Below are 126,353 nucleotides of genomic sequence, written 5' to 3'. Positions count from 1 at the left end.
ACAACATCCTGGAGGGGCCTAACTATTTCTGGATATCTGTAAAGCTGCTTTGTGAAAATGTCCACTGTTAAAAGCACTACATAAATCAAAAAGAATTCAATTAAAATGTAAGACTTTTTAATGTCATTTCAAATTTAAGACCACATTTACAATATGCAGTGCATACAGCTGTGGCTTCCTTGGGAATAATTTTTGTTGTCGAAGGATCTGTCCATATTGTGTTTGAAATGTCAGTTACTCAGTTCTTTGTCATTGATTATAGTTCCCAAAGAAGACACAGCTGGATAGAATGTTCTATGTTGCAACACAAACTGACTGATATGGGATTAGAATTGTTTCATAATTCCAAATAAATAGATTACAATCTATGACTGTAGTGAGATTCACAAAAATGAATGAAATTCACAAATAAATAAAATATTTGCAAATATGTCATAAATACAACTCAAAAACAATGCCTGGCATTCATTTGTAAATTGCGACCTGTGCATTTGTTGCAAGTACACACATAGTTGGACTCCGCCCACCGTCTACTCAAGCCAACTGGATAACAGCCTCCTTTCGCTGACCAATGATAGCACGCTCTCACTCCAACCAATCATGTTTTGTTTTACAATCAGGGCGGAAATTCATTTGTAAATTAGTTTTTTTGTGAATCGCACTACATTTGTGGATCGTAATCTATTTGTTTGGAATTATGAACCAATTCTATCCCATATCAGTCAGTCTGTCCTGCAACATACAACATTCTATCCAGCTGTGGCTTCTCTGGGAACTATAATCAATGACGGAGAACTGAGTTTCATTTCAAATAGTCATTGCACCAACTCGCATATAAAGAAGGCTCTGCAACATGGCCAATCAGGAAGAATCACGATAGGCGAGTGGTTTTAACCATCTAACACAGTGGTTCTCAACCCGTGGGGTGCAAATTGTTTTCAGGAGAAAAAAAATCATTTGGGTGCTCGGTGTGTTTGATTGCTTTTCAAATAGAATGTGCATAAATGAATAATGTATTTTTTCTTATTTATTTTTATTTTAAATGTATTTTTTTCCCTCCCTCTGCATTTTATTTTTGCTGTGGAGTGCTGGAGCTTAGCCTGCTTTTTATCTAGCTATCAGTGCAGATCAATGTTGCCAACTTATCAACTTTTCAGACCCGTTTAGCGCCTTTTTTTTTCTCAAAAAAAGCGACTTTTTAGGCAAATGTCTCCAGTACTGTCCTGCAAGCGTGTGATCTTGCTTTCCCGCTGCACTCACACCTCTCTGCGTCTGCTCTGTTCAGTGACTAGATTTACATGGGCAGCAGTAATCTAATTATTGTAAGGTGTTTACATGAGTCGCTTTTAGAATACTCCTGTCATGTACCCGTTTTACATGTTATAGAACATAATTAGATGAACGCCACACGTCATTACATCACCGCGCCATGCCGTCCGACGTCCCTCCAGAATTTCACGTATCAATATACAGTTGGTCTTCGTTATGGAACCGTATACAGTTTTGGGTGTTTTTATTTTTCATTTTACGAAAGCTTCAAGTGCAGTTAATTGTCATGCTGTACATCTAAATAGACGACTGCTTGAAGCTGTGGGCTGGATCCGAAACCGCGTACTTATCTACATGTATTTTGCCTATTATATATATATATATATATATACACTACATGCCTTTGACGTCTTGCATCAATGACTGGGAAACGGCTTATGTGTTCGGTTAGTAAAAAAAACAAAAAAAAAAAAAACAACCCTCTAGTGTTCTATTTGATGATACTACCCTTCTAAAATCATGGTAGAGTGCATAGTGTAAGTGTATAGTCATTTGGTACACAACTTTAATATTTACATTTATGTAATAAGTAAATGTGCTCCATGGCATGCACAGACCAACCAATTCAATAATGACATTCGTTGTCAACTATTTTCATAATCAATTATTATCGATTTTATTTATTAGTTGTTGCAGCTCTATGCATCTCTCTTCAGGAACACCACTGAGCTGATCTTAGTTAGAGGATAGTGACGCTGACGCGTGTTTCTTGATGAACATGATGATCACACTTTGTATCATATGTGCTACACACGGCGCATGCTCGAATGGTAGACTCCTTGCAGCAGCAATCATATTGCGAGCGCTGTCTGTTCCTATAGTTGTGACCTTGCTCGTTATCTTCCACTCATTTGCAACTTTGAGCAACTGGCTGAACTCATTTTTGGGGAGTCTTTTAATTCACCATGCTTTATCACTGAATATGTTGTCTCTGAGTCCACCAAAAACATGACACTCTGCCCATTCATTACAAGAGGTATGCATGGTAATTGTGGAAAGGGAGAGGCATTGTATTTCAAAAGGTTAAGGACTGTAACTGGTTTAGGCATTTGGGAATTATTAGTCTGACCAGTGTTGGGTGTACATGTATGTGGATATGTCTGCTCTTTATGAGCTAACTCACAGTTTGGGTGTCTGATGTTCCTGCTTTTGTTCCCAGGCACCTGAATCTTCCTTTCCTCCTCCCTCCTCAGCTGGCCTCCTCTTGCTTGTGCTCTGACAAACTCAAAATGTCCAACTTTTCCGCATATAAAACACGCACAGTTGTGTCTATGGGGGTTGCCTCCCGCCCTTCCTCGTTCACGTCCTTTTGGTTTTCCTCTCCACCCTGGGCCTCTCCCTGTGCCTTCCATTTGCTGTGGTTGTGTGCTGATGGCTTGCATCATGGTGAGAGAGGCTGTGTCTCTAATTTCCCTCACTGAATACACACATTATTTATCTTTGAACTAGACCTGATGGTTTAACAAGACATACAAACCATCTCTTTCTAATCCTGTGTCCCATTTTCCATTCAAATTAAATCCCTTGACTCATAACAGGGAAAAGTTTCATTCCACTGGTCCGCTATAGCATGCCACTCTGCAGTGATTTCCAAATACTGACGGAGAACGGATTTTCACAACTGAGTCCCCTATCATAACATCCTTACTTTGACTTAAAACAGGACCAGGGCACTGATGTATGTCTCCTGCCATAAGGAGACATAACACTATAATTAACAGATCACTTCACTGCCTTCCTTCCAGTTGGCTCTTGTTTTTTTCACAATGTAATCCACGGGCAGTATATTAGCATATATAAAACACTCTAATCAAAACCAAAATGTTCACTTTCATAACGGTCTTGTGTAAAATAACTACCGCTGTATTTAAAAATACCATCCTCTTCATTTAAACAACAGAACGAGGTATACAAAATTGAAAAACTGAATAGCGTGATTACTACTGCACTCATGCCTGCCAACATTTTGTCCATTCATATGAATTTCAAATTGTTTGAAGATGAACTTATAACCCTTATAACTAACCCTTACCATCCTAGATTGATGAGCAGCAACAATGGCTTCTCTGAGGTCATGGCTGATGTCCTTTCTTCTTGGCATGATGTAGACACACACCAGAACACCTGGCTGTTAAATACTCTCTTAAGGATTGTGGACATAGGAAGAGTGTTCTTATTGTTTCCCACCAGATTTCTGAATGATAGTTTAATTTTTTGGGGGGGGAAATATTGACTAAATATTGAAATCTGTTTTGTTTTTATTGCCATCTGAGGTTATTTGTTTGTTTAGGTGAGGACCACCCAATTGTTATTTAGATCCTGGTAAATATAAAACATGAAGGAAGGTGCATTTTCTTTTTCCCCATGAATGTACAGCCAGGTCCATAAATATTTGGACAGTGACACTTTTTTTTTGTTATTTTGCCTCTGTACACCATGGCAATGGATTTGAATTGAAGCAATCAAGATGTGATTGAACTGTAGACTTTCAGCTTTCTTCAAGAGGTTTAACAAAAATATAGCATTACATGTTTAGGAATTAGTCTTTTTTTTCTTTCTTCAAAGTCCTTTAATTTCCCCAGGCTCAAAAATAATTGAACAAACTAACAATCATAAATATTATGATTATTTTTCAATACATGAATGCAGATCCTTTGCAATCAATGGCTGCCTGAAATTTGGAACCCATTAGCATCACCAAATGCTGAGTTTCCTCCCCGAAATGCTTTGCCAGGCCTTTATTGCAGCTGCCTTCAGTTACTGGTTGTTTGTGGGTCTTTCTGCTGTCAGTTTTGTCTTCAATAAGTGAAAAGCATGCTCAACTGGTTTGAGGTCATCAGACATTTAATATCAGTTTTCCTGTTACTGTCAAATCAAATTTCTTGATCTCTCTGGAACATAATTAATGCTGGCAAGAGTGAAGACTTAATGCAGAGCTGAAGCTCACTTGACAAATGTGAGCTGTTTAACTTGCTGTTTAACAGTCAGTGTTGGCTTATTTCTCTGGACAACCAGCAGTCACACTGGCATATTACAGATAAATTTGGAGACATTTTTATATAAGAACCAACTTTGTTGTGTTTCTAACGATGTGGCATGAGAAATACAAGAAATCATCTGTTCACAGATGTGCAAGTAATTTGCCATTTATTTCCCTATGATTGTAAAGAAATCTATTGATCCCCATAGCAATAGCCTACACATTCTCTTTAAGTATTCAGGATTTACACAAATCCATATTTAGACCTCAGTTGTGTGGGAAATGCACATAGGATAGAGTTTGCTGGAATCAGATATGTGTCTCAGTTACACTCAATTCCAACATTGCACATTTTTCTTATTCAGTTTCAGCTTTGAACAACAAGCAATATTAAGTCCAGCAGCACCTGTCACATCCAACACAAAAATGCAATGAGTTTTACAACATGAATAACTAAAGAATGTCATTTCCTTCAATGAAACAGTTTTACTCCACACTGCAAAACCATAAGGAAAATAGCACCCTCAGGTGTGAGTCCTTCTAAATGAAAAACGATAAGCTTGTAAATACACTGTCAATATTTTGGAAAATTCTATAATAAATTGTGGAATGACATTCTAAGGTCATAATAAATATATACGTAGATGTGACATTATGAGTGAAGTAATTCATTGTTTGAAAGCATGGAAATGTACATTGCACGTTACAACTTAAATTTTGTATCTCATTGTCACATTAGGTTGTGTGTCTGGTTTACTAAGTCAGCACAAATAAAAATAACCTTTCTGCTACTGTTAGTACAAAACAGGCTAATTCTAGTTCATCATGCAAAACAGATGTGTTGTATGTAATAAACGGTTGTAAAACGTATATTAAATGTATATTGAAGCCTTTCTACATCCTACTCGTCAATCATCCTAGACAACCACTATTCAATGTTTATTTGAATCTTTGCCTACTTTAAATTTTTATATTATGAAATTATTTATTATTAACTATTTTTTAAAACAGCCTTTATGATACATCATATTGCAATTGATAGTTGAGGGGGGATATTGTTTAGGCAGTCCACGTTTTCTATCACCCTATTATCTCTTAATTAAAAGTACATGTCTTTAAAGGAGGTGGTCTGTACACAACTGAAAAATGCCTGTTCCAAGAACTAAATGCAAGGAACGTCAAGCAACCAGGGACGTGCAGAGAGTTCCTCAGGGGCAGGGAATCAAATGTAAAAAAAGGGCTATATCAAAAGAGCAAATTTTACTTTAACAACTTTAATTTAGCTACATATGCTTATCACCTTGGTAGACATTGTAAACAATGTGTGTGGTCCCAATAATGAATATGAGAATGACACTACTAATATAACCTAATGGTATTTTATTTTTACAATCATAGAAATTAGAGCTGCACCAATGTATCAGCCGATAAAAGCTATTTTTCATGCTATGGGCCGATAGTTTAAAAACAACCGATGGCCAGGGCCGATTATATCCTGTCAATCAAAAGAGGGCGGGAAAACACAGATTTTGTGCTGTGTGTAAAGATAATGTGTCTTGTGTGGAATGATGACAAAACTGTAGTTTGTAAGCTCTGAAATCTCTGCACTGATAAAAATTTGCACCAGAAGTGAGCAGCAGTGAAGCGGGAGTTTTGGCGTCAAGTCTTTTTTTTTTTTTTTTTGCTGCGCTGCTCGAGCTGAATTAAAGGGCCAGTACACTTTTGAAAGATTTAAATGAAGATGAGTTGACAAAAAAGTATATATTGCACAAAAAGATATAATTGTAGAGTAGTATATTTCATATCCAATTAATGTTAATATATAAAAAGTTGATATTATATATTACCAGTTTGATGTGCAGTGATAAAGTAGAAATGCTTGTGTTTGTGGAGACTGAATGTGAGACTAACAGAAGGTTTTTTACAATTCAGTCAGTGTTAATATGAATTAATAACATTCAATAAGTTAATAATCTTACTTTAATCTTCAGAATTGAGTTCATGTGTTAATGTTAATTAGAGTAATGTGTTTTCTGTTGATGAGACCAGTTACTGTCAAACAACTTGCTGAAATGGAGAGAATAAAGTATATATTTGCATTTCCTTCAGAATTGTGGAATTAATTATTATTAATTTAAAAGAAGGCAGAACAGTATCGGCCGATATCACTCTAAATAATCAGTTATTGTATCGGCTGAGAAATTTAGTATCGGTGCATCTCTAATAGAAATAATTACAACAAAACAGCCAGTTTTATTGGAGAGATGAATCCAAAGAATCACTCACAAAAAAATTAAACATTATGAAATAAAGCAAAAAAAAAAACAAAAAACTAGTGTTACCATCCACAAATGTAGTGACACACCCACTGTATGTCATTTACTGTAAAGTTCAGTCAAGCTATTCATTTCACAATTAAATTTACATTTGGCAGCAGCACTCTGATTTCCATAAAACTGCAGCACTGCTTGCTGAACTGGCTTTTTACTCTCGAAGCTTGTCATTTTTGCCTTCTAAATTTCATTTTAAAAAGATACATTGAGATTTTAACGATCATATTACAATTTTTTCATATCACTTAGGCTACAGTACTAAATTTACCATATTAGTTAACAAGAGGCAAGTTACTATATGTATATAGTATAACTATATTCACGATCTTGAAAAGCGGGTTCATTATTATTCTGTGCTGCGACTCTGCAGCTCATGCAGACTGGAGCAGACACTTCCAGTTTATAGCATCTGCTGAACGTTCTCCAACTTAACTACATGGTTTTTATTTATATAAAAATGCAAATCAACAGTGGAGGTGGTGCCGCGGGGGGCAAGGGTGATCGGTGTATAGCCGAACGGAACACAGTGTAACACGACTATCACTCTTTGTAAACAAATGATGCCTTTTTTGCAACTATCTGTCTCATATTAGCTCACCTTTTTTTCACCCATGTTGATAGGGAAGCTCTCCGTTTCACTGCCTCCTTCTTCATTTTTTCTTAAATTTTCTGCTGTCGCTGTCTGTTTAGCATCATACCTTTACTGACTATATAACATACATGTAATATAACAAGGTTACTTGTATGTCTGGAAATGTAAGGAACTTGAGTAGCTAGTACTTACAACACATTCCCTCTCAGTCAATTTTAAATCTACCGGCAATAAGCATATGAAATGCTGCTAATATTATGGACAAATAAATAGGAAAATTCTCAGACTTTCTTGTGATTAATTTGCTACTGTTTTGTGCATGCTCTCATTTGAATTTGAATTCAAATGTTTTTTTAACATAATATAATTTTTTAACCCCCAGAACCCACCCTTCTGCACGTCCCTGCAAGCAAACATGTTGGTGTGAACTGTATGCAGGTAATTTTGATAATCAGCTGAATATTCAGACATATTGATGTTAACTTTTAAACTTAAAAAGTTGCCAACTCTGAATACATCCGTCAGAATTTGTTCATGCAGATGAATGAATATTGACATAACATATGCTTACAACAATTTAGTGGACAGTGGTGCTGGAATCAATATTTATTAAAACAAGAAAAAATGACCGGCTCCACCTCAGAATTGCAGATAACTACACTCACGTCTCTGGCTTAATTGCTTAAGCAACATGTAACTCCCAGGTTCCGTTTGAGGTCTGAATATAGACATGCACAAATTCGGTATTAACTCACTACGTGCACATAACTTAGCTCAATATATGACCGGAAGTTTGCATTTACAAAGAACATTCTTGTATTAATGGCTCTTTATTATCTGGACAATTATCAGTGGATGTTGCTCTTCTTTATTGAACAATGCATAATGTAGTGCAATGCCAGCCCACATGACCACGGTAGAAAAAGTTAGCAAATTAAAATAAATACAGTATTTTCAAGACAATAAGACACCATAATGTACAAGACATACCCACTAAATTTTGTCTGCTTAGAAAAAAAATGCTTGTTATTTTTTAATATTGGCCTTATGGGATTTCCATTGTTCCATATACTATATGGCCAGAGGTTTGTGGACACCTGACCATCACACATTTTTTTTGGCATGGCTGTGGGAATTTCTGCTCATTCAGCCATTAATTATTGTAATTTTTTAAATAAACAAATATGGTTTTATATTATTTTAATTATTATTATTAATATTCTTTAATATTAAAATATTACAATGAATTCTACAGTAAATATTTCTACAATAGGTGCTCAGCATAGTCAGTGCTTCTCAAAACTGCATGCCTCAGTCATAATAAGACCTGTATGGTCACAGGTTCATGATTTCTACTTGCTATCCTAAGTGTGTTTTGTTTGCAAATGTAATAATTATTGAAGTATGTGATTTGGGCTGCCTACCAATAATCAACCCTAACAAATAAGCAGGCCATCATTAAAATGCTAACAAATATTACAATCAGGCATACTAAAATTAGACCAATACCAAATCACATTAAAAGTTGCAGCACACCGTGGAAGGCAAAACAATGTACACTATTGTCTGGAAAACATGGTAGTGACTTTTTAAGCCTGCTTGCAGGCCTATGTATTCATAAAAGCATTTCACCCAATAACTATTTTCCCAAGTTTTGAGGTTCTCTTTTTTGACTAGTACATTGCACGTTTAAAGTTACATATAGGTATTAAACCCAAATGTAGTCTATACATTCAAAGTTTTACAATACATTAAAATACACAAGTTCATTATTTATTGAACTCATGTTCATAATTCTGTAATCATATTAGTTTAAAAATAGCAATTTTGAATGCATACATCTATAGCTACAGTGCCCTCCACTAATATTGGCACCCTTGGTAAATGTAAGCAAAGAAGGCTGTGGAAAAATTGTCTATTGTTTAACCTTTTAATCTTTTGTTAAAAAATATTCACAAAAATATTCTGCTCTCATATATATCAAACAATTGCAAACAAAGCACAGGTACATCCAAAATGAATTCTTTGTAAAATATAGGTGTGTAAAAATTATTGGCACCACTCTGAGAAATTATTGGCACCACTCTGAGAAAAATATATTTGAAGTATATTCCCATTCATATTTAAAAAAAAAAAAAAAAAAAAAAAAAAAAAAAAATTATTAGTACCCCTGGGTGTCTAGGAACAAGAAATTGCTCCACCATGCCTTCCTGTTTCACAGGGGTATAAATATGAGGTAACACAGTCCAAATTCCCTTAGTCATTCATGACAATGGGTAAGACTAAGGAATATAGCTGTGATGAGGTTATTTTATAGCTATGATGTGAAAAGGTTGTTGAGCGTCACAAAATGGGAAGTGTCTATAAGAAAATAGCCAAACATTGAAATTGCCCATTTCCACCAGCAGGCAATAATTAAGAAGTTCCAGTAAACTGGAAATGTTATGAATCAACCTAGAATTGGACGTGTGTCTATATTGTCTCAACACACTGTGAAGAGGACGGTTCAAGTGGCCAAAAAATCACAGCTGGAAAACTGCAGAAGTTAGTTGGGTCTTGGGATCAGAAAGTCTCCAAAACTACAATCTGAATTCACCTATATCACCACCGCCTTCAGTTTGCCAGACACTACTGGACCTTCAAATGGGATCGGGTTCTATGCTCAAATGAAACCAAAATACATATTTTTGGCACACACAGAGTGGTAGCCACATGGAAAAGTACCTCATGCCCATGGTTAAATATGGTGGTAGCTCTATTATGTTTTGGGCCTGTTTTTCTGCCAGAGGACCTGGACATTTTGTTACATGGCATCATGGACAACCTGACTGCCTCTGCCAGAAAGCTTAAAATGGGCTGTGGTTGGATCTTCTAGCAGGACAATGATCCAAAATATACATCAAAATCAACACAAAAATGTTTTACTGACCACAAAATTAAGCTCCATCCCAGTCCCCTGACCTGAACCCCATAGAAAACCTGTGGGGTGAACTGAAGAGGAGACTCTACCAGCATCGACCTCAAAATTTGAAGGACCTGGAGAGATTCTGGATGGAGGAATCGTCTCAGATCCCTTTCCATGTATTCTCCAACCTCATCAGGCATTATCGGAGAAGATTCAGAGGCAAAGGGAAGTAGCACAAACTATTGGCTAAAAGGTTGCCAATAATTTATTGCACACCTATATTTAACAAAGATATTTTTTGATAAACCTGTTTTGTTGCAATTGTTTGACATCCATGAGAGCGGAGTATTTTTGTGAATTTTTTAAACAAAAGATCAAAAGGTTAAACTATAGACAATTTTTTGCAGCCTTTTTTTTGCTAAAATTTACCAAGGGTGCCAATATTAGTGGAGGGCACTGTATATATACATGAAAATATATCTGAAGGTGATGGAAAGATAAGCTTATTACACTTTGCCAAATCATATACAAATGTAATTGTAATATAATTATACTGTATTTCAGCAGTATACATAAGTAGTAGGGCAAACAAAAGCTCATGCGAAGACTAATCTCTATTTATTAAACCCTTCATTCTAACTGTACAACTTAAGCTTGATTTCTGAAAATTGCCATACACATTTATGGTTTTAGATAGCACAATGTAGGTTTTTAATGTAGTGTGATCTGGCAGTTATACCAGAGTTCCAGGGGCAGGAGCATCTGATCTAGACTCCTTCTGAGTGGTTTCCTTGGAGGTAAATCGCTCTTGGTAGAGAGAGAACTCCACAGACCTTACAGAAAGAGAGGATACTGCCATGACCATACACACTCTCAAAAAGGAAGACAAAAAGCAAGATTTATGATTTACCTGCCATGCAGTGGGTGCCCATGAAAGGAGTTTGACTGGGGGATCTGTGAATGTGAGTAGAGTGGGCCCAGTGGGACAGACCATGGAAGGCGCACCAGGTGGGGTGGGGTGCGCAGGCGAAGTCCCTCTTGTCCCCTGGCTGCAGTTGGGTAACCCAGTGCATTCCTCAGATACCAGTCCCGGAGCCCCTCTAATGCCAGGGCCTTGTGTAGGCTGCGGGTAGAGTCATCCAGGGTAGGCAGGGAGAAGGGTCCAGGTTTGCTACTGAAAGTGACAGTGGAATTGGGTATCTCTGTTTGGTGGGGTAGTAGGCTCGGAAAGGATGAAGCAGTGGAGCCAGATAAAAGGTTGGTAGGCTCATAAGCATATACCAGTAAATGGTCCAGGCTGTGCTGCTGGAGAGGGGTAAAGGGCCCACAGGACTTAGTCCGTGTGACTTTGACTTGACGTGGTTTAGTCTCGTAACTCTGTACAAATATTGGACTGTTAGAGTGTGTGTCAGAGGTTAAATGCATCTGGGAATGAGGAAAAACATTGAGTTGAGTTGAGGTCCGAGATTTGGGAAGAGCAGGAAGGTCAGGCCATATGTGCTCTACTGAAAAGTGTTGCTGGGACTGAACTGGTCTCTTTTGTGGCTTGCTCATACAGTCCATCAGTGTCTCGTCGTAGCTTGCCCCACTTCCTTTGCTAACTGATGAATGCATGTGGCCTTGTTCTTTAGATCCACCTAGCTGCCTCTCTGGGCTCCCATGGTACATGTGCCTCAGCTTGCCATCAGTCAAGGACTCTGAGCTCTTATAAGGTCCAGTTCTAGGGGGCATGCCATTTCGGGACGCCACTAGCTGAGGATGGTTGGAGCGGTCAAGCAATGCCTCAGAGCTGTTGCTACGGCGGGCAAGAGAGTTGTATATGTAACTCATACGCTCCGAAGAGGAACTCTCCAGAGATGCCAAAGGAAGAAAACGGGCAACATCCGGACTTCCATCCCACTGCTTTAATGCTACATCAGTAGAAATATCAGACCTGATAAAAGAGATGCTGTTATAAATAAAGGTGTTGGATGGTGAATTATCTTAAATCTATCATTACTTGTTCATTCTGCATAAACATCCTCAATATCACATGCATGTAACCACAACTAACATATAATTACTTCATTCAATTATTGTAGAAGACGTGAAGAGTGTGGGCATAATAAGAAATCAAACACTGTACCTCACGTGAATGCAGACTGGTATATTTTGAGATAGTATAGGTGTAGCTGGAACACTCATGCCATCCACATTGGATGCACTTCTTGGCAGAGAATGACTTGGGCTAGGTTAACAATCAAGCATGAATTATTACCTATTACACAAAGATGCCAGGCAAGATGCTGGATTATTATCATCAAAGATTATCATCAAAGATTATCATCTTTACCTGACAGAGCTAGAGGTAGAGTTAAGGTTAGTCCTCGTCTCATAGTAAATCTCCACTGGAGACAGAGTCTTACACAGGCGGCTGTCAGGGCTGCCTGAGAACAGCCGAGGATGAGAAAGGGAGCGATGCTCGGAAACCACACTGGAAGACAAGTCCTCTGTGGACCACAAGAATGAACAGGGGTGTTGTTGTTCAGAGGAGTTTAAAGAATCCAGAAAGTTAAAGATTTTCAGGGGGGCTTTGAACCCAATTGGAATTGTTAGAATTTTTAGGGTCCAAGCATGTAGTAGTGCCCAAACCCTATTGTTTTTGTTGGAATTTTGATGGGTCCAAGCACATAGTGCTGGAACCCTATTGTTTTTGTTATAGTTTTTCTTCTACTTATTATTATTCCAACTCTCAGCTGAAATGTATTGTGCAGACTAAACCATAAGTCCTACAGACATGAAACTTGATCAACAGGTAGTAAAGGAGATGGGCCCAATCGATCTAACAGTGGCACTATAGCACAAGTATTTGCATTTGGGCCCATATCTCAACCATAAGTCCTCAACCATAAGAACCATAAGTCCTACACTCAAAAATTTTTTTTTCACTCATTTCTTTTTTTTCCATTGCTAATTTGCATAATATGTGAAAGCTACTTTCAATGTTTCCCACAGGATTTTGAGAGACTGTGGTGGACTTCTGACCCTCTAACAGGGTCTGGGGGCATGCTCCCCCATAAGAAAGTTTTGTACATTTTATAGTTAAATGGTGCACTTTGGGAGCAAAATAAAGAGGCTAGATTCATGAATAACTTTGTGTTCTTGTAAACAATATTGTGCTCTAGTAGTAATTTTATTAAATAAAGTAGTTTAATCATAAACACAGTAGTTTTATAGATATGAATGGCGATGACATGGCAAAAAATTACACCCACAAAGCATGGTAAGTGAGATGGAGTTTAATGTGGTCCACAAATGGTCAAAACACAAAATCAACTAGTGCATACATTTGAGATACCAAAGAAATGAAGCAACCATGTGTTGAACTGGTTTATTTTTGTAGAAGATAAAAATATATAAGGAGGACATGGTATTGATCAACTCTCCCTACATCCCTATTGGCAAACTTTGCACCCTGAATTTGGACATTTAATCTTTCTGGGCTTTGAGAAAAACAGTTCTAATGTCCTTTTGTATTTTAATTCCTCTGGGCTCTGCCTATTGATGAAGACCTCAGGCAGGCAGCCACATGCTCTCCTTACAGCCTGTTACGAAGGTCGTATTTGACCTGAAAAAGAAGGTAACTACAATTAGCCAAATGAATGAAAATAAAAAGTGCAATTGAAGCACACTGTTTGTACTCTTCTTGTAGTTAAGAAGAATATGCGATTTATCATGTAATTTCGCAATTTATCATGTTAACAATTTATCATGTTAACATTACAAATAGCCTATCATTAGATGATGAGCCATCTTTCTCCTCAGATGATGAAAATAGTTACATTGTCAGAGCTGCTGGTAATAACATTAACTGTAGCTAGATAGATTTATCGTTACATACATACACAACAAGCAGCTGTAGTTCACTCAGTTGACATAAGTAAGGAGAATGACAGGTAACGTTGTTAGCTAACATTAATGTTACCTAATTTAGCAAGCATTAGTTATCAGTGATAACTTCTGCAGTAACATTATCTATTTTCTGTCATACACTGATAATGATAAAATTGTGTTTGGAGTAGTGGATAACTGAAGTGGATACTGTAATTTTAGTTAGCCCCTTCTCATCCGCCCTCCATTTTGTGAAGGGAGTGCATAAATGACCTACTCCCCAAAAAGATTGCTGCTCTTGTGTCCTTCTGACTATGCACATAACCAAGATATCTTTAGAAAGCTCTTAATTACTTAGACTGTTACTGATAGCTATAATTTGCATCAAGCTACACATGACAATTTGAGATTAATACTATGTTTTTTGCTCAAACTCCCTTTAAACAGTTTGTAAAAACTTCTGATTGCAATCAAATGTGGATTTTGATCATATAATGAGGCACAAATATATTACTTGTAGCTTTCCATATTAGGCTAATCAACAACAGTTAAGAGATTACTTACCTCAAATGGTATTGTGTCCTCAAAATGCCTTGGTGTCTTGGATGCAGCAGGGTGGAAGGGAGGGGAGGAGAGCGGTCTGACTGAACGAGGGGAATGGTCTGCCTGACTTGGAGTTTGAGATGCTTTGCTGAAACAACGGCGCAAAACAAAACTTTTTATGTTATTAGGTGTAAAAATATTTTCAGTTCATTACTAAACTGTGGCGGGACAGATTATACTATGGCGGGCCAACACAGTCTAGTTAATTAATGGAAAACATTGACTTTGGTGAAATAATCCTAGGCTTTTTCATCAATCTTCACAAACTTGGGGGCAAATTACACGGGAGAGTGTGAAATTCAGTAATTATCAAAAACATGTTAAGTTATACAGCTATAACTCATTTTTTTGCTTACATGTTAGTTTGACCTCATTGCATCACAAATCTGTATCATCAGTGTTGTGCTACATGATCATTTTCTCCCCCAGAGGGAGTGCATCATGAACCAAACATGCCTTTGCAGAACTCAGGCCCTGATTTTGATTGTAATAAGATAATATGTTCATCTATGGTTGATTTAGTGCTCTATGCAATTTGCTTAGAACTAGATACCTGTGGCACGAGCTGCACATGGTGCTTGTATCCCACAGATTGCCGCTCCCTCCTGCTACCAGGGTTATTATAGTTTTTAAAATATTTCTAGTTTTTACTTTTATTTCATTTTGTATTTTGGGTTTCAATTTCAGTTTCATTTCAGTTAGTTTTACTGGTTTTTATCTTTCGAAAATAATTACTTTTAGCTTGTATTTAGTTTTAGTATCATGGTAATTGTACTGAACAACAAAAAAAAAAATCCCAAATTGGGCTCTGTGTTGTCCTAACTATTAATTTCACCATAATGCTCCACTGTGACTAAATTGCTGCTGTGCCACAGAGCTCTAATACACGTTACTCTGCCATCTATTGGTCATTTTTATAATTCGGCAACATTGATGGATCCACCCTGTTCAACCTCTGTTCAGTCAGACCACCCAACATTTAAAATACGAAAATGAAAGTTATATTCGCAGAAATTCTTTTGTTTTAGTTCGTATTGCAGGTGGATATTCTAGCTGCAGTTTAGTTTTCATTTATTTGGAAACACATTTTTATTTTTAATTCAGTTAGCAAAAATGTTTTTTTCACTGATAATAAACATTCCCGCTACTCAGGCAAGCAGGATGGATCCAGTCAGCCAAACTATGGTGCTGTAGCAGTAGCTTTTACATTTGGTCTGACAGCTCAAGAACTGCAAGTCCTACAGAACACTCAAAATTCACCATTAAATGAGCATTATCATGATTTTTATTCATTTTTATATATTAATTACTCTGTTTATTGGGTGTAGTAAAATACGTTAACATGCCTTAATATTCAAAAAATGCCTTATTTGTCAAATAATGTACATTATTGCAGTAGATTTATTCCCAGGCTGCCTGAACCGCTCCAATTTCTCCAAAGCCCTTCCTTCAGAAAAACCAATAGTGCTCTGATTGGTCAGCTGACCTGTTGCATTGTGATTGGCCAAATGTCTCAAGCATGAGTCGAAATGTAATGTCCCTTGGGTTAGCTTTAGCCTCTAAGGCTACTAAAGCAATTCTAAGCTCCTAAGCAACATGCCACCGGTTTTACCATATCAGTTCAAGCCCAAGTCAAATTCAGAAATGAGGATGATCAAGCGGAATCAACTTTGCATGCACAACTTGAGCAGAGCCTTTCACAGTGGTAAGTTTATTGTAACTCTCTTAAATTGTAAAAAACGTAAACTCCTCTATGCAATGTACACAGCTTCTGTGTGTACATAGGTACTCATGCGATATATTACATTTTACATTTCATTGATTCAATTATCAGACGTTTTAATCCAAAGCGATTTACAAATTAGGAAATACAAGCAAAGCGATATATTAAGCGGAGAACAATACAAGTAGGGCTACCATACAAGATCTTTAATTGAGTTCTAGAAAAGGAAAGTATGCAGAGTAGAGTTGTAAGAGCCAGAGAAAGTTTTTTTTTGTTTTGTTTTTTGTTTTTAAGGGATAATGTGGAGTTGGTGTTTTTGGGGTTAGTTAAGTGTTCACGGAAGAGGTGGGTCTTTAGCTGTTTTTTGAAGATAGTGGACTAGCCTGGACTAGTATCTGTGTAATCTGTTTGGTGAGGTAGGGTCTGATTTTTTTGATGTTGTACAGGATGAACCTACAGGACTGTGCAGTTGTTGAGATGTGGTCTGTAAAGGTCAAGCTGTCATTGAGAATCACCCCAAGGTTCCTTGCCATCCTGGTTGGCTTGAGTGTGGTTGAGCTGAGCTGTACAGTGAGGTTGTGGTTGATTGAGGGGCAGGCTGGGATGACAAGAAGCTCAGATTTTTCCAAGTTGCACTTAAAGTGATGTTCCCTCATCCAGACCAAGATGTCAGACAGGCAAGCAGAGATTCGTGTAGAGACAGAGGGATCATCAGGCTAGAAGGACAAATAGAGCTGGGTGTCATCAGCATAGCAGTGGTATGAGAAGCCATGAGACTCAATCACCTGCCCTAGAGATGTAGTGTAGATAGAAAAGAGCAGTGGACCCAGAACCCTGAGGAACCCCTGAGGAACTCCAGTTGTGAGTTGATGAGTTTCAGAAATACCTCCCAGCCATGATACCTTGAAGGATCTGTCTGAGAGATCGGATTCCACCCAGCGGAGAGCCGTTCTGGTGATGTCTAGGCTGGAGAGATTTGACAGGAGGATCTGATGATTCACAGTGTCGAAAGCAGCAGAGAGGTTGAGTAGAATGAGGACAGATGATCTAGAGGTTGCTCTTGCTAGTCGTAAGGCTTCAGTGATGGAAAGCAGAGCAGTCTCTGTGGAGTGATCTCTTTTGAAGCCAGACTGCTTGGTGTCCAGGAGGTTGTTCTGTGTGAGAAAATTGGAGTTGATTGAAAATAGCTCTTTCAAAGATTTTTGAAAGAAAAGGGAGGAGGGAAACAGGTCTGTAGCTGTCAACCACAGCAGGGTTAAGTGATGCTTTTTTTTTAAGCAGTGGGGTAACCCGGGCCTGCTTAAATGAAGTAGGGTATGTGTTAAAGATGTGTGTGAGTGCAGGTAATAGTGTGGGAGAGATGGACTGAAGAAAGTAAGAAGGGATAGGGTCAAGAGGACAGGTTGTGGGACGGCTAGAGAGGAGGAGTTTAGAGACATCAGTCTCTGAGAGAGGAGAAAAGGAAGCCAGTTGAGAGTTACATGGAGGAGGAGCTGGTCTATGCATGTCTGGGGTTGAGAACTGGTTCGATTGATGTAACCTTGTTGGAAAAGAAAGTCATATGCAGTGAGAGAGGTATGGGAAGGGGAGAGGGGGCAGAGAAGAGAAGAGAGTTTTGAAGAGAGTACAGGTGTTGGGTGATATCTTTGGAAAGCTAAGATTCTTGTGATTCGATTGATATAACCCGTTTCAAGATACAATCACAACAGCACCTACAATCAATGTCTGTCACTTAAAAACACTTTTTTTTAAAAACGGAGGCAACTTAGCAAACTTTAGCTAGCATGTTAACAGAGGTCTAGAACTGAGCCACCACACAAAACTCCACAGTTGAACAGTCAATAGCAGATACTTCATAAAATAATCAAAAACACTTACAGGTTCTGATTCAGAAGCACAAGATTGTCTGAGCAAAGTAGGAATTGCTCCAATTTTCTGGAGTAGCCTTTGTGTGTAGCCTGTGTTGTACTCTCCCAAGTTCAGGAAGTTGTCCTCCATAAAATGCGCTGTACACAAGCAAACTTTTGGGTTGTACTCTTAGGAACAGCGTTATAAATAAACAGTAACCACTGATTCCTAATTTTGTCATTTTTCAGAAGGCTAAACAAAGGGGTTTTGCATTCCCACTGAAACACATAACGTCTCCATGACATGGTGCCTGAATTCATTGAAGCCTTGCCTTCTTTCTTCACACATGCCTTTGGGTGGGATTATGCTGATAGTGAACTCCATGATGTAGGGGAATTATGGAAGTAAATGTGGACTTTGAACGATGTGTTTTGGGCAGGTCTGGAGTAGTGTTCTCTGTTTTATAGAATAAATCCCTTTGGGGGAGACTATGAGCTTTGGGACTTTGCATAGCTTATACATGCACAAACAAACAAAAAAAAAGAAAAATCATGAAATGACTCCTTTAACAACAGAAGACCTTTGCAAACCTATAAGGGACATTAATTAATGTAAAGCACCCTGACCGGATGGGTTACCAATAGAGTTTTACAAAACATTTAAAAGACAATTTTAAAGGCGACTTCTTGACTTGTATGAAGAATCGTTTCTTGAAGGTACACTCCCGGACTCATTAAGATTAGCTATAATATCTTTAATATTAAAACCAAACAAACCCCGAGCTGAATGCTTGTGTTACAGACCAATTCGTTTAATGGGATGTGATACAAAAATACTTTGTAAAGCACTATCTAGAAGATTGGATAAATATCTTCCTCAGTTGATTATTGACGATCAATAGGGTTTTGTGCAAAAAAGACAACGTTATTACAACATTAGAAGAGTCTTGAAAATAGCAATGTTATCAGTAGGATAACTTCAGTAGTACTTCAATAGGATAGAATGGAATTACAGTTTAGAAGTACTATGATTCGTATTATGCGAAACACAAAGAAACACAAAGAAAAACCCTAACTAATTAAAAAATCTCAAACCATTTAATTCACAGCGATCCACCCATCAGGGTTGCCATTTGTCTCCACTGCTATTTGTGTTAGCAATTGAACCCCTAGCCATGGCAGTGAGAACGCATACAGGATAATGAGGCATATGCATCCTGACATATGTAAAAACTAGTATTTCCAACTTGATGAGATTAATTCAAAATTTTGGGGAGTTTTCTGGATATAAAATCAATAATTCCAAATCAGCATTAATGTTTCATAATAAGGAAGAAAGACAAAGTCCCATAGTAAATACTCCATTTATGACAACTACTGAAGATTTCAGGTACTTATATAATATATATACATACATACTTATATAATATATATATACATACATACATACATACATACATACATTATATATATATATATATATATATATATATATATATATATATATATATATATATATATATATATATATATATATATATATACATACATACATACATACATACATACATACATACCTCGGCATCATATTTCTGTACAACAGCACCCCCAGCTTGGATAGGCATTAAACAGGAGTCTGTTCCAGATCTACCTTTAACTCTGTATCTATACTCCTTCGATATTAAGTAAAACAAAATACTTTTCTTAAAAACAATCTCAGTCTGTCATGCTGCACACAAACATGTAGGTGATTTGCCTAAATCTCTCAATTTACTCCTATTTGGGGTGTGATGGCAGGCCGGCGGCCCGCGCACAAATGAGGAAAAGCACTCCGCCTGCAACAGCCACTGTGGTGCTGAAAGAACAGCTCCGCTTCAGCACCAGTAATGTTTTGGACAGCCTGAGAACGCGTGGCTGAAAGGCAGGGCTACAGAAACACACACGACTGGAGGCTAATGATCCGCGTGGCAGCTCTCCACCATCCAGCAGCCGATGGGAGCATATGAAAAGGGCCTTCCTCCTCTAACAAGGGGATGGACCATCTCCAACACTCTACTAATGCATTTCTCTCTGCTTTCCACAGAAGATACCGCCTCAGAGGAAGACCACACTCCTTGGTTCTCTCCCCAGAGCTCCCAGACCTCCAGAAAAGGCCTCAACCCCCCTGGGAGACCACAACACGCCACATACAGCGACGAGGAAGACACCAACTGCTGAGCACCTCACTCCACCTCCCCTTTTCCCACCTTCAAACACTTTTTTAAAATAAAAATTCTCCAAGAAAGATGGAAGATTTAAGTCATGGAATATTCGGCATTCTGAAAATTATAAATCTTTATGAAGATGCAGTTTTACTTTCTTTTGACCAATGATGTCAGAGATACCTAATTCCCAAAAACATTTATTCAAATATTTACAGTTAAAAAGCTACATGTCATCAAAATATTAACATGTACACCACCTTTCTCAAAATTAGAGGAAATAACTTTGGGAATTTAGAAGGGAAAGGACACGTATTTAGATATTATAGCATAATGGTTAAATATAGCACTGAATCAATGCTAGACAAATAAAATGGTTGGAAAATGGATATACAAAAAGACATTGACAAGGCAGATTGGAATGAGGCTTGTCAAAAAGCGCTAACTCAGACAATAAATACAAGGTTTAAATAAAAGCTGGAAGCAGCAATAAATGCGCCCTTGCACCCAGGGGCTGCTCTGCCAGGGGAAAGCCATTCTATTTTCTATATTTATATGGTTGTTTTTGACACTTTTGCTGATAATTCTGTAAGAGTGATTTTTGACAATTTGCCAGAGTGGGTAGTCGTAGATATTAGGTCAGTTAGACATACTGATGGTGAGTACAGCTGGATGTGGGTGACGCAAAGGTAATTAATATCAGGGAAGAAAATTAAGGAGGTAAGGTGTTTTTATTATGGAGGTAAGACATTTTTATCCCTTAAACTAAGTGCCTGTTTTCTCTTATTAGGTTTTAGGACTGCAGTTGTGCAGCAGTAATAGAGAAGGGATTAATTGAATGTCTAGATCCCAGCCCCATATATTATACTTTTCAGTTCCGCATTATTGGAATTATTATTCATTAATGTAACATGGCTTTGATCGAATCAGATTAGTCTATGCCACAGATAGTCCCTGAGTACACAAATTTTCTCCGTTCACAACCCAAATATTAAGAAAAGCCAGACACGAGGACACAAGCAGATGGGGTTTCCTTCGATCATCACCACCCAAATCTGTGGCAAATGCTAAGAATTAATATCCTGCATAACCGGATCCCAAGTTTCTGAAAGGGGAACAGCTGGAGGAAGCAGAAAATCCAACTGATTATGTTCATCGTCAGCTAAAAACATGGAAGCAAGAGACAGAGAAGGATCCAGACGGAGATTCTGTAATGACCACACTGTTCAGAGAAGCAATACTGGACACTATGCCAGCTGTAAAATCCAAGCTTGAAGATGTGGTCGGCCTCTGCTCTAAAATCAAACAAGGAGTTCTGAGATTATGTGACTCACGCTGTCAAGCAATACAGAAAGAGTGAGCAAAAACTGAAAATTCAAGAAAGAGAGTTACAGAGAAGGCCGACACAGCTACAGCTTGACGAACTGATGAACAGGAACAAGAAAAAAACTCAAAGTCCTGTTAAAGAAGAGGCAGGACAATCAGCAGTGATGGATCCCATAAACACACCTCTCCCACTTGCTGTGCAACCAAACCCTCAGGCAGCTCCTCCTACTCCACAGCAGCATCCTGCGCCTATTATTAATGTCTCTATTAATTAGCATCCAAACAACATGAACTGGCAAAAAAGGCCACCCCCAAGAGGACAGAGAGGAAGAGGCAAACTCACTTTTGGTCCTCCAGGAGTATGCTGGGAGTGTGGCCAAGATGGACACGACAGCCGTAACTGCCCCACCAATCCATGGCAACAGCCTCCCAGGGGAGGGGTCCTGGATTAAAAACTCTCAAGGACCTCCACAAGGCCCAATCAATCCATGGGGAGGGCCAAATCAGGGTTACTAGGGGTGCCCAGGGAATCCTAGTGGGTAGGGTCAGCTTCAACCGATAACAACCAATGCTGGTCAAGAACCTATGCTCCAGGTTAATGTTGAGGGCAAAATTACACCCATGATGGTAGACACTGGAGCTACTTACACGTGTTAGTCCAAATTATGCCTCTCACCTCCCCATGTCCGGTAGATTTGCTAAGACTGTAGGATTCTCGGGACATACGCAGCTAATTCCTATGACATCTCCTGTTTGTCTACAAACCAAGAAGACAAAGGTTAAAATATCGATTCTGGTATCATATCACACTCCTGTCAATTTATTCGGGAGAGATGCACTTTGCAAATTAAATTTCCAAATTTGGTGTTCCCGGATGGAGTATACATAGATAGTAAGGGAATCAACACACAAATGTTTATTTCAGAACCAAAAGCAAATGTGTATTGGTTGGGTAATTTAGATTGTGATGTAGAAAAAGGCATTAGTAAATGGGGAACGTACATTGAGGCTCAGATCCCTGGGGCGAAAAAAATCAGAAACTGAATTCCACTGCACAATGATTTATGACATAGACTGTGATCCGTAAATTGAAAAATGGTGGTTAAGCGGAACAAGGGGACAAAGTTCCTATGACGTCACAGTACATAGTCATAGAGGCACAGGGTGCAGCCATGCAAATTGACAATTGACAATTGTGCATTGTGCATATTCAGTACCACATGTGGCACTTTTTGTAAACAGAAGATGGGAATCAAAAGATTTAGGACCAATGATGAAGAAATGGCCAAGTGGGAGGCTATAGACTATCTTTTGATTTATCAAACTGCTGATAAAATATTGCTTAAAATTCTAATTCTGCTACTGTTATTATAGGAACCCTGCAGGAAATAGTGACTGATGACAACACACAAATGCAGATGCCAGAAACACAGGTGATAGAGACTACGACAACTAATTTACTAAAAGACATGGAAACACAGGAACCAACTGAATTATGGTCTGAGCATGACACCGATGTGGGCCTGGTAAAATCTACCAGACCAGTTTAGATTAAAAACCAGGTGCATGCTTACCACGCAAAGATGAGTACCCATAACGTTCTGATGCCGAACAGGGTATTAAGCCAACCATTGAATGGTTAATTAAGGCAGGAGTGTTAATTGAAACATCAAGCTACTGCTAGATGGCATCTAGTACATGATTTGGGAGCAGCCAATGATGTAGTACAAGATTGGCCAGCTGAGGTTACTAATCCACACACGCTACTGACAAATGTTCCTCCTGAAGCGAGGTATTTCACTGTGATTGATCTTTGCTCTGCCTTCTTTAGTGTTCCACTGGCAGAGGAAAGCAGGCATTTGTTCGCTTTCATGTATGCAAGAAAGCAATGCACATATACCAGAATGCCCCAAGGTTTTAAACAAACACATTCTCCACATGTGTTTAATCAGGTTTTAAAAGCTGACCTCGATGACCTTTGTCTGGACAGTTGTCTTCTCATGTATGTAGACGACCTACTGATTTGTTCTATGACACTCAAACAATGCCACAGAGATTATATTAATGTAATGACTAAATTAGCTCAAGGAGGGCATAAAGCCTCCAAAGCAAAATTGCAGTATTGTCAACCACATGTAGAGTATTTAGGCCGATTGCATACAAAAAACTAAAGCCATATCTCCAACACAGCTTGAAGGCATAATTAAAGCACCATTGCCACAGACTGTAGGGCAGATGATGACCTTTTTGGGCATGACTGGATTTAGCTCAGACTATATAGCAGATTATGCGATCAAAACAGGTCCATTGAGGGCACTCATGAAGCAAGCTGGGCATCAAAATTTGTGTGCTCCATTACAATGGAACACTCATGCTCTAATAGCCTTTGAGTCATTAAAAAGCTGACTTCAAGTTGCACTCACACTAGTGTTCCCAGACTACACAAAACTGTTTCATTTGTATGTAGCCGATAGGGCGAATGGTTATGTGTCTGCAATTATGATGCAGGAAAAATGTAGTGGTAGGGGAAAACAGCCCATTGCATATTACAGCACCAGGCTAGACAGTGTAGCTCAAGGTTACCCCCCATGGCAGGGACTTATACTATGCATATACGATGCCTTATACTATGCATATGAAAAAGCATCCATTCTGACCATGAGATGCCCAGTGAATATTTACACTCACCACAAGGTGGCAGAGCTATTAGACCAAGGGAGATTTTTTTTTTTAACTCAGGCACGGTGTTTAGCTTACTCAACTCTGTTGCCTTACCCTGACATCTCTATTAAGCATTGCACTACAGTAAATCCAGCTGATTTGATTCCTTTGGAATAGGAAGGGAAACCACATGACTGTATAGCAGAGTCGTTAGCCTTTACTCATCTTAGACCTGATTTAGTGTCCTCACCTATACCGAAGCCAGAGGTTACCTATTTTGTTAATGGCTCTTGCTTTATTCATGCAGGGTATGCAGTAGTGAAAGAACAGAAGGAGGATTTTGTGCCTGTGATCACAAAGTATTGTAACCAACCATGCTCTGCTCAACTGGCTGAGTTGAAAGCTCTCACTATGGCATACACTGACTCAGTGTATGCTCATGGTGTATGTCATTTGTTTGGAGCTGTTTGGAAACAGAGGGGCTTTAAAAAAAAGTGATGGGACTCCCATTCAACATGCTGAACAGATAGTTCAGTTGATCATTAAATGCCAGGCACACAAAAACATATGTTTGCCAATATTCAATATATTCAGTTTGGCAACAGAGAGGTGCAACTAGAGATGCACACGGCATATGGCGCTCACATGAAAGACACATGATTGCACCTACTGCAGTTCTCACTGTCCTGATTTCAGATGCGCATGGGTTTGATCACTGCGCGAGGTGGGAAATTATGAGAAAGATAAAACAGCAAGGGTATTGTTCTAAGTACTTACAGGCAATGGTGGATAATTTTTTGTCTGAATGTGAAATTTGTGCTCAAAACAATGTCAGAATCGTAACTTCAGCACCAATAGGGCATATACCAGTACCATAAGGGCCATTCAAACACTTAGTGATTGATTATGTGGATATGGTGAAAAATGAGAGAGGAAAAAGGTAGATGCTGGTGATAATAGACAGGTTTAGCAGATGGGTGGAGGCACTGCCATCAGCAGACCAAGCTGCAGGGACAGTGATTAGATTTTTAACCAGGGAGGTAAATCCCAGATTTGGCATACCATCGCAGATTAGCTCTGATAACAGCTCAGCATTTGTTCAAAGAACAGTGAAAACAGTGTTGCAGCAACTAAGAATAAAGCAGAGACTGGGATGTGTTTACCACCCTCAGTCACATGGGAATGGTGGAAAGGGTGAATGGTACCTTAAAGCTAAGATTAACAAAACCTGTCTTGACACTAAACTGAATTGAGTAGATGCTCCACCTCTTGCACTGATGAATTATCGCATGCAGACTAACAGAATTACACATCTAACACCGCATGAAATGCTTATGGGCTGGCCCATGCCTATACCCTATCTGAGAGGTCTGTATGAAGGACCACCGCTGGAGCAATTGCAAATGGATCTGAGAATGTATATGCAACAATTAACTGCTATACATGAAGCTATCTATTGAAAGGAACAAAGCAGTGGACAGAGAGAAGAGACAGTGGTTCCTTGTCCAGTGGCTCCGGGTGAACAGGTATACCTAAGAGTGTTCAGGAGAAAGTGGAACGAGCCAAGGAGGGAAGGGCCATACAAAGTGGTAAGAGCAACTCCAACAGCAATACAGGTAGCAGGTAGCACCACTTGGTATCATTTAAACCATTGTACTAGAGTACCTAGATTAAGACCTAGGAGAAAAAATAGCAGGTGGTCGAGGAAGATGTGAGACATGAGAGCGAGTTTAAATGAAGATAAAGGGGAATTTATTCATTGTGCTGCTGCCACATGATTGGCTGTTTGTATAACTGCATAAATGGGTAAGTGTACAGGTTTTCTTATTAAAGTGAATATTCAGTGTAGATGTAGATTTAGTTTTACCCCTAATGGTAGCAAGGAAAAACTCCCTGAAAGCAACTCCTTGAGAGCAACCAGATTCAAAAGAAACCCATGCTCTTCTGGGTGACACTGGATAGTGAGATTATAAATATATACTCATGCATCCTCATCCTTTACTCATCTATCCTACAGGCAAATTGGCAAATGTTACAGACATTCCAGGACTTTTTTGCTATGGGCCTGGTTGTCAATGAGATCAAAAGTGTGTACACTTGAGATCTCATTACATTTGGGCAAACATGCAAAGGCTGTAAAAGCATTTTGGATGAGGAGCAACTTTTTTTAAAAAAAAAATTGTATAAATCTTTCAAGGATGAAAATCTGTCATGAGTTTTGTAGTTTCTCCAGTTGTTTGAATGGATTTTTTAAATTATTATTTTTTTACCCATGTTCAACAAGGGTCAATATTCATCAAATTGACAAAATTTGTGAATATTCTTGGGAAATAAAGTTACGTGTCATTCCTGACTCACCGTTGTCTTGGGAGTGAGTCGAGTCTGACATGGAACTGCTCTCTGATTTAACCGTTTCCTCTGCAAATGTAAAAATAATCAATCTGAATTAAGAAAAAAAAGATTAGAAATACTGGCAAAGCATGATGCCACTAAACAACCAGACTATGATGGGAAATAATGTTTAAGATGTACACATATACAGTCAAGCCCATAAATATTTAACCATTGACAACGTTATTGTTATTTTAGCTGTCAATCACAGGATAATGGGGTTGAAATTAAATCATGAATATGTGATCAAGTTGCAGGCATTCAGCTTTAATTTAAAGGTATTTACATAAAAATTGGGTGTACGATGTAGAATTGCAGCATTTTCTCATATGAAAGTCAAGTCAAGTCAACTGGGTTTTTATTATCATTATATAGCTTGTTTACATTGGAACAAAATCCTGCTTCTTCAGGACCATGGTGCAACACGAAACATTACACAAGACTACATAAATTGCAATACACAACAATGTGAGACAAGTGCAAAACAATAAATGAACAGGACTGGAAATACACTGAACATGGACTGTAAACTGTAAGCTACTGTGTAATGTAGCAGCACAAGTATATCAGTAATACTGGCAGCAGAAACGAGTTCCATAATAAAGTGACTGATGCAGCTATATAAAGTGCAGTGTGTAGTAGTACTGAGTCTTACTGGGTTAGTGCATGCAGTGGTATGAGTCTTACTGGGTTAGGTGTTCAGCTAGCCCAGGTGAGCGTTGTTGAGTAATCTGACTGCCTCAGGAAGAAACTGTTGTGGAGTCTGCTGGTGGTGGCACGAATGCTCCTGTACCTTCTGCCAGATGGCAGGAGGGTGAATAGTCCATGAAAAGGTTGAGAGGGGTCATCCGTAATACCGATGGCTTTGCGGATACAGCGGTTGTCGAAGGAGGTTTCAATGGTGGGTAGAAAGACCCCATTGATCTTTTCAGCTGTCCTCACAATTATGTGTAGGGCCTTATGGTCGGAGACTGTGCAGTTCCTGTACCACACAGTGAGACAGGTGGTCAGGCCACTCTCTATCATCCCTCTGTAGAAGGAGGTGAGGATGGGAGGGGGGAGTTTGGCTCTCTTCAGCCTCCATAGGAAGTGGACGTGTTGCTGGGCCTTCTTGACTAGGCAGGTGGTGTTGAAAGTCCAGGAGTGGTCCTTAGTCATGTGCACACCAAGAAACTTGGAGTGTTTGACTCTCTCCACAGTTGTTCCATTGATGTGCAGTGGTGAGTGGTCCACTTGGGTTCTTCTGGAGTCGACAATAATCTCTTTAGTCTTGTCTACATTAAGAGATAGATTGTTGTCTCTACACCATTGTGTGAGCTGGTTCACCTCCTCCCTGTATGCTGACTCATCATTGTTACTGATGAGGCCCACAACTGTAGTGTCATCAGCAAATTTGATGATGTGATTAGAGCTGAACTTAGCAGCACAGTCATGAATCAGCAGGGTAAACAGCAGTGGACTAAGCACACAGCCCTGGGGGGTGTTCAGTATGGTGGTGCTGGAAGTTTCTGATCCTGATGGACTGAAGACTCCCGGTCAAAAAGTCCAGGATCCAGCTGCAGAGGTAGGTGTTTAAACCCAGCAGGCTCAGCTTTGTTGTCAGTTGTTGTGGGATGACTGTATTGAATGCGGCACTGAACTCTATGAACAGCATCCTTACATAATTGTCCTTTTTATCTAAATGGGTCAGACATAGATGACTGATAGCAGATATGGCATCCTCTGTTGAGCGGTTGGGATGTACACTGAAATGGGTCCGTTGTGGTGGGAAGACAACTCTTCATGTTTCATGACTAGCCGCACGAAGCACTACATGATGATAGGTGTGAGTGCAACAGGCCGGTAGTCATTCAGGCAGGACACAGATGATTTCTTTGGCTAAGGGATGATGGTGGTCAACTTGAAGCACATGGGGACAACTGCCTGGCTCAGGGAAATGTTGAAGATGTCTTTGCTTTTGCTATACAATGAAGACTTGATCAAAAGATGAATATGAGAAGATAAATCAGAATTTCAGCTTTTATTTCCTGATATTTACATCTAGATGTGTTACAACTTGTAAACAACTTAGAACACGGCACCTTTGTTGGCAGACCACCCAATTTTTAAGTGAGAAATAGTTTGTGAACAGATGTCTTAAAGTAAATAACACTTAATATTTGGTTGCATATCCCTTGCTTGCAATAACTTGATCAAGCCTGCAACCCACTGCCATCATCAAACTGTTGCATTCTTCTTTTGTGGTATATTTCCAGGCTTCTACTCTGCTTTCTAGTACCAGAGATTCTTTCAGTTGTTTTGGTGGGCTTCTCCCTTTAGTTTCCTCTTCATCAGGTGAAGAGAAGAATTGGCCCTGCTGTTCCAATACTTTCATAGGAGACTTTTCCTTTTAAGAGACCAAAAGTAATTGGACACTAACATAATCATAAATGAAATTGACATGTTTAATATTTGGATGCAAAGGCAGCCAATGACTACCTGAAGTCTGGAACCCATAGACATAGGTTTCTTCCCTGGTGATGCTCTGCCAGGAATTTACTGTGGTCTGGTCTTTTGGTGTTCCATATGCAACAAATTAACTCTGGACCTTTAATCTGCTTACTTGTGATTGAAACAATGAAGTAATAACACACACATTACCATGGAATAGCTGAGCAGCCATCTGTGCACTTACATTTAGTCCTTTAAAAATGCAGGATCAAAAGTTCTGTAATTCCTACATCATTCATCAGATTTGGATGTAGGAATTTGGAAGTACTTTGTGTTCATATTCATTATTTAATTTCAACTCCAATATACATTGGTAGCAAATATAACAATATAATATAGCAAACATAAGAATATATGTAAGTGTCCAAATATTTATGGCCCTGACCGTATGTACTCACATACACAAACCCAGTTCTGAATGAAGAGCTCTGTAAGCTGAATTAGTTTGAACATCTAATTTCTAGATGTGCATTTCTTATTAAATATGTTATATATTCCATATACTAGATACTATTACAGTGGATGCCAAAACTTTAACTTCTCAAGTCTGAGCTTGAATTATATCTCTTTTATGTAGATGCATCACCTGTGTGACATCCACGGTGAACAATCCTCTTGTTTGACTCGATGCTCTGATTGAGGGTGCCACTGAACCCAGTCTTCACCTGTCTTCGCTGGCCCAGGTTATCCTGCACGTAATGAAAGTTACCAAGACACTGTAAAATTTGTACCAAATAATAAATGCTTTATGCAGTGGGTTCATAAAAATGCAATTTAATATTACATTCAGGCCCTACTCACACTGCCTTTCCAAATACACCTACACCTGCTCAACACTGCCCAACACTATTACAGCAAAGCAGAAAACAAGCATGGTGTAAAATCTTGCCCAGATGTCAAGTAAAGTCAAATCAAACTTTATAGAGCAAATTTAAAAGTTGACCTAAAGTACTTTACAATAAGAAATATAGTATCCAGAGACATCAAAGACAATAAAAGTACAAATAAATTAGTCAAAAGCTAAAGAATAAAAATATATCTTAAAAGGATCCTTGATATTGAATATATATTTTAAACTAAGGAAACTGCCTTTACGTGACATGTGCAGAGCACTCTGAGTCGATGACGTAAAATGGTTGCACTTGAGCACTCAAAAGAATTAGCAACTAGCCCCGCAGCAGGAAATGAATGCCACACAGCTTTTGGCTGTAATTTTGTAGTTCGTGTGCTGTGATACAGGGGATATCTGTAAATATAATCAAATCTGTAAGCATCTTGTTAGTGATTTTTTTCTGTATATTCTCATAACCTAAAGCTCCCATAAAATTACACCTAAAAAAAATAAAACACACCTAGCCAAGGCATACCCAAAGTAAAATTAAAGCTCTCCTTAAACTATTTGGCGTACATGCATGGTTTTGGTCTCCTTTGAAAGATAGACTAAATATGTTTACATAATTGGATCTTTTGGACCTTTGCCAGTATAACGAGACTGTTTTTGTCAGGATGTTATGGATCAGTGGATAACTATGAGGCTTCATATGAGGTGAGTTTCCTCCATTTCGTAAGTGTTTGTATGTTGGTGGTCTGACAGAGATGTTTATCGTAGCTGCTGTCGTGATTGTATGTCAAAATGGTTTATATATCAATCAAATCACAAGAAACTTAGCTTTGCAAAGATATGAGTACCTTCATACACACAGAAGCTGTGTAGATAGCATAGATTTGCTTATAACATGGCGATTGTGCTGGCATGCCGTCAGAATTTTAACAGGGTAAAGTATGACGGCGAGATGGCTGATAATCTCTAAAATTATTGATATCAGAATACGTTTCATCATAAAAAGATAGTTTAATCCATATGCTTACCTTGAACAACAAATTCTCTCGGTTGGCATAGATGTGCAGTTGCTACACAGACACCATCGATTTTGCACCACTCTCACTTCCTCACCTCTCTAATCGTCTTCATGTTGATATACATTTGTCTTCTATATTAACCTCATCACTTATGTTACACTCAGGTTCAAACTGAAAAGGCTGAGGATATGTTTAAATCGTTTTAGGGTTGCTGGAGAATCAAGACCATTACAACCATTTGACGTCACTAAACAGAATGCATTGCGATGCTAATCGCAATGGCGGCCTATGAGTGCAAGGATTAAAACAATTATTTTTAACTGACATCTAGAGTGTGTTTGTATAGCGGGTTTATATTGCGGATGTCAGTGTTAATCTAATAAGCTATACAAGTCTTCATAGTCTGGGTTCCCTTTAAGACTTAATGTTGGAGTGGGCACCCTCCCCTGATCACTTCTTCACTTACTCCACTATTTTTTTTATTTTGTCATACATAAAAAGCATATGGAACATGGTACCTACATAAAGGCTTGTAGTTTGGCAGTCAGTCTTGTGAGTTCTCAGCTACATATATCTCGGATAGCTGTTCTGTGAATGACTTTTTTTTAATGACGCTTTTGGGTTGTGTTTTGGAATTATTTGCCATCTCATGCTTTTTTGGTGCCAACCCTGACCTAACATAGGGGGTCCAGAAGTGCACCCACAATGCATTCCTCTTACTGTTCCAGAAATATATGATGGATCACCTGGCTATATGATGGATCAAATGTAAAGGATGCAATATAAAGGATGCCATTCTGTTTGCTAGTGCACCCTCACATTTTTGAAGGGGTGTGGATAAAATACCCCAAGTGTTCAAGTGACTCACCAGAAGGGCATTCACCTGGGCTAGCACTCACCTGGGCTAGCACTCACCTGGGCTAGCCAACAGAAAAACAGGGCGCCGTCCTCAGCGGAACAGAAAAGCAGAACAATGTCCTCAGCGGAACAGGAAGGCGGAGCGTCATCCTCCATCGACTCTGCAGGCTGAACTTGGTTGGCTGTGTTAAAAGACTCAGGCATGAGGGGAACTTGGTCGTCCGTGTCAGCAGACTTGAACGTAAGCTTCACTTGGTTGGTCGTGATGTTGGTGTCAAGCGTGAGCAGAACCTGGTTGTCTGTAATCAGCAGACTCTGGTTTGATCAGAGCTTGCTTGGTTGTGACCTCAGCTTCAGGCATGAGAAGCACCTGGTTGTTAATGACTTCGGCACCGACCTGGGACAGGACCTTGGTGTGAGAAGCACTTGGGTTGGCCGTCTCTTCAATCTAGGACAGTAATGTGTCCTGGAAGGCTGTCTCTGTGACTTGGGACAGGAACTTGGCATGAGCAGATCTTGGGTTGGTCGTCTCTTAGACCTGGGACATGAACATGACTTGGGAGGTCACCTCGTTGACCTCTAGTGGGATCTTGACCTTATACTGGAGTTCTGGAGCTGAGACCCCCTCATGGGTCTCTGGCTGAAACTCTGGGGCTGAAGTCACCACGTTGACCTCTGGCTGGGGCTCAGCATGTGAGACCGCCTCGTCGGTCTCAAGCTGGGGCTCTGAGGTCACCACGTTGACCTCTGGCTGGAGCTCAGGATGTGAGAACTCCTCGTGGGTCTCAAGCTGGAGCTCTGAGGCCGAGGTTGCTACATTGACCTCAGCCTGTAGTTCTGCAAGGACTTTGGTGTGTAGTTGCTTGTGCTTATGCCAGCTGCTCTTGAAGCATTCCTTAGAGCAGAAAAATGCTTCCTGGAGACCTAGCTTCTTGCATGTAGGACACTGTAGCTGAGTCTCCTTCCAGCAGCCCTCAATCATGCATCTCGGTGGAACCTCCACTACGTTGGCCTGTACCTGAAGCGGAGCTGTGGATTCTACCTGGCCCACCCACTTATAATAGGAGCTGGAAAGACAGGTCAGCCTTGTTCGTCACATTGATTCCTCTCTCTAGTACATCCAGGCTGTTTAGTTGCACTGGCTGCGCAAACTTCTGCAGAAAAAGTTCAGCAAATTGAATGATGTCATTGAGGGCACTGGACCCTGTATGTATCAGCTGCTCCACCCAGTCATAGGCCGGGCCATAAAACCGGGACACTAAGAACCCAAGCCACGGTTTCTTCTCAGGCTTGGGATGCGCCAGGCTAGCGAAGTACACCTGGCTGTGGAAAAAGAACAACAACGGGTGGCTCTCCAACCCATAAGTCTCCAACGAGAGTTTGGTGGCAGTCCTCTGGGGAAACTGGACTGATTTGTATGGTAGCCAGACTTCTCCATGTGTTCCTGCTGCTTCTATGTTGCGGTGGAGTATTCTGTCACGAATTGGGAATGGAGGCAGAAGCAATTGCAGTTAAGAGCTTTATTGAAGAGGCAGGCAGATAAATCCAAAACGTGAAACAGACACGTCCTCAAAAACAGGCAGTGGGTCGGGCGATCGGCAAACAGGCATATACAGGGTTAGGAAGGAATTGAAGTCGCAGAAAACAGGGTCAAAACACGAAACATGAAGCTATGACAAGTAACTGGACTAAGCAGAAATCACAACGAGGAAACGAGAAACAAGGTCATACACATGGAACATGAAACAAGAATTGCGAAAACAAGAAACGAGAGGTGAGAGCTAAGTGATTAGCAATGCTCATCTACACTGGGCACTATGAACTAACTAATTAACTAACTAACTATCAAGGTAACTAACGTATCTAACTATACCAATACTCCACGCCATGTACTGGGTGGCGCACAGAATATATAGAAAACATAATCAGCGTTGAGTGCTGACAGCTGAAAACACCGAAGACACGCCCTCGAACCACAACCAATGCCAGAACAGGGAGGAGACAGAACAGAAACAAAACAAACACGTGTCTGCAGTAAACAATGTCACAGTTGTCAGCATTTGAAGAACTTGTGCTCGCTGAGAATTCGCGCACCTTGCTCGTGCACGCGTGCCCTCCGGTACTCAAAGCGCGTGGCAGGCTGCAACTCTGTCTAAAGGGGAGCTCGTGACACAACCATTGAATCCGAGTGAGTTACCCTGTAGGCCCTGGGAGAAAATTGGAGTAGACCTGTGTGAACACAATAAATGCAGTTATCTGGTAATATCAGACTACTACTCCAGATATATCGAAATTCTGATTGGAAAACTCAAAGCCACTTTTACTGGTTTTGGGATTGTAAATAAGTTGAGAAGTGACAATGGCCCACAGTATCCTAGCAAAGAATTCTGAGACTTTTGTTACAAATATGACTTTGTTCATGTTACCTCAAGCCCACACTTCCCACAGAGTAATGGCCATGCAGTGATGGTCATACAGGTAGCCAAGAATATTTTGAGACAGGAGGATCCCCTGTTAGCTCTTATGTCTTACAGAGCCACTTCATCAGTGTCCATGCATTTCAGCCAAGCAGAATTGCTCATGAGGAGGTGAATCAGAACCACACTCCCTACAATGGAAGAGAACTTGAAACCGGCCTGGCCTGAGGATGGAAAAGTCAGAAAGGCAGATGCCCTGGCAAAAGATAAACAAGCATTCCTCTACAATCTCTGAAATGGATTAAGAAATTTGCCAGGTTTAAATCAAGGAGATGCTGTACGCATCAGAGTAGACAAACAGAAGACCGGAACCAAGAAAGTAACTATTCACAATTATTTTTCTATGCAAGGTTTTATGTTGTGGAAATACCAGAAGGGAAACTGATTAGGAGAAACTGTCATCACCTTCAAAAGGAGCTAACTCCTTCAGTAACAGGAAAGTACAGTAGGTCCTGAATGCATAGATCTTAGGGATGTCAGTGGACTAAGTGCACCTACACATACACAAGGGACACCAACACAGAGTGACCTTACAGGTGCCACCTCATCAGAGTGCCAAAGTAAATCACTCAAGGAGAATGAGTAAGCCTGTGCTGAGACTGAATTTGTAAATTGTTTGAGGTTCTTTATACCATAAAAGGGACTGTTAAATGCTGAACCTAGAGAAAAAAAGGAGAGAATAATCTGTGTCCATTCATCTGTGTTATACAGTTTGCATACTTGAACTGAAGTGTATGTTCACAGAAGTAGTGCTGTTATGCATTATTTCAAAGTAAACATGTAACTGATCTTTCATGCTTAGAGAAAATTTAACTTTGGTAAATTTTCTGTATTCTTGTGTTAATGTGAAGTCCTAGAAAAAATGGGGAGGTGTCATGTATGCGAGTGGTTGAAATACTACACATGCGCCGAGTTTAGAGAAAGTGAATGTTGGTACGGAAGTAAAGTTGTCATTGCTATACACGTGTGTGATCGCCCTTATTCCATGACAGATGATGTCTGCCAAATTTGGACAAAATTAGTAGGAACAGTAGTGAAATAATTGTTATGGACAAAATCCAAGATGGCAGAAATTTAAATTTAAAGCCACACAGTTCAAATGTTATGACCATAAACGTACTTCCAACTTCGGCCCAAATTTGACCTGATGGTGGGTTTGGCAGCCCTTGGCACAAAATTGTTCATAATGGTCTAAGGACCCTCCCCAATCAGTGTGCTAAATTATAACTAAATTTTATCCACTATGTGGTCAGTATGTTATGAAACTGCTCAGGTACCATGATGGTACCTTCTTCTGACTGGTAGGCATGGTTTATCAAAATTCTGTGAATAAGTTTTTAACATGAGTGCATCTAGATGATGCAAGCCAATTTTCGTGCAAATCGGATAAACGGTCTAGAAGGAGTTCTAAATAATAGGTTTTCAAAACATTTAAAAATACTATCTCATGACAGTAGGCAAAAGGAGTCAATAGCTATTAGTATTTTTAGAAATAACATTATAATTTTTGTCCTGAAACTTTGAGTCCCTTCATCGTTCTAAAGACACATACTGAGTTTCGCAATGGTATGCCATGTATCTCGTAAAATACAGCATTTTATGCTGTAAAATGTAACAAAAAAAATTATGCATTTTATTTTTGACTAATTTCAAAATTGCTGACATCGAAAATGGCTGAATAGGAATTTTTCATATAGTTGGACTAAGTATGCCACCCTGAAACTTATGAGACCAATTTGATTGTTTTATGACAAACTGTTCAGAAGTTATAAACAAAAATGTGCTTTTTTCATATCTTGTGACCAATTGTTGGTGCGATTCCGAAATGCTGCAGCTAACCTCCTGGCCTAATGCTGATGACACAATCCAAGTTTCATCACAATCCCTAAAGCACAGAGGAGAAGCAGAATAATAATAAAAATATAGCTGCAAGCAGCAATTATTGAAGTTCAAGCCGTTTAGGGCCTTTAAAGACAATAAAAGATATTACTGAATATTGTGCAATCCTATAAGCACCAAAATCAAAGAATATCCAAGAGAATTTTAAGAAATATCGGCCTTCATTAAGCTTGTCTAATAGCTGCTGAACATTGCTTGACCAATGGTAGCCATGTTTTTCAAGATTCACAAATGTCCTCGTATATGCTGATTGGACCTTGGACAAGGATAATTTATGTAAGATTTATTTATCAAGACTTTTGGACCAATGGTTCCACATTTACTGTCAATTTCATGTTTTGTTCTGCTATAGCGTCACCAACTGGTCTCACTCTAATGTTTTTTACATCCATCCTCAAATTGAGCCCATACATATGTACCCCAAATTTAGTGAAAATATCTCATTTCTTTCAAAAGTTTTAGCCATACTCTGTCTATGTCTGCTGCTAGCAGCACCTTATTGGCCAACTCAAATATGGTTCTCAGAGACGGCACTCCTTCTGAGATTACCATCCGCAGGGATCTACAGTCTCAAGCCGGAGGGCTGATTCATCACCCCCAGCCGACCATGCATACCTTCCTGGGACCTTTCTATGGTCCTAACTTCCTAACTTCTCTGCGAGACCCTCTACAACCCTGAGGATGATGCCAACCTCTAAGCACCTCACCCCACCACACATTTTTCTCATCCACACACCCACACTGCTGAATAAAACTCTCCATGTTCTGCACCTAAGTGGCCTCCTGTGTGTCTGTGTTCAAAGCGTCACAGTCGAAGCTTGTTACAGTGGTGGAGGATACGGGATTGATCACAGACCCGCCCAGCCAGAAACAAATGGATCCCATGCTGCAGAACTTGTTGGAGACGAACATTCAACAGCAGCTCTCCACCATCCAACAGCCAGCGGGAGCATATAAAAGGGCTAAGAAACAAACTCCTCTAACAAAGGGAGAGATGGTCTGCGAAATCATGCCAACGTTCTGTTTTCTATTTTTCACAGAGAATACAGACACAGCAGAAGATTTTGCTCCATGCCTGCTTCCCCAGAGCTCCCTGACCGCCAAACAGGACCTCAACTTCTCTGGGAGACCCCATCACGCCTTCTACGACCCCGGGTAGGACACCAACCCCCAAGTACCTCACCAACCGCTGAGCACCTCACCTCACCACACCTTTTTCTCACCCACACTGCTGAAAAAAAACTCTCTACGTTCTGCACCTAAGTGGCCTCCTGTGTGTCTGTGTTCAAAGCGCCACAGTCTAAGCTCGCTACAGCCTCTGAGAGGCTTCTGACACTAAAGGTAGCTCTTCTGCTGGCATCTCTCAAGTGAGAAGGAGAGCTACAAGCTCTCTGTTGCCCCTTCCTGCCTTGACTTCACCCCTGGATTAGCAAAGGTCTTCCTGTATCCTAGGTAGGGTAATATTCCTAAAGTGCCTACATCTGCTGCCCAGCCAGTAGTGTTGCACGCTTTCTGCCCTCCTCCGTTCCTCATATGGAAAGAGAAATTGAACTGACGGTGTCCAGTAAGGGCTCTCTGTACTTACATCCACCGCTCCGGCCAGTGGCATAAATCAGAGCAGCTGCTGGTCAGCTTGGGCGGCGACGCAGTGCTGAAGCAGCGCATCTCTAAAGGGATAGTTGAAGCAATCTCTATCGCTTATGAGGCGTGCGGTCTTATTACGCCTCTGGGCGTAAGTGCTCATTCCACTATGGGGGTCGCCTCCTCGAAGGCTTTGTCCAAAGGGGTATCCTTACAGGATGTGTGTGCTGTGGTGGGGTGGTCTATATACATTCTGGCCCAGGCTTGAGTGTCTTGCAGTGACCCTCAGGCTTGAGTGTCTTGCAGTGAGGCTCAGATCTTTTTGAACAGGCTGTACCCTCAGTATGACGGAGTGGGTATTCTCATTCCCACAGCATTCGGCTAATGCAACGACGTTGAAAGGGAACATCTGGGTTACGCATGTAACCATGTTGCGTAGCTTTGTCATACTGGCACATGCCTGTGAATTGCTTCTTCACTTCAGATAATAGAGGCTGACGGCACGGTTCACAGGTGTTGTTTATATATCACGTGACGCGCTTAATTGCCACGTCACCTGATCACGGCAGACCTATAAATAGGCATGATGTTATACAAGCTTCAGGTACCGGTCACACACGAGGGCGCTTACCACAGCGTTCAGCTAACGCAAGGTCTCGTTCCCTTCTCAGGGAACCCACACAATTCAGATACAGCTTCTGTGCCACCTCTGCAGTGAAAAGATGTATTTTCTTGATAGTGATTTCATTTGATTGGTAACAGCCCTAAAGTGTCTTATTATTCTAAATGAATTTGTTGATCAAGTTTAAGAACTGGACATGAAAGATGATGCATACATTTACTAAGGCTAGAAAAAAACTGCCCTTAGAAAAGGTAAAAAATAATAATAATAATTTTTTTAAATAAATAAATAAAAAATAAAAAAAGAAGAAGAAAAAAAAGCCCTGGAAATAAATTTAAGGGGGCAAGAGGGCTGCACAATTAATTGAATATTGATCTCGATTACAATTTTGACTGCTCACGATTACATGAACATGATAATAGAAAACTCTGCTGTATATCAAATCAAGCGCAAATCAAGCTCACGCAGTGAGCTTCGCTTCTGGTTTTAGAGCGCTCTGCGAGCTCCAGCTCTCTGCGCAAGGTGAAATCATGACATTAACAAGTTGTTAAATGGGACCGCAGACATTGTCGGGGACATTAAATGTCATCACGCCGAACAGGAAAAAACTTTGTAGATAATGGGTGATTTGGCTGCGTCTCTCCTCCTGTAAACACTGTTATTGCCTTTTCTGCATAGGTGTGAATTGTTTTCATTTGGGTGCATATTATATTTGATTTCATATTTTCATTTGGTTGATTTTCCTGTATTTTGGGTTTTATTTATATTTTGCTTCTATGAGATGATGCACTTTAACGGCCAGTCTAATTTGATGGAAAGATTTGTACATTAGCGGGAATGTAGCACAACATGGAGGTTAAAGCAGCGGTTTGTTTATTTAAACATGAAAGTGGAATCAAAATATGTTGTCCTTAAAATCAATTAATAATCATGATAAATAATCGCAAACTCCATATTGACAAAATTAATCGTGATTATCATTTTGGCCATAATCGTGCAGCCCTAGGGGGCAGATATCATCCCTTAATGGAAAGGTTAATTTCCATCACTGATACTGATAAAATCAACTAAAGCCTTACAGAGATATAGCCTCATGTCCATTTTGGCACGCTGTCGATCAAATTCGTTTCCACATTATTTTGACTAATCAACTTGCATTCCATAATTTTTGGTTGGCATGCTGTGAAGAAATGTTTCCATTTTGGTGAAAATCTAGGAGGTGAAAATCTTGGAGGAGTTCAAAGAAGTAGATTTTCAAAACCTGACAAAATGGCAGACAGGAAGTTTGCTCGATCATGGCTGAATTATGACAGTTGTTCTTAGCATGAACCAAGGATAGATTCCTAAAAACAGTCTCATGAAAATAGGCAAAAGGAATCAAAAAAGGCAGACAGGAAGTTTGGCTGACTATGCCAAAATTAGTATCTCTGTTCTCAGCGTGATCAAAGGAATGGAATAAGACCAGTTTCTTTACAATAGGCAAAATTAATCAAAAGCAATTAGCATTTTTTTAAGTTTCATTATAAATTTTGACCAGAAGGTAGCACTGCCCTGAAACTTTTCAAATACCTTCAGGGCATGGTGCCAAAGACACATACCAAGTTTGTCATATGTATCTCTAAATGATGCATGCCATTTTTCGTGCAAATCAGACAAACGGCCTAGGACGAGTTTGAAAAAGTATGTTTTCCAGATAATTCAAATGGAATGAGCAAAGGATTCAGAGGAAAAAAATATTTTGTTTCTAGGATTCACGCTCCAAAAGTTATAAAAATAAAAATGAGTGCAAATTTGGATAGTTGGTGGTGCTAGAGGGATTGAGTTAGAGACTCCAAATTTGCAGTCTTAACAGACCAGCCTGTCCTCTAACTGTGTGCCAAATTTCATAACTTTCCCGCAAGTGGTTCTATGGGCTGCCATAGACTTCCAGAGCAGAATATTATATATATATATATACACACACACACACACACACACACACACACACACACACACACACACACATACATACATATATACACACACAGTATCTCACAAAAGTGAGTACACCCCTCACATTTTGTAAATATTTGATTATATCTTTTAATATGACAACACTGAAGAAATGACACTTTGCTACAATGTAAAGTAGTGAGTGTACAGCTTGTGTAACAGTGTAAATTTTCTGCCCCCTCAAAATAACTCAAACACACAGCCATTAATGTCTAAACCACTGGCAAAAAAAAAGTGAGTACATTACCAATTTTTCCAAACTTGATTTAATTTTTTTTTTCAATAATAGAGATTTACTCTGTGGGTGAATCTTCATTCATGTTTTTGCATCATGCACAGGAGACCTGAACCAGTTTATCTGAAAAGTTTTCTCCTGTTCGGCGTGATGACGTTTAATGTTCCAGACAACCTCTGTAGTCCCATTTAGCAACTTGTTAGTGTCACGATTTACCCTCACGCAAGCACTGGAGCACTCTGAAACCTGAAGCGAAGCATGCTCCGTTTTTTAGTGACATTGACTTTGTTTACTTTCTACATGTGCATTTGTTATGATTTCTGTCCTGTCTGTTCTGTATTTCTGTTCTGTCCTGTATTGTCACTGGTTGTTCCCTTCTGTGTCATCATTAGTCTCAGTTGTTTTGTGTTCACCCTTAATTACATTTGTCATTTAAACCCCTCGTGTCTCATTGTTCGACACGAAGTATTGCGCGAGTTTTCATTTGCTCATAGTTTCAGGTCTCATCGTTTTGATCCTGTTCTCGACCTCGTTGTTTGATTCTTGTTTACGCCCATTTGCCGAACCCCTGACCTTTTGCTTGTTTTTGGCTATTGTCTCACGTTTTGGATTTGTCTGCCTCTCTTCAATAAAACTCTTATCTGCACTTGCAATCGTCCTAAACCCTCATTACATGACTGTTAGCAACCGCCTTTTTCAATACACATAAAAGCTTTTAAAACTTCATGAGTGGAGTTTTACTGGCGTATTTTATGTCGTAGAATAAAACGTGAAAATATTGAGCTTTTGTTCACCACAGACTAAAGTCTGTGAAAATAAGTTTCAGGGTTTAACCAAAATCCCATTCAAAAAACCCACTGACCCACAACAGTCTCTGTTGTACGTCCAAGCCTTATCGTGTTTGCTTTTGTGATCATTGACCTTTGTTTACTCTGTTGACCTCGATCCTCTGCCCTGCCTAGTTTTGTGTGTTTTTGCCTGATCGCCTGACCTCTGCCTGTCTTTGTTTATTGATTTCTGCCTGATCCTTTGGACTTTGTTGATTAAACTGCCTTAACCTGCACTTGCTGGGATCTCTATACCAGCCTTTGATTCTGTGCGTTTTCCCCAGTGGTTCCCCCTGGCAGTACCTGCTTCCTTCGATAATAATAATAATAATAATAATAATAATAATAATAATCTTTATTTTACAGAGTGCCTTTAAAAGCAGCTTCTCAAAGCGCTGTATACAAAATAAGCAGTACACAGAAAAAATAAAACATTATAAAAGTTAATAAGAATAACATTAATAAAAGTAAACATCAGTAGTCAAATGCAGGTTTAAAAAAGTGTGTCTTGAGTTGAACTTTAAAAATGCCAAAGGTCTGAGCTTCCCTTAGTTCAGGAGGAAGAGAGTTCCAAAGGGAAGGAGCAGAGACAGAGAAAGCCCCATCACCCATAGATTTTAAGTGTGTTTGTAGAACAGTTAACAGATTACACTGTGAGGAGCGCAGTCTGCGATTTGGGGTGTAAGGAATTAATAAAGCAGATGTATAATGAGTAGCCAATGGAGCTTGATGGCTTTGAGGTATATTCTGAAAGCTATATACTCCAATGCCAGTTTTATTTCACAAGCCTGAAAGACCCCAAGCCCAGAGAGGAGCAGTGGCTGGGATTCATGTTGTCTCGACTCACTGGCCCAGCCCGCAGTTGGGCTGAGTTCCTGATTATTAGGGGGGCCGGCGAGCTTAGCCAAGTAAGCCAGTCAGTTAAACATTTAGTTCAGATGTTCAGACATCCAGGGCACAAACCTGACCTTGAAAAAGTGTTAGGAAGGCCCAGTCTAAATGATGAACCCTCTTAGACTTTCACCTCATATTACGAGAGGGAGATGGCCGACAGGAGGGTCTCCACAGCCCAGCTTCAGCCCCAGGCCGACAGGGCAATGGTGGGGGTGACACAGACCTGCAACACCAAGGGCTGCTGTAAAGAAGCCCAGCTACAATGTCCCACATGCAGGAAACTTGGGATCCATGGTTCATATTTCTGCTCTCAGGGATGTTTCAAGAGGAGCTGGTGTGCTCACAAAAGGCTCCACAAGAGAGCACCTGCGGCACGCCAGCTGGAGGTCAACGTGGTGACCTCCTCTCCAGAGCTCCAACCTGAGACTCACGTGGTAGTCTCAGCTCCAGAGCTCGAACCTGAGGACCATGAGGTGGTCTCACCTGCTGAGTTCCAGCCAGAGGTCAACGTGGCGACCTCCTCCCCAGAGCTCCAGTATGAGACCCATAAAGTGGTCTCATATACAGAGCTCTAGCCAGAGGTCAATGTGGTGACCTCTGCTCCTGAGCTCCAACCTGAGATCTGCGAGGTGGTTTCCACTGCAGAGTTCCTGCCAGAGGTCAACGTGGTGACCTCTGCTCTCGAGCTACAGCTTGAGATCCACAAGTCGGTCTCACCTGCAGAGCTCCAGCATGAGACACACGAGGCGGTCTCATCCCCAGAGCTCCAGCATGAGACTCACAAGGCGGTCTCATGCCCAGTATAAAGTCAAGTTCCTGCTAGAGGTCAACGAGGTGACCTCTCAAGCCAATTTCCTGTCCGAGGTTGAAGAGGCGACCTCTCAAGCCAAGTTCCTGTCCGAGGTCGAAGAGGCGACCTCTCAAGCCAAGTACCTGTCCGAGGTCGAAGAGGCGACCTCTCAAGCCAAGTTCCTGTCTGAGGTCGATGAGGCGACCGACCAGGCCAAGTTCCAGCTAAAGGTCGACGAGGTAACCTCGCATGCCACGTTCCAGTCTGAGATCGATGTCACGACCAACCAAGTTCTGCTCACACCCAGGACTGCTGACAAGGACGACCAAGTTCTGCTCATGCCTGAGAATGCTGACAAGGACAACCAACTTCTGCTCAAGCCCGAGTCTGCCGACAGGGACAACCAAGTTCTGCTGAAGCCCGAGTCTGCCGACAGGGACAACCAAGTTCTGCTCATGCCTGAGACTGAAGACACAGCCAACCAAGCTCTGCATATGAGCCTTAGGCACCCATAACCCAGGTGCGTGTTCACTGATTGTCCTTCTTTTGACCACTTTTGGTAGGTACCAACTACTGGATACTGGGAATACCCCACAACATTTTGGAGATGCTCTGACCCAGTCATCTAGTCATCACAATTTGGCCTTGTCAAAGTCACTCAAATCCTTACACTTGCCTATTTTTCCTGCTTCCAGCACATCAACTTCAACAAAGACAGCTGACTGTTCACTTGCTGCCTAATATATAACAGATCTTCACAGGTGCCATTGTAACAAGATAATCAATGTCGTTACTTTGTGTGTTCCCATCACAGCTCATATGCATTTAGTGGGGCCCACAAAATCTCAATAAAGGTCACGTGCACAAAATGATTACTACGGTTAAAGAAAAGGCAGAAAGGCAGGAATGGAATCACTTCTATGCCAATACAAATATTTAGCCATGTAACAGTCCCTGAAAAGGTCAAAATCTAAAGACAAATTATTAGAATTTTTGAATTACATGTGAATTAAATGAGGTGAAAAAAAAGGTGTGACATGAAAATGGAGAAAAAAAAAAAATCGACACTGTGCCCAGGTGATCCTGGACCCCATGTGCTTCACACAGGGAAACGGCTATTTTTTTTCCATTGTTTTGAGGCTGATATGCTAGAAAAATAAAATGTGCAAAATTATATAAATAACCTAAAAAAATAAAAATAAAAAAAAAAAAAGCATGTAATTGTCTCTCAATATCTTTGAATATCCTTCCTCCCCAAGACTACCCTTACTGGTCAATGCTTTATGGTGCCTCTACTCAATTGAATGGTTAACAAGCTTATAAAGATCTATGTCTTCACCTCTCCTTCACATTTACAAATTAGAAGTTGACACTGAACCTCACTAAATATATGTTAGCATGAGGTCTTTGCATGCACAAGGTACTCCGGTTTCCTCCCCTAGGCCAAAGACATGCACTGCTGGCATTTCCAAACTGTGTGTGGTGTGTTAATGTGTGTGTGATTGTGCCCTGCCTGGGGTTGGCACCACATGACACAAGGCGGAGGACACCCTGGATGGTCAGGGTGCCCCCCACCTCGTGCCACGAGTTCCCTGGGATAGGCTCCAGGCTCCCCCATGACCCTGTTTAAGATAAGCGGTAATTAGCAGTTATTCATTCACTTACCTCTACCTTTGAAGTGGCATTTAATGCCTTTCCAGCTCTGCGTTGAACAATCGGGGGCTGTTCACCAACTTCCAGAGGAAATTCACATGGAAGTTTCCCTGTCAGTTCCTGCAAACACAATTATTATTATTATTATTATTATTATTATTAACTACTACTACTACTACTAAGAGAAGAAGAAGAAGAATAGTAATAATAAAGTAAATAATAGACTGTCAAAGTGCATATCTGATACTTTCCTTTTTCAGTGTATTTTCCAAATGAGAACAGTGTGCTTCTTTGTTTATAATTTTGTTTAGTAAGCAAGTCATCACAGAATCGCTTACCTGGGGAAGAGATGGCACCAAGACACACTATGTGTAGAAAGCAAGCTAGTGGGGGCTATGTTATAGTGGAGGCTCTGGACAATGTTATGCTGAGAAACCTTGGGTCACTGCATTCATGTGGATATTACTTTGGCTTGTACCACCTACCTAAATATTGTTGCAGACCAAGTACACCCTTTCATGGCAACAGTATTCTCTAATGAGCAGGATAATGCTAAGGATGAGCGGGATATGCTCTTCAGCAGGATAATGAGCTCTGCCACAATGCAAATATTGTTCAGGAATGGTTTGAGGAACATGACAAATAGTTCACGGTGTTGACTTGACCTCCAGATTCCCAGATCAAGCATCTGTGGGATGTGTTGGACAAACAAGTCCGGTCCATGGAGGCCCCACCTTGCAACTTATATGACTTAAAGGATCTGCTGCTAATGTCTTGGTGCCAGATTGCACAACACACCTTCAGAGGTCTTGTGGAGTCATGCCTCAACGGGTCAGAACTATTTTGGCGGCAGAAGAGGGACCTATCCTCTATTAGGCAGGTGCTTTTAATGTTAAGGCTGTTCTGTATGTATTTCCAGAGTTATAATCTAAAAGTGACATACTGCCTCCAGCAGACACACTTCTTGTAGTTCCTTTTGTCTGCTGCTTAAGAGAGTCTGCAGACTTCTCCTCTTTTCCTGCAGATCAGAGATCCTCTCAGCCTGCAGCTTGCTGTTCTGGCAGCCCTGGAATTCTGCAGAGGAACATACTGCACTTAGGAAAAAGGACAAACTCACAACAGTATAAACATGAAAACTATACAATCAATATGTATATAAAGCTTTTTTGTCCAAAGCAAAAACCAATATCCAATTAAAAGGATGTTTCCCATATAGTATCTTGGGGGTCCTTCATCTTACATCAAGCTCATAAAGGGAACAAACCCCTCAAGAATAAAAGTGGGTCTCTCACTGGTATGGCTGTAATGATATGGTGCATTGTACTGTTTTGCTTCATATTAGGCTCTCAATTAGCTTTAAAAAATAATAATAAACAAACAAACAACACAGACATGGTGAAAAAAGGAACTGGAAGAAATCCCCAAATCTTTAAGTTCTGGTTTTGGGAGAACTTTGACTTCCCAGTAGGTGAGACAATGATGGCCGGTGACCCAACCTTTCTGTCAGAACTAGACGTAAGCACGGAGCAACACACCCACACACATCTCTCTCTGCTGTATTCAGACAGGCTTAACATGCTGATTTAATCTGGGTTAAAGTAAATCAGCCAGCAATTGGAAAGTTCATAGCTGCACATATGAGACCACTCAGCATAGTGTACAACAAGGATTCAAAAATCTGCTTGAGCTACAAAGAGCTGCATATGACTCAACACAACTACCTAAGAGCAGAATGTAAAATAATCACCCCATGCTTCAGATACCGAACAGAATCATCTTAATGAAAGCCTGGCAAGAGAGATTAATAACCCATTTTATGTAAATACATAAGACACATTCAAGCAATGCTTATTTTTGCAGTATCGAAAATGTATTGCATTAAGACACAATCGTATCTTTACACCCCTACTCACCGGGTACAGCTAAACCCATGGTAGTGATCCAATGTCCTTTGACCTCCATAGGATGTGGGTCACAGTGCCATGCCAATGATAGAGCATTCTCAAGCCTTACATCCTAAAAGATCAATGGTAGATCTTAAAGATGGTTGTTGGTTTGGTAGGACACAAAAAAAACCTTAAAATTTCTTATTATGCCACTGGATCATGAACCTTGATAAAAAATTATAACTGTATACAAACTACAGACAACATGCATATCAATGACATTTTTATGTATTGGAGTTATTTTAGAATTTGACCTGGAGGCATTTGAGAGGACAGCTGGTCTTATCTCTTTATCTTTGCTGTAGGTCATGTTCTTTATTTGCTTTTTCTTATCGCTGCACCAACAGCATTGACAGAGATGCCTCCACTGACAACAAATCTAGTCCTTACTGTCACTGTATGCCTAAAATATCCCTGTAATATACAGTGCTGTGAAAAGTATTCGATTTCTTCTGTTTTTGTGTATCTCATACAATTTTTTTCAGAAATTAAAACAAAATCTAAGATAAAACAAAGGCAACCTGAGTAAACACAAAATTCAGTTTTTTAAATTGAACAGTTATTTAATTTAGCAAAAATGCTATCCAATACCAACTGGGCCTGTGTGAAAATGTACTTGCCCAGTAGTTACTAATTCCCCAAATCTATGAAACTGCATTCAAAATGCTGTTCAGCTGGACTAGACGCAACCAGACCTGATTACTACAAACACTATTCAATCAGATCAACAGTTAAATAGAACTTTTTCAACAGCAAGAAGTTTGTTAAAAGATCTTACCCAGTAACACACTATGACAAAGTTGAAAGAAATTGGGGAAGAAGTTGGGAATGAGGAAGAAGGAGATTGAAATACATCACTCTGGGACTCCAAATAACCACAGTGAGAGCCATTGTCTCCAAATGAAAAAACTCGGCAAATTGTGAACTTTCCCAGAAGTGGCCGACCTTCCAAGAGTACAGCAACTACTCATTCAGCAAGTTACAATGAACTAAAGGTCACTATTTATGACTTCATTATCATAAAGACACTGGGCAAAAAAGGAATCCATGGAAGAGTGGCAAGCCAAAAAACACTTCTAACCAAGAATAACGTTAAGGCTCGTCTGAATTTAGCAAAAACACACCTTAATGATCCTCAAACCTTTTGGGAGAATGTTCTGTGGATTGAGGAGTCAAAAGTGGAACTGTTTGCAAGACAGTGGTCCCATTACATCTGGCGTAAACCAAACACAGAATTCCACAAAATGAACATCATACCCACGGTCGAGTATGGTGGTGACAGTGTGATCGTGTGGGGATGCTTTGCTCATTCAGAGCCTGGGCAACTTGCAGTAATAGAGGGAAACATGAATTCTGCTGTCTATCAGAAAGTCCTAAAGGAGAATTTCTGGTCCTCACTCTAAGTTGAAACTCACACGCAACTGGATTATGCAGCAAGACAATGATCCAAAGCACAGGATTAAGTCCTAGTCCGAGAAGTATAGGGGGGAAGTAAGTATTGAATGTCAAAAAAATTTTCAGTAAACATATTTCCAATAAGGCTTTTCACATGAAATTTCCACCAGACTTTGGTATTAACTCAAGAAATCCACACATATAACTAAATCAAAACATTAACGTTCATAAATGAAGTTATGCGTAATAATGTGGAATGACACGGGAAAATGTATTGAACACGCTAACAAATTTATTTAATACTTACTGGAGAAGACCTTGTTTATAATCACAGCTTCAAGACGCTTCCTGTATGAAGAAATTAATGTTCCGCAGTATTCAGGTGTGATTTTGACCAATTTTTCTAAACATATGGTCTTTAAATCTTGTTCAGTTGGATTCGAGTCAGGTGATTGACTGGGCCATTCTAACACCTTGATGTTTTCTCTGAAACCAATAGAGAGTTTCCTTTGCTGTATGCTTAGGATCGTTGTACTGCTGGAAGCTCCACCCACGTCTCATCTTCATCATCCTGGTGGATGCAGCAGATTCTCCTCAAGAATCTCCCGGTAAAGGGCTCCATTCATCGTTCCTTCAGTTATATGAAGTCATATAATGACAAAATGAAAATCAGCCCCACACCATGATGCTTCACCTCCAAACTTCACTGTTGGTGTAGTGTTTTAAGGGTGATGTGCAGTGACATTTCTTCTCCAAACATGGTGTGTAGTAGGGCTGCAACCAACTATTATTTTTTCGATTACTTGATTGAACTGCATAGGGACAAACTTTAAGTATCTTTTTCATTTATTTAAAATAAAATCCACAAACTGACTGTTACAATGTCTGTGAAGAGACAGAGTGACAGTTTCTACATTCTTGGTTAAAGATAATTCCTTCAGTCAGTGTGCATCTGTGCAACATGCCTCCTGTCAACCAATCATACAGTCTACTCTTCTTTCAACCAGTTGCTCAGGCAGACTAGCTTGTTCACATTTTCAGATGATAGAGATGACCTCTTCTTCTGCAGAATGTGGCCTGCCAAAGAGAACAGTCGCTCACATGGCCAACATTTTTTTTCGCCATTGCATAAATTAAATAGTCAAAATGGCCTTTTTACTATTTTGTCTTGCTTTTCAAAGAAAAAAATCTATTACAAATCTATAATTTCAAAATATTTATTTAACAGTGAACATTTTTTTTTTCATTCCAGCAGGCATAGGCTACCAACAAGGCACAATATAACTTTAAATAAATAAATGAGTAAATTAAAAATATTTTGATGTGGTCATCTTTGAGCCCCCCTTGAATTGTCGATGTTAGGACTATAACTGACTGCTGAAAGAATGGAACAATATGAAGCCTACAACAAAAAAGTGCATTAAAAAGTGCATTGACAAGAGTGCAAAAAATGGTTCTATTCGGCTGATTATATTGGGGATATATACCGCTCGCGTCCCTGTACACCTCGCGGAGTATTATAGTAGATATAGTATAGTTAGATACATTGTTAATGTTCTGTTCCTTGATAGATTTAGTTAGTTTAAACTATAGATTAGTTCATTTAGTCCCCGCTGGTTTTTCCACTCCCAGTCCACAGTAATAGTTCATGTTTCTTGTTTTGTGTTTTGACCCTGTTTTCTGTGATCGCGACTTCCCGCTTTGCTCCGTTTATGCCAGTTTGCCGCTCGCCCGAAACCTTTGCCTGTCTTGACTATGTTTTTTGGATTTGTCTGCCTGCCCTTAAATTAATACATCTTTACCAGCTTCCGTACTCTACTCCCTTACGTCTCGCGACGTGACAGAATACTCCGGAACAGAAACAAAAAAGTAAACATCCAAAGAGCACGTAGCTCGTAGCACCTAGCAAGCGCGCGCCCCCTCATCAGGGTCGTGACATTTGCGCGTCTCACTCTGGTTGCATCATCAAACACGTCATTGTTCGGTCAAATTTGTTCTGCATTTTCACTTATTTTTGCTATTTTCGGCCGAATAATTTCAGTTGCCGAACATTCGGTGCATCCCTAATATACATATACATATACATATATACATATATACATATATATCTATACATATATATATATATATATATATATATATATATATATATATATATATATATATATATATATACACACACATATATATGTTATATATGTATATATATATATATATATATATATATATATATATATATATATATATATATATATATATATGTGTGTGTGTGTATATATATATATATATATATATATATATATATATATATATATATATACATACACACACACATATATATATATATACATATATATATACATATATAAGATATATATGTGTGTGTGTATATATATATATATATATATATATATAAATAAAAACACACATACATATATACAGTATCTCACAAAAGTGAGTACACCCCTCACATTTTTGTAAATATTTTATATATATATATATATATATATATATATATATATATATATATATATATATATATATATATATAAAGCTCAACACACAGCCATTAATGACTAAACCGCTGGCAACAAAAGTACACCCCTAAGTGAAAATGTCCAAATTGGGCCCGATTAGCCATTTTCCCTCCCCGGTGTCATGTGACTGGTTAGTGTTACAAGGTCTCAGGTGTGAATGGGGAGCAGGTGTGTTAAATTTGGTGTCATCGCTCTCACATTCCCTCATACTGGTCACTGGAAGTTCAACATGGCACCTCATGGCAAAGAACTCTCTGAGGATCTGATAAAAAGAATTTTTGCTCTACATAAAGGTGGCCTAGGCTATAAGAAGATTGCCAAGACCCTGACACTGAGCTGCAGCACGGTGGCCAAGACCATACAGCGGTTTAACAGGACTGGTTCCACTCAGAACAGGCCTCGCCATGGTCCACCAAAGAAGTTGAGTGCACATCCTCAGCATCATATCCAGAGGTTGTCTTTGGGAAATATACCTATGAGTGCTGCCAGCATTGCTGCAGAGGTTGAAGGGGTGGGGGGTCGGCCTGTCAGTGCTCAGACCATACGCCGCACACTGCATCAAACTGGTCTGCATGGCTGTCGTCCCAGAAGGAAGCCTCTTCTAAAGATGATGCACAAGAAAGCCCACAAACAGTTTGATGAAGACAAGCAGACTAAGGATTACTAAGGATTACTGGAACCATGTCCTGTGGTCTGATGAGACCAAGATAAACTTATTTGGTTTAGATGGTGTCAAGCGTGTGTGGCGGCAACCAGCTGAGGAGTATAAAAACAAGCGTGTCTTAGCAACAGTCAAGCATGGTGGTAGGAGTGTCATGGTCTGGGGATGCATGAGTGCTGCCGGCACTGGGGAGCTACAGTTCATTGAGGGAACCATGAATACCAACATTACTGTGACATACTGAAGCAGAGCATGATCATTATGCAGTATTCCACCATGATAACGACCCCAAACACACCTCCAAGACGACCACTGCCTTGCTAAAGAAGCTGAGGGTGAAGGTGAAGCACTGGCCAAGCATGTCTCCAGGCCTAAACCCTATTGAGCATCTGTGGGGCATCCTCAAACGGAAGGTGGAGGAGCACAAGGTCTCTAACATCCACCAGCTCTGTGATGTCGTCATGGAGGAGTGGAAGAGGACTCCAGTGGCAACCTGTGAAGCTCTGGTGAACTCCATGCCCAAGAGGGTGAAGGCAGTGCTGGAAAATAATGGTGGCCAATTTGGACATTTTCACTTAGGGGTATACTCACTTTTGTTGCCAGCGGTTTAGACATTAATGGCTGTGTGTTGAGTTATTTTGAGGGGACAGCAAATTTACACTATTACACAAGCTGTACACTCACTACTTTACATTATAGCAAAGTGTCATTTCTTCAGTGTTGTCACATGAAAAGATATAATCAAATATTTACAAAAATGTGAGGGTGTACTGTGTGTATAAATATATACAAATACACATATATATGCACACACACATATATACATACATACATATACACACAAGTTTATATTATGTATAAGTATTTATGCATTAGTTTTTATGGATGCACAAAATGCACAGAATTAAACTACAGTCCTAAATGAATAATAAAAACTCACTTTCACTGCACCTTGTGGTTTCTGTTACTCACTGTCTTTAGGAATACTGTTTTACTTGTGTTTACTTTTGACCATAATGTTTTAATTAGACATTACAGATCTTACTCACGCTACACTGTGTATCACCGCGTCTATACCGCGAGTGAGGAGCAACATGGTCTTGTTATTAACAGATCAGTTCCGTTATAATAAACAACAGAATTTACACTGCAAGTGTGAAAATACAGCATATAAATGATAAACTTAAATTAAACTAAATCTTTTAAGCAACTTGCACCAGTTTCCCAAGCTTTTGCACACAGTGGAGCATTTTGGATATAAACATAAGTGCTCATGTATGTCGTGCCTCCCTGCTACACTAACTCAGCGGTGTTTAATATAAAATGCCCCCCTGCTTTAGAGGACTTGGAGGTCACACACATTCTCATTTACTTGACGATTTCGCCTCCGTCTGATGATGACTGAGGTCATTTTGGGAATAAAAGGTAACGTTGACATAATAAACGTTGAATTAATTTTTTGTCTGTGACTCTGGGTATCTGCTAAAGCTACCGGCATCACATTACGTGCCTATGACATCATGCACTACAGATTGGCAAACAGCTTATACTTCCGGTTAGTAAAAAAAATGCTCGTGTTCCCTTTGAGACGATACTACCTTTCTAAAATTCATACACGAGACGATAGAGTACACAGTGCTAGTGTAAGTGTATAGTACGTCATTTGCACCAGTGGTGCTTACTGGAGGATTCAGATGTTTTGAAATACGTCTGTATCTGATTCCATCAATATGTTTCACAACAATAAGGTCGTGAAGGTCTTCGGAGGGCTCTTTGCTTTTACCCATCATGAGGTTTCTTGTGTGACACCTTGGTAACGAAAATTTTTATAGACCATCAATTTACTAACCTAGCTGATATTAATTTACACAGATAGGGGTATAATTACTTACAGATTTCAGCTGGTTCCTTGCCTTGGAGAACTGCTTTTTCTTAGCGTGTTCAAAAAAAAAATGTCCCGTGTCATTCTGCTTTATTACACATAGCTTTATTTATGGACTTTAATGTTGTGAATTCTTTATATTTCTGGATTTATTGAGTTAATACTGATTTCTGGTGAAAATTTCATTTGAATAACCTCATTGGAAATATATTTACTGAAAAAATGTTCAATGCTTATTTCCCCCCACTGTAAGTGTAAGATTGATCTACAGTTATTGGAAGCATTTGGTTGCAGTTGTTGCTGCTAAAGGTGGCACAACCAGATTTTATGTTTAAGGGGACTAGTTTTTCACATGAGTGACAAGTATTGGATAACTTTTTCTTTCAGTGAAATAAATAAATAAATAAATAAATACTGTATTGTATTTACTCAGGTTGCCTTTGATTTATGTTATATTTCATTTGAAGATCTAAAACTATTTCATATGAGAGATGCAGAAAAACAGAAGAAAAAACAGCACTGTACTTCAAACAGGAAGGAAGCTATAGAAGAAAAACTATTTCAAACATTTGATCTTGCTGTGACCTTGACCTTGTTTGGATCAATTCCAAAATCTAACCAGTTCATCTGTTTGTTACAATAATAATTCCATATACAGTGCCCCCCACTACTACTGGCACCCTTAGTAAATATGAGCAAAGACGTCTGTGAAAAATTGTCATTATTTAACCTTTTGATATTTTGTTTAAAAAAATAACTTTAAAAAAAATCACAAAAATACTCTGCTCTCATGGATATCAAACAATTGCAAACAAAACACAAGTTTATATATTTAAAAAATTGTTAAATATAGGTGTGCAACAATTATTGGCACCCTTTTAGTCAATACTTTGTGTTACCTCCCTTTTCTAGGATAACAGCTCTGAGTCTTCTCCTACACCTGATGAGGTTGGAGAATACATGGCAAGGGATCTGAGAGCGTTCCTCCATACAGAATCTCTCCAGAGCCTTCATATTTCGAGGTCCATGCTAGTGGACTCTTCAGTTCACCCCACAGGTTTTCTATGGGTTTCAAGTCAGGGGACTGGGATGGCCATGGCAGGACCTTGATTTTGTGGTCAGTAAACCATTTTGTGTTGATTTTGATGTATATTATGGATCATGGTCCATTTTAAGCTTTATGGCAGACGCAGTCAGGTTTTTATTTAATATCTTTTGATATTTAATTGTCCACGATGCTATGTACAGTTGCAATCAAAATTATTCAACCCCTATTGCAAATCAGGTTTGTCAAACAAGCTGTTTGCAATGAGCAAATCAAACAAAAGCAATTGAAATAGTTCAACACAACGAATACTTCAAGTGGTTTCCCCAAATTCAACTTATAATGATTTCTCTAGTTTCAAAATTATTCAACACCCCGAACAGAATCCCTCACAACAGCACAACTAATCAAGGGCTTCATTAATTGCAGCAGGTGTGCTTGAGCTGGAACACATGAAATGCCTGAACTGGCTAGGGGTAGAAAATGTGTGAAATACCTGGACGGGGCAGAAAAAGGAAGCTATCAATGGCTGAAAGCAGATTTCTGAGAAGGCAGGTTGTGAAAAACCCTCGAGTGACTGCAAAAGACCTGCCTCAAGACTTGATGGCAACAGGCACTGAGGTTTTAGTGAGCACAGTATGGCGCATACTAAACAAAGAAGGTTTCTATGCCAGAATTCCAAGACGTACACCACTACTGCCCAAAAGCACAAGCAAAAGTCCTGAAGAAGAAGTAGTCCTGGAAGATTCTACAGGGCCATCACAGTCACCTGCCTTGAACCCCATCGAAAATCTCTGGTGGGATTTGAAAAACATGGTTGCAGTACGCAAACCCAAGAATATTAATGAACTGGAATATTACTGAACTGGAGGCCATTGCTCATGAGGAATGGGATAAGATTCCTCAGGAATGCTGCCAGAAGCTCTGCATTTCATTTGCAGGAGGTCATAACAGCAAAAGAGTGCTCTATTAAGTACTAAGGATGCTTACCATGAAGGGGCTGAATAATTTTGAAACTGGATAAATCATTATAAATTGTATTTTCAGTTGACTTTTGGGAAACCACTTGAAGCATTTATTGTGTTGAACTATTTCAATTGCTTTTGTTTGATTTGTTCATTGCAAACAGCTGAAAGTCTGTAAATTTTGACACTAAATGTGATGTGCAATGGGGGTTGAATAATTTTGATTGCTGTATTCTAACACAGTGTCCAGGTCCCCTGGCAGAAAAACAGCCCCAAAACATTAAAGATCCACCTCCATATTTAACCGTGGTCATGAGGTACTTTTCCATATGGCACACCTGTCTGTGTGCGTCAAAACCACCTCTGGTGTTTATTGCCAAAAAGCTCTATTTTGGTTTCATCTGACCATAGAACCCTATTCCATTTGAAGTTCCAGTAGTGTCTGGCAAACTGAAGATGCTTGACTTTGTTTTTGGATGAGAGTAGAGGCTTTTTTTCTTGAAACCCTTCCAAACAACTTATGGTGATGCATCTGACTTTGGATTACAGTTTTTGAGACTTTCTGACCCCAAGACACAACAAACTTCTGCAATTCTCCAGCTTGGAGATTTTTTGGTCACTCGAATCATCTTCACAGTGCATTGAAAAAATATAGACACGCATCCTCTTCCAGGATGATTCGTAACATTTCCGGTTGACTGTAAATTCGTAATTATTGCCTTATGGTGGAAATGGGCATTTTCAATGCTTTTGCTATTTTCTCATAGCCACTTCACATTTTTATGAAGCTCAACAACCTTTTGCCACACATCACAGCTATATTGCTTGATCTTACCCATTGTTATGAATAACTAAGGGAATCTGGCCTGTGTGTGACCTCATATTTTCAATTTCCTGTTCCTAGTCACCCAGGTGTACTAAAATGTTAAAATATCAATGGGAATATACTTAATATATTTTTCTCATATGAATTCATAGGTGTGCCAATAATTGTTGCACACAAAGTTTTTTTTGGATAATCTGTTGTGTTTGCAATTGTTTGATATCCAAGAGAGCAGAGTATTTTTGTGATTTTGTTTTTTAAACAAAAGATCAAAAGGTTAAACAATAAAGACAATTTTTCACAGCGTTCTTTGCTCATATTTACCAAGGGTGCCAATATTAGTGGAGGGCAGTGTAAATCCGACAGACATCAAACCACTTGTTCTTGAGGTATCACGCTAACTAGAATCTCAGCTGGGCAGACATGTATGAAAGAAGCTAGGCACATTAGGGCCAGATACTGTACATTGATAACCTTGAAGTTATGATAAATAAGGTGTTGTATAAGCTTAGCTAACATCATCAGATAGCTAACTAGCTAATAACCAGCCTATTTCTAAAAAGACTGATTAGCTAGTCAGGTTACTTGTTTTCTGACTACTTACAGCAACAAGAACTTGGATGCATCATAATTTACTGTTAGTTATCATTACTTACATTTACTCAAGTTTGGTATCTGATATTAGCTAATATCAGATTTTAGATATCTTGGATATCACCATCTAGACCAGCTATAGCCAGGGAGGACAATTTAGCAGTTAGAATAATGGAATATGAATAGCTTGCTAAACACCCACACACTTGCTTAGCATTAATGTAGTGAACATTGCATTTCAAACGATTCCTCAGGTCAGGACCCAGCTGTACCTAAAACTAATAGACAAGGATGTTTTGAGGACAAAAATTTACACATTCTGGAAAAGACTTTATCTAACGTTGCTGAATAATCCTGTTTGGTCTGAGAATCTACTAGCTAACAAGACAGTTTGAGCTGGTCAAACTTGAAGATATTTTGCCAGCTGGTCAGTGCTTTTAGAACGGCTTCTGAAGAAAGACAAGTTGTTTTTAAGAAAATAACACAATAAGGCAGTTAGAAAATTCCTAACTTTTTTTTTTTTGGTTATGTCAACTGGTCCCGACATATTTCTACTATCATTTTCACTGTGTTTTTGGTTTTTAATATTAACTTCATTATTTAATTGGCCTTGAAGCACAAAGATAACTGTAATCTTGCCAATATTCTTTAAATTAAATTTATGGTAAACAATTAAATAGGTTACATTCCAGAAAAATAAAAGCAAGCTTCCTATTAAGTTTTTTTTTATTCCTATTATTATAATTAAAATGGATTTAAATCTTTTTAGGAGTAAATAACAAAGAACAATCCAGAAATAAAGGTTAAAATTCCCAATCCTTGGAATAATTTTTTGGTCGTTCTCCGCACACTGGGTTCTTCACATGACCCTGCAGTGTGTGTCAAAGATGTTTGTTGTGTTGCATACTTTATCCATCACAAGGGTATTGAAAAGGCCCAAATTGTGAGTAGAGCTTTGAACCAGCATTTTGTACTGTGTGTACTGTGTAATAAATGAGACATCATCACAATCATATCATAATGAGGTCTCCAAAGGGGAGGAGCTCTTCAGTGGAATTTATTAAATTGACGCAAAAGTTAATCTGGAGTAAAAATGTAGGAATCTTCATCCAAAACACGTTTATAAAACTAAATCTGCGTGTACATTCAACAAAGAATGACTTAATGAGAGAAGCTGCGGTGTTTTCACACAGAATGGAAAGAAGGGTGGAATGAGACGTGGGCAAAATCTGAATCGAGCTTACGTGCCATCTCTGAACAGCAGGAGACTATACCGAGCATCGGCGGCAAGGTGGAATCATTCCGTAATTCCCGAAGAGGAACCCAACGGTCCCGTAACGCAGCAGGACATGGAGCAGGTGCTTACACTGGCGTGATCTGGGAAGCCTTGATCACATAACCCGGACCATTTTAAAATGGCATCGCGATTATATTAACGGAGGAAACGCATCATAACGCTGACATCAATGGCGGTGAAAATCGCAGCAAGCTTCCACAAACACGCATCAACTCATCGCTCCGTCCTGCAGAACCTCTCTCTCTCGCTCTCTCTGCATCACTATCGCGATAAATCCTCCATCTTCTTCCTCTGATTCTCCCCGTTAACGCGTCCCAAAAGTGCAATTAGGCTTTCATCAGGCCGACTAACATGACAAACAGGGACACATCAACGCTTTCAGGATCCTCAGTGAAATTCTTAGTGTAGTAAAATAAATAATTAAAAATTGCCACGTTGTAAACAGCAAAAATAATCATTCGCATTCAGATTAGAATCAGGTCGGAAACAGTACTGCCGGTGAGAGTGTTAAAATACTAATACAGGGGCGTGGCCAGTCTATCACAAGGGGTCGGGCTACGTGTTAAAATACTAATACAGGGGCGTGGCCAGTCTATCACAAGGGGTCGGGCTACGTGTTAAAATACTAATACAGGGGCGTGGCCAGTCTATCACAAGGGGTCGGGCTACGTGTTAAAATACTAATACAGGGGCGTGGCCAGTCTATCACAAGGGGTGGGGCTACGTATGACCTAAAACATCAGATTTTCACAAAAGTCCTAAAAGTAGATAAAGAAAATCCAATGAAACAAATGAGACAAAAATATTATTGAGAAAAATGGTCCAATATTGCATATCTGTGAGTGTCAATAGTATGTGAAGCTTTGCTTTGCTATATGAACCTTTTTGTGCAAATAAAGATTTCTGGTAACTCTTGATCAGTCCTGGACATTTTAGTCCATTCCTCAGTACAGAACAGCTTCAGCTCTGGGATGTTAGTGGATTTCCTCACATGAACTGCTTGCTTCAGGTCCTTCCACAACATTTCTACAGGATTAAAGTCAGAACTTTGACTTGGCCATTCCAAAACATTCACTTTATTCTTCTTTAATCATTTTTGGTAGATGACTTGTGTACTTAGGTTCATGCAGTACATTTACATGGACAACAATAATACACTATTAACCCGATTAAGACGATACTCTGATTAAGAAACTAGCATGTAAACAGCAATTTTTAATTATCTTAATCCGATTAAGGTCATACTCGAAGTAAACACAAATGGAATTAAGACGTGTGGAGTATTCCTGTTTTAGACGCATTATCGAGGCGTAGGAGACATGTACACAACTTAATCACACTATTAACATCGTGTGAGAGTTTTCACCGCATTTTGCGACAGGACACGATCACACATGGCAGTGCTCAACCGTTCAGACGAGAGAGCACGGCTGCATCCGAAACCACGTACTTACCTACTATAGGCCTGTAGTAGGCGAAATACATGTATCTCGGCTACTATTTAGACGGTAAGTACACGGTTTGGGACGCAGCCCACGACTTCGAGCAGTCGTCTATTTGCACATACAGCACGACAAATAATCAACCGCACTTGAAGCGTTCGTAAAAATTAAAAATAAAAACACCCAAAACTGTATACGGTACCATAATGAAGACGAACTGTATGTTGATACGTGAAATTCTGGAGGGAACGTCAGACGGCCTGGCACGGTGATGTAATGACGTGTGCTGTTAATCGATCTATGTTCTATAACATGTCAAACGGGTACATGAAAGGAGTATTCTAAAAGTGACTCATGTAAACACCTTAATCACAATATTGTCTTATTCAGAGTAAGGTCAATAATTAGATTATTGCTGTCCATGTAAAAGTAGTCAGTGTCTTGCTGCATGACCCACCTTCTTTTGAGATTCAGATCACAGACAGATGTCCTGACATTTTCCTTTAGAATTTGCTGACATAATTCAGACTTCATTGTTCCATCAATGATGGCAAGATGTACGGGCCCAAACCATGATTCTACCATAACCATGATTCACAGATGGAATAAGGTTCTTATGCTGGAATGTAGTGTTTTCCTTTCTCCAAACATAACACTTCTTATTTAAACCAAAAAGTTCTATTTTGGTCTCATCCATACACAAAACATTTTCCCAATAGTCTTCTGGCTTTTCTACAAGATCTTTGAACTGCAGATGGGCAGCAATGAACTTTTCAGAAAGCAGAGGCTTTCTCCTTGCAACCCCACCATGCACACCATTGTTGTTCAGTGTTCTCCTGATAGTGGACTCATGAACATTAACATTAAAGAGGACCTATTGTGCCCTTTTTACAAGATGTAATAAGTCTCAGGTGTCCCCATAATGTGTCTGTGAAGTTTCAGCTCAAAATACCCCACAGATAATTTATTATACCATTCTGTAAATGTCCCTTTTTGGGTGGAAGCAAAAACACGCTGCCTTGCTTCGGATATGGCCAGTGCTTCAGCTATGGAAACAACAAAGGCGGGTCAAAGAACCGATATACAGCACAGAATTTATTCCCAGATTACATGTGATGAGATATGTGTCATTCCATTACATATGACAGGCCTTTTTAGATATTACTGGGTTGTTTTTGTACTTCATTAGTTCATTCAGTGATTAGGAAGCAAGGATCCTTATTACTAAATTGCACTTATGAATAGATAAATATCATTCAAATCAATTCAATTTTCTTTGTATAGCGCTTTTTACAATGGACATTGTCTCAAAGCAGTTTACTGAAATATATAAACACGGTATACAGATTTTAAATGTGCAAATTTATCCATATTGAGCAAGGTGGTGGCGACAGTGGCAAGGAAAAATTCCCTAATATGTTAAGAGGAAGAAACCTTGAGAGGAACCGGACTCAGAAGGGAACCCATCCTCATCTGGGTAAGATATTTATCATGAATCAATTAATGAAATGAATTAATAAATTAAATTACCACATTTAATCAATGAATTCATAATACATCAGCCTTTGATTTTATGTGAGTGCATTAGGTAGGATTTATCACATTTGTCAAGATTAATTTGCTAACACATACAGGTGTTCAATAAGATTTGAATTTTTTTTTTTTTTTTTTTTACTCTTCGAGCCCACCCCCCACCCCTCTTTCCCATCCATGTACACAAAGCTCCACTTCCAAACCCTATGGTGGTTAGCATTAGGAAGGACTGTCATGTAATCGCTTTCAAACACACTCAGACTTTCAGCTGCTTGAAATCTGAGTTATATGTTTATAAACCCAAAAATCATAAAGATCTTCAAAATGCAATGTTTGTTCTGATTTTATTTACTGTTGTTTTGAGAAATATCAGGAAATTTATATGATAATGATCTGGCTGCGCTGGGAGCTTACTGGTTTCAGACTGAGATGTGAGAGGAGTAAAGGGGCAATACAGTGAGGGGAAAAAAGTATTTGATCCCCTGCTGATTTTGTACGTTTGCCCACTGACAAAGAAATGATCAGTCTATAATTTTAATGGTAGATTTATTTGAACAGTGAGAGACAGAATAACAAGAAAATCCAGAAAAACGCATGTCAAAAATGTTATAAATTGATTTGCATTTTAATGAGGGAAATAAGTATTTGACCCCCTCCCAATCAGAAAGATTTCTGGCTCCCAGGTGTCTTTTATACTGGTAATGAGCTGAGATTAGGAGCACACTGTTAAAGGGAGTGCTCCTAATCTCAGCTTGTTACCTGTATAAAAGACACCTGTCCACAGAAGCAATCAATCAATCAGATTCCAAACTCTCCACCATGGCCAAGACCAAAGAGCTCTCCAAGGATGTCAGAGACAAGATTGTAGACGTACACAAGTTTGGAATGGGCTACAAGACCATTGCCAAGCAGCTTGGTGAGAAGGTGACAGCAGTTGGTGCGATTATTCGCAAATGGAAGAAACACAAAAGAACTGTCAATCTCCCTCGGCCTGGGGCTCCATGCAAGATCTCACCTCGAGGAGTTGCAATGATCATGAGAACAGTGAGGAATCAGCCCAGAACTACACGGGAGGATCTTGTCAATGATCTCAAGGCAGCTGGGACCATAGTCACCAAGAAAACAATTGGTAACACACTACGCCGTGAAGGACTGAAATCCTGCAGCGTGCGCAAGGTCCGCTGCTCAAGAAAGCACATATACATGCCCATCTGAAGTTTGCCGATGTTCATTGGCAACTGGGTGAAAGTGTTGAGGTCAGATGAGACCAAAATGGAGCTCTTTGGCATCAACTCAACTCGCCATGTTTGGAGGAGGAGGAATGATGCCTATGACCCCAAGAACTCCATCCCCACCGTCAAACATGGAGGTGGAAACATTATGCTTTGGGGGTGTTTTTCTGCTAAGGGGACAGGACAATGTCACCGCATCAAAGGGACGATGGACGGGGCCATGTACCATCAAATCTTGGGTGAGAACCTCCTTCCCTCAGCCAGGGCATTGAAAATGGGTCGTGGATGGGTATTCCAGCATGACAATCACCCAAAACACACGGCCAAGGCAACAAAGGAGTGTCTCAAGAAGAAGCACATTAAGGTCCTGGAGTGGCCTATCCCGTCTCCAGACCTTAATCCCATAGAAAATCTGTGGAGGGAGCTGAAGGTTCGAGTTGCCAAACGTCAGCCTCGAAACCTTAATGATTTGGAGAAGATCTGCAAAGAGGAGTGGGACAAAATCCCTCCTGAGATGTGTGCAAACCTGGTGGCCAACTACAAGAAACGTCTGACCTCTGTGATAGCCAACAAGGGTTTTGCCACCAAGTACTAAGTCATGTTTTGCAGAGGGGTCAAATACTTATTTCCCTCATTAAAATGCAAATCAATTTATAACATTTTTGACATGCGTTTTTCTGGATTTTTTTGTTGTTATTCTGTCTCTCACTGTTCAAATAAATCTACCATTAAAATTATAGACTGATCATTTCTTTGTCAGTGGGCAAACGTACAAAATCAGCAGGGGATCAAATACTTTTTTCCCTCACTGTATGTCTATAAAATGACTGACACAAAGGCCATCAAAACACAAGCAAGCTCTCTGGCTTGTAACAGTTTTGTTTTCCAAATGGATTTTCTCAGCCACATAATACACTTGTGCTCAAGTGATGGTTTAAACCATCTTTTTTTTTATCATTCTGTATTGTTTTTCCCACGTTATTTGAACTAGTAAGAAATAAGAAAAAATTTTGGACTTTTAACAACAGCAGTTAGAACAGCAGTTGAAGCCTTACTTCTAGCAAGAGCAACCTCTAGATCATCTGCCCTCATCCTACTTGACCTCTCTGCTGCTTTTGACACTGTGAACCATCAGATCCTCCTGTCAACTCTCTCCAGCCTGGGCATCACTGGAACGGTTCTGCGCTGGCTGGAATCATATCTCTCTGACAGATCCTTCAAGGTATCATGGAGGGGAGGTATTTCTGAAACTCAGCAACTAACAACTGGCGTTCCACAGGGGTCAGTTCTGGGTCCACTCCTCTTTTCTATCTACACTACATCTCTAGGGCAGGTGATTGAGTCTCATGGCTTCTCATATCATTGCTATGCTGATGACACCCAGCTCCATTTGTCCTTCCAGCCTGACGATCCATCCATCTCTGCACGCATCTCTGCTTGCCTTTCGGACATCTTGGTCTGGATGAAGGAAAACCATCTTAAGATTAACCTGGTAAAATCTGAGCTTCTCGTGATCCCAGCCTGTCCCTCAATCAACCACAACCTCACTGTACAGCTCGGCTCACTCACAGTCATGCCAACCAGGATGGCCAGGAACCTTGGAGTGATTCTTGATGACAGCTTGACCTTTACAGACCACATCTCAACAACTGCATGGTCCTGTAGGTTCATCCTTTACAACATCAAGAAAATCCGACCCTACATCACCAAACAGGCTACACAGATACTAGTCCAGGCTCTTGTTATCTCTAAACTGGACTACTGCAACTCACTGCTTTCAGGCCTCCTGGCAGCTCCATCAACCCCTTCAGATGATTCAGAATGCTGCAGCGCACCTCGTCTTCAACCAGCCCAAGAGAACCCATGTCACACCTCTCTTCATCTCCCTCCACTGGCTTCCTGTAGCCGCCCGCATCAAGTTCAAGGCCTTGATGCTCACCTACAAGACCTTGTCAGGAACAGCACCCTCCTACCTCAACTCTCTCATGAAGGCCTACATTCCCTCTTGCAATCTGCGATCGATTAGCGACCGACGTTTAGCAGTGCCAACTCAGCATGGCGCTAGGTCCCTTTCCAGAACCTTCACACTAACTGTTCCTCAGTGGCGGAATGCACTTCCAATATCAATCCGGACCGCAGAATCTCTCACCATCTTCAAAAAACAGCTAAAGACCCACCGCTTCCGTGAACACCTAACCAACTCATAACAAAAAATAAAATTAAAAATTAAAAAATTGCACTTACACCTCTACTCTGCACTTTGCTTCTTCTGGAACTCAATTAATGGATCTTGTATGGTAGCACCACTTGTATTGTTCTCTGCTTGATATATTGCTTTGCTTGTATCTTTCACATTTGTAAGTCGCTTTGGATAAAAGCATCTGCTAAGTGAATAATTGTAAATGTGTAAATGTAAATGTAAACTTTTTGGAATATGATATACAGTGCTGTGAAAAAGCACAAAAACTGAAGAAATCAGGATAGGGCAAATACTTTTTTCCACATCACTGTATATTGTAGGGATATTTTAGGCATACAAATCAGTGACAAGAAGGACTAGATTTGTTGACAGTAGTTGACAGTGATTGTTGTTAGTGTTGAGCTCTACCTGCAGTGATAAGGAAAAAAATTAACAAATAATGAACATGACCTACAGCAAAAATAAAGACATAAAACCAACTGTCCTCTCAATAGCCTCCAGGTTAAATTCTAAAATAACTCAAACACATACAAATGTAATTGACCTTCATGTTGTCTGTGGTTTTAACAAATTTATAATTTTTCATCAAGATTCATGGTCCAGCTGCATGATAATTAAATTTTAGGTGTTTTTTGCACCCTACTAAACCATAAGTAGCCAACCTTCTGAAATTCCTCCAAGCGCACAGCAACTACTCATCCAGGAAGTCACAAAAGCACCAAGGACATCAAAGGACCTACAGGCCTCTCTTGCATTAATAAAGGTCACTGTTCATGACTCCACTATCAGAAAGACACTGGGAAAAAATGGCATCCATGGAAGAGAGGCGAGGTGAAATCCACTTTTAACCCAGAACATTAAGACTCATCTCAATTTTGCCAAAACACACCTTGATGATCCTCAAGCCTTTTGCAAGAATGTTCTGTGTACTGATGAGTAGAAACGAAAAAAATAAACAAATAAAGTTTATAAAGAACTGTTTGGAAGACAGGGGTCCCATTACATCAACCATTTCCATAGGCAGCATTTGCAGGGGGATGTAAACCTTTGAAAAGGATAATCGGTGTAACTTTTTAGTATTTTGTCTTCTGGGAGACATGTAACTATCTTATTTAACATCTGAAGGGCAGTACTAAATGAAAAAAAAGCTCTTTAAACAAAATAATAACAATTTACATCAATCATCTTGTTTAAAAGTTTACACCCCCCTGGCTCTTAATGTATTGTATTACCTTCTTGAGACTCAGTGAATATTTGCACCTTATGTAATAGTTGTGTACGAGTCTCTCAGTAGTCCGCAGTGTGAAAAGATGTATCTCAACATCATATAGACACTGCTGGAAAGGGGTCAAATATGCAGAAGATGCTGAAAAAGTAAATAATGTGCAGGACCTGGAGGATTTTTCTGAAGAACAGTGGGCAGTTGAACAACTATCCCAAAACAAAAAAACAGCCGTGAATCATCCACGTAATGACACACAGTATTAAGAATCAAGGGTGTGTAAACTTTTGAACGGGCTAAATTTTATAAATTCAGCTATAATCTTGTCTTGTGGATTATATATAAACATCTGTTCAGTGAAGTAGCTTAGTCAGGTCAGGACTAAATAAAAAAAACAACATTTCTATGATCAATCTTATTTTGTTAACAATATTAAGATTTAGCAGATTCTGCAAGGGGTGTGTAAACTTTTGGGCACAACTCTCTCTCTCTATATATATACAGTTCATCCGGAAAGTATTCACAGCGCTTCACTTTTTCCACATTTTGTTATGTAACAGCCTTATTCCAAAATGGATTAAATTCATTATTTTCCTCAAAATCCTACAAACAATACCCCGTAATTACAACGTGAAAGAAGTTTGTTTGAAAACTCTGCAAATTTATTAAAAATAAAAAGACAAAAAAGCACGGAATCAGAGGAAAAAAAAAATGTGTTTCTACGGTTCATGGTTCAAAAGTTATTAACATCATCAGGAGTGCAATTTTGGACAGTTGGTGGCGCTAGAGCAGTGTTTCTCAACCAGATCGGAAGGGGGGCACAAATTGTTTTCAAGAAAAAAACACAGACAGGTCATCATCACACCGGGTACTCGGTGTATTTTGTTGCTTTTCAAATAGAACGTGCATAAATGAAAACCCCATGAAAAATGCCGCCAGGATCCTGAATGGGACCAGGAAATACAATCATATTATTCCTGTTCTGGAGTCCTTGCATCGGCTCTCAGTCAGGTTCCATGTCCATTTTAAAATTATGATGTTGACATACAAGGCATTACATGGCTTGGCTCCTCATTACTTATCTGCTTTATTAATTCCTTACACCTCAAATCGCAGACTGCACTCCTTACAGTGTAATCTGTTAAGTGTTCTACAAACACGCTTAAAATCTATGGGTGACGGGGCTTTCTCTGTCTCTGCTCCTTCCCTTTGGAACTCTCTTACTGTTGAACTTAGGGAAGCTCAGACCTTTGACATTTTTAAAGTTCAACTCAAGACACACTTTTTTAAACTTGCATTTGACTGCTGATGTCTACTTTTATTATTATTATTATTATTATTATTATTACTGTTGTTATTCATATTAACTTTTATATATATATTTTTTCTGTGTACTGCTTATTTTGCGTACAGCGCTTTGAGAAGCTACTTTTAAAGGCGCTCTGTAAAATAAAGTTTATTATTATTATTATTATTATTATTATTATTATTATTATTATTATTATTCAGCCAGTGTCCTTGAAGAGATGATTAAGCTTAAATTCTTTGGAGAAGCCAAGAAGGCAGTCTGTCTGAAGAGACATAAAGTAGCACAGCCAGCACATCCCATTGTCTGTGTTGGTGGCATTAGTTGACTCTCAGAAGCAGAACACCCCGTCTATACACCAGGCCATCTTCAGTCAGCTTGGAAGAGCCACGGGTATTTTACAATTCCACTGCCAGAACTTGGCACTACCCCTGTGCAAAGCCCTGGATGTCCTGCCCTCACAAAAACATTGTGAAATGGCACTTATTTTAAACAAATAAACAGTTATTTGCATCAGAGAAACCATCTGAAGCAAGTGACTCCTCAGTTACAAAGCTCTCAGAAGAGCTCACCTACACTTCTCAGTTTGATCTACACCACACTGTGGAGTATATTTACTCTAAGAAGAAAATTCCAGCCACCCTTTTAAAAGAAGTAGCCCAACCAAAAACATCAGCTGTGTTTCCAACAAGTTTGCTTCCTATGGAGAGCACTTGTATGGTCTGTAATGAAGATACTGCACTTGAAAAGCTGGTACTAATGACAAGAAAAGCCAAAATTCTCACCATGATCACTGTCATTGATGGTAAGTGTAATAATTGTTATATAAATAAAAACAGAATTCGTACAGAATTAAGGAAAGCATTTACTTAATTTCTTACCCTTACCTAATGAATACAGCTATTCTTTAATATTTGCCCTTTTGTAGATATTTTGATGCCCAGGGTGTTATATAATCTACAGATAGCAAGAATGGAAGGATGGGCTACACAATTTTAATGATCATGTTCTTCTGAGTCTTGAACTTTGTCTATATCTTAGACACAATGAACAGGTTTGTTGGTAGCATTGTGTGAAATTACACATTCAAATATAAAAGCACGATCAATAAACCAAAAAACTCATAAACACCCTCCATCCCACTTTATCTATTCCAGGGTCATGTTTCAGTTTTCAGTACCATAGAGACTTTGAAGGGCCTCTGGGGAGAAAAATAGCCAAATAGAGACACTATACTCCATGGTTACTCTCATTTTGTTGCCTTAACAGATATTGATTGCACATATTCTTGTGTAAACTATAATTAAGAACTTGACGACCTTTTATTTAAGTTAAGGATGGACGTGATATATATATATATATATATATATATATATATATATATATATATATATATATATATATATATCCATCCATCTTCTTCCACTTACTAATTTTCAGGGTCACGGGGAACCTGGAGCCTGTCCCAGGGAGCATGGGGCACAAGGCGGGGTACACCCTGGACAGGGTGCCAGTCCATCGCAGGGCACAATCACATACACACTCACACACTCATTCATACACTATGGACACTTCAGACATGCCAATCAGCCTACCATGCATGTCTTTGGACTGGGGGGAGGAAACCGGAGTACCCGGAGGAAACCCCCACAGCTCGGGGAGAACATGCAAACTCCGCACACACACATGGCCCCGGCAGGACTCGAACCCCAGACCCTGGAGGTGTGAGGTGAACGTGCTAACCACTGCGCCCCCAAATAAATAAATAAATAAATAAATAAATAAATAAATAAAAAAAAACCTATCGGTAAGTGTGAGTATATATACCGATACTTACCGATAGGTGGCATCTTCGAGCTAACAAAGCACGCCTTAAAGTTGTTATTCTTTCTGAAATCCGCCTTTTTCTCCTCCTCAAGAAAAAGGAAGTTTCGCCAAAACCAAAACAGTACAGTTTAAACCCTGTGAAAATAGTTATTTTCTACTTTTTTTTTTTAAATAAACAAATAAAATAAATGTGACAGACAACAGTGTGTTATTCTCTTTTTATTTTTAAATGTAATAAATATATATTTACTAAATATAAGAAATAAGCCCAATAGTAAATAAACATGGCAAGCAGTTACTTTTGTTCTCTTTCTAAACTAAGACAATAAACGTGACAAATGAACACATTAACTTTATTGTTTTAATACAATCCATAATGTCTGGGAAAGAGTTCTGTGTCGCATTATCAGCGTCCGAATTCGCTCAATTATTTTCCTTCACTTCTTCCCCATATAGTGGACTCTGATGTCATTCTTGGCGTGTCTGAAGTGTCCGTAGTGTATGAATGGGTGTGTGAGTGTGTATGTGATTGTGCCCTGTGATGGATTGGCACCCTGTCCAGGGTGTACCCCGCCTTGTGTCCGATGCTCCCTGGGATAGACTCCAGGTTCCCCGAGACCCTGAAAAGGATAAGCGGTAGAAGATGGATGGATAGATGAGAATAGTGAACGAGTGAGCGGTTTCAGACACAACATAAGTATCTACCTATCCCAGAATGCATCTGCATGTCTGCACTGTCTGCATGTTCCATTGGAACGGAATCGGAAGAATAATTATTTGTTATGAATAAATGATGGCATTGTTTGATGCGGTGTGTTTATTTGATAAAACTTGCCAGGTATATGTAGTAACCGTTTTATAAAGCAGTAAGCCCCGCGAAGCCGTGATTTTAGAACAGCTAAGGGGTGTTTAACCACGCCCCTCATCTGTTCTAAAATCCCTCTATAGCACGGCTTCGCGGTGCTTATTGCTTTATAGCCCGGGTTGGATTTGTTTAGTTTTTTCCACTCAAAACTTAGTCTGCAGCTAGGAGTTTGTTCAACTCACTTCGTGAAACGGGCCTCGGTGATAGTTGTTGTTTTTTTGCACGCGCTCACACCTCGTTGGCTACTGGAAGATGTGACGTCATGTACAGTCTGGGTAGACCCAATCACAAGACGAGTCTCATCTGGAGAGCTGTGTTTTATTTCTAAGGGGCGTATTTTTCGAGTTCGTTTCATTACAAACCAACGTTCGTTGTAACCCGGACGCTGAGTTGTAATGTCAGGTGTATATTTGGAAAATAAATATATACTGTTAAGATGATAATACTGCATAAATGGTCCAAAAGTGGTATTTAGGAACGTTTTTTTTTCTTTGTCAGTGGATGGATAGAGGACGCTACAGAAGACGAGGCTGTCTACATGAATATAACCAGTGCTGTACTCAATGACCAATAAACAGTAAGTTTCCAGCTTTAATTAAGTAAACAGTTAGTCTATTTCAGTGATTATGCTTGTGTAGCGCGACAGATCTGCATTTAATAAACGATTGCTGCACTGCTGCCTGTGCTGCTTATTGAACAGACAGATACAGGCAAAGCTGTTTGCTCTTTATAGTTTAACTCAGCAGTATTATACAGACACGAGTAACAAAGGGCAGTAGCGCACTGCATGATTATTTCTTTTTTTTCTCTTCCGGGTGAATAAATGTGTACACAAAAACTAAAGCATTTTGTTAAAATCAGAGAGTGGATTGTCTCTCTGCTGATAAAATGGCTGACTCTCACAACGGTCTTGCTTCAGAATTGGTATTTAGCCGCTCTGCAACCAAACTACGTCACCTGGTAGGAAGGAATCACACGATCTGCTTGGCAATTGGCCTAAATTAGACACGTGGTTTCTATGTGTCTTCTGATTGGTTTACTTGCAAGATATCTATTTCCAGTACTACATGGCGTGCATACCGATACTCCAAATAAATATAGAGAATAGTCTCAAAATGCATACCTTTATAAAATTCGATTCACCAGTGCGTAAGCTAATTCACATTCACAATAAAGTGAATATATTTGCAAACAGCAATCCACACATTCATAACCTAATTCATATGAACAAAATAAGATTTACAAATACATAAAAACACTGACATTCACAAAGTACGATTCATAAATGCAAAACACAATTAATAAATACACAAATGTGCTTGTACATTTCTGAATGTTTTTTGTATTTATGAATTAATTGTTGAATCTGCATTTGCAAATCGTCCAGTGTGTGTATATCAATTTGGGTGTGTGTGCCTACAGTGCCCTCCACTAATATTGGCACGCTGGGTAAATATGAGCAAAGAACGCTGTGAAAAATTGTCTTTATTGTTTAATCTTTTGATATTTTGTTTAAAAATTCACAAAAATATTCTGCTCTCATGGATATCAAACAATTGCAAACAAAACACAGGTTTATAAAAAACGTCTTTGTTAAATATAGGTGTGCAACAATTATTGGCACCCTTTTAGTCAATACTTTGTGCTATATCCCTTTGTCAAGATAACAGCTCTGAGGCTTCTCCTATAACGCTGATGAGGTTGGAGAATACATGGCGAGGGATCTGAGAGCATTCCTCCATACAGAATCTCTCCAGATCCTTCACATTTAGAGGTCCACGCTGGTGGACTCTCCTCTTCAGTTCACCCCACAGGTTTTCTATGGGGTTCAGGTCAGGGGACTGGGATGGCCATGGCAGTACCTTGATTTTGTGGTCAGTAAACCATTTTTGTGTTGATTTTGATGAATGAATGAAGATCCATCCATGGCCCATTTGAAGCTTTCTGGCAGAGGCAGTCAGGTTTTCATTTAATATCTGTTGATATTTGAGTCCATGATGCCATGTATCCTAACAAAATGTCCAGGTCCTCTGGCAGGAAAACAGCCCCAAAACATTAACGATTCTCCTCCATATTTAACCGTGGACATGAGGTACTTTTCCATATGGCTATCTCTCTGTGTGTGCCAAAACCACCTCTGGTATTTATTGACAAAGCTCTATTTTGGTTTCATCTGACCATAGAACCCGATCCCATTTGAAGTTCCAGTAGTGTCTGGCACACTGAAGACGCTCGAGTTTGTTTTTGGATGAGAGTAGGGACTTTTTTTCTTCAAACCCTTCCAAACAACCTGTGGTGATGTAGGTGACTTCAGACTTTCTAGAGAGTTTCTGACCCCAAGACGCAACTAACTTCTGCAATTCTCCAGCTGTGATCCTTAGAGATTTTCTGGCCACTCGAACCGTCCTCTTCACAGTGCGTTGAGACGATATAGACACACGTCCAATTCCAGGTTGAATCATAACATTTGCATAGCTTGTGTTATTTTCTTTTTTTTCTTCTTCTCATTTTATGAAACTCAACAACCTTTTGCTGCACATCACGGCTGTATTCCTTGATCTTACTTACTGTTATCAAGGCTCGAAATTGTGACCATTTTTGTCTCATATACTCCTGAAATGTAATATTTGTGACCTTAAAATATATTTGGGAGCATTTGTGTGAGTGCAAATAATTGTTGTGGTGTGACCTGTTTTCATTTCTCTACAAAATGTTTGCTAATTACTGCACAGTATGTGCCTGCTGTGAGCCTACAGAGACTGGTCCACCGTTCGCCACAATCATACAGAGGTTGCAGGTGACACTGTGTTTGCCACCGAATCCTCATATTTAAGCGTGAGTGATGGTGTTGCTTTTTAAATGAAAGATATATTATATATATAATATCATATGTATGTGTATATATAAAATATGTATATATGTATAATTGTAGCTGTGGTGCTCCTATTTTTTTTTCCAATTGGGAGCACCAGTGCTACCTAATTAAAAAAGTTTATTTCAAGCCCTGGTTATGAATGACTAAGGGAATTTTGCCTATGTTTTACCTCATATTTATACCCCTGTGAAATAGGAAGTCATGCTTGAACAATTTCCTGTTCCTAGTCACCCAGGTGTACAAAATTTTTTTAAAATATCAATTGAATTATACTTCAAACATATTTTTCTCATATGAATTCATAGGGGTGAAAATAATTGTTGCACATATATTTAACAAAGATTCTCTTTTAATAAACCTGTGATGTTAAATTTTTTTTTAACAAAATATCAAAGGTTAAACAAATAGACAATTTTCACAGCCTTCTTTGTTCATATTTACCAAGGGTGCTGATATTAGTGGAGGGCTATATATATATATATATATATATAAAATACATATGTTAGAGCGGCACCGATGTATCGGCTGAAGGCTATTTTTCCCGCTATGGGCCGATAGTTTAAAAACATCTGATGGTCAGGGCCGATTATATCCTGTCAATAAAAAGAGGGCAAGAAAACACATAAATTTTGTAAAGATGATGTGTCTTGTGTGGAATGATTACAAAACTTCAGTTTGTAATCTCTGTAAGCTCTGCACTGCTAAAAATTTTACACCGGAAGTAGCAGCAGTGAAACGAGTCAGTTTCAGTACACCGTCAAAAGATTTAAATGAAGATGAGTTGTAAAAAGGTATATATTGCACAGAAAAATATTTGTAGAGTAGTATATTTCATATCCAGTTAATGTTAATGAGTTAATATAAGAAAAAAAGTTTAAATTAGGCCAATATATTACCAGTTTGATGAATTAGAAATTTGTTTGTTTGTGGTGAGTGAATGTGAGACTAACAGGAGTTTTTTTTTTTTTTTAAGAATTCGGTCACTTAATTCTGTTAATATGAATTAATAACATTCAATAAGTTAAGAAATCTTACTTTAATCTTCAGAATTGAGTTCATGTGTTAATGTTAATTAGAGTAATGTGTTTTCTGTTTATGAGACCAGTTACTGTGAAACAACTTGTTGAAATGGAGAGAGTAATGTTTTTATTTGCATTTCTTTAAGAATTGTGCAGCTAATTATTATTAACTTAAAAGAAGGTATAAAAGGCAGAACTATTGGTATCGGCTGATATCACTCTGAATAATCGGTTATCGGTATCGGCTGAGAAATTTAGTATCGGTGCAGCTCTAATATGTATATGTGTGTTTATATACAGCAATGTGCAAAAGTTTTAGGCACATGCAAAGAAAAGCTGTGGAGCAAAGATGTCTTCAAAATAATTAAATTAAATGTTTCTACATTTTAAAAAAATACTGTAAAGAGCTGTAAACCGTAGTAAATGAAACAAAGTCAATATTTGGTCTGACATAAAAATAAAAATAGTAGTCTCCGGTACAATTTGTGCAGTTTAATAAGGAATTACACGTTTTATAGCGCATCTTGCAGAACCAGCCACAGTTCTTCTGGAGACTTTGATGGACACACTTGCTTTTTATTTTTGCAGCAAACCCCAACAGCCTTCATTGTGTTTTTGGTCTCTTACGTAATATGCTGTTTTATTTTATGAATACAAACATTTAATTTTGTGCTAGAAAACTAATGTTTGGGAATTTAAAATGTTTTTTTTGTACTGATTTGATAATGTAGAAGTCACAATATTAAAAAAAAAATATATAACAATGTTTGTATTAAAAAATGGTGTCTAATACTTTTTATGTATATAATAAATAAATAAATTGGACAAACAGTTGTGCTCATGTATAGCTTTAGTCTGAAGTTTTTATTTGTAACACTCAGTTTTATTTTAAATTAATGTAATAATGGTATTGAAATTTTGACTTTAAAAAAATCTGGTTGCCCCCGAAAAAATAATCGGCCGATTAATCGATTATGAAAATAACTGTTAGTTGCAACCCTAATTACTACTCAGAAATATGCCAAAAGACTCTATCTAATAAAATGGGAGATGAGACAATCAACATACAGTGGGGGAAATAAGTATTGAACGTGTCAACTTTTTTTTCAGTAAATATATTTCCAATGAGGTTATTCACATGAAATTTTCACGAGACACCAGTATTAACTCAATAAATCCAGACATATAAAGAATTCACAACATTAACGTCCATAAGTAAAGTTATATGTAATAAAGTGGAATGACACAGGACAAAAGTATTGAACACGCTAAGAAAAAGCAGTTCTCCAAGGTAAAATAAGGCATGGTAAGGAACCAGCTGAAATCCATATATAATTATACCCCTATCTGTGCAAATTAATATCAGCTGGGTGAGTAAATTGATGGTCTATAAAAAGGCTTTTCATTACCAAGGTGACACACAAGAAACGTCTCATGATGGGTAAAAGCAAAGAGCTCTCCCAAGACCTTCACAACCTTATTGTTGTGAAACATATTGATGGAATCAGATATGGACGTATTTCAAAACTTCTGAATCCTCCAGTAAACATCATTGGGGCCGTTATCCACAAGTGGAAGCAACATCACTCCATCATCAACCGGCCACGCACAGGAGCTCCTCACAAGATTTCTGACCAGGGAGTCAGAAGAATAATCAGAAGAATAGCCCAAGAGCCAAGGACCACTCGGAAAGAGCTCCAGAAACACTTGGAGGCAGCAGGTGCCATCGTCACAGAGAAAACAATAGGCAGTGCACTCCACTGCTCACGCTCACCCGCAAGACTCCATTACTAAAGAAAAGGCATGTCGAAGCGTTTAAAGTTTGCTACAACTCATCTGGACAAGCCTATGAAATACTGGGAGAGTGTAGTCTGGTCAGACGAGAGCAAAATGTAACTTTTTGGCTGTGATACTACACACCATGTTTGGAGAAGAAATGTCACTGCACATCACCCTAAAAACACTACACCAACAGTGAAGTGTGGAGGTGAAGCATCATGGTGTGGGGCTGTTTTTCATCACATGGTACTGGCAGACTTCATATAATTGAAGGAACGATGAATGGAGTCCTTTACCGGGAGATTCTTTAGAAGAATCTGCTGCCATCCACCAGGATGATGAAGATGAGACGTGGGTGGACTTCCAGCAGGACACCGATCCAAAGCATACAGCAAAGGAAACTCTCAATTGGTTTCAGAGAAAAAAATCAAAGTGTTAGAATGGCCCTGTCAATCACCTGACTCGAATCCAACTGAACAAGGTTTAAAGACAATATGTTTAAAAGAATGGACCAAAATCACACCTGAATACTGCGACCATTAATTTCTTCATACAGGAAGCGTCTTGAAGCTGTGATTACAAAGACTTCGACACTAAGTATTAAATACATTTCCGTTAACGTGTTCAATACTTTTTTCCTGTGTCATTCCACTTTATTACACACAACTTTATTTATGGACTTTAATGTTTGGATTCCTTGAGTTAATACAAAAGTCTGGTGAAAATTTCATGTGAATAGCCTCACTGGAAATATATTTACTGAAAAAAATGTTGATGCGTTCAATACTTATTTCTACCACTGTATGAATCTGCAATTACTGATATTTGCGCAGGTGTTTTGAAAACTAATATAAACCGAGACCACCTCTAAGCCTCGCCCCCTTCCTACATCTTACATCCTCTTGGCTGGATTCAGCATAGAATATCTTTGTCATTGTACAAGTTCCACGAAATTGAATTGCAGCTTCCTTTAGCAGGGTTTTAGTGACACTGTGTGCAATATTCAGTCTGACCAGTATTCAGTATTACAGAGCAGCACCAGATAGTAGTGATACAGGTACCAGTGATAACTGCTGTGTAGTAGATTGGTGGCTGGTGTTTGTCAGTACAGTGAGCAGATATGTGGAGTATGAGAGTCTGTTCATTGCAGGCCAGTAGTTATGGATGGATTTTGGAGGACTGGTTCACTGCAGTGATTACCCTGAGGAAGAAGCTGTTCCTCAATTTGGTTGTGTGGGCATAGCATAACATAACATCTTGTAACATCTGCCAGATGGTATAAGGTCAAACAGGTAATGACAGGGGAGGGTGGAGTCCTGGTAGATGCTGGTTGCTTTCCTGAGACAGTGGGAGTTGGCTGGTAGTTGCGCTCCATTGATTTTTTTGGGCACTGGAGACAACCTGCTGCAGAACTTTCTTGTCAGATGCCTTGCAGTTGGAGAACTACACAGGGATGCAGTATGACAGGATGGTCTCTGTTGTGCATCGATAGAAGGTCACCAGCAACTGCTTGGGTAGTCCAGCCTCCTTAAGTGTCCTCAGGAAATATACCTGCTGTGCTTTCTTTGCCATTGAGGTGATGTTGAGAGACCATATGAGATGTGGACACCCAAGAACTTGAAGCAAGATAGAGAGTTGTAATCAATAAATAGCATCCTGATGTATGTGCTCAGTCTTTCTATATATATCAGGACGTTGTGGACGGCGATCTATTCGCCTTGTAAGCAAACTGATATCCAGGGAGGTAGGGATAACGTCTTTGATGTGGGAGAAGGGGAATTTCACAAGACACTTCATAGTGGTGGGTGTGAGTGCAACCGGTCAATAGTCATTTTGGTTGCTGATATTTTACTTATTCTAATTTTAAAATGATTATATAAAAAATATTTTTTACACTATTTACTGCCCGTAACAGCTCACTGAGCTTTTGCAATTGGTGCTGCCTGTTCTTTGCACAGCTGTATTATTACACCCTCCTGTACTCTACTTCAATGTGAAATAGTGGAAATGCTTATTGTCCTGTCTTATTTTAGGTTATAGGTTCTGGATGTTTTTAAAAAGGTAAGTTGATTATAGGGGGAAAAAAATCTATATTGCGCAAGCCTATTTTTTATTTAATAATTTAGAGTTTGTGCCAACCCTCACTTATTTCTGGCATTTTTAAGGAATAAAAATTTTTAAAATGAAGAAGCTAAGGAGACGAAGTTGTCAAATTGCATTCGGCAGAAGACGGAGCAGTTCCTCCAACCATACAGATCAGGATATTCTTCTCCGCTCTCCCTCCCCATGTAGGCTTAATTTCTCCTTGTCCAGAGACACACTCACATATGCCCAGTCTCAGAAAATGTTGGAGGTAGAACTTGAGGGAAGAGTTCATCAGATTAATGTTTCTGACCCACTCAAAGTCATCACAGAGGATGAGATGCTGGCGCAGGACCTGGCAGAGTGCAACAGCAACAAAGAGAACAGCGAGCAGATTGCAAGCTATGCTCAGCGGGACCACACAGTCTCATCATATAAGGACAGGAGGAAAGAAAACAAACATGGTGGCAGAAGTAGACATTCTGGTGGCCACCACTACACCCACAACCATTTGAGCTCAAGTTATCACACTCAGTTAGTGAGCTCTCTACCTAAGCCCACCTTCCACTGGGTGGACACCTACGCACCATCAGAGGCTCGTCCTCTTCCTGTGGCCTACTACCGTTATGTGGAGAAGTCCAATGAGGAGCTGGAGATGGAGACGGAGTATGACATGGATGAGGAAGACATGGCTTGGCTGGAGATTGTCAATCAGAAACGTGTATCAGATGGGCATGCCTCAGTCTCTCCTGACACATTTGAGTTACTGATTGACAGGTTGGAGAGGGAATCTATTCTGGAGTCCCGGAGCCAAGTCTTGTCCCAGAGCGCCATTGATGAAGATGCTTTCTGCTGTGTGTGCCTGGATGACGAGTGCCTTAACAGCAATGTCATCTTGTTTTGTGACATCTGCAACTTGGCTGTGCACCAAGAGTGTTATGGTGTTCCCTACATACCTGAAGGCCAGTGGTTATGCCGCTGCTGCCTGCAGTCCCCTTCTCGGCCTGTGGACTGTGTCCTTTGCCCAAATAGAGGAGGTGCTTTTAAACAGGCCAGCGATGGCCGCTGGGCCCACGTAGTTTGTGCTATCTGGATCCCTGAAGTTTGCTTTGCTAACACAGTATTCCTAGAGCCTGTAGAAGGAGTGAATAACATTCCCCCTGCAAGATGGAAACTCACTTGCTACCTGTGCAAACAGAGAGGGAGGGGGGCATCCATTCAGTGCCATAAGGCCAACTGTTACCGAGCATTTCATGTCACCTGCGCTCAACGGGCTGGGCTCTTCATGAAGATTGACCCAGTCTGTGAGACTGGCACTAACACCACATTCACTGTGAAGAAGACTGCCTTCTGTGGGAACCATTCTCCTTTTGGAGCACAAATGGGGTACAGTGAAGTGGCTGGAGGCTTTGTAGGGGGTAGGGGTCAAAGGTCATACACTCTAGGACCTGCAGTTCAGCAAAATCAGCATGGGAGCAAAAAGGGTTCGGTCGCACAGCAACAAAAGAAGACAAGAAAGAATGCAAATGGAGTGTCACGCAAGTCAGCAGTGCCTCTACTCCTTGTGCCCCAAATCCCTTCCTACAGGTAAGACTTCCTGCATTTCCTCTCACAGACTACCAACCTATTTAATTTTTTATGCCATTCAGTGTACCAATACAGAAAAATGATTCATTTTAATAGATGTATGGAGGAATGAAGACTTGATTTGCACTACTTCTTAACAGGCTTAATAAGATTTGCACAGGCATGCCAGTACAGAGGAAGAACCAGTTCATGCAGAGGCTTCATAATTATTGGCTGCTAAAACGCCATTCCCGCAATGGAGTTCCACTCATCCGTCAGCTCCACTCACACCTACAAGTTCAGATGAATAAAAAGGTCAGGAAGCCTTTATGACTTTTGAAACATGTAGTCTTATGGGCTGTATTCAGAGTTGAGTTAAGTCCACAATAAGGATTTAATTGTGCACATTGGTATTAAGACCTCAGATATAACTTCAGACATAAGGAGTATTCAGAAGCTATGAGAGCATTATGCACATGGGATGGAGTTTGTCTAAAACAGAGGTGTGTCTAAGTTACGTGCGGTTCTGAGCTTGAATTTAAGTGCATTTTCCTAGAATAAAATCGGTTCGAGTGAGGATGAAGGATGAGTATGAAGTCCTGTGCCGCTATCTGGCCATTTGACTTAACCACAATATGTCACTGAATTATTATTTTTTTTGGGTGTAAATATACTTTGCAATTTTGGAATGCCGTTTGAGGCAAATATTAAATATATAAACATGACAGAAATTATTGATAATATTGTCCCTTTAAAGTCCACAAAAACTTTCTGTTTTGCACTAAGGACATAATTGGAGAACATTGGGATAAAATAGTTTTTATCCTGCACACACATACAATTTCGAACTTGATTTAGTATCTCATGGCTTCATTAAGTTGCACATGAGTCGCTATCAGCTCAAAATAAAAAAAATTTTAATGCAAAATTATAGAATGTGCTTGATCAAGTGCTAATTCATAAGCTGCAGAATAATTAGTAGGGATGCACCGAATGTTCGGCAACCAAAATTATTCGGCTAAAAATAGCAAAAAAGCATTTTCGGTGTTCGGCCGAATAAGTGAAAAGGCCAAATAAATTTGACCGAACAATGACGTGTTTGATGACGCGCCAAATAGCCTAGCAACCAGAGAGAGATGCGTGCACGACCTCCACTTCCAGCGGCGTGCGCATGCACAAGCTATGTGCACGAGCGCATGCTCTTCGGATGTTGATAACCGTGACATTGTTTACTGTGGACACGTGCGTTTGTTTTGTCACTGTTCCGGAGTATTCTGTCACGTCGCGAGACGCAAGGGTGTAGAGTACGGAAGCAGGTAAAGACGTATTTATTTAAGGGAACATAACATTAACAACGTATCTAACTATACTCTACCTACTATAATACTCAGCGAGGTGTACAGGGACGTGAGCGGTATATATCCCCAATATAATCAGCCGTATAAAACCCAATAGAACCGTTTTCTGCACTCTTGTCAATGCACTTTTTAATGCACTTTTTTGTTGTAGGCTACAGAATGTTCCATTCTTTCAGCAAGAATGTTCCATTCTTTTACTCATTTATGTATTTAAAGTTATATTGTGCCTTGATGGTAGCCAATGACTGCTGGAATGAAAAAAAATGTTCAGTGTTAAATAAATATTTTGAAATTGTAGTTTTTGTAATTGATTTTTTTTCTTTGAAAAGCAAGACAAAATAGTAAAAAGCACATTTTGACTATTTAATTTATGCAGTGGTGAAAAAAATGCTAAAACAAATGGAAAAAACGCAAAAAAACATGTTCAGTCTTCGGCCAAGTTTTTCATTATATTCGGCTTTGGCCAAGAATTTTCATTTTGGTGCATCCCTAATAATTAGTGGGGAAGCCATATTGTTAGATTAAACCAAACTTGCAGTGATTTAATATTATAATAACAACTAGAACTAGTAATGCAGATATACTGGACTCCTTTTAGATTTATATTCAGTGCTTGCCAACCTCTCACATATCATCAGTCTCTTTTATTTGCCATTTTTAAATTATCTCTTGCCTTTGTGTTACATCATATTGCATTTGACAGCAAAGAAATTAATGCTATTTCCTTCATTAGTCTGCATTTTCTATTCCTGAATTTTTTATTGTGCTTGTATTTAAAGTCGGTGGTCTAGACACCACATCAAAACTCTGACACTACATACAGGTGATTTTTAATAATCTTAATGGCAAGTTCAGAATGCCTACTTAAGTACCTACATAACCGAACTCTGAGTATGCACACATTCACCCATAAATATTGAAATATCTTTATGACTTAAATTGCAGACTCTGAATACGAAGCCTATTATGAATAAGTTTGAATATTCACATTATGATCATTAATAAACTTTAAGAAATCAGCATTTTGTTTTTATTGTCTGTTAACATGTAACAAGCCGGATGCCAAGGTGCAGGCATTGAGGTTGGAGCTAAAATACTGGCAGAAGCAGCGGCAACACCTAGAGAAAGCTCGACTCTTGATCGAGCTCATCCACAAGAGAGAGAGGCTCAAACGTGAACAGGTGCACATGCATGCTTTTTATTGCAAGTTAATTAACTGAGAAGAGAAACTATAGTCCCTCTGAGCACACTCTGAGTGAGTTTACACAACTATATCAAGGAATCCATTGTACTGGATACAAACATCTAAGGCATTATTGGATGTAAAAGGGAAATCCACTGAGCCAAATGCTGTTGCCATTTGGTTTTGTGATCTTTAAAAAAAAAAAAATAATGAATGGTTCCATTTGGAGATTTCACAGACATTTAATTCTGGAACCTTTTTTTTATATCCTTTTTTTTTCTTTCCTAGAACTTCTATCTATTATCTTCTATTATTTCATGTATGCATGCAGTTAATATTGTACCATGTAATAACGTACATTTGGAGTAACTTTTTTAAAATAATTTTTACTGCTTTTGTTACGTTCTTCTTTTACATCTTCCACTTCCCCTTTCTTCTTTATTCTTCTTTAAATGTTTATCATTTTCCATTATATGTCCAAGGTATTATGATGTATAGAGCATCAATATACGACAATGGATGACAATATACAGTATGTACTGAATAGGAAACCATTGATGATTCTGAATCACTGTATGTTGAAGAGGTTAAAAAATATTTATGGTAAAATAATGATGTTGCCTCATCCTGATTTTCTTTGCTTAAGAAAAAAGTTCTCATACTCCTCTTTTTTGCTTTTTTGTGAAAGCTAAAACTGCAGCAGATGAGTTTGGAACTCCAGCTTACTCCAGCCTTAGTACTGCTGCGCTCCACACTGGAGCAACTGCAAGAGAAGGACACTGCTTGCGTCTTCATTTCACCTGTCAATCTGTCTGAGGTAAATACATGAATACACAAATTTGTCCTCTGAGCTCATTTTGACCTTTATCTCTCTATAGTTTACAACAGCAGCTAGTTACACCAATTGAACTTCAGCTCTACATACCCTAGTGTGACTGTAGGTTTTCCTACATGGATGCCTTAAAGATTCCATGTCCGAAAGCCAGTTTGTGCCCATGTCTCACCATTTCATCAGTGGATAATGCTGTGTTGGACTAATGCTTGTAATTAGGATTTTCTGACTAGGAGAAACCAAAGAAAACACTACCTCATCCTTGAACTAGATAGATGTATATACAACTATACATAGAACACAACACCAGGCGTATCTTCAGGGTGGGCTAAGGCCAAAATAATAAACAAAAGAACTCTTGGATTAGAGAGCTTTTTTCCTAATAGAAACATAACAAAAATACAAATGTACTTCCCTAACTCCCTAAACCAAAAACAGAGACAAAAGGACCCCTCTCCCAAAGGAAATGGCAGCCAGTGTGAAAGTTTAAAACAGTTATTAATTTGAAATGTGAAGGTAATGTGGAGTTTTAAGAAAGAAACGGTGCTAATACTACTAGGGTTTAACAGAGAAGGTGCCAGTACTGGTAGAATACCTATAATGCAATTCTCGTCATTCAGCCGAGCGTTTTGATATGCCACATGCCTATGGTGCTGTAATTTTGTGAATCCACTTATATTGTGGTTTAACATGAGGGAGATGGGAGAGGGAGTGTATTAGGAAAGGAGAAAGAAAGGAGTAAGGAAGAATCAGGGAGAAAGAAAGGTTAGGTGTTGCAGAAAGAAAGAAAAAGAGATGGTGTTACAGAAGGAAAAGAAGTTGCAGAAAGAAAGAAGAAAGAAAGAAAGGTGTTGCAGAAGACATAAAGAAAGAAAGAAAAAGAAATGTTGCAGAAAGAAAGAAGATGTAGACAGAACAAAAGAAATTGAGAAAAAGAGAAGGTGTTAGAGCAAGAAAAGAAGAAAGAAAGGAGGGAGATAGAAAGAGAAGGTGTTGTAGAAGGAATTTCAATTTCAAAAGCCTTTTATGTACATGCTTTTAAAAACTACAAAGACCACTACGGTCTCACAGAGTCATTTCAAATTACAATAAATAAATAAAATAGGTAATTAAAATAAATAAAACTTTCAATTGCATCTGAACACTCACAGGGAGTATAAAAAAGTAAAAATGAAAAATACATAAGCTTCAAACAGTAGACACACAGTCTTCTAAAAGTTGATTTAATTTAACCTTTTCTTCTGCAACCACACATAATGCACCTTCCAGACACCATATATTCTCAAACGATACAATCATCTCCTTGTAAAACTTAAAATCAATAAATATCCTTGATATTACAAAAACCAATAAAATACTGTCCCCCGAATTTGACTCAATTGTATTTCTCCTGCTAACATATATAGCCATCTTAGCCTACCCAATGATAAAATTTATCAGCTGATGCTTAAACCTTTTATTCTGAGAGTATATAAAACCAAAAATAAAAGTTTTGATTGAAAAACTCTTGTTAAAATGGCCAAACAATCTCTGTAAAACAATAATTTAAAAAAAGGCTTCAGTCTCTCACATTGCATAAACATGTGGAAAACAGTTTGTCTCAAGGCACAGAAAGGACCTTCATGACTCAAATAAGGATTTAAAACAAATAAAAGAATTTACAGCCACTGCACCGTGCAAAATCCTCCACTGTAAATCCCCACATTTTTTGTTAATGGTGACTTGTACAAGGCTCTCCATTGCGGTTTTACAAGTTCCTTTATTTGTAAAACAGAACGCCAAGGTGTATTGACTCTTTTGTCCAGAAAAGTTTTGTTTAGAGACATCACACAAAGTTTGTAAAGATCCTTCCCAGAGGCTAACTTGGGACCCACAAAAAGTAATTCCTCAAACGTAAAAAAAAAAAAAACACCTGAACACTCATGTACATTTGATGATACACTAAAACTAGGAAATGGATCTTGGTCATTTGGACTACTTAGACCTTTGGTATATTTGTCCAGCATTCTCAGGACCTCTTCAGTGAACAGAGACCTCCATTCCACAAAGAACTGTGCGACTATACGGATTGACCTCATCTTTGTGTTCAGCAACTGCCACCGCATTCCCAAGCTCCGGTCCTGCTAGGCTCAGTAGGTCTCCCAGAGTGGTGACTCCAGCCCTGCGAAAATACTCTGTAAGCACTGGAAAAGGCTTTCTTTGTGACACATCTAAAATGGAACCATTGATGATTGACTCCTGCAGTAGCCAGTAGAGAGAACTTGTGTTTTGCATCCTCTGCACTATTAAAAGTCCCCATACTCTAAAAACACTGCGGTAAAAGACAGGGAGTTTCCCGAGGTCCATCTTCTTCGAATCCATCCAGAAAAGAGGTTTGTGCAAATCCAGCCCCTCAAATGTCCGTAAAATAACACATGCTACAGCCTGTAGACTGTCGTCCCCCCCCCCAAAAAAATAACCAAGATCGATTTGGATTTTAGACAAAACATGTACTGGAGGATCTATACATGCAAGCCTATGCCAGCGGGATGAAGCTACCAGGTTGTTGATTATAAGCACCCGCCCCCTAAAGGATATTTTTATAACTAAAAAATTCCATTTCCCCAGACGACCCTTAACCTTCTTGACAGTCCCTTCAAAGTTTTTTCCATAAACACCTCGTCCCCCAGAAACACCACAAGATACTTAAAACCATCCCTGGACCACAATAAGCGGTCTGGGAGGTTTGATGCACCATCTAACCATCTCCCGATTAACAATGCCACACTTTTTTTCCCAATTAACCTTGGCAGAAGAGACTATTCTAAAATCGTCAGAGATCTTCAACATAGTTTCAACATCCCTCTGGCTACCAACAAGTATAGCTACATCGTCTGTATATGCTTATAATTTATAAACACTCTCACATTTTGGAATTGTTATGCCTTGCAGTTCAATTCTTAGTTTTGTTAAAAAAAAGGCTCAATTGCCAAGGAATACAACATGCCTGACAGTGGGCATCCTTGTCTTATTCCCTTATGAACTTTAAAATAGCACACAAGTCACCATTAATCTTCCGTATGCTTTCACTGTCACGATACAGAACTCTTATTTTATTAATAAAATCAGAACTAAAACCAAAAGCAGTCAAGACGTTCCATAGGAAGGTATGCTCAACCCTATCGAAAACCTTCTTGATCAATTAAAACCAGACCATAATCTAAATGAAAAATCTTTCCAACTTCTAAGACATCCCTAATGAAAGAAATATTGTCATGAATGACTCGGCCTGGCACACAGTAGGTCTGGTCCGGATGAATCACCTCTTCTATGACTTTACTAAGTCTGTTGGCCAATACCTTAGAAAGCAGTCGATATTCCACACCACGAACCAAAACAGGTCTCCATGATCTTATGTCATTTAGATCCCCTTTTTTAGGCAACAGAGTCAGAACTGCTCTGCGAAAACTGAGCAGTAACCGCCCCGTGACTAAACTGTCACCCAGTACCTCCAGTAGGTCTGCAACCATTTCCAGGAGACCTTGAACCTGGCCAGGAGTTGTAGATGGTATAGGCTATGGCGCGCCCTTGTCACTAAGCTGTTTGTGTGTGTCGTCTAGGAGAGGTCATCTGTGAAGCGGACTCCTAGGTATTGAAGCTGCTTACCCTCCCGACTATGGGCCCCATTGTCCATCAGCGGGCTGTAATTCATCACTTGCTTCCTCCCATAATCAATAATCATCTCCTTAGTTTTGGTGACATTCAGGGAGAAATTGTTTTTGTGACACCATGTGGAAAGGATGTCTACTTCCTCTAGGAAGTAGTAGTCTTCCTCTTTGTTGTTAGTGATGAGGCCTACCACCACTGTAAACTTCACCAGCTTGTTGGACCTGTGTTTGGCCGTGCAGTCACTGGTATATAGGGAGTACAACAGGGGGCCCCGTGCTGAGGGTGAGTGTGGAGGAAGCGTGGTTTCCCATCCAGACCACCTGGGGGCATCCAGTCAGGAAGTGCAGGATCCAGTAGCACATGGAGGAGTTCAGTCCTAGGTTCTGGAGCTTTATGCAAAGATGTGAGGTGTCAATGGTGTTAAAGGCGGTGCTGTAATCCATAAACAACATTCTCACATAGTTCCCTTTCCTCTAGTCCTGGTGGATGAGGACAGTGTGTAGGGTGTGGTTGATTGCATCATTTGTGGACCTGTTGGTCTAGTATGCAAACTGTAATGGGTTAAGGCAGCTGGGGATGCAGAATCATACGTAGGCTCTGACCAGTTTTTCAAAGCACTTTATCACTATAGAACTGATGAATGTGATAGTCATTCAGGGATGCAGGACGGGGGTTTGGGGGGACAGGAATGATAGTGGAGGACTTAAAACATGTGGTAACAACACATTCTGGTCTGTGGTGGAACTGATGAATAAAAATGTTCAAGGCATTGGCTAGGGAAGTGCTGCCATTGTTTATGGTGGGGGGTTGGTGTTTGTAGACTGTAACAGTTTGCATGCTCTGTCACAGAGGCCTGGAATCTGCCTGCAAAAAATGCGTCTCAATCTTGTCCCTGCATTTCCTTTTTTGCTTCCCTCACTGTTTTCCTCAGGTTATAGGAAGCCACTTTGTATTCGTCCCTGCACTGTAAACAGCTGTGTGTGCTTTCAGAGCTTTTGGCATAGATCAATCAACCTATAGCTTCTGATTAGGAGAAACCTTTACAGAGCATGTGGAAATAATCAACCCTATCAGAAACTCTGTAACCAACAGAGTTTTTAACCAAGCACCGCTGCTCTGCTGTAAACTTGCTGATGTCAAGTCTTGATCTTCCAGCACATCTTGTAACGTGGCTTGTGATTGGCCAGTCCAGCACCGCACCTCCCGTGTCACCGGATCTTCCCTCCGCAGCTTTTGTCTATATTTTGGGAGTAGTAAAATGGTGTTGTGGCCTGACTTGCAGAGTGCCGGTGTTTTTATTACCTCATAGCAGTCCCTGTGTTGTGTGTGTGTGTGTGTGTATGTATGTGTGTGTGTGTGTGTGTAGCAGTGATCAATTGTCCTTACTCCCTGTGTACTTCAGATTATGTACGATTATGATTGGGGGTTCAATTCTGCCCTATACTGTGTGTGCAGAGTTTGCATGTTCTCCCCGTGCTTCAGCGGTTTCCTACGGGTACTTTGGTTTGCTCCCCCAGTCCAAAGACTTGCGTTGTAGGTTGATTGGCATCTCTAAATTGTATGTAGTGTGTGAATGGGTGTGTGTGATTGTGCCCTGTGATGGGTTGGGTCCGTGTAAAGGGGGCCCCCAGCCTGGGTAGTCTTTTCAACTACTAGTCCCTCAGAGTTCAGGGAGTGACATCAAATCAGAATGGCTGCACACAGCATCAGAAGTAAACAAACCAGTACTTCTTATCTTTAAATGAGTTATACTGTATAGAAGTATTGTTACTAGATCAATCCACATACAGACATTTTCTCAAATCTATAACATTGACTATACGGTTTGCTGTTTTTGAGCTAGCTTGTTGCTAAAAAAAGATGAATACAGAGGCATCCATGTTTTTTGCCACTTTGTATTTCAAATGCATGAAGGTCAAAAGTTACATCATTCCACGCTCCAAATTCCACTTCTGTGGTATGTTGTATGCTGCATAATGTTTTCTATTTCCACTGGCTGGTGTCATCCAGAAGATGATGGGTTCACTTTTTAGTCTGGTTCTTCTCAAGGTTTCTTTCTCATGGTGTCTCAGGGAGTTTTTCTGCACCACTGTCACCTCTGGCTCGTTCATTAGAGAACTAAATATAAATCTATATTCGGATTTCTGTAAAGCTGCCTTCTGACAATGTCCATTGTTAAAGCCCTGTATATTAAAAACTGGATTGGATTTTAGTTACAACGAATGTTAAAGGAAAGGTCCAACATTTGTTCAAATGGTGAAACTGGCTGCTGGGCAACAGACTTTTGAAAAATGAAGTGAACAGTTATGCTGCCTGCTTCATTCTGTTACATAGGTTCCAGATTATCTGGAGTTTGTTGCTGAGCCCATGGACTTCTCTACCATGCGTGAGAAGCTGGAGGCACATAAGTACTGCTCTGTGGCAGATCTGGAAGCTGACTTCAACTTAATGGTGTCTAACTGCCTGAGGTACAATTCCAGTGACACAGTGTTCCACAAAGCTGCCATGCAGCTCAAGGAGGTGGGTGGTGTCATCTTGCGGCATGCCCAGCGCCAGGCTCTTAGCACAGGCTTTGAACTTTCTACAGGCATGCATCTTCCAGACTCAGCCAGCAAAGTGAAGTCCAACCAATCCTGTTGGGACAAGGGTAAGTAGGGAGATCAGCATGTATGTGTGTGTGTGTGTGTGTGTGTGTGTGTGTGTATGTATGTATATATATATATATATATATATATATATATATATATATATATATATACACACATATACACATATATAAAAAAATATATATATTATTATAATATTATATATATATATATATATATATATATATATATATATATATATATATATATATATATGTGTGTGTGTGTGTGTGTGTGTGTGTGTGTGTGTATGTATGTATGTATGTATGTGTATACACACACACTGTGCCCTCCACTAACATTGGCACCCTTGGTAAATATGAGCAAAGACACCTGTCTTTATTGTTTAATCTTTTGTTCAGAAAATCAGAAAAATGTTTTTGTTAAATATAGGTGTGCAACAATTATTGGCACCCCTATGAATTCATATGAGAAAAATATATTTTAAGTATATTCCCATTGATATTTTACATTTTTTGTACACCTGGGTGACTAGGGGTATAAACATGAGGTAACATATAGGCCAAATTCCCTTAGTCATTCATAACAATGGGTAAGACCAAGGAATATAGCGGTGATGTGTGGCAAGAGGTTGACATCCTCTATAAGAGTTTAGAAAAAGCATTGAAAATGCCCATTTCCACCATCGGGAAAATAATTAAGAAATTCCAGTCAACTGGAAATGTTGTTATGAATCAACCTGGAAGAGGACGTGTGTCTATATCGTCTCAGCGCACTGTGAGGGGGATGGTTCAAGTGCCCAAAAAAAGTATCACAGCTGGAGAATTGCAGAAGTTAGTTGTATCTTGGGGTCACCTGCATCACCACAAGTTGTTTCAAATGGTTTCAAGAAAAAAGCTAAAGAAAAAAAAAAAAAACTTTTTTCCAGAAAAAAAATGGCCATGGTCAGATGAAACCAAAATAGAGCTTTTTGGCAATAAACACCAGAGGTGGTTTTGGCACACACAGAAGTCGCCATATGGAAACGTACCTCATGCCCACAGTTAAATATGGTGGTGGCTCTTTAATGTTTTGGGTCTGTTTTTCTGCCAGAGGGGTCCGTGTACTTTTGCGTCCATTCATTTTTCTTTTTGTAACCCATTAATGAAAAGCAAAAAATGAATGGTTGTTTTATTTTTAAAATGCAATATTGAATACTAAATTTTTAATTCGAACTGTACACACCAAATGCTGCACCAAAAATAAAATATTGACGTATTTTCAGATTTTTGTTTATGATGTTTTGCACCTTTTATTAAACATTTAAAAGATTCACAAATTAATATGAAAAAAAAATGTCGATTTTACTGGTTTTCTAAGGCCAAATTAGAACCCGGAAATTATGTTTCTGACACTCAGCTGGAGATGGCTGTATCAAAAGAAGTACAAGAAGTAAGTAATAAAATATAATGCAATTTTAATGTAATATTTATGTTAAAATATATGTGACTTGTGGTATGCATCACGGTTCTAGGATCCAGTCACTGTCATTTACCAGTGGACTGTGAGTGGGACATATCCTTACCAAATGCAACTCTCATGAATTGAATTAATTAATTACAAGAATTCATTTATTCCACCACTCTAGGCAGGACCAACCTACGGTCGTGAGTTGATGACCACTTATTTTGCAGCAAAGGGAATTCGAGCCGCAGAAAGTCACGTTGGACGAGCCCTCCAGACAATACATCGACTATACCATGAAATGAGATGCAATGTAGTATCCCAGTCCCCTGACTTGAAACCCATAGAAAACAAGTGGGGTGAACTGAAGAGGAGAGTCCACCAGCATTGACCTCCAAATTTGAAGGATCTGGAGAAATTCTGTATGGAATGGTCCTGCCGTGTATTCTAGAACCTCATCAGGCATTATAGGAGAAGACTCAGCTATTATCTTGGCAAAGGGAGGTAGCATAAAGTATTGACTAAAAGGGTGCCAATAATTGTTGCACACCTATATTTAACAATTTTTTTTTGTATAAACCTGTGTTTTGTTTGCAATTGTTTGATACCCAAGAGAGCAGAGTATTTTTGCGAATGTTTTTAACAAAAGATCAAAAAGTTAAACAATAAAGACAACTTTTAACAGTTTTCTTTGCTCATATTTACCAAGGGTGCCAATATTAGTGGAGAGCATTGTGTGTATATATATACAGCAGGGGAAATAAGTATTGAACACATCGATATTTTTTTTCAGTAAATATATTTCCAATGAGGCTATTCACATGAAATTTTCACCAGACTTTAGTATTAACTCCACCCATATCCACACACAGAAATCCATACATTAAAGTCCATAAATAAAGTTATGTGTAATAAAGTGGAATGACACGGGAAAAAAGTATTGAACACGCTAACTGAAATGTATTTAATACTTAGTGGAGAAGTCTTTGTTTGTAATGACGCTTCAAGACACTTCTTGTATGAAGAAATTAATGGTCGCAGTATTCAGGTGTGATTTTGGTCCGTTCTTCTAAACATATTGTCTTTAAATCTTGTTCAGTTGGATTCGAGTCAGGTGATTGACAGGGCCATTCTAACACTTTGATTTTTTTCTCTGAAACCAATTGAGAGTTTCCTTTGCTGTATCCTTTGGACCATTGTTCTGCTGGAAGCTCCACCCACGTCTCATCTTCATCATCCTGGTGGATGCAGCAGATACTTCTAAAAAATCTCCCGGTAAAGGACTCCATTCATCGTTCCTTCAGTTATATGAAGTCTGCCAGTACCATGTGATGAAATACAGCCCACACCATGATGCTTCACCTCCACACTTCACTGTTGGTGTAGTGTTTTTAGGGAGATGTGCAGTGCCATTTCTTCTCCAAACATGGTGTGTAGTATCACAGCCAAAAAGTTCAATTCTGCTCTCGTCTGACCAGACTACACTCTCCCAGTATCTCATAGGCTTGTCCAGATGAGTCGTAGCAAACTTTAAACGAGCTTCGACATGCCTTTTCTTTAGTAATGGAGTCTTGTAGGGTGAGTGTGCATAGGTCTTGGGAGAGCTCTTTGCTCTCCCATCATGAGATGTTTCTTCTGTGACACCTTGGTAATGAAAAGCTTTTTTATAGACTTACTAACAATTTACTAACCCAGCTGATATTAATCTGCACAGATAGGAGGTATGGATTTCAGCTGGTTCCTTGTCTTACCTTGCCTTGGAGAACTGCTTTTTCTTAGCATGTTAAATACTTTTTTCCCGTGTCATTCCACTTTACTACACACAACTTTATTTATGAATTTAATGTTCGGATTCCTGTATATGTTTGGATTTCCTGAGGTAATACTGATGTCTGGTGAAAATTTCATGTGAACAAAGTCATTGGAAATATATTTACTGAAAAAATGCTGACACGTTTAATACTTATTTCCCCCACTGTGTGTGTGTGTGTGTGTGTGTGTGTATATATATATAATGTGTATATTTACATTTACATTATAATGCCTGTACAATCTTCCAGAAAGATTTACTTTTGATAACAATGAAAAATCTTTACAATCTACGTATAATTTCATATATTTTTTTAATTAATTAAATGCTTATTTTATTAAAGACCAGGGCAGAGATGTGCTCACCTGTGCACAGCTCAGGGTCTGTATGGGCTATATAAAGTGCTGGCAGTGGCTCTATAAATAAAAAGAGATTTCTTTTGTGAATTTGGGCCAGTTTGTATAGAAGTATGGTTTTGAAGCTCATTAAGGCAGTGTTTAGGATGGACTATTGGAGCAAACCACTGATGAACCTTTCTACCAGGCTTCCTAAACTGAAACTGAAGAAAAATTTAACCTTCCACAATGATAATGACACAACGCACTTTAAAAAAAAAACAAATAGAATATCCCATTAAATGGGAACACATATCTGACACGATTTAACTTGGTTTCTTTTTTTTTAAATCACAAAAACCTGCAATATTAACAGGGATGTGTAGACTTTTTATATGCACTGTATTTGCCTCTAAATGTGGTCTAAATGAGTCTTTAAAAAGCATGGCTGCTGTGAAAGGATGGCTGATGTGTAAGGGTAATGATAAAAGCTATAAGCCATTAAAATGTTTCCCTGTAACAATACAGATTTTTTAAAACACACTGAGCACTTTTCTTTTCTGAAAAGTACATTTCTGACCAACAGTTGTTAGTGTTCTTTTATTCCTATAATTTCTCTATATAGTGGACATGCTTTTGGACCCTGGAAATAGATTCCACATGTCTCCAGAGACCCACCTGAGACAGCTGCTTGAAACACTGGACATGGTGACCTCCATGTGCGCCAGTAGAGGACGCACTAAACGTATGCGACTGCTGCGCAGGGAAATCAACAGTATCCGGGACAAGCTCAGCTGCCACCGGCGAACTTCACGACTGCTCAGTGGTAACATCAAAAAGGAAGACAAGCATAAGGAGGAAGGACGGAATGAAACAATTAATTATGCAACAGCCATTCCAGGTGCTCCCTACCATCTGTTATTACTTTATTATCCACTTGTATCTTTTAAACTTTTTAGCACATGGGGGTCACTTGATTTAAAAATTTGGTCATAAGAGAAAGTCTCCTCTATTGTTTCTAATCTCCTCTTTTGTTTCATTCTTGTATTTTACAAATAAATATTATGAAAATCACTCTAACTATGAAGAGAGATTTTGTTATTATTTTGAAATGTTACCGGGAGACGCAATCAAAAAGTGTTGCATGCTATTTTATTATTTTTCACTATACTGACAAGCTCTACTAGCATAGAATTTCAAACATAAAAATGGGCAAATTTGTCTGTCCACGTACCTCTGCTAGTTCCTTGCCAGTCTTTTCAGAACAGTGCTATGACATGACCTAATAGCAATGCATTTTTTTTGGTTCAGAGTCCAGAAAATCTACTAATCAAAAAACTCAAGAGTACACATGTCTCACCTCTTCTCCTTTTACCAGGGGACGCCCTACCAAATGCTCCAGTCTTCTGCCTGGAAACAGGAGGAAGGACCACCCATGGCCAGATTTATAAACGGCAAGGATGCAGAGGCAGAGGGAGAGGCAGAGGAAAGGTGAAACCTCCCAGTGAGGCTTCTGCCCATACAGAAGTAAAAGATGATACACTCCATCTGAAGGAACGACACACTCTGGCCATGTCCTCACAAGAGGAGACTGCTATCAGAGTTTCCTCTCTGGACAGTTCACCAATTTTGCCCAAGTTGGGTGTAGGCCGCCGCACATCCATACTATTCAAGAAAGCTAAAAATGGAGCCAAACTGACCAAAAGCATGCTGTTTTCACTCCAGAACAGAGTCACTGCTGACCAAACAAGTGAAAAACTGTCAGATCATAGATCTCAGCCAAGCCTCATTTGCACACCACCGACCCCAAAATTTCCTTCCAAAGAGAATGGTATGGAAATAAAGAATATTTTATTTAATCAGTAGTCATTGTTGGTCACCAGTAAGCTAGGGCTGCACGATTATGGCCAAAATGATAATCACGATTATTTTGATCAATCTTGAGATCACGATTATTTATCATGATTATTCGTTGATTTTAGGGACAACGCATTTTTATTGCACTTTCACATTTAAATAAACAGACCGCTGCTTTCACCTCCATGTTGTGCTACATTCCTGCTAATGTACAAATCTTTGCATAAAATTAGACACATCCTTAATGTGCATCATCTCGTAGAAGCAAAATATAAATAAAATTGTACCCAGAATATAGGATAAGTAAAAATAAAAATACCATCAACCAAATGAAAATATACATCAAATATAACGATACTCACCAAATGAAAACAGTTCAGGCGAATGCAGAGAAGTCAGTAACAGTGTTTACAGGAGGAGAGACGCAGACAGATCACCCAATAGAGCGGTGCAGGGACGATTCATTCTGTACCGGAACCCGGAAGTTATCATCACGCCGGTTCCCTCCAGAATCTCCAGAAGTAAACAGCTAACTGTACTGTATACGGCTTTACTCTGTGGATGAATCTTCATCCACGTTTTTTGCGGGGAATTGTGAGAACCAGTTTTAGGCCTCTACGGTAACAATTTCTTTTAGGAGCACAGTCAAAAATTTTGGAGCACGGTTGAAGTTTAGGGTTTATTTATGTATGTATTTATTTATTTATTTCAGAGATGGTAACATTAATGTGCCACAATATAATACATAAGTAGGCATGAGAAAACTTCAGCTTGTCAATTATGACAGAATTTAGGAACATAGTGTTAGACATTTTCCACTGTCATGGTTCTGGGCTGGAGTCAGTTCTCGACCCGCTCTGTGTGTATTGTGTATATATCTGAATAATCTCATATAGGATGTGATTGGGTGAGTTCATTTACCCGTCAGATGCAAAGCGCTTTAGTTTAATGGTGTTTATTAGGGACACACCGATCAGGATTTTTACGACCGAAACCGATCCACATACCAATCTTTTTTTGTTTAATCTTTAATCAGGAGGTCATAAACAGTTAAATGTAAGCTCTCTGCTCATGGTCACTGATTGAATTAAAATAATAGCAATGAGAAATACTGTTGGTTAATTGACAAATAAACAGCATAAAATATTTATTTTAAAATATTTTAAACAGTAAAGAGTCCTAATTAAAAGTAGATTAACACAAAAATGATCCATATTAGCAAAAAGGCTAATAGCTTTCTAAGGAAATCGTGAACTAAGCTTAATGTCGAATTGATATTAAATGAAACCCATAGTAATTAAGCATTATTTCATTTTCATTTTATTTATATTTTATTACGTTATTATAATATCTATTTTTTATATTAAATGATTTATTTATAACTAAGCACATTTTCTGTCTTTACATTTTATTAGTTTTATTTTTGTTTGTTTATCAGTTGTTCCTTTTAGATCGGTTCCCCAGTACAGTGTTGCCATGTCTGCTGATAATATTGTGTTTTTGGGGGATTAAATCAGAATATGGAAACTGGAGTTGACTTTTCTACTGATATCTGGCAACCCTGAGTTTAAATGAAGTGAATGTGATGTCTATTCGAGTTAGTGAAGAGAGTGAAGGGAGAGCGGCAGTGTACTGTCTGTTTACAGACTGAACAGTTGCTACTCTTGATTATGATTGGTGAGGAATTATTTAATAAAGAAGTCTGAATTTAAACCCACCTTGTAGCGTTAACATTATTATTAATTTCATCTGACCGACGCCGCTGTGTCTACACAAGCAGGTGAAAGTTCAGGTCATTTTGCGTGATCAATAAAAGATTGCGGTTGTGAGATCGGGAAGTTGAGAGAAGCAGATGATGTACAGAGTTACTCTTCATCATAATGGCTTCTCTGCAGTAGTTAGAAACTTGTTCGGTTGTCTGAGGAGATGAAAAGCAGTGTGAAAGTAACTGTTGCTCGGTGTAGATGCATTTAGGACTTCCTGTAATTTTTATTCCGATTGTATTATACAACTCCGAACAGGTCACTCGCACCGGTGCGAATAAATATCTATTCACAGTCGCACAAAATACTTTTCAGTCGCAAATGAGACTGAAATGGTCACACTGTAGAGCCCTGAGTTTATCTGCAAAGTTTTTTCCTGTTCGGCGTGATGATGTTTAATGTCCCTGACAACCTCTGTAGTGACATTTAGCATTGTGCTAGTGTCATGATTTCCCCTCGCGCAAACGCTGGAGCACGAAGCAAAGATGGCAGCTCAAGGGCTAAAATGCTAACTCGTTTCCTGGTTTTGTCATACAAAATGATGTCATCTCTGCGCTGCTATATAGTGATTGGCTGTAAGTTTAGGAAGCGCTTTATTTGATATGCAGCGGAGTTTTCTGTGGGCAGTCAAAATCGTAATCGCAGTCGATATTTGATTAATTGTGCAGCCCTACAGTAAACATTGTCCAGTGTAGAGCAGTGAACTTAGGGAGTTTTCTTTTTCTACTTCTTTTTTGAGGCAATAAATTTATGGCATTTAAAGGGAAACAGGAAGTGTCTCATATTTTCTGAATGCATTGAGTGATTGAGATGAAGCTTGTGCTGTATATTTGATCACGTGGGCTGATCACAAGGATGTGGCAATTGTGAGTCATAGTCATAGCCTCACCAACTAGCAGCAGGAAGTGTGACTTACAACAAACTTTGCAATAATCCTCTTATATTTACCCGAATCACCTCAAACCTGGTTAGAATAATATCAAGACAAGGCTGATGTAAAATTGTGAAATAATTTTTGATATATTAAATAGTGTTGCCATGGTAATGCATCAAACATTAATACACTTTTCAGGTGCTTTGAGGATCTTAGCATTCTTAAAATTTCATGAAAATCTGCAAACATGTCAGAGTTGTTGCCTGTAAGGTGTAGGCAAAAGTTAAGACAGGGACGTGGAGGGGGGCTCTGTAGCGCCCCTTTTGACTAAAGTGGTGGATTTAGTTTTACCAACAGTCACCAAACTTGATATATGTATCTGTGTGTGTATATTTTATTAGTTCTCATTAAGCCAGACAACTTTCAAAATGACAGTCATTAGCTCCCCCAACAGGAAATAGGTCATTTTGAATTTAATGTGGACTTCTTGAAAATTGAAGGCTCTGAATTTTTAAATACTACACCAAGGGGATTCATTTGATTCTCACCAAATGTGGTCAACATTATGCCAAGACATTGAAGCTGCTAAACTGTGGATGAATTTTTGATATCTCGCACAGTGTGGCAATGTCAAGGGATTAAATTAATGACAAAAAAGGGAAACTGGATGTGCCTCATATCTTCTAAGTCTGATTTAGATCAAATTGGTGTTGTATGTTTGGTCATGGGGGCTGATCGTATGGATGTAGCTCTTGTCGGTCACAGTCATAGCACCACCAGCTGGCAGCAGGAATTGTGGCACATACAACAGACTTTGCAAAAGTCCTCATATTTACCTGCTTAGATGCAGATATAATAACACATACTCTTTTCTTAATTGTTACACTGTAATTCAAATCAAATCAAGAACTAGAAGAAAGGCACATAAACAGAGCTTTGTTGCACCCCATTAAATGCATGTGCCAACTACACATTATTCCACTACAATTGAAGAATGGCTATTAAAGATAACAACATGTATTTCTTATCATCTTCATGCATTATACCACCAAATATAAGCTGTATGTTTGGACATGGGAGCTGTTGTAAAGCCTTAGACCTCGGCTTAACCTAACACATCGGTGCAAAACAAGTTAATCTACAGCACTCGCTTCATTATGCATTGTTTTCATACGGTCACCGGGTGGCAATGGCACAGTAGTGCTTGGGCCTGTCATCACTGCTTGCAGCTATATTATATTTCCATATGGGAGTCTATGGCAGATAGATGGACAAGCACAGTTGCCTCCACAGCCTCTGAAGTGCTCAATAGCACTATCAATAGGGCAAATTTGGACCTATGTTTATAATAATAACTGCAATGCAATGTTGTAGAAATGCAGATCCATGTTCCTCTGATTCTTTTGTCATATTTACACACCGATCAGCCATAACATTAAAAACCACTTGCCTAATATTACTTAAGTCCCCCTTGTGCTGTCAAAACTGCTCTGACCCATTGAGGCATGAACTCCAGCACAAATTCAGAGGTCTTGTGTTGGCACCACAGCGTTAGCAGCAGATGCTTAAAGTCCTGTGAGTTGCGAGGTGGGACCTCCATAGATTGGACTTGTTTGTCCAGCACATCCCACTCGATTGGATTGTGATCTGGGGAATTTGGAGGCCAAGTCAACACCTTGAATACTTTGACATGTTTCTCAAACAATACCTGAGCATTTTTTGCAGTCTGGCAGGGCACATTATCCTGCTGAAAGAGACCACTGCCATTAGGGAATACCGTTGCCATGAAGGGGTATTCTTGGTCTGCAACACTGTTTAAGTAAGTGGTACGCATCAAAGTAACATATACATGAATGCCAGGACCCAAGGTTTCCCAGCAAAACATTGCCCAGAGCATCGCACTGCCTCTTTCGACTTGCCTTCTTCCCATAGTGCATCCTGGTGCCATCTCTTCCCCAAGATAGGTAAGCACCCAACCTTCCATGTGATGTAAAAGAAAACATGATTCCTCAAACCACTCTTGGTAGGTACTAACCACTGCATACCAGGAACATCCCACAATACCTGCCTCTGACCCAGTCGTCTAGCCATCACAATTTGGCCCTTGTCAAAACCGCTCAGATCCTTACGTTTGACCATTTTTCCAACACATCAACTTTGAGAACTGACTGTTCACTTGCTGCCTAATATATCCCAGCCCTTGCCAGTGGTATATATTACAGGTGCCAGTTTAATGAGATAATCATTGATATTCAGTTCACCTGTCTGTGGTTTTAATGTTATGGCTGATTTGTGTGTGTGTGTGTGTGTGTGTGTGTGTACAGTGGGGGAAATAAGTATTGAATGCATCACCATTTTTTTTCAGTAAATATATTTCCAATGAGGTTATTCACATGACATTTTCACCAGACTTTACTCAAGTATCAAGTATTAACTCAGTAAAGCCACACATATAAAGAAATCCAAACATTAAAGTCCATAAATTAAGTTTTGCGTAATTCTTGTGTAAGTCTTTGTTTGTAATGACGCTTCAAGACACTTCCTGTATGAAGAAATTAATGGTCGCAGTATTCAGGTGTGATTTTGGTCCGTTAATCTAAACATATTGTCTTTAAATCTTGTTCAGTTGGATTCGAGTCAGGTGATTGACTGGGCCATTCTAACACCTTGATTTATTTTCTCTGAAACCAATTGAGAGTTTCCTTTGCTGTATGCTTTGGATCGTTGTCCTGCTGGAAGCTCCACCCATGTCTCATCTTCATCATCCTGGTGGATGGCAGCAGATTCTTCTCAAGAATCTCCCGGTAAAGGGCTCCATTCATCGTTCCTTCAATTATATGAAGTCTGCCAGTACCATGTGATGAAAAACAGCCCCACACCATGATGCTTCACCTCCACACTTCACTGTTGGTGTAGTGTTTTTAGGGAGATGTGCAGTGATATTTCTTCTCCAAACATGGTGTGTAGTATCACAGCCGAAAAGTTCAATTGTGCTCTCGTCTGACCAGACTACACTCTCCCAGTATCTCATAGGCTTGTCCAGATGAGTCGTAGCAAACTTTAAACGAGCTTCAACATGCCTTTTCTTTAGTAATGGAGTCTTGCGGGTGAGCGTGAGCAGTGGAGTGCACTGCCTATTGTTTTCTCTGTGACGATGGTACCTGCTGCCTCCAAGTGTTTCTGGAGCTCTTTCCGAGTGGTCCTTGGCTCTTGGGCTACTCTTCTGACTATTCTTCTGACTCTCTGGTCAGAAAGCTTGTGAGGAGCTCCTGGGTGTGGCCGGTTGATGACGGAGTGATGTTGCGTCCACTTGTGGATAACAATCCCAATGGTGCTTACTGGAGGATTTTGAAATAAATCTCCATCTGATTCCATCAACATGTTTCATAACAATAACTTTGTGAAGGTCTTGGGAGAGCTCTTTGCTTTTACCCATCATGAGATGTTTCTTGTGTGACACCTTGGTAATGAAAAGCCTTTTTATAGACCATCAATTTACTAACGCAGCTGATATTCATTTGCACAGATAGGAGGTATAATTACTTACGGATTTCAGCTGGTTCCTTACCTTGCCTTGGAGAACTGCTTTTTCTTAGCGTGTTCAATATGTTTTTCCTGTGTCATTCCACTTTATTACACATAACTTTATTTAGGGACTTTAATGTTGTGAATTCTTTATATGTGTGGATTTCTTGAGTTAATACTGATGTCTGGTGAAAATTTCATGTGAATATCCTCATTGGAAATATATTTACTGAAAAAATGTTCAATACTTATTTCCCCCCACTGTCTCTGTGTGTGTGTGTGTGTGTGTGTGTGTGTGTGTGTGTGTGTGTGTGTGTACGCCCTTGGCCTCAGAAGCTAGTATTGCCCCTTTAGCAGAAATAACTTCTTGTAGGCTTTTTGCATAATTGTCCATGCAAAATTCTTTCAGTTGCAAGATGTTTGAGGGTTTTTTTGCATGTACTGCCTGTTTCAAATCCCCCCACATTTAAATGGGATTCAAATCCAGGCTTTGACTAGGCATTCCATAACCCTCCAGTTATTCTTTTTGAGCCATTCCTTGGTGGATTTGTTAGTGTGCTTAAGATCATTGTCCGGTTGAAAGGTCCACTTTTGGTTCACATTATCATCAAAACATCCCAGGTCACCACAACACTCTATACCTGTGAGCCCGTTAGATCTGCTCCTTTATCTAAGAAAAAAATATATTTAGCTTGACTAAACAAATATGTAAGAGAAAGCTCTTCCCCCTGCTGTAGCCTTCACTATTCAAGGTACCAACAAATTGACTGCACCTTTTGATCAAAGTAGGCTTGGCGGATTGTAAAAGACCAAAAGTTCACCCGGGTACTGTGGTGTGAGACCATGTAGTGTTTATAGGTTAATAATAGTATTTTATAATCAATGTGAAATTTCACTGGGAGCCAGTGCAGTGTGGATAAGATCGGGGTGATGTGGTCGTATCTTCTAGTTCTAGTTAGGACTCTTGCAGCTGCATTCTGGACTAACTGGAGTTTGTTTATATTCCTACTGGAACATCCAGACAGTAAGGCATTACAGTAATCTAGTCTAGAGGTGACGAATGCATGAACTAGTATTTCCGCATCATGTAGTGACAATATGTTTCTTATCTTAGAAATATTTCTGAGATGAAAGAATACTTCATCAAGAATACTAATATCCTAGTAATATTATCTACATGAGCATCAAATGATAGGCTGGAGTCAGTAATCACTCCAAGGTCTTTTACTGCTGTACATGAAGAAACAGAAAGACCATCCAGAGTTACTAAGTGATCAGAAAGCTTACTTCTAGCTACACGTGGTCCTAGTACAAGTACTTCTGTCTTATCAGAATTAAGCAATAGGAAGTTAAATCTGACCCCAACTTCCTAACAAGCTGGGATATGAGAAGAAAAGAATTTCACTGTGCTGTAATGTGTGTGACAATTAAAGGATTCTTCTTAATAAGCATCCAATGTCTAATGTCCTTTGCACAATCCTCAACTTTATTAAGCTGCTGTCTGTCCTCTGGCTTTGCTAAAACATACAACTGTGTGTCTTCAGCATAACAGTGGAAGTTAATGCCATGTTTAAGAATAATTTGACCCAGAGGTAGCATATTTAAAGAAAAAAGTAGTGGGCCTAAAACAGAAACTTGCGGAACACCAAACTTACCTCAGTATGCATAGAGAAGTCACCATTTACATCTACGAACTGATGACAATCAGACAAATAAGACCTGAGCCAGGAGAGGGCTGTTCCCTTAATGCCAACAACATTTTCTAGTTGACCAAGGAGAATAATATGATCTATAGTATCAAAAGCTGCACTAAGATCAAGCAACGAGACACAACCCTGATCAGAGGTCAGAAGTAGGTCATTTACTACTTTAACTAACGCTGTCTCTGTGCTATGATGAGGCCTAAATCCTGACTGATTTATTTCATGAATGTTATTCCTATGTAAGTACGAGATCTTGTATTTTCTAAGACCTTGGAGATAAAGGGGGAGATTTGATAATGTCCTACAGCTGGACAATTGGTTTAATAACTGCTAGTTTAAATGAATTAAGTACATAGTCAGTGTGAAGGGAAAACTTGATTATTTTTTGAAGGGGTATGATTAATTTTGGAATAATCTGTTTGAGGAAATATGTCGGTATGGAATCTAATATAAAAAGTTGATTATTTTGATGAAGAAATTAATGAAATTGGTTCAGTCTCTTGAAGGGGAGTAAAACAGTCTAGTTGCTGATTTGATATTGTTGTATTGTTATCTACAGGATTAGTTATAATACTGTCAGGTTTTAAATTAATAGCCTGAATTTTTTGTCTAATACTTTCAATTTTGCCAATGAAAAAAAATCATGAAATTATCACTACTTTATAATGATTGTGTGCATGTTTCTGTGGCGGTTTTATTCCTAGTTAATTTTGCTACAGTATTAAATAAGAATCTAAGATTATTTTTGTTATCTTCAATTAAGGTGGAGCGATAGACTGATCTAGCATCACTAAGAGATGTTCTGTTGTTCAGGAGGCTCTCCTTCCATGCTGTTTGAAATACTACCAATTTGGTTTGATGCCATTTATGTTCTAATTGTTGAGTGATCTGTTTGAGATGTGTATGTTATCGGTTTACCAGGGTGCTTGCTTTTTCTCTTTAATTATTTTTCTTTTAAGTGGACCTAACTTATGTAGCGTGTAGCAGAATGTTGATTCTAAGCGTTCAGTAGCCTGACCAAGTTCATTGGGATCAGACAGTGATCAAATCATAGTTGATATCTCTGGGAGGTCAATGATAAAATTTTTGAAGCTGCATACCATAACATTTCCACCGCCATGCTTCACAGTTGGTATGAGGTGCTTCTCCTGAAAAGCTGTCTTTGGTCTGCACCAAACATGTCTGCTGTAACTGTAGCCAAACAACTCTATCTTTGATTCATCTGCTCAGAGCACATTATTCCAAAAGGCCTGGTCTTTGCCTGTATGCTCATTGGCAAACTGTAATCTTACAAAGGTTCTTTTTTGGCATGCCTCCCATTTGTGCAATCTCTTTGTGATCATAGAAGCATGCATTTGACACCAACAGTTGACTTACTAGCAGATCCTTGGATGAAATTTTGGAGTTGTTGGACACGGTCTCCTCTTGGGCTGAATTTGCTGGGATGGCCAGTCCTGGACAAATTAGCAGTCATTTGAAATATGTACCATTTATATTCTTTACAGTAGAATGATGTATTTTAAATAATTTGGAGATCTTTTTAAATCTCTGGTCAGACTCACAGGCATCCAGAACCTCTTTTCTGAAGGCCTTACAGAACTCTAGATCTTGGCATGATGACACCACACACCTCAGTAGCAAAGGGAAAACCAGACACTAGATATGAGAGGGGTATAAATAAGACCAGTTCCACCTGCACTCCCTAAGCAGGTTCTGATCACTGGCACCCGATCCTGACCACCTGATTCAAATTATATGGATTTGAAGGTATGGTAAATATAGTGGTGTACTTACTTTTTCCATGTGACTGATCTGTTTTTTGTTTATTTAAATGGTAAAAATTAATACAAACAATCTTTGATTTGGGAGGGCTACTAAACACAGGAAGTGATATTTCAGCAATGGCTTAATGTTTTGGCTTCAAATTTACTACATCTCAATGGGAACACATGCTGATTGCCCCTATGTCCCAATGTCTTTCTCCATTACTATTCCAGGCTTGACAAATGGTCTTAAAAAACAGAAGAATAGAACCCCAGAGTCAGAGAGTTGCTCTACTGCTCATCAAAACACTAGGTAAGGAAGGACACTTACAGTTCATGTACAGGCAGGATATAGTGAATGTACTTACCCTTTTTTTATTACCATTTCCACGAATAGTTCACCTCCCAAATTCAGTCAAGGCGACCCATCTTTAAACAAGGTTCCAGTTGGGGAGGGAGAGAACACAAAGGCTGATTCAGGTAGATACAAATATGAAGTAAGTAAACTTTAAAGATGTGTTTTCACACATTTGGAATACTGATCATTTCTAATCTGATGTCTAATGATTCTCAAAAAGAGACCAATCTGGAGCCTCTCAGCTTGGTTTGGGCTAAATGCAGGGGCTACCCCTCATATCCTGCTATGGTATGTTTTTCTTTAAACCAGTCATTCTTTTATTGAGTTAGTGAAATCACTCAATCATTCTAATCATGCTGGTTTTCTGCAGATGGTAGATCCTGACCTGCCCAAAGAACGAATTCTTCCTAATGGCATCGTAGTCCCAGTACCACCGCAGGAAGTGCTGAAATTGGGTGAGCGCAGACGGATGGAAACAGAGGACAAGCTATTCCTTGTGCTGTTCTTTGACACGAAAAGAACTTGGTAAGCAACCCAAGGCCCAAGCTATGATCATGTTGAAAATGAAAATGTTAATATGATCAGATTTAAAAGTGACATACAAATCAGGATTTATAAAACCAGAAGTGGGTGTGAAAATGTTCCTATATTTGCAGACTGAGAAGTATGTGTACAAATATTTTTGTGCTCATGTTGTGGTAAGCTAGTTCATGGTAACTTTAATTTGTCATGAGCAAAAGTGACTGAATGAATTCATGAAACTCCCAAGAAATGTTGGCAAGGTCTTCTAACAAACACTTGACACTTAACCAGATATTTCTCTCTCTCTCTCTTTTATATTTATATCTACACACACACACACACACACACACACACACACACACACAGTGCTATGGAAAAAGTATTTGCCCCATCCTGCTTTCTTCTCTTTTTCTGTATCTCATACTAAATTGTTTCAGAAATGAAAACATAGGCAACCTGAGTAAACACAAAATACAGTTTTTAAGTGATAATGTTATTTATTGAAGCAAAAACGTTACCCAATACCAACTGGGCCTGTCTGAAAATGTATTTGCCCCCGTAGTTACTAATTCCCAAAATGTATGAAACTACGTTCATAATGGGTTTCAGCTGGACTGGATGCAATCAGGCCTGATTACTGCAAACCCTGTTCAATCAAATCATCACTTAAATAGAACTTTTTCAACAGCATTTAGTTGGTTAAAAGGTCTTGCCTAGTAACACACTATACCAAAGAAATTCCAGAAGTGATGAGGAAGAAGGTGATTGAAATACATCAGTCTGGGAAGGGTTACAAAGCTATTTCAAATGCTCTGAGACACCAAAGAACCACAGTGAGAGCCTTTATCTCCAACTGGAAAAACTCGACACAGTAGTAAACCTTCCCAGAACTGGCTGACATTCCAAAATTCCTCCAAGAGCAGAGCAATTACTGATCCAGCAAGTTACAAAAGAGCCAAGGACAACATCAAGAAACTACAGGCCTTTCTTGCATGCGTAAAGGTCACTGTTCATGACTCCACTATCAGAGTCTGAACTGGAGGCCATTGCTCATGAGGAATGGGCTAAGATTCCTCAGGAACGCTGCCAGAAGCTCTGCATTTCATTTGCAGCAGGTCATAACAGCAAACGGTGCTCTAATAAGTACTAAAGATGCTCGCCATGGAGTGGTTGAATAATTTTGAAACTGGAGAAATCATTATGAGTTGCATTTTCAGTTGAATTTGGGGAAACCACTTGAAGCATTCGTTGTGTTGAACTATTTCAATTGTTTTGTTTGATTTGATCATTGCAATCAGCTGAAAGTCTGTAAATTTTGACAATAAATCTGATTTGCAATGGGGGTTAAATCATTTTGATTGCAACTGTATATAATGTTCTTTTTTCTCTGGTGTTGTTGACTAATAACTCAACCTGCTTTGTGATTAATAAACGTTCTACTGACAAGGAATTAGGAACATGTTTTTCATGCATATGGACTTTTAATAAGTCATTAGTGGGAACTTTTAGGAAACAATCTTAAGTCCATGTAACACTCATTAGTTCGGAGTGGAATAAGTGAACAGGAGACAGGCTTAGTATAGATCAGCTGTGCTCTTTAATCTTTTCCCTTTTTTCTGAGTGCTTTTTAGCACTATTGTAGCTTTTAATTTTACATCTCACACAGAGACAGACAGACACACACAAACACACACACACAGAGAGAGAGAGAGCGAACGAGAGTTTAGCTCAGCTCCTTCTGCTCGGCTTTTATGCCACTCAGTACACATCTGCACTCTCGTCTCCTTTATCATCTTTCATTCTTCCAGCGAAGTACAAAACACTTGCTCATTTATCACCCACAGGTGTGCACTTGTTCCTTAGCATGCATTCACCCAACTCCGCCATTCATTCACAAACAGGCGCTCGACCACGCCCCCACAGTACACATTTAGGATTCCTTTATGAATGTCCTTATAAATGAAGCCCCACGTTGAGTGAGAAGTGTTTTCACGCTAAAGATGACTGAATAAACACCAATAGGCACCAGTTAGTAAATGGATTGCATATGATTGCTGTGGAGTCTCATTTATACTGGTTCAGTATACTTCAGTTCACTGGTGGTTTGTCAATTATTTTATTGAACATTTTAAACTGCTAACCATTGAAAGTTTGATTTTATTTCATTTGTATGGTTCTAAGTGGTTTTCCCTCTATTACCCAATAGGCAATGGCTACCAATGGGCAAACTCCATCCAATGGGGATTGATGACACTGTGGATAAACTTCACCTGATGGAAGGCAAGAAACCAACTGTACGGAAGTCTGTACACATGGCATATGAGCGTGCAATGAAGCACCTCAGCAATGTGCATGAAAAGAGGAACTTCAGCCCCCCCTCTTACATTTAAAGCACTATACTGTGATATAGAACTCAAACTTGTCATGTTGTGGTTGAAAGCGAAACCTTAGAAATGTTCATAGATATATTTTGTGTGTCAGCATGATAATTTATATGCTGTGAATAGAAGTCAGGTGTGTTTTTCTCTTGCAGAGGTCCAAGACCTTTCTGGTACTTAGATGGGCCCTGTTTTGAGCCATGTGACCACTATCAAGAAAATTAATAAATGTACTGACCCATCTCTAAAAAGTAGAACTAAAATGACATACTGGCAATGCCTGTCATTGGTTATGTTTAGGCCTACATGCTGCCTAATAATCTGTTAACAATCTGACTAATGGCTCAATTCGAATAAGAAACATTCATGTGTACAATTCCTTGCAAATAGAGTAAACTGATTCAGGCCAGTGTCTGTGTTTGAGTCACACTTCCTGGTGGAATAAATACGTCCTATGGAAAAAACAGTTCTTGTTACACATTGTAAGTCTGAGATGTGAATGTGATGGTGTGATAGCTATTAAACTTGAGGCAGATGTGGACGTGGATTACCTCAGTAAAGTTCAGCATTTAATATTAGCCAGGAATTCAGAAAGGATGCAGAATGTACATATTATTAAAAAAAAGAAGGGGTGAAAGCCAAAAATAGCCCTAATACTGGTAACATAAGATGATTAAATGTGTAATCTACAGTATATCTGTTATACCAATAGATGATGTGCACATTCTTGTTCTTGACTTTCCTGTGGTCACATATTAATTTCCTTGCTGTCCATTAAATAATCACACTTATTATTATGATTGTTTTTGCTGAGACAGAAGAAATATAAAAACCCATTAAAACAGTGTGATTCTTCTCAATCTTCATTCTATACATGTGCATAACTGTGATAGAATTACATGTAATGTACAGATAAATGAAGATTGTCTTCAGATATATTGTCTGTATATATATATATATATATATATATATATATATATATATATATATATATATATATATATATATATGTGTGTGTGTGTGTGTGTGTGTGTGTGTGTATATATATATATTATATATATATATTATATATATATACATATATATATAATTAGACACACACAATTTGTTATTAAAACATTCATAAATGCTATATGTCATACTAAATTGTTTCAGAATTAAAACAAAATCTAAGATAAAACAAAGGCAACCTGAGTAAACACAAAATACAATATTTAAACGATAATGTTATTTATTGAAACAATAAAGTTATCCAATACCAGTTGGGCCTGTATTAATATATATTTGCCCCCATAGTTACTAATTCCCCAAATCTATGAAACTGCCTTCATAATGGGGTTTCAGCTGAACTAGACACAAACCAGGCCTGAACACTTAAATAGAACTTTTTAAACAGCATGAAGTTGATTATCTTCCCAGTAACACACTATGTCAAAATTTAAAGAAATTCCAGAAATGATGAAGAAGAAGGTGATTGAAATACTTCAGTCTGGGAAGGAATACAAAGATATTTAAAATGCTCTGGGACTCTAAAGGACCACAGTGAGAGTCATTATCTCCAAATGGAAAAATTTGGCACAGTAGTAAACCTTCCCAGAAGTGGTCGACCTTCCAAAATTCCTCCAAGAGCAGAGCAACGACTCATCCAGGAAGTCACAAAAGAGCCAAGGACAACATCAAAGAACCTACAGGCCTCTCTTGCATCAGTAAAGGTCACTGTTCATGACTCCACTATCAGAAAGACACTGGGCAAAAACGGCTCCATGGAAGAGAGGCGAAGTGAAAACCACTGCTAACCCAGAAGAACATTAAGACTCGTCTGAATTTCACCAAAACACACCTTGAAGATCCTCAAAACTTTTGGGAGAATGTTCTGTGGATTAATGAGTCAAAAGTGGAACTGTTTGTAAGACAGGGGGTCCTGTTACATCTGGCTTAACTAAAGCACAGAATTCCACAAAAAGAACATCATAGCTATGGTCAAGCATGGTGGAGGAGGTGTGATGGTGTGGAGATGCTTTGCTGCTTCTGGGACTGGACAACTTGCAATAAGGAAAACATGAATTCTGCTGTATACTAGAAAATCCTAAAGGAGAATGTCTGGTCTTCAGCCTGTAAGCTGAAACTCAAGCACAACTGCAGATTATGCAGCAAGACGACGATCCAAAGCAGAGGAGTAAGTCCTAGTCCTAGAAGTAAGTGAAAGACTGATCTCCAGTTATTGCTGCTAAAGGTGGCACAACCAGATTTTTAGCTTAAGGGGGCAATTACTTTTTCAAATTGGTGATAGGTGTTGGATAACTTTTTATTTTTTGTTTCAATAATATATCTATCTTTTTTAAACCATACGTTTTTTTTTCCTTTCCAAAAAAGCCCTGATCTGTCGAGGCATGGACACCACAAGGCCTCTCAAGGTCTTGTATCTGTTTTGCAATGGACAAATTTGCAATGGACACAGATGAAAATATAATACAGATACAAGCCTGTAAAATCAACTCAATGTGCCAACTATGCCTGAAATTAATTTGTGAGAAGGGAAATAAATACACTGTTTGATATTTACTCAAAGTATTTTTCAAGAGAAAAACCACACAGCCCATGGATACTGAACAAAGAAAGTACAAGTTAATTGTGATACACGGTGTCTTTACTACATGGTTTTGAGCAAATACCTTATATAATTAAATATTAAATAAGTTGCAAATAAGAACAAAAGTTGATCATTTTATTTATTTTTAACAGTCAAATCGCTCTGTTTCGTGGCCCTGTGACCAAACAATGAAAAACATGTAAATATCACTGAACTAGTGTCTAATTGAGTAGCACCTTCTTCTGTTTTTCTACAGAACAGACCGTGTATTTCCAAAAGAGAAGACAAAGAAACACAAATATAACTGTTTTTACATATCAGTAATATGACGTGACAATGGAAAATTATACCATGACTTTTTATCACCACCACCACACGCCAGCAAAGTCTAAGACCAGATTTTGTAGTAAAAATGTCATTTTTACACCATTTTTATAATGCACAGCGTATTTTTAATCTAGCGTGTTTCTTGTTGTTTGGAAGAAAAACTGTCTGCTAATAAATCACTCAAATTGCTTTAATAATAATTTTCTTCTGTCCTCCTTCAAGTTATTTTATTTGGATAGAAGGACAGAAACAAGCTGGTTAATGTACATGTGCAGTATACATGCTCTGAGCAACCTCATAATTTGGCTAAAACTTATTAAAAAATTTCTTTAAATCTGATTTTCATAGTATTTTGCCTACAAATCTAATATCAAATTCTTGCAGTGATGTCCAAAATAAGTATAATGGTCATGTTTGTTTGCATGTAGACTCATTCAGTCACATCATACCCATTTTAGTTAGACGAAATAAAAGCTTGCTCTGAAGAAATAAACTTTGTAAATTGTAAATAATGCCTTTAAGGGCGGGCATACGCAATGAGACGACACCACAGTCACATCCACCACTACAACGTCACCACCACTAAGCTTCTGACAACTCTTTCAATCTTTACTTTAAAAAGCACTACAGTTGGAGAATACTATAATTTGATAAACCTACAAGTTGCAAAGTTTGAGTTGGAATAGTTTGTAAGAGTGCGAGTGTAAACACAATGAGACTGTAGTAGATAAGTTTCCTGTTCGGCAAGATGATATTTAATGTCCAATGTCTTTCCTCTTCTGTGGTTTTGCTTGCCTCCTGATTGGTCATTTCAGGTAGATTGTTCAACCTCACACACACCACAGTAATTCAAGCTGAGAGCGCCCAAACTTTTTGACATGTTTGCTTGTGTGCAGCTCAGCTCTGCTTGTGATTCCGCTCACATGAGCACCAATAAGTTCCACACGATTTATCCCGACAAGATAGAATGCAGTCAGGAGCTCACACAACAGGCAAAAATTGCACCATGTACGCCCGCCCTTACCTGTATGCTTAAGCTACAGCACCATCTACAGAACTGAGATTTTAACCTGTTTACACCAACAAGACTCTTTCTGTCTTGGAAACCTGGTTGAAAAAAAAATCTAACAAAAACAAAAAACAGGTCAATTCCAGGGTAATGCATTAAATGTTGGCCACTAGACTTGTGCTATATTGATATTTGATCTTGATTTTCATTTTATAGTACATGTTAATCTTCCAGAACCATTAGCCTGAAAACACAGGAAAACAAGTATTTCCACACTTTCCAGTTTAAAACAGTAGGGGAAGCTGCTGTGAAGTTTGGAGCTGTGGCAAATGCAAAAGTTCAGCTGGATGGTGGATTTATAAGTGATTCTGCAGTAATGCACAGTAAACAGTTTTATTTTATTTTTTTTAAAACACAACGATGTCATCCTTTTAGAAATCAGTTGTCTAGTATCCACATGGCCAATATTTTCTATTTATGCAGCACAATGTTGTGCAGGAGAGCACCAGTCAAAACGAAATAACAAAACAGTGAATTTATTCACTTTCTATTCACATCATAATCATTAACATTATTTGTAATTGATTGACAATATACCTCATATAATGTAATATCATGCAGGTACAATAATATTGTTATTCATTGATACTGCACAAGCCTAGTGGCCACTATTGGTGTCCCTTTAAAAATAAACTCTCAACTGTCAAACAGCTCAATTTTATACAACACTGACATGAAAAAGGTTTGAGAGTAAAAATATAGTTTGGGCAAAGTTTGAATCACACACTGCCACTATTTAATTATTCATATTAAATTAATGTTAGTCTGGAGAGAGAACACACTTTTCCTTCTAATAAAGGAATATCAGCATTTGAAATGGTGAATACATGGAGCCTAATGTCTGAATTATTTGAAGCAAGGATGCGAATGATTAATCGATGATCAAGTAATTGTCGTTAATTACTGAATTGATAAAACTTATCGACGGTCGATTAAGCAAGGTCATCATTAGAGTGTGTAGTTTTGAGATGCGTGGCCGCTCATACACAAAACACACGCAGCAGACACATGAGGAAAAATGAAGGTGAGCACGCAGTAGTTACGTTTGGGATCATTTTAGTTTAAATGGTGATGATGTTAATTGCAAACATTGTGATTGTGTTTTAAAATTTGGGATGCAAATTTACACAAATTCCCATGATCGGTCACCATTTAAATTAATGATCAATGAATCTATTAATTGTTCATCTTAATACCGCAAGATGCATCTACTACAATGGCATAGCCACCGCTGTGAGAGGGTGTGAAAATCCCACTCAAAACGCCAGTTTCCTCACCCAGATGAAAAGGTTTTTATTCTAAATAATAGGCTAATAGGACTGTAAAATGAATCGATGTGATTATGATCATTTGATAAAATGACTTATTTAATAAATCAAATGTAATGGCTATAATATACGATGTGTCACAGATGTGCACTCTGGCAACAGAGCCTAATCATATTGCGTGCATCCATGTAAGTATAAAGGTTGTTTTATTATAAGTGTTATTTTCTTCCCAAATATGCATAGGATATTATGGGGAAAAAAGTGTACTTTTACTCATGAATGTCAATAACGTGTTACAAGCCTACACCATTTATTTATTACTGAATTTCCTTCAGCCGGACTACATCATTCCGTCAAGAATGGATTCTGAAATGGATTAGCATATCATCTAACGGGTACATTTAGCTTCTGAACATGTAATATATAAATAATGAAATGTTATCTATGTGAGGTATGCAAGTGTCAACTTCAAGCAGGACCGCCGAAATTATTAATAAATGGTGTACGCATGTAACACGTTATGGACATTCATGAGTAAAAGTATGCTTTTTCGTATTCTCAGAATGTTCGGTAATATGCATTGGCTGGTGTTTTGAGTGGGATTTTCACACCCTGTCATGCTATATGCCACTGCAGTAGACACATCTTGCGGTATTAAGGTTAACGAATAATTAATGAATTTAAATGACGATCGATCATGGGAATTTGTGTAAACTGACATCCCTGATTTGACGCATGATAATTTTAGTACAAAATCAATAAATCAAGCACCTACATCATTCCATCATCCAAAGACATGTTAAGTTAGGACTGTAACATTCCAAACATTACTATTAATAACAAAAATAATAAAGTGAAGAGCTCTCCAATGCTGCTGAGGTATTGGGAAGAATTTAGTGCTCAGCATGATCCATATCCATCTGAAACAGAGTGCTGAGTGTCAGTTCCGACACAGAGAACGTTGTTCTTAGCAGAACCAACTGAGCACCACTTTTAGCTTTTGCTTGCATTGGGTGTAGTTGAGTACTTCGGGGGATATCGTATAAAGAGACGGTCCTCCTCCTTCTTCACCCACCGCAGCAGTTTCGTAATAGCATTGATGGCATAGGACTTTGTTACAAGAGGGCTAAAGCAAGTATACAGCTCAAATTTGGTTGTAACCTGCAATGAAAAAATTAAACCACTCACTCAATCACTATACATTAACCAATGCAACACATTAACTTCAATAACTGACTGTTCACTTGCTGCCTAATATATCCCACACCTTGACAGGTGTCACTGTAAAGGATAATGTTATTCACTTCACCTGTCAGTGTTTTAATGTTATGGCTGGACAGTGTATAATATTCTATTGTTTTTGCTATACACTAAAGACATTTGGATTTGAATAAGCTATGAATAAGAGCAGCTAGATTAGAATTTTAGCTTTCATTTCCCTATATTTACATCTGTGTGTTAATCAACTTGGAACATGACACCCTTGATTTGAACCAGTCATTTTTTTAAGTGATAAAAAAAAATACTGAAACACGTGACTGACTGGTATTTCTTGTTGCCCAGGTGTGCACTGTTTAAACAGTTAATAGCTCTGAGCCCTGGGTTTTGCCTGTGAAAACAAAGGTTTTGCCTTGTTGTTAAAGAGGATAAACAAACATGAAGACCATAGAGCTTCCTATGGGAGAAAAGAAAACCATTTTGTAGCAGAGGCAATAAGGAAAATCAGAAAATCGATCAGAACCATTGCATAAATGGCATAGACAATACAACAACAATTTTAATGTCTGCAAAAAAGAAAGGTTATATTAACAACCAGACATCAGATATCGAATGTATACACAGTTGTGTCCAAAAGTTTGTATACCCCTTGCAGAATCTGCTTAATACCGTTAACACAATAAGATTGATCATAAAAATCCCATGGTTTTGTTTTTTTTTTAGTTCTGTCCTGAATAATCTATTTCACATAACAGATGTTTACATATAGTCCACAAGACAAGATAATAGCTGAATTTTTTTATAAAAATGAACTAATTCAAAAGTTTACATACCCTTGATTATTAATACTGTGTGTTGTCACCTGGATGATCAGCGTTCTTCAGAAAAATCCTCCAGGTCCTGCACATTCTCTGCTTTTCCAGCATCTTCTGCATATTTGAGCCCTTTCCAACAGCGGCTATATGATGTTGAGATCCATCTTTTCACACAGAGGACGACTGAGGGACTCGTACACGACTATTACGTGTATGATTACATAAGGTGCACACGTTCACTGATGCTCAAGAATCTAACACAATACATTAAGAGCCAGAGGGGTGTAAACTTTTAAACAGGATGATCGGTGTAAATTGTTAGTATTTTGTCTTCTGGTAGACATGTACTGTCCTGTTTAGTGTCTGAAGGGCAGTACTAAATGGAGAAGAAGAAAAAAAGCAGAAGATGCTGGAAATGTAAAGAATGTGCATGACCTGGAGGATATTTCTGAAGAACAGTGGGCAGTTTAACTGCTCAGGACAAACAAGGGACTCATGAACAACTCTCACAGAACATAAACACAGTCGCTGATCATCCAGGTGACAACACACAGTATAAATAATCAAGGGTATGTAAACTTTTGAATGGGGTAATTTTGATAAATTCAGCTATTATCTTGTCTTGTGGACTATATGTAAACATCTGTCATGTGAAATACCTTATTCAGGACAGAACTAAATAAAAAAAACAAGAGATTTTTATGATCAATCTTATTTTGTTAACAGCATTAAGATTTAGCAGATTCTGCAAGGGGTGTACAAACTTTTGGGCACAACTCTATCTATCTAGATAGATAGATAAAGGGAGAGAGCAGGGATGCTAATGATTAATCAAAGATCGATTAATTGTTGTTAATAATTTAATCAATATAACTTAAATGGTTGATTAAGCAAGGTCATCATCAGAGCGTGTAGTTTTGAGGTGCATACCAGCTCATGCACAAAACACGTGCAGCAGACACATGAGGAAAAATGAAGTGAGCATACAGTAGATATGTTTGGGATCATTTTAGTTTAAATGCCAATAAGGTTAGTTGCAAACACTGTGATTGTGTTTTAAAATACAATACAACGAGGACCATGATGTACCAATTGAGAATCAAAAGGTGCATCCAGCAGCCTCCGTGACAGGATATGAATCTACACAACCAACAATAACCTCTGTTTCAATCAGGGGAAAAAACAGGAGTTCAAAATGCAGAAGGAATAACTGTACGACCGTGTAAAATGATTGCAAATGATTGTAAATGCCTATCAGGGTAATTGATGGCGATGGTTTTCAAGAGTTGATCAATTTCCTTCAGCCGGACTACATCATTCCGTCAAGAATGGATTCTGAAATGGATTAGCATATCATCTAACGGGTACGTTTAGCTTCTGAACATGTAATATATAAATAATGAAATGTTATCTACGTGAGGTATGCAAGTCTCAACTTCAAGCAGGACCGCCGAAATAATAGTAAATGGTGTACGCATGTAACACGTTATGGACATTCATGAGTAAAAGTATGCTTTTTCATATTCTCCGAATGTTCTGTAATATGCACAATAACCTATGCACATTTGGGAAGAAAATAGAGTACATGACGAACATCACATTACCAAACCGGAAAACCATATCCACTTGGCATCATCACATCCACTTGCAGGGTAATCTGCTATCCCAAAGGCTAAACTAGCTAGTTCGCACTATTGTTATTGTTAGTATTTTTTGCGCTTTATTTTATTTTAAATTTTCATATCTGAATGTTAGTGAGAAGAAAATGTCTTTGTCAAAACCGATAAAGTACCAGAAGCTGGAAAATCCTAACAATGATTTCTGCTGTGTATCTCAATGTGCAATGTCAGGGAAGTTGAATTCCACTGTAAATAAATTCCACAATAAATACAATAACAGAATTTGTTAATACTGTGTGCAACAGAGGGATTTTTATTTGGGGAGGCCTGATATTAATAACACGGAATAATGGGTGGCACTCAAGAATACCCCACTATACCCCAGTGACCTCACTATCCTCGTCTTTTAACAAGTAGACAAACAACAACAATGAACTTGGAACAACTGTGCATGCATTTACCAAGCGCCTCAAGATAATAAAAGGATTTGCTCACGATCACAGATTCCAACTCTGAAAGGCTTGATTAAAAACTGTCCATGAACTGGAACAGATGGAGAACTCTAATGGAACACCCAAACCATCCCTAATGTTACTCTCAGGCTGTGTGGCTTCTCGCTTTTCCTCAGAGACCTGTGACAGGCTGCCCTGATGCTGACGGCATCCATAGATCCTAGGGTGTTTATATTTGAGTTAGCTAGCTAGTGACAGATTGTACAGCATTTCCGTTTGCGACTACTACTGACCCTTATAGTCACATATGAATGAGGAAGCATATAGCTTAAATCCATTATCCATTTTGGTGGCAGGAGTTTTACATGTCAACTTGCATATGCGATGGACATCAGTTATGCTCATCATCTGTAATTCCTGAGGGCATCTTGAGTAAAACAGCACCATGTCAGCATAGCACGTACAGATTCTGAACCGGTACGACCTGTTTTACAGAATACGGAACTTTGTTGCACATAACCCCCATTATACTTATAATAACAAAACAATCTATTTTGCTCACATGGACGCACGCAATATGAATAGGCTCACATGCACTGTTGCCAGAGTGCACATCCGAGATGGCATTAGTGACACACTGTATATTATAGTCATTTTATCAAATGATCATAATCACATAGATTCATTTTACAGTCCTACTAGCCTATTATTTAGAGTAAAAAAAAACTTTTCATTTGGGTGAGAAAGCTGGCGTTTTGAGTAGGATTTTCACACTCTGTCATGCCGGTGGCTATATGCCACTGCAGAAGCAGTGCGGTATTAATATCTTGTGGTATTAAGGTAAACAATTAATCGATCGTTCATTTCAATGGCGACTGATCATGGGAATTTGTGTAAATTGACATCCCTGAGAGAGAGAGAGAGAGAGAGAGAGAGAGAGAGAGAGAGAGAGAGAGAGGCTGAATATCAACTATTAATTTTGTAGCTGTTTGCATCTCTTGCAGTAAATAATATATATATTTTTTAAAAAATCATTTGGTGCCCCCCATTGGCACTCGCCCAAACCCATATATGGATAATTGTCCTTGGGTGAAGGTATTACAATCAAAGAAGACTTTGAGAGCAGAAATAGAGAGGCCATACCACAAGATGAAAATCACTCATCAGCAGTAAGAATTGAAAGGAAATAAAAGAAACCGAGGTGAGCCACAAAAGTTCTGGACCCAAGATTAAACTCCACTCATGTGTGGAGAAAGAAAGGACCTGCTCGTCGGCTTGGGCTTACATGGCCTTCTGGAATGGGCTCACTAATATTTATTGATTATGTAACTCATGATGGTAGCAGGAGAATTAACTTCAGAAACATTCTGTCTACCAATTTACAGAGAAATGCATCAAATCTAATTGGGAGGAACTCCATCATACAGCAAGAAAATGACCTAAAACACACCACAAACACAACAAAGGACTTCATCAGGGGGAAAAAGTGGAAGATTTTACACTGGCCAAGTCAGTCGCCAGACCTTAACCCAATTGAGCATGCATTTCACCTCCAGATGCAGAGACTGAAGAGAGAATTTTTTAAGTTGTAACACATCTAGATGTACATATCAGGAAATTAAGGCTGAAATTCACATATTTATCTTTTGATCTCAAAACCAAATGTCTTCAGTGTACAACAAAAACAAGAATTGGCCTTGCAGTTACAATACTTTTGGAGGGGAATGTGTATAATGACCGGCTTTCAGGTATTTTTGATGAGGTCTGATCTTCCAAGCAACTACGCCTCCCACTGGCTGTTTCTGATTCAACCAAAACTGGCTTATTTATTTATTGGTTGATTGACTGATTGGTTGATTGATGGATCGAGGAAAGGGCTAAACAACAACTGGATTACATGGGACAGCATAAAAGCAACCAGACAAGACCAATATGTTGTAGTAATATGTTGACTCAGGTAATTGTTAATAATAACAGTGAGTCCATACCCAGGCCAGCAGGGTCTCTCGCGCCGCCACATGGTATATGAGTTTAAGAGGGCGTGCAGTGTTGTGTATGCGGCCATGCACATCTCTGTAAAGGTCCAGCAGCCTCATCTTCTCCTCCTCACTGTCATAAGGAGCTTCCATCTCTGGGCTAAGAGCCACAAGCAGACAGAAATGTAATGCAAGTGCACAGGATACACTTGGCAATCAGATCTACAGGCATTAGCATTAGATAATTAGATAATGTGTGCAGTTTTCAGTTCAACCACCAAAAGGCATAGTATAGCCTGCTTAAAGCTCTCAATAATGTCACTGTGGACAGTAACCACAGAAAAGTACAAATTAAAAAGTGATGTGCCTTTAATTTTTGTACAGTTTTAACTGTATAATTCATGTGATTATGGCTAGGCACAATGAACTGGACCAGAACACATTTCAACGCTGTTCAAAGGTCGGATAAAAAAATCCTCTTTAGGAATTTCTGGAATATATAATCCCAAGAGCAGGATAGTGTTGCAGAAGCACATAAGAGAAAATAAACTTCAAATACACTATGGCCAAACTTGTGGACACCTGACTATCAGACCCATGTCGGCCTTCCCCAGAATGTTTCCACAATTGTAAAGGATGTCCTTGTGTGCTGTAGTATCACAATTTCCCTGCACTGGAACTAAGGGGTCTAAACATGTTGAAGTATGACAGCACCCCTGTGCGCAAACAAAGGCTCATTATTTGCCAAGGCTGGTGTGGAAAAACCTGAGTGGCCTGCACAGATCCCTGACCTCAACCCCAACAAACACCTTTTTGGATGAACTGGAACACTTACTGTGCCCCAAGCCTCCTCGCCGAACATCAGTGTCAGACTTCACTAATGCTCTTGTGGCTAAAATGGCAAATCCCCACAGCCACGCTCCAAAATTTAGTGGAAAGGCTTTGCAGAAGAGTGGAAGGTTACTATAACAGCAAAGGAGGACTAAATCGGAAATTGAATATTCAAAAAGCACATATGGGTGTTATCAGGTATCCACAAACTTATTGGCATATACTGTATTTCACATGACCACATCAGGAAGTGTCACACTTCTAATGGCAAGAAAATCACTGAAAAATAGTTAATGAGAGAAGTATGGTCAGCTCAAATTACTGAAAAGATTCTGATTGATTCTGATATAGTCAAACTTGTTTTATACATTATTCATTGACATAAGTAAACCAGACTCTATGCTTAGCTAAATGTGTCTGCAGAACAGACTGAAAATGAATAGGTAGTGTTTTTTTTATTTCAGTTGAGTTTACCTGGTGAACTGGGTTAGCTGATGGTGGTTGTCTGGAACATCAAAAGGCTTGTACATAAAGTGCCGGAGATCAGACACTCCCACCTGACTAACGCTGTAGGACTGAGCTTTGGCAATGGAGGTCAGAGCATTTTGAGCCTGCATGGCTTCCTCAATCTTCCTCTTGCACTCTGCCACTGCATAAAATGCCTCATTGTCTGTGGACAGCAGCAGCAGGCACACAGTGCACTCAGGGGGGTCAAGATAGGATATGTAGGCGTAAAAATAACAGTCAGGGTTAAAGCTGGGGAGGCAGATTGGGGTCCAGATCTCACCAGCCTGGAATGCAGAGGAGGCACCAATAAGGTTGAGCAGTAGGTGAAGATCAGCAGGGTCCAGCTTGGCATCCTCAATCACCATCCTCTCCTGTGCAATGGTGAGCAGCTGGTTCTTTGCAATGAGTATAGAGAAGACTAGGTTGGGAGTGATGGCTTTCTGAAGTATCTGGCTAAGAGAGTCCCTGAATGAAGAGGCAATAGGTAGACAGTGCACGGCTGAAAGCAAGAAACTAGGGTCAAAGTCAACCAGGTTTAGTAAACCATCTAGGATTTTCTCTGAGCCAGCCAGCAAGCGGCGCAAGTCGTAGTTCTTCTTGTGCTCAAAAATGCGAGTGATGCTGGCTTGGGTAAGCATGCTCACAATCTGGTTATAGACATAAAGCAGTTCATTGCGTAGCTGCTGCTCGGACTGATGGGTGCTAGAGACCGAGACAAGCACCAGAGGCCCCTGCTGCATGAAGACCACTGTATGCTCATCTATAGCACAAGAATGTCGGATAGAAGGGTTAAAAACAGCAATGAACAGTTATGGAAGAGCAACATTTAAAATAAAATCACCTGCTGTCCCACACAATATGATGCAAAGGCAAAGATTTGACATATGATACCACGTAATCTGCTATGATACAATATGATGTGATTTGATGTAGTAGTCCGTGTTCAATATGTGATCAACTTTGTTCAGAATCTGGGGAAGGCCTATTGTTAATTTACAAATGATAATGATGTAGAAAAGGACTACCTTAAGTAGTTACAGTGTTACTGTACATGCAAATCATCTTGCTAGCCCATTCAATTATTTACCCAAAAAGTTATAAATATTGTTTACATACCAGTTCTCTTTTTATAATAATTAATCTATTATATTGATCTATTAATTTCACTCTGTGTAGAAAGTCAATACCTGAGTAGACAGAACGAATGACATTGTCCCCGCTCTGAATGAAGGACACCAGAGCCATCATGACCCCCATGGTGGAGGAGAGGGCTTCCTCACTGCCGTAGCGGGAGTAGATGGGCTTCCCGGCCTCGCTCAGAACAAATACATGCTTCCGGTGCTGTCTCCAGCTCTCTGCAGTCACATCCTCGTCCCAGTGAGAGGAAGCCTCTAGGGGAGTTTCTGAGAGAGGGGACGAAATTCTCTTTGTGCACACACCCTGCTCTTCCAGCGTTCCTCGAGCTAACATGGCTACAACAAATTCACCAGAGTCTTCATGGGCATTGTCCTCTGACGTGTTAACAGTTTCTGACGCATCAAACACAACAGCGTCATCTTTTTGAATGTCCACAGGAAGATGATTTGGGTTTAAGTTGTCTTCTGAGGGAAGGTCTAGAAGCTTTCTCTCTTTGCCTCTTTCAATTCTTGGGAGAGTGACGAGGTCTTCCACCTCTGTAATACTGTCTAGATCATTTTCAGACTGCATTTCATTTTCATCACCCTGATGTAAAGATGTGATAACAGGTGAGTCCATCGTCTCCATCTCATTCATATTCACTCGAATCCCCCTTATTCATGTCAACATAACATGTACTGAGGAAAAGAAGGAGAAATATTTCTTAGCAAATGCTTTTAAATTCAGAATCTAGTAAAGCTGGCAAGGAAAAATATCTGAGGTAAGAATGGCAATCTACATGCACCTTCAGTGACAGTTAATCTATATACATCCTACTGACAGGTATATAAGTGACAAACGAGATCTATAGTAGATGTAGAATACTGAAATACAGAAAACATCTCATCCAGTGTACAAACCACTATTAACTTTTATCTCACTAATTAAAATTAAGAGCAGCAGATTCTCTCCACATCTTCGCAGGCTAACAAGTTAGCTATCTAGCTAACGCAACTCATACCTAACACAGAGACATTTTTTTATAAACCTCACATGTAAATTAGTTTAGTCAACTTACTGTCTAGGAAAGCCATCTTTAGAGTAAAAGGTATCAGGATCGCATTCTAAACAAAATAATGATTTATGAAGAAGCTGTACCGGCGACGTTTCTGTTGACTCGTTGCTCCTGTCCTCTTCCTCTGCGATTTCCGCTGCGCATGCGCACAACTTACTCTACCGCATGATGGGTGTGTTTCATTTCTTAACACATGATAATAGAATTGTTAAATAATGCTAATAATTCATGATTACTGACTGCATTCACTGACCGCAGTGTCAGAAGATGTGTAATTATTTATTTGTATTATTATTGTAAATTCCGGTAAATTGAGACAGTAACAGTGGAACTGCTTGAAAGAAATAAAACGACTCAATTCATTTGACATTGTATAAGGGGGTGTGGCCATCATTATACGGGAGCAGCCCGGAGAGCTCCAAGTGGGAGGTCCTTAACGCCAAGTGGGAGGTCCTTACCGCCAAGTGGGAGGTACTTACGCCACAAGTAGGCGGGATTTCAGAAATGGGAAGAATTTAGGGGAAAATCCAGAAGTGATGGCAAGTATGCGGAAGTCCCCAATCTCTCTGAGGTGTGCGGTGATAAATGATTACAGGAAGTAGCGACACTAGTGGAAAACAACATTTAAAACTAAATATTAACATTTCTTCTTGTAGTTTAATTTAATTTCTTATAGCTTTGTCGTTATTGTATGCATGTCCAATGCCATTCTATTTGAAGACTGAAGTTAATATAATGGTTGTCTAATATTAAATATTAATTTTAAAATTCAACAGTATCAAAAGATGAAAACAAACCTAAAACGAGATATAACCGCGCTCAATGACGTGAATGTAAAACAACATTATAACGAACAATGTTTTATTGCTCAATGATTTTGTTTGTAGAACTATTCTTTCACAACAAAATTTACTACAATATACGTACAAGTTACAAGAAATAAAAACTAAATTTTACATATATTTACAGTCCATAGTGATAGAAGGTGTCATGCATTTTCTCTGCATAGGTTATACAATGACATTACTCATTAGCACAGTTGGACTGCATGTATGACAAACTGAAAAATCCTGGGAGCTGCCCTGGAGCTTGCCTTGTCTTCATTTACCAGCATATCCTGGGGGATACACAAAATGCATATTATAAAACGGATTTTTAAAAATTCATTTAACAAATAAAACACACTTCCTTTTGTTGATTCTACATAATCAATATGTATGTGTTAATATTCAAAATTTAAAAACTGCAAGTTGATCCGTTTAACTCTGTCAAGCCGCCGTATTGCCCATGGGGAAAAAACACCGACAGCTTAATTTACATGACAGACACTACAGTAATCAAAGTCCTCTGGAGGTTTGTACAGCCCACTTGGAGCTAAAGTCCCACCCATTTGGAGCTGGCTCCGATTATAGGTCTACCTATCTCAAAAACTGTGAGGTAAAAAAAAATGGCATGATTTGGCTAGATTTTTTTTAACGTTCTAAAATGATCATGCATAATATATTACACATATTTATTATGCATATAAGATGTACTACTGTGACAAAGTAAACATAAAGTTAATCCAAATCATTTACAGACATTTAGAATTGAATCATTTTCAAGATAGTGGAGTGAGGCGAAAGGATATCACGGATGTCTGAAACCCACCAGTATATGATGGATCATTGATGGATTTTATATGCATTATATGTTTCTTCATGAAGCATCTTAATAATTAGTTGAAAAAGGTCGACAGTGAAAACAAGAACATTGCTCAGGGCAACTACTGAGTATGAAGAGATTTTCACTTAGTGTTCTTGTAATGTTACTCACGTAATGGAGATTAGGACGGATGCAAATGCAGATAAAGACGTTTTATTAAGGAGGCAGACAGACAAATCCAAATCATGATACAGAGACGTAGTCAAAAACAGGCAATGGGTCGGGCAATTGGCAAACAGGCATTAACTGGGCTAGGCGGGATTCAAAATGAGGAAACAAGAAACAAGGTCATAAACATGAACCATGAATCGAGGCAATGAGAAACGAGAAATGAGAGCTAAGTAAAGAGCTATTCTCAATATTGTGCAAAGTGCACAGGGAACGAGGGGTTTATCACAAACAAAATCACAAACATAATCATAGATAAATACGGACAGCTGAAACCAACATAGACACACCTTCAGACAACAACCAATGACTAAACGGGGGTGGAGACAGAACATAATCAAAACAAATGCATGTGTCCATAGTAAACAAAGTCATAGTCATCAACAATTGAAAAGCGTGCACTCACGGAGTGCTCGCACACCTGGCTCGTGCACGCGTGCGCGCTCTGGCTTTCAGAGCACGCTGCAAGCTGCAGAGCTGTCTCAAGGGGAAATTGTGACAGACCCCCACTGGCAGTCATGGGCCCCTGGGCAAAATGTCCCCAGCTGAACTAGGAGACTGAGTGGCGTCCTCAGCGGAGCAAGAAAGCAGAGCTTTCCTCAGCTAAACAGGAAAGCGGAGCGACGTCCTCAGCTGAACAGGAAAGTGGAGCGACGTCTCTTTGACCTTGGACAGCAACTTGGCTTGAGAGTCCCTCCTTTCGACCTCAGACAGAAACGTGTCTTGAGAGGCCTTCTCTTCGACCTCGGACAGGAACTTGGCTTGAGAGGCTGTCTCTTCGACCTCGGACAGGAACTTGGCTTGAGAGATCGTCTCTTTGACCTCTGACAGGAACATGGCTTGGGAGGTCACCTCATTGACCTCTAGCAGGAACTTGACTTTATGCTGGAGCTCTGGAGCTGAGACCGCCTCATAGGTCTCAGGCTGAAACTCCGGGGCTGAGGTCACAACGTTGGACCTCTGGCTAGAGCTCAGCAGGTGAGTCCTCCTCGTGGGTCTCAAGCTGGAGCTCTGAGGTCACCACATTGACCTCCGGCTGGAGCTCAGCAGGTGAGACTACCTCGTAGGTCTTGAGCTGGAGCTCTGGGGTCGCAATGTTAGTCTGCTGATAATATGTAGTAAATGGCACGTCCGGTTCATCTCTGAGGCATGGCTCCCCCACAAGATCCTCAAAGACCGGCCAGGATTCTGGGCTGCCGTACACCCTCATGACAAGTCCCACAAAGAGACTGACACTCTCCAGTCCCCAAGATCCCATGGCTGCTAAATGCTGTGCCCACTGGCGTGCTGGGCCGCAAAACCGGGACAACAGGAACCCTAGCCATTGCTTCTCGCTGGGGTTTCGGTCCGTTAGGCTGGAAAAGTATATCTGGCAGTCCCCAAGAAAAAATTCAGGATCACCTGACAAACCATCAAACAGCTCCAGGAGAGCGGTTCTCCTCCACTGTGGAAACTGGATTAAATTCACAGCTGGGATGGTTTGCTTGGTATTCTTTGTGTGAAGTCTCCTCCGTCTTCCTGCTGCATCCATGTTAGGCGCAGTATTCTGTAACTTTACTCACGTAATGGAGATTAGAACGTATGCAAATGCAGATAAACACATTTTATTAAGGAAGCATGCAGACAAATCCAAATCATGATACAGAACAAAGTCAAAAACAGGCAATGGGTCAGGCAATGGGTCAGGCAATGGGTCAGGCAATGGGTCAGGCAATGGGTCAGGCAATGGGTCAGGCAATGGGTCAGGCAATGGGCAAACGGCCAGTAACTGGGCTAGGCGGGAGGCGGGAAACGAGAAACAGACGGGGCAACGGGGCAACGGGGGCTAGATAAAGCGCTATTCTCAATACAGCGCAATGTGCACAGGGAACGAGTGGTTTATATCGGAAACGTAATCATGGGTAAATACGGACAGCTGAAAACCATGTAGTCACACCTTCGGACAACAACCAATGACTAAACGGGGGCGGAGACAGAACATCATCAAAAAAAATGCACGTGTCCATAGTTAACAAAGTCATAGTCATCAACAATTGAAAAGCGTGTGTTGGCTGAGCTCTCACGCGCCTGGCTCATGCACGCATGCGCAGTCTGGCTTTGCGAGCACACTGCAAGCTGCAGTGCTGTCTAAGGGGAAGTCATGACAGTTCTGTGTGCATATCATTTTTGAGATTGGTGTTTATTTATTTATTTTAGAATTTTAGAATTTTGTTTATTATTATTATTATTATTATTGTGTTACATTTTTGTTTTGTTTTGCTGGGTTTAACTGTGATTATTATTCATCTATTCGTAATGAATTTTAGAAAAGAATTTAGAAACTATTTAACAATAAAAGAAGATTTTTTTCAAGACTTGTTAGTGCAATGAGATTTATTGATTCCATGAATAATTGTGCAAAAAATATATTGTTTTAAACATGTCACAGATTATTAAAATAAAGGCCTAAATCAATGAAAATGTGTATTCCACTTTAAAAAATTTGTAATTGAAAATGGCAGTCAGTTTTGACAATAGGTAAGATTTTTCCTTTAAATATAGTTTACACATGGGTGATTTCAGAGATGTATCTTGTGTTGGGGATTTTGTTTTAATAATATGGACCTAAAGGTGTAGGTAATACACCAT

At 39.2% G+C, this 126,353-nt stretch overlaps 3 protein-coding genes across 9 annotated transcripts; 1 reads left to right on the top strand and 2 right to left on the bottom strand.

The window, feature by feature from the left end:
* Positions 1-10,706: 10,706 nt before the first annotated feature.
* On the bottom strand, positions 10,707-58,870 carry ccdc120b (coiled-coil domain containing 120b). Its single transcript, XM_017496564.3, has 10 exons — positions 58,032-58,870; positions 46,853-46,955; positions 45,883-46,013; positions 44,952-45,059; positions 29,838-29,940; positions 26,729-26,788; positions 12,472-12,628; positions 12,265-12,366; positions 11,050-12,072; positions 10,707-10,972 (listed from the first exon to the last, which is right to left on the bottom strand). Exons 2-10 carry the CDS (start codon positions 46,899-46,901, stop codon positions 10,873-10,875), a joined length of 1,833 nt encoding a protein of 610 aa, XP_017352053.1. The 5' UTR covers positions 46,902-46,955; positions 58,032-58,870; the 3' UTR covers positions 10,707-10,872.
* Positions 58,871-69,829: 10,959 nt separating this feature from the next.
* brpf3a (bromodomain and PHD finger containing, 3a) lies at positions 69,830-107,620 on the top strand. Of its 6 annotated transcripts, XM_047149404.2 has the most exons (15): positions 69,836-70,113; positions 70,210-70,288; positions 77,418-77,445; positions 77,550-79,053; positions 79,194-79,347; positions 81,446-81,571; positions 82,262-82,390; positions 88,388-88,700; positions 92,873-93,148; positions 93,626-94,078; positions 103,967-104,045; positions 104,130-104,212; positions 104,311-104,378; positions 104,461-104,615; positions 106,819-107,620. In XM_047149404.2, the coding sequence occupies exons 4-15, from the start codon at positions 77,567-77,569 to the stop codon at positions 107,000-107,002; spliced, it is 3,507 nt and encodes a 1,168-aa protein (XP_047005360.1). In that variant the 5' UTR covers positions 69,836-70,113; positions 70,210-70,288; positions 77,418-77,445; positions 77,550-77,566; the 3' UTR covers positions 107,003-107,620. The 6 variants fall into 6 exon arrangements, with proteins under 6 accessions (XP_017306408.2, XP_017306407.1, XP_017306404.1 ...); XM_017450917.3 differs by lacking the exon at positions 77,418-77,445 and having other exon boundaries at positions 69,836-70,108; positions 77,677-79,053; XM_017450916.3 differs by lacking the exon at positions 77,418-77,445 and having other exon boundaries at positions 77,677-79,053.
* A 3,675-nt stretch (positions 107,621-111,295) lies between these two features.
* mon1bb (MON1 secretory trafficking family member Bb) lies at positions 111,296-122,025 on the bottom strand. 2 transcript variants are annotated; one of them, XM_017450675.3, is made up of 5 exons: positions 121,937-122,025; positions 120,850-121,476; positions 119,630-120,422; positions 118,337-118,484; positions 111,296-113,405 (listed from the first exon to the last, which is right to left on the bottom strand). In XM_017450675.3, exons 2-5 carry the CDS (start codon positions 121,433-121,435, stop codon positions 113,238-113,240), a joined length of 1,695 nt encoding a protein of 564 aa, XP_017306164.1. In that variant the 5' UTR covers positions 121,436-121,476; positions 121,937-122,025; the 3' UTR covers positions 111,296-113,237. The 2 variants fall into 2 exon arrangements, with proteins under 2 accessions (XP_017306164.1, XP_017306163.1); XM_017450674.3 differs by having other exon boundaries at positions 121,857-121,992.
* Positions 122,026-126,353: the final 4,328 nt, after the last annotated feature.

This window comes from Ictalurus punctatus, chromosome 21 (assembly GCF_001660625.3).
Source record: "Ictalurus punctatus breed USDA103 chromosome 21, Coco_2.0, whole genome shotgun sequence".
NCBI classification, from domain to species: Eukaryota; Metazoa; Chordata; class Actinopteri; order Siluriformes; family Ictaluridae; genus Ictalurus; species Ictalurus punctatus.
This window is presented reverse-complemented; position numbering and strand designations above follow the sequence as displayed.

What these genes read in the sequence shown, in the direction of transcription:
- mon1bb (XM_017450675.3), bottom strand. Translation starts at nt 121,435, where the DNA reads ATGAATGAGATGGAGACGATGGACTCACCTGTTATCACATCTTTACAT. An exon ending in CAGCTAACCCAGTTCACCAG is followed by an intron (nt 118,485 to 119,629) that starts GTAAACTCAACT and finishes TGTGGCTCTTAG; the next exon opens with CCCAGAGATGGAAGCTCCTT. An exon ending in GAGAGACCCTGCTGGCCTGG is followed by an intron (nt 113,406 to 118,336) that starts GTATGGACTCAC and finishes TTTTCATTGCAG; the next exon opens with GTTACAACCAAATTTGAGCT.
- brpf3a (XM_017450915.3), top strand. Translation starts at nt 77,567, where the DNA reads ATGAAGAAGCTAAGGAGACGAAGTTGTCAAATTGCATTCGGCAGAAGA. An exon ending in AAGTTCAGATGAATAAAAAG is followed by an intron (nt 79,348 to 81,445) that starts GTCAGGAAGCCT and finishes ACATGTAACAAG; the next exon opens with CCGGATGCCAAGGTGCAGGC. An exon ending in TTATGCAACAGCCATTCCAG is followed by an intron (nt 93,149 to 93,625) that starts GTGCTCCCTACC and finishes TCCTTTTACCAG; the next exon opens with GGGACGCCCTACCAAATGCT.
- ccdc120b (XM_017496564.3), bottom strand. Translation starts at nt 46,901, where the DNA reads ATGGAGGTCAAAGGACATTGGATCACTACCATGGGTTTAGCTGTACCC. An exon ending in AAGTGTGTCTGCTGGAGGCA is followed by an intron (nt 45,060 to 45,882) that starts GTATGTCACTTT and finishes TTGTGTTTGCAG; the next exon opens with GAACTGACAGGGAAACTTCC. An exon ending in ATGCCACTTCAAAGGTAGAG is followed by an intron (nt 29,941 to 44,951) that starts GTAAGTGAATGA and finishes CATTACGTGCAG; the next exon opens with GATAACCTGGGCCAGCGAAG.